At 47.1% G+C, this 140,797-nt stretch overlaps 4 protein-coding genes across 12 annotated transcripts in view; 2 read left to right on the top strand and 2 right to left on the bottom strand.

The window, feature by feature from the left end:
- Positions 1-246, bottom strand: part of ARSA (arylsulfatase A) — a 3,609-nt gene extending 3,363 nt beyond the window's left edge. The window contains exon 1 of the mRNA XM_080939835.1: positions 1-246. This exon is cut by the window's left edge and continues 349 nt beyond it. The gene's annotated coding sequence lies outside the window, so the exon portion shown is untranslated.
- An 18,875-nt stretch (positions 247-19,121) lies between these two features.
- On the top strand, positions 19,122-78,358 carry SHANK3 (SH3 and multiple ankyrin repeat domains 3). Of its 5 annotated transcripts, none has more exons than XM_080939889.1 (23): positions 19,122-19,213; positions 20,369-21,022; positions 21,319-21,522; positions 22,548-22,619; positions 24,212-24,320; positions 24,395-24,546; positions 24,626-24,793; positions 24,883-24,999; positions 25,337-25,414; positions 26,352-26,418; positions 40,851-41,118; positions 43,740-43,933; positions 44,889-45,002; positions 50,481-50,556; positions 50,766-50,848; positions 51,212-51,336; positions 51,430-51,562; positions 52,455-52,535; positions 61,593-61,723; positions 62,281-62,365; positions 65,956-68,215; positions 74,877-74,904; positions 75,868-76,034. In XM_080939889.1, the coding sequence occupies exons 2-23, from the start codon at positions 20,735-20,737 to the stop codon at positions 75,886-75,888; spliced, it is 4,854 nt and encodes a 1,617-aa protein (XP_080796015.1). In that variant the 5' UTR covers positions 19,122-19,213; positions 20,369-20,734; the 3' UTR covers positions 75,889-76,034. The 5 variants fall into 5 exon arrangements, with proteins under 5 accessions (XP_080796015.1, XP_080796011.1, XP_080796014.1 ...); XM_080939886.1 differs by lacking the exon at positions 74,877-74,904 and having other exon boundaries at positions 19,150-19,213; positions 20,369-20,433; positions 20,929-21,022; positions 75,868-78,358; XM_080939885.1 differs by lacking the exon at positions 74,877-74,904 and having other exon boundaries at positions 75,868-78,358.
- A 12,845-nt stretch (positions 78,359-91,203) lies between these two features.
- Positions 91,204-97,253, top strand: ACR (acrosin; the record flags this gene model as incomplete). 4 transcript variants are annotated; one of them, XM_080938925.1, is made up of 5 exons in its annotated part: positions 91,204-91,280; positions 92,292-92,372; positions 92,584-92,867; positions 95,973-96,118; positions 96,675-97,253. In XM_080938925.1, the coding sequence occupies 5 exons, from the start codon at positions 91,204-91,206 to the stop codon at positions 97,251-97,253; spliced, it is 1,167 nt and encodes a 388-aa protein (XP_080795051.1). The 4 variants fall into 4 exon arrangements, with proteins under 4 accessions (XP_080795051.1, XP_080795050.1, XP_080795053.1 ...); XM_080938924.1 differs by having other exon boundaries at positions 92,166-92,372; XM_080938927.1 differs by having other exon boundaries at positions 92,166-92,372; positions 96,704-96,772.
- A 5,720-nt stretch (positions 97,254-102,973) lies between these two features.
- Positions 102,974-110,134, bottom strand: RABL2B (RAB, member of RAS oncogene family like 2B). 2 transcript variants are annotated; one of them, XM_080939042.1, is made up of 8 exons: positions 110,020-110,134; positions 108,494-108,523; positions 107,270-107,349; positions 106,570-106,649; positions 104,627-104,738; positions 104,236-104,333; positions 103,914-103,997; positions 102,974-103,747 (listed from the first exon to the last, which is right to left on the bottom strand). In XM_080939042.1, the coding sequence occupies exons 1-8, from the start codon at positions 110,124-110,126 to the stop codon at positions 103,664-103,666; spliced, it is 675 nt and encodes a 224-aa protein (XP_080795168.1). In that variant the 5' UTR covers positions 110,127-110,134; the 3' UTR covers positions 102,974-103,663. The 2 variants fall into 2 exon arrangements, with proteins under 2 accessions (XP_080795168.1, XP_080795169.1); XM_080939043.1 differs by having other exon boundaries at positions 107,270-107,353; positions 110,020-110,096.
- Between the last annotated feature and the right edge of the window lie 30,663 nt (positions 110,135-140,797).

The following is a 140,797-nucleotide window of genomic DNA, read 5'->3' as shown; positions in this document are numbered from 1 at the left end:
CTGAGCCCCCAGACCCAAATACTCCGTCTGTCTGTCTTTCTGAAGCTCCAGCGAATCTGTCAGAACTCGGAAGGGGGTGGTCTGGGTTTTAACTCCACAGAGCCCCTAAGGGACCAGGGCTTCTTTAACTTCACGCGTGGGGATCTGACCCTGTTCACCCCAAGGTGCCAAGCACAGGCTTGGGATCAGGAGCAGACGTCACTGTCACTTCACATTGACCCGGGAGGCTCCGGCGCCATAGGACAAGGGCGGTTCGGAACTGAGGAGGAACTGGTCATAGACAGCGTCAGTCTCAGGCCGGCTGGGATACGCCCTCGGTCACGTGACACTCGGCTGCCCACAGAGAAGGGCGGGCTCTGGGATGGGGCGGTACCGAGTCGGGGCTAGATGGAGCTGGGACGGGGCGGGGCGAGGCGGGGCGGAGCTCGGAAGCCGAGCCCGTCGGGCTTGTGTGCCTATGGGACCCTTCCCAGGTTGGGCTGCTGCGGATCCGGGACCGGGGCGGGTTAGGGTGAGGCTGGAGATGGCTCGCGCGCTCCGGACCCTTCGCCGGTTGGGGTGTCCCGCGCTGGGCTTGGTAACCTTACGCTCTTTGCTCCTGCGCGGTAGGCTCGGCGGCCGAACTGCCTAGCAGTGCACCACATCAATTATCTGGCTGTCCTGCTGTGTCGCGCTTAAAGCTTGTCTGGAGTTCCTCTGGCGAATGGTGGTTTGTTTGTCTCATTTCCTCTGATGAGACACTTGAGGGATCTTTGCTGGAAAGACCTCAGCATCCCCCTTCTGAATGAGCAAAGCAAAGAGAAAAACCATGGAGTCTGACTGAAACACATCAGGGAGACAAATCGGATTGGTTGCTGGCTTTTTGCTCACAGCCACCTTTGGTGCATTTTGTGAAACACAATCTATCAAATTCTTTAAAAATCCTTTCCCTTTAACACTCGTATCTGACGTTTAAGGTTGAGGGTGTGCGTGTGTACCTGTGGTGTTAGAACTGGGATGTGTGTCTAGTTAGCGTGTGTGTCCATGGTGTTAGAGGGTGTGTGTGTGTGTGTGTGTGTGTGTGTTTCTGTCTGGTGTTTGAGAGGGGTCGTTGGGACCCTGTGTGGTATGACTTAGGTCACATTAGTATTGAGGAACTAATGGTAAGACAATGCGACTGGTTTCTAACTTTTCATTTATAAATTCTTGAATTTAACCATTATTATTATTATTATTATTATTATTTTTTTTTTTGCTCACCAGTTTTAACTGTTAAGGAAGAATAACGGATATATCCTTCAGAGGGTGGAAGGGTGGGTTCTTATTGTATTTTAACACTTAAAGGTCCCTGTGGTAACTGAACTTCCCAGATCGCCCCGCCCCCAAAAGCCCCTGACCTGAGTCACTTTTCCGGAGCAAGTCTCTTCCAGGGTATTTCCTTGCAGGTGGCTATTCTTAGGGAAGCAACTTGAAGTAACTTGTCCAGATTCTTGGCCTTTGATTCCTCCACAAGCTAGAGTAACCCTCTAAGAACTTCCTGAGCACTCAGGAAGGAAGTCACAGGAACCAGGGGGAAGATAAACAGGGTCCTGGAAGGGCCTCCCGACTACAGTAGGGGATCAGGACTGAGATTCCCCTTTGGAGATAAGACCCATTTCACCCAGTGGTCCAATACAGGCTTGGGGTTGGGTCAGGAGCAGACGTCACGTGACGCTGGGTTGAAGGTGTCCTCTAGCCCCGGCAGAAGGAGGGTGGTTCAGAAAGGAGAATAAACCGGTCGCTGCTCTTTCACTGAAGCCTTGTCTGGGTAGCTGGGATCTTCCAGATGAAATCTGCAAGAGAGCAACGTTTGAACGGCATAGACCCCAGCGATGACCCAGAAAGGAGCTGGGTCTCACTGAGGCTACTGTGGACCTCATGTGAAGTGTGGGGGTGGGGTGGGGGCAATCTTCAGTTAGTGACTCTCTTAGGGTCACATTCCAGTGGGGGTTTCTGGGCTTGTGCATGGTTGGGGGTTGCCAGCAGCCCTTCTATTTAGAGCCTGGACAGAAAGCTCTTCTGTGCCCCAGAAATCTTTGAAACTGTAATTGGAACTCTCACAGCTGGTGGGCACTGGGAATTGTAATTTGAAAGGAATCAACCAAAAGCACTTTCTTTCCGTTGCTAGCTGGGGAACTACCCTAGGACCTGCCCATTATTCTCTAGAGAGCTTGCAGTGGGGTTGGGATGTTATGCAAATTGTGGTACTTTCCCCCCACCTGGGTTCTTGAGGACTCAGGTGTGTCTACACGTGAAGGCTGCTCGGGCTCAGCTCTGACCTAGAGCCTTGGAAGACTTGGAAAGAGGTGTATGCTTGCTGCCAGCTCCGTTCAAAGCCAAGCTCTGAAGGCCAACCTGTCTTTAGAGATGTGAACTCTCTCTCTTTTAACCACAGAGCCCCAATTGGAAGTAGCCTGCTAGGAAGTGGCTTCAGATGACGCCTGGGGCATTGCTAATTTTGGACAAACGCCCACAGTTGTCCAAAGGAGCTTTGCCATGTGTGACAGGTCTTTTAGTTCTGTACCTTTGGGAAGGGATAGAAGAGGCCTCTGCATGAGGGCGAGATGGGGTGGTTGAATTGCAACAGCTGAGTTCTATGGCTGTTCTAGAACCAGCTTATGTGGGGACCTAGGACGTGTCAAGCCTACACCTTCCCTACCCTATTGCCTCTCCATAATGTCATTGTCATGTTTATGGTGCTGATCGGGACCAACAAGGGTAGTTCTACTGGAAGAGGAACTGTCTTAGGTGAGAACCAAACCTGATGAAGACCTTACCCAGATGACAATGTAGGAGTTTTGGGGTTTGCTGAAGGCAAGTTTTCAGTTGAGTTATCAAAGGACCCTAGGAGCTTTCGCCAGCCTTACACCCACCGCCTCAGGTCAAGATTAGTTCAAGTACCAGTTTCCCACCTTGGGTCAAGGCTAGGCCAAATTCCATTCTCCACTCACAGTTCTCGGGAGGAGCAGGAACATTCTTGAAAAACTGAAGAATGTACTAACTGATAGTCACCTGACCCTCTGGTCCCAGATAGAGTTCGAATGCATGCCATATGCTTGCTAGTCAACAGATTAAAAGGTCAATATACTTAGCCAATAAGTTTAAACTGTAACCTTGCTGATGTAACCTGTACCCCTAAAAAGTATAAAAACTGCTTGTTATAGCCATTCGGAGTCACCTTCCAGTCACTTGCCACGAGGGGCTGTTTGAGGATCGACCCTGACACGCCCAAAAATAAACCTCTTTCATTTGCATCAAACTCTGTTCTTGTGTCTCTCTTGGGGGATCTCCCAGTAGTTAAGACTCACTTCAAGTCTTACATTAGAATCAGGGGCCAGACTTTGTCCTTATCTCTAATGGATGGGAGAACCTTGATTAACCCCTTCAGATATACACTCAGGAAGAATAAGAATTACTGTCATACGACCAAGTAATAACCTCTGGTAATCAGCTGACCTGTGAATGACAGCTTGCTGGGCAAGTAACGAGTTTCCACATGCAGGGCCTACTATTATTGTAGTTTATAATACTATAGAAAAATGGGGGAAAAATCAGTAAGCATTTTACTAGGAATTCTAGCTTTGCTACAACAAAACTCTTCCCCAGTGCTTTCAAAGAACTAAAGAAAGCTCACAAAAAGGACCTTCAGTTCCCAAGCAGAGCCAGGTTCCAAAGTACCTACAATGCACATTAGACCTGGTAGTGATGGCCACCAGGAACCTCCACGCAGAATCAGTGTAACTGCAGTGAGGGTGAGTTGAGATGCAGCTACCACAGTATGCCGTACAAGTTCAAGGGCCTGAGACATGCAAAGTCTGGGAGATGAAGCACGAACCGGTCAATAACCAGGCCTTTCCTTCTGATAGGGCAGGACCCGTTTAAAGTGAGTCTGGAGAACAAAGAACACCAAAAATAACTCTACTGTTTTACAAGTCTTATTCAACAAAGTCTCAAAGACTAGATATTGGAAGAAGTTGAGCCAACATCAGACAGGGATCATGCAGTGATCATAGATTTTTTTTTTGGGGGGATGTAAGGGTGGCTGGAATGGCTAGAAGGACTGTTTCTATTTGGGTAATTAAAGCCAGGGTTCAAGAAATCTGTGGGGAATGATGGTATAACATTAGAAGTTCCTTGGTTTAGTAGGGAAGAAGACTTCACACACCCAAGGAGTGTGTATTGAGCATCAGTGGCTCTGCTGTCTCCTGATTGTCTCCTGACTGAAGGGGGCTGGAGGATGCCTTTGGAGACATTAAGAGGTACACTGCAGGCGTGTGTTGAAGGGAATGCAGCTCCGTGGGAAGAAGCACATGCTGGGCAAGCATGAGGATCCAAGTTCAGGACCCAGTACCCGGGAGGCTAGAGCTTCTATAACTGCAGTGCTAGAGGAGGTATGGAGACAGGTGGATTCTGGGGGCTTGCTGCCTGCTGGTCTAGATAACACAATAAGTTCTAAGTTCAGTGAGAGAGTCTGTCTCAAAAAACAAGGAGGAAAAGCCAGGTGGTGGTACTGCATACCTTTAATCCCAGCACTTGGGAGGCAGAGGCGAGTGGATCTCTGTGTTTGAGGCCAGCCTAGTCTACAGAGTGAATTTCAGGTCAGCCAGGGCTACATGGAGACCCTGCCTACAAACAAACAAGCAAAACTAAAGAGGAAATCAGTAAAGTAAGTCACCTCCTAGTAACCTCTGTCCTCTATGTGTTCATACACACACACACACACACACACACACACACACACACACACGCAAAATGTGAGGGGAGGACACAGCAACACCCTTGGACAGCTCTGGAGAGGCCGGCTGTTGGGCAGGAATGAAGTAGAAATGCAGCCAAGAAGCAGAGTGAAGGAATGAAGAGATGCTGGTGGGCCAGAGGTCATGTGATTAGGCAGGTTGGTGATTGACAGGCAAGCAGTGCTGTATAGTCCCAGACCCCTTTGACTCACTGGCCATAAAGTCACCCTAGCCTAGGACAGAGCAGAAAGCCACACTAGGGAAAGTGGAAGAGATCTGGGTTTTAGGAATGTGTCCTGGATTTGGCTGCAACACAATGGAGCAATTCCTGGATATGACTCATTCCTGGATCCAGAGCCCTATACCGCATGCCAATCCTGACAGAGACGTTCAAGGCCACCCCCCAACCCCCCAAGGGAAGTACAGGGTTTAGGCAGAAAAGGTATGTCTTAGGGGAAGAGATTCCATGGACTCAGGAGTTATTGGCTTTGGCTAGGGAGTTTGATGGCTCTTAGCAAACACTGCTCACTGGCTGCATCATAGGTTGTTTCTGTCTTGCTACTCACAGACTCAAGTGGCTCTTCTACGTTGACCTCCCTAGTAGTCTAGTTGCCACTGTGGCTTGATTCACCGTGCCAGGCTGGGAGTTAAGATGGACACAGTAGATATATGGAAATCCTGTGTTAATTTCTTAGTTCTCACTCTTCTGAGTCGGACAAAGATCTCTCGAGCTCTCTTTTTGTGTGTTATTTTATAATGTTGGAGATTAAACCAAGAACCTTTCAGATGCTAAGAAAACACGACCAGAGAACGAGATACTCAGCTTTTATACCATGTTGTTACACCATTCACATCCCCTGGAGGGATCCCACACCTCTCAGTGCCTTTGTCCTTCCGGCTCTAAAAGTTCCTTGTGTTTTCCTCCTGTATCAAGTGAGCACCAAATCTCAGTGTCTTACAATTGGTATTTGTTTATTGCTCACATTAAGCCTACATCACAACATTGGTAAAGACTGTATTTTTTTTTTTTTTTTTTTTTTTTTTTTTTTTTGTTCTATTTAGTCATTTAGGAACCCAACTAAAGGAACTGTATAGCATTAAAAATATTTTAAAATTTATTTTTACTTTATTGCGTGTTTGGGTCTATGTCTGTGCACCATGTGTGGACATGGCTGAGAAGTCTAGAAGAGGGCATCAGTTCCCCTGGGACTAGAGTTCCAGACAGTTTTAAATAGCCATGTAGGTCCTGGTATTGAACCCTGATCTTCTGGAAGGCTAGCCAGTGCTTTTAACTACTGAGCCATCTTTCCAGCCCTCAAACCATTTTTTGACATGTGGATTTGAAGGCATGTTGGAGTCCTGTAGCTGGTCTTCCATACTTTGTAGGTTCTTCTTTATTCCACCTTTCTCCACCTCCTTTCTTCTACCATTTCAACCTCTTAGCAAGAGAAAAAAAAAAAGGATAGAGAAGGAAGGAAAAAGATCCCTGAATAAAGTCAAGGGTTGGAAAGGGGGTGAAGGTATGGTGAGACCACTTCCTGCTAATTAGGGGCATCACATTTCTTGGGGCAAGTTTAATATTGGCCATCGGGATATCTATTTTTTTCTTGTTTTTTTTTTTTTTTTTTTTTTTTTTTTTTTTTTTTTCTTTTGGTGACTACTTAACAACCTGCCACCAATGGCAACTAACAACCCACACCGAACAGCCAACAACCCATTCTACCTCTCAGGGCCCTAGCATTTATATATATATATATATATTTGTATATATGGAAATCCTGTGTTAATTTCTTAAAAATCCCCAGAATGCCAAACATCATACAATTGCAGAAACTATCTGCATCTGGCAAAACCACACCTCTGCTAGAGCACGAGACAAGCCACAGTCAGCTGCTGCAAACAATCTGAAGCAGCCCCACGTCCCTACTCCTTGGATTAAAATGAAAGCACATTCTTATATATTCGTGATTTTAATAGAAGAACCCAAAATTTCTAAAATTGTCACCACAGAGTCCCATAACCAATCATCAGGAGGATGAAGAGAGAGCATTCAGGATTAAGTACAATGTGGCTGTGGATCAGGCTGTAGGTTAGGCTTAGGAGCTGTGCGCATCACTACTATCTAAATCAAACCCAAGATCCTGCTTATATTCAAAAGAAGCTAAGAGAAAACAGTATAGTCTGCCCAGAACTAGCAGCTAGAGTGTCTCCTTCTGACTCTTCAATTTGCTGACTGGTAAAGAGTAACCCTCTGGGGGATTGATTTAATGGGAGTAATTTGAGGAGAGTGTGTTTTTAGGTCATACAGGGCATGTATTATCTTTCTATCTTTCCTAGTTACTTTTCTATTGCAGTAAGGATACTTATAGAAGCAAGAGTTTATTGGGCCTTACAGTTTCAGAGGGTGAGTCCATTATCATAATGGTGAAAAGCACAGCAGCAGGCAGGCAGGCAGGCATGGCACTGGAACAGTAACTAAGAGCTTACATCTGACCCATAAGTGAAGTGGAAACTTAAGGGTTCTTTGGAGAGTCTTATGTTGGATGATGTTTTGCTGTGACAAACACATGAAGGAGGGTTTTCCTGAAGTGGACACAGGTGAAAGACTTGTGAAGGAACATTGCACTGAAGCAGACACAGGAGAGAAGATGTTCTGTTAAAGCAAACACATGAAAGGACATGTAATGAAAGATTTTTTTTGCTAACGACACACATGTACTGGTCCCCCTTACACTGTGTAGTTGAGCTGCATTTGTCAGAACTCCAAGGACTGGGGCTGATTGGCAAGACCCATGCTGAGGCAAGGCATGTGGAGAACACGTGGTGTTTGGAGGATATACACAGGACTCCACAGAGTGACAGAGACAGAGCTTGGCTTGCTGGTACAGGTAGCTGTGCAGCACTTGTGGGTCTCTTGCCTTCACTGATCTTTGTTTGCCTGAAAAAGGCATAGCTGGATTTCTCCTGGTGTTTCTGCTGGTCTCTGCAGCTGACTTGAGTCGAGGCTGAGGCCTGGCTGTCTCTGCTAGGTCATGTCACCACTGTTGCTAGCCCAACTCTACTGAACTGCACTGGTGGTATATTCGTGAAGTATTTGTGAGTGGACTGAGCTGTCGCTGCCTGCTAACCTGTGAACTGAACCGGTGATTTCCAGAGAACAGAGATGGGAATTGCTCCGAAGAACCTTTCTAAACAGGTCTACTACCCCCCGAATTCTTTATTTTCTACTACTTCTGGTGGATGGTGTGCTACAAGGGAAACTAAAGCATTTAAGAACCATCATTAAAAGTAAGGTTTGAAAAAATTAAGATCACATACAAGTAGGAGGCTGAGAGAGCTAACTTAGAATGCCTTGGGATTTTGAAATCTCCAAACTGATCTCTAGTGACACACCCCTTTCAACAAGGCCATGCCTCTTAATCCTTTCCAAACAGTTCCAGCAACTGTGGCATATATTCAAATATATGGGCATATGGGGACTATTCCCATTTAAGCCATCACACCTTCCAAGGATTCCACAGAAACTATTTGCTTTGATTAAATTCCTTCCTGTTCAAACTGGCCACATATGGGTCTATAATGTACCTGAACCCTGGATTTTACAGTTGTTAAGACAGAGAGACCCTGAGAAACTATGGCATAAGGGGGTAGTTTGATAGCATCAGATCTGTGTGTGAGTTGGGTATAATGCTATGGCAATATTTGTAAAGTCCTCTGTTTAGTCTTCAGTACTGTAAAACAACAATAATTCAGGATGAGCAGGTAACATGCTAGGCAGATGTCCAAATTCTCAGTGCATTAATTGGCCACATGAATTTGATCACTACTACTGTGTTTTATAACTTGGATTGTGTGAAATAAATGTTGGAAAATACAGAATGTGGGGTAGGAAAATAGTTTAACTGTAGTGTAATTGTCCAGTACACAAAAGTCTTAGATCCAATCCCTGCTAGTGTAACAATAACAAACAAAGAAAGCAGAATTTCTGTTCATTTATTTATTCACCGAGGGAAAAATCACTGGGCAGTTCTAGGTACTGAATATGGTTGATAAATTTAAAAAGGCTTAATCTCAACACTATAATTCACAGCCCTCCTAATATAAAACACCTGAAAATGCCAATTAAAAATTTAACAATTATTCTTTCATGTGTGTATCCCAGCTTGAAAGACACAAAGTGAAGAGGAAGTTGAAACCAATAGAGTAAACCAGTATTAAATCTGGAACATTCTTGACACCAGGATCTTAAAGTCTGGGGTTTTAAGGATGCATAGGAGGCAAGATGTAAGAATGTGGCCAGAAGCTGGAAAAAAGATGCCCACATCAAGTAAGTACTAGAAAGATAAGGGGAAAAAAAGTTGATTTTCAGGAAAGAAAAATAAATAAATAATTTGTGGAGCTGAAGAAGTAACTTATTAGTTAAAAGCACTTACTGTTTTTTTGTTTTGTTTTGTTTTATTTGACTCATGTTTAGTTTCTAGTACCCACACAGTAGCTCACAATCATCTATAATATAATCTGAGGATATCTGATACCCTTTCCTATCCTCTGCAGGCAATGTATGCATATGGTATCCGTTAATGCAGGTAAAACACGTACACAAGTAAAATGAATAAGAAAAAAAGATTTTTGTGATGACTCACCAGATGAAAATCAAGTTTCACTTAAAAATTCGAGTACAGATTCACACCTAAATGGATAAGGGGTTTAAATGCAAGAGACCTGGGTAGTTTGGGATTGAGTTTTAGGTTGGTAGCCAAAAGCCATCTGGCAGGAGCAAGAGATAATCACCTCTGGAACTGAATTTGACTTCTCCAGGTTCCTGTAGATAAAGATTAGCCAGTCCTTGGAAGCCAGAGGCAATAGGATTACTTCAAGTTTGAGACTAGCCAGGCCAGTCATAGCTACAGAGCAAAAGTCTGTTACAAACAACAACAACAACAACAACAACAAAAATCTAAGACACACACATATACACACCCCCCCCAAAACAAAACAAATACAACCACAAAACATCTAAATGTATTTCTTTTTTAAGTTCCATAAAATTTTTAAAATGCACTAAGCCAGCGCAATAGAGCAGCCCAGCCCTTGGAAGAGAGAGAGACAGGCAGATCTCTCTGAGTTCCAAGCCAGTCTAGCTTACAAAGTGAACCCTGCCTCCAGCCAGCTGGGACTATGTAGTAGAACTTTAACAACATGTCCCACCTTTAAAAAAAAAAAAAAAGCAAATTAAACCTGAGCACGATGGTATCTGCCTGTTATCCCAGCACTTGAGAAACAGAGGCAGGAGGATCACCACTATTTGAGACCAGCACCAGCTACATAGAGGATTCCAGGATAACTTCAGCTACAAGAGTCAGCTGGATCTCAACAAAGAAATAAAGTAAAACAAAAACTAACCAAATCAAACAATGTATCCTGGGCTGGACTTAACATTTCTGATCTTCCTGCTTTAACTTTTCAAGTACTGGGGTCTCTTTCTTAAGTAATAGAAACTGTTATTCCAAGTGTGTGTTTTAATTCCAGTGATGATTTGTATATGCTTGGCCCAGGGAACACTATTAGGAGGTATGGCCTTGAAGTAGGTATGTCACTCTGGGTGTGGGGCTAAGACCTCACCCTAGTTGCCTAGCAGTCAGTCTTCCATTAGTAGCCTTTAGATGAACATGTAGAACTGTCAACCCTGCCTTGTCTGCTTGGATGCTGCCATGTCCCTGCCTTGATGATAACAGACTGAACCTCTGAACCTGTAAGCCAGCCCCAATTAAATGCTGTCATTTATAAGACTTGCCTTGGTCATGGTGTCTCTTCACAGCAGTAAAACCCTAACTAAGATAATCCCTCTTAATTATTTTTTTTTAACATTTTTTTTCTTGTGTGTATGTGTGCAAGCATAACTCAAGGGACAACTTATTGAAAAAATACCCTAATCCCAGGTCATTCAGCCTGCTAGGCTCGGAGTCAAATGCCTTTACCCACCTTCTTGCTAGTTCTTCTGTTTTTTGAGACAGGATCCCAAGTAGCCCAGGCTACTCCTAAAATTACTGTGTAGTTGAGGATGACCTTGACCTCCTGCCTGCATCTCCCAGTGCTAGTTAGTTAGTTACCGTCTTGTTCTACTACAACTGACTCCCACCCCTTCTCTCTACTGCCACGTATGTCTTTTGGAATACTTTTCTTGAGTGGTTCTAAAGTTCACAAATGAAAATTCTTACTTGTTTTGTACAGCACATTATTTGGAAACTCATATAGCACAACCAAATCAAGTCTGTGTCTCTTTCTGTTTCTCAGTATGTTTATTGTATAATCTAATTGTTTTTTTTTCTGGTGAGAGAATTGATCTCAGCTCCTGTTCTCTACCAATCCGGAGGACTGAACCCCGGGTTTCATAAATGCTAAGCAAGTGCCTTTCAAATAACCTTTAGCAATGTTCTTTCCTTACCTTAAAAATAGTAGGCAGACATTTTATTTCTATTCCCATCAAGGATTATTACAAACACAAAGGAACTATCATTCCAGAGTATTTTAAATTGAACCAAAGACACATCATCCAAGTAAAAAAAACACTCGTGAGGCCAGGCACTGTGGCACATGCTAGGGCAGCAGAGGCATGAGGATCTCTGTGAGTTCGAGGCTAGCCTAGTCTACACAGTGAGTTCTAAGACACCCAGATCTACATAAAGAGACTGTGTCTCAAAACAAACCAACCAAATGAAAACTATGACATGAAAAATTCTCTCTGTAAAATTTTTACTCCTTTCTTTTTTTTTTGAAACCACTTTCAATGTTTAGTATGTAGGTTTTTTCCATATATATATATTCTTCTCTCATACAACATGTCCCATGTCAGCCTCCCTTTTCTCCACTCCTCAAAGGCCCTACTCACCCCCACATCTCTTCCCAACCCACTGCTTCTCTGTTTCCTTTTAGAAAAGGGCAGGAATCCCAGGGATATCAACCAAACATGGCGTAACAGGGTGGAATAAGACTAGGCACATGAAGGCATATAAGACATAAGGCAACCCAGTGGGAAGAAAAAGGTCTTACAAGCAGACAAAAGAGTCAGAGACACCCCCACTCCCATTGTTGGGAATCCAACAAAGAACCCAAGCGAGTGCTTTAAAAAAAAAAAAAAACTTATTATTTAACCAACACAATTTAAAAATGATGAAGTGGTTGGACTTCTAGGATCTTGTTTCAAAAGTTACTACAAGATTTTAGAAATTAAACAGGGGGTGGCGTTGAAGAAAGCATATAAATATAGATCAATGGAAGAAGCGGAGTCCAGAAATAGACCACACGCATGTGGCCAGCTGACTTTCAACAGAAGTGCAAAGGCAATTCAAGGAAAAAGGACAGCCTTTCAAAAAAATGGTGCTGAGATGTACTTAGAATAGGCAAAATCACAGAGTCACAAAGTTCCTCAGTGAAAAGGGAATGGGAGATGGTTGGTTAATGGGTAGTATAAAAACTTTCATCTTAACCATGTATAAGTGTGCAGTTGTGAGATATTAATTATGTGCATACATATGTAACTATCACCACTATCCATTTCTAGAAGGTTTTTGTTATGCCAAAGAAAAAATTAATGTTATGCAAATTTTATCTTTTTTTTTTTTTGAGTCAAGGTCCTATTATATATCCCAGGGTGGTCTTAAACTAATCTTGCCTCAGTATCCTAAGTGCCAGAGAACAGGTCTGCCACTATGTTTGTATGAAAGTATTTTTAAGGGTGCAGGTGAAAGGGCGCAGTGGCTGTCCTGGTTTTTATTGTAAACTAGACACGACCTACAGTCACAGGGAAAGAGTGACCCTCAGCTTAAGAAGTGCCAAGATTAGACTGGCCTGTCCCTATAGCATTGCCTGCTGCAGTAAGGTACTGCAAGAGTAGGGCAGTGTCACCAAGCTGTCACACAAGAAAACTAAAAATTTAACACAGATACATTTGAAAAGACTAAGAACGAAGAAATCCCCAAACCAAAGTCAAGTGAAAAGCACCCCCAATATAATAAATATAAAAACTGAACATGAAGATTTACATGTGTACCATGTAGAGCTTTAAAAAAAAATCATGGTTACTGGAATGCAAACAGGATTGACAGTGAATTAAACACAGTTAAAGAGAGAATTACTGCTATGGAAGTCAGAATTGTGAAAACTATTGTTTTAGTCGGGGTTTCTATTCCTGCACAAAATGTCATGACCAAAAAGCAAGCTGGGGAGGAAAGGGTTTATTCAGCTTATACTTCCATATTGCTGCTCATCACCAAAGGAAGTCAGGACTGGAACTCAAGCAGGTCAGGAAGCAGGAACTGATGCAGAGGCCATGGAGGGATGTCACTTACTGGCTTGCTTCCCCTGGCTTGCTCAGCCTGCTTTCTTATAGAACCCAGGTCTACCAGCCCAGGGATGGCACCACCCACAATGGTCTGGGCCCTCCCCCCTTGATCACTAGTTACATGGATTTCAGTTGAGGCATTTCCTCAACTGAGGCTCCTTTCTCTGTGATAACTGCAGCTTGTGTCAAGTTGACACAAAACCAGACAGTACAAGTATTCGGAATGCAAACTGTTTCAAGGTGGGCTAGGGATGTAGCTTAGAGGTAGAGTGCTTGCTTAACATATATAAGGTCTTGGGTTCAATCTGCAGCACTACAGAGAGTAAGAGAGTGAGTGAGTGAGAGAGAGAGAGAGAGAGAGAGAGAGAGAGAGAGAGAGAGAGAAGACTTCAAAAAACTTGGAGTCAAATAACTTATCAGTTAGGATTGTATGTTGGCTCGGTTGTCATTCAAACAATAAAGGTAAAGACTCAGGCATGGTGGCCTACATCTGTAAACGTGGCGATATAGATCTGTAAGCCGGTCACTGAGACTAAAACAGGAGGATTATAAGTTTATAGCCAGCCTGGGACACATGGTAAGACTCTTGTGTCGTAGTCAGTATTCTATTGTTGTCTATGTTGTTAAAAAAGCATTTAATTGGGGTTGGCTTACAGTTTCAGAGGTTCAGTTCATTATCATCATGGTCAGAAGCATGGCAACAGGAAGGCAGACATGGTGCTGGAGAAGAGAGTTCTACAGCCAGATTCTAAGGCAGTAGGAAGAAAGAGACTCTGGCCTTGGTATAGGATCCCTGAAACCTCAAACCTGAAACCTCCAGTGAGACAGTTCCAGGAATAAGGCCACGCCTTCTAATCCTTTCAAATAGTGTCACTCCCTAGTGACCAAGTATTCAAACCTATGAACCTATTGGAGACCATTCTTATTCAAACCACCACACTTAACCTTCTCTGTCTCAAAAAACAGGGCCAGAGAGGTGGCTCAGCAATTAACTTGTGTGTCTTGCTCTTGAGTTTGGGGTGGGGTGGCTCAGAACCCTCTTCTGGTGTCAGGGGCACCTATCCTCGCATGCAAAAGCCTGCACACAAACACACATGTGTGCATAACTAATAAAATAAATCTTGGAATCTCAAACCGAGGGCAAAACAGGATGTTTTAATGAAAATCACTAATTACAGCACAGATGGAGGACATTTCTAAGAGATGGACTTTCAAGAAGATGACTGAAGACCCAGCGAGTTTAAAGGGTGAGAAGCAAGAAAGAAGAACAATGAGGAAACTGGACAAAAGAAGACAAAGTCTAAAGAAACACTCACTGTTTGACCCCGGGAGCAATAACAAAAATGGCTAATTTTTAAGTGGAAAAAAATGTGCAAAACCCTATAGAATAAGAGGATTAATTGGAGCTCACTATAAATTATTTTTATTGTATGAAAAGGGACACTAATTTGTTCAATGTTTATTAACTGTGTAATTTAAGTGTAGTTGCAAATCTGATAAGAAAGGCTGCAGAACTTTCAAAACAATGAGTGGAAGGAAAGGGAAACAAAGAAAAGCTTGATCAATTAAATGGGAGATGGAAGCGTAGAAGAAAGCCACACAGAGAAAGAACAGCACAAAATGAATGATAGAAATCAATTAAGATAATCCCTCAGCTGGAGAATGGATAAAGAAAATGTGGAACATCTACACAATAGAATACTATTCAGCTATTAAAAACAAAGACATCATGATTTTTTTCAGGCAAATGGGTGGAACCTGAGAATATTATCCTGAGCAAGGTAACGCAGATCAAGATGGACATGTGTGATATGCATTCTCTTATTAGCAATAATATACAGGATACCTGGGCTACACTCCCCAGATCTAAAGATGCTAAAGAAGAAGGAAGGTCCAAGTGAGGATGCTTGAATCTCAGAAGGGGAAAGAGCATAGTCATACGGGGCGGGGGGGGGGGGGCAGATGGAGGAAGGGAATTGGGTGGAGAGGGGACAGGGAGGGGAATGGGTGAGGTTCACGATCAGGTGTGGGGAGGAACAGGAGAGATGACAAGATGGCCATGAGAATAAATGAAAATCTGCAACTGGTGGGGGTGGGGAGGTGGGGGGCATTTCGAGGACTCGAAAGAGACCTGGGATAGGGGAGTTGCCTAAGAATCAATGGGGGTGACCTTAGCTGGGACTCACAGCTTTGGGGATACAGAACCCAAAGAGGACACTTCCTGTAGCCAGTCAGGAGCCCCAGGGAGCAATAGGGACATCAATGCACCCACAAAACTTTTGGCCCAAAATTTATCCTGTGTACAAGAAATGTAGGGGCGAGAGATGGAGCAGAAACTGAGGAATGGCCAAACAATAGCTGGTCCAACTAGAGACCCATTCGATGGGCAAGCACCAATCCCTCTACTAATGATATTCTTACACTTGCAGACAGGAGTCTAGTGTGGCTGTTCTCTCAGAGGCTCTACCAGCAGCTGACTCAGAGGGATGTAGATGCCCACAGCCAAAAAAAGGATAGAGCTCTGCTCCGGTACTCTTATGGAAGAGTAGGGGTAAGGATTGAAGGCCCTGAAAGGGACAGGAACACCAAAGGAAGAATAACAGAGTCGACTAACATGGACCCTTGAGGCTCTCCAAGATTGAACCGCCAACTAAAGAGTATAGAAGGGGTGGACCTAGGTCCCCGCACATATGTAACAGCTTTGTAGCTTGGTCTTCATGTGGGTCCTGAACAACTGATAAGGGGATATCCCAAGATCTGTCATCTGTCTGTGGGATGGATACGTTCTTCTGGTTGAATTGCTTTGTCTGGTTTCAGTCGGAGAGGATGCACTGAGCCCCACAGAAACATACCGGGAAGGAGTGGGGGGCAGCCATCAGAATACATTAATTTGAAAAAAAAGGATGATCATTAGTCACAATATATATATATATATATATATATATATATATTACAGATATAAATGCTCACACTAGTTTTCACTTTTTAATACTTAAAAACATGCATTACATGCATTAAACCTTTAAAAAAAAATTCAAACGGTTTTATTTGCAGTGTTTTATGCAGTACTTCTTGAGGCCAGCAGAGGGCATCCGAACCACTGGAACTGGAGTTACAGATCATTGTGAGCCCTCCTGGTGGTGTTGGGAACCGAACTGGGTCTTCTCCAAGGGTGGTAAATGCTCTTAATCACCTAGCTATCTCCCCATCCTTTGTTTGTTTGTTCTGTTCCTGTTTTTTTTTTTTTTTTTCTGAGACAAAGGTGGTCTGTGTAGTCCTGGCTGTCCTGGAACTCACTCTGTAGACCAGGCTAGTCTTGAACTCAGAGATCCACCTGTGCACCATGCCTGGCTTGCTTTGTTTTTGGAGATGTAATTTTATTATGTAGTCCAGATTGTCCTAGAATGGGTCATTTTTCCTTCTTTGGCTTCAAGATACAAGGAAAATCTTCACAAACTGCACAAATACCAGTATTGTCCAGACCATCTTTCCTGGACCGCAATGCAGGAAGAAATCATTAATAGCTAGTCCATGGATGTATAGCATACATTTGAAAATGTAAATAAGCAGAATCCCGAGCCAACATGTATAACAGAAAATTAAAAATAAAATAAAATAAAAGTATTACATATCAGCACAATAACTCAAACGGTAAATGGAGAATAGCCGTGCTAAATGCTTGTGAAGAACTTAGGGGAAAAAAAACGAAACGTTAGAAATAAATCAGATAAATATCCAGCTCAGTGAGTTTAGCAAAACTAAAAAGCAACGCAGGGAAAAACAAGATCGCATAAAATGAGAGAGCTGAGCAAACCCAACAAAGCTGGAAGCGGGTGGTGAGTTTGAGGCAGCCTGGGATACACAGCAAGACCATCTCAAACACTGAAGACCAAAAAGCTGAATCTTAAGATATTCCTAGACAAAGAAAAATTGGGGGCTGGAGAGACGGCTCAGTGGTCAAGAGCACTGGCTGCTCTTCCAGAGGTCCTGAGTTCACTTCCCAGCAGCCACATGGTGGCTCACAACCATCTGTAATGGGATCTGATACTTTCTTCTAGTGTGTCTGAAGAGAGTGACAGTGTACTCGCATATATAACAGAAATAAATAATCTCCAAAAAATGAGACTCAAGATGAACCAGACTCAAGATGAGATGGAATATGAATATACCTTTAGATATTACATAATCAGAAGCGATAAACACACATACACACACACACAGTGGGGATCTAGACAGCTTTATAGTCAGTCAATTTAGCACCCGGAGTTTCAGCTGTTCCAGAGCAAGGAGGTTGGAGCTGAAGTTGGGTGTAATCTTCTAGACTACGGCTTAATCTCTGGCTTACTTATATAGCAAACACACTGAGTTGCACTGTGTACCAGGGCTTGGACACAGCAGAACTAGAGAGGCTAATAAGACCTGTCTCTACAGGGAGCCCACCTTCTGGCAGGGAAAGACAGATGCTAAGCAACAAAAGATAGGGATCACAGTGTGTTGAAAGACAATAGCAACTTTACAAAAGAGAAACCAAACCAGTGCAGAACAGAGCAATCATGGGGTGAGGTGGGTTCAGAAAAGGAGAGGTGCAGGCTGGGAGAGGAAGGCGTCTCTGGAGATGGCCTGGGTGAGCTGAGTAACAGGAGGGAGAAGGGTGCCTGCAAGAAAGACGGGTGAAAGGGAGGGATACATGGATGTGAAGGAGAGGCAAATTACCTAGCAAACAGAGGAGCCTACGGGCCCAGCAAGGTCAAGCAGAGGGCCTGTGGGTAGGGATAGAAGTATGAACCACAAGGGTTTAGGATGTAGAAGGGCTGAGCATGGAGACTGAGATTTGGGTGTCTCCAGGGGATGCTTAAGGAGTGGACCCTTGGCAGTGTCCAGGGAGCAGCTGCGGGAACAGTGGCTGCCAATCCCATTCACCTGCTGTGCACTGTTCTGGATGCACCAGTCACACATCTTTCTCCGCCCCCAAGTCTTTTGAAGCCATGTAAGCCGAAAGTGCACCGGGAGGTGGGGAAGAAGTGTGGATAGTCCAAATAAGATCTTTCCAGAATTTTGGCCCTGGTGAAAGGAAGGAATAAACAAACAGCCCTGGTATTTGACAGTTGGGCCAAGACAGTGTCACCTTGGGAGATGGGGGTCCCAAGGGAGGACAGCTGGGGCTGCTCAAGAGGTTTGGGAGACATAAGGAGGAACCTGGAGTTATTCTCAACAAAATACTTGCCAAAACACCATTATCCCATAAATCCACTCTCCGGGAACCCATTGGGAAAGACAACCATGTTTAAGTGTTTCTGGGCATTTGTTACTGTTGCTGATTAGTAGGAAGCAGGCTGGGGTACTGTGAGATTCACTTAAGTGTGGGTCAGGCTCCATGTCACCTCGGGAGTGTGAAGGTTAGCAGAGGCCAGTCTGCAGGTAGCCGGTTAACAAAATGTGAGACTTCTCTCCCCAAAAGCTTGACAACAAAGTCTACACATAATTAGATTCACTCAACAAAGGAGTTGTCAGGGGAGGCTTAAGGGCTCCCACGAGGTCCTGTTTCAGATAGTGAGCCTGAAAGGGTAAGACCCAGGGCCCTGGGTCCGTTCAGGTCAAGGACATGTTTACGGAGTGCCCAAGGCTGGCCCTCTGCCTGATTGAGAACATGGATTCCTCCATTCCTGCCTCATCACTGGTGAATTCTGGCCATCATTTTCCACCAGCGGGAAGCTAGTTTAGGGGAAAGGGAGGCTGGAAATAAAGTTGGGTGGAGGTTTTGATTGGAGGGATTGAGTTTAGCCAGAGGGAGTTGGGGCATGGGTCAAGGCGGAGAGGAAAGAGGCAAGGGAGGAAGATGTTAGAGACTCCATGGTCAGGAAGCAGAGTTTCCTCTCTGGGTTGGAACACAGGAAACCCAGCCCAGAGTTTCCCAAGGTGCTTCCTGGAGATAAGGGAGACTCTTTCCTCTCCTGCCCCTCTTACATCCTGCCCTAGCCCCTAGGGTACCCTAAGTTGTACACTCAGTCACACCTTGGGAGGGGCTTGGAGGTCAGAGCCTACTGGGGCTTCACTCACGGAGGGGTCCACCCAGGCTTGAAGGTAGCAGGGAACAGACGCACAGAAGCGCTTCTGTCGGGTAAGCGGTTCTTGTTTAGGGAGAAGGCTGTTCCTCAAGGGGTAGTTATGTGGGAGCGAGCCAGGCGGTCCATGGAGGAGAATGCTGTGTGGTTGCGATTGGTCAGAGAACCCTATATGGAGTCATGAAACATTTTGGGAAGGTGGTAGATCCGTGGGGGAGTGCTGGCTGTTCTGGAGGGAGTCTAACCAATCACTGTTCTGTGTGGGGTGAGGGCATTTCTAAGGTGACCCAGGTGGTCGGGGGTGGGATCTGGGGAGGATCTATCATGTCTAGGACCAGGGCAGTCCAGGGTTATTCCTGGGATGCTCAGGAATAGCTAGTTTTGTGGGCGATCTAGGGTTGCTCACGGAGAGGCTGGGGCTGAGGGGAGGCTTTCTGCCACTGGCAGAGTTCCCGGCCACCAGGCTGCTCCGCAAAAGCTGTCCAGTGTGTGCCGCCAGCGATGAGTGGCTCTCTGGGGCCCTGAGGAGGTGAGGTGTGTAAGTCGAGGTATGCAGGAGAGTGCAGTGGAAGGCAGGAGTAAACCCGACTGAGGGGAGGGCAATCCAGCCATTCAGGGGCTGAACCTTTCTGGGCTCTGGGAACTAGGCCCCCGTGCGCTGGGCACTTCCGAGGCAGCGCCAGGCTAAGGCTGGCACGCCACGCGGGCGGCGCCTGAGTTGGTTCACTCGCAGCGCTCCCCTCCCCGCCCACTCGTCACCCCCTCCCGCGTTGCCAGGACAACGTGTGAAACTAAAATTCGGTTCCCCGTCGCAGGTGGAGACTAGTGGCGCCCCCTCCCCGCCCCTAAGCCTTCCCTCGTAGGTCGCGCCCCCAGCCTGCTGTCGCTAAGGTGACGGGGAGGGGGCGACCAGCTGCAGGGTTGGGCTAGCCAAGGTGCGGGAGGCCGCAGAGTACGGACAGACTCCCCAAACTCGGTTGCGGTGGGGGCCGAGAGGAACACCCTGGGCGCGGTTAAAAGGGCTGGTTTGGGGGGCGATTCCGTGGATTGCAGCTCCGCCCAGCTCGCGCTTAGGGTCTGCAGCCCCCGACTCCCACCCAGCACAGTGCCCGGGTGACCCCACCACCTCCTTGGGGTCTGGAGAGGGGTCGGCAGACTGGGGAGATTTCCACCCCAGGACACCAATTTTCCTCCTTGTCTCTCCCTCTCAGTCGGCCAGTGGGTCCTCTTGCCCCGACGCGTCCCCCACCCAGCTCCAGAGCCCTCCGTCACCCTAGTACGGTGGTCTGCGACGCTCGCCTGCAGCGGAAGCGCGGCGTGCCATCCCCCTCGCTGTGTCAGCCACTCCCCCTCGACAGCCAACGCCCCCCCCTGTGCGGGCCCCCGGCCCCCGCCCTCTGCACCACACGCCCACGCCGCCCCGACCCCGCGGGGGACCCCAGTTTCCCGGCCCCGGGCTTCCCATCCCCGCCTCCGGCGCGGCCCCCTCCCCGCCTCCGCTCCGCTCCCGACTCGGGCCCCCTCCCCCCGCCGCCCCCGCCCCCGGGGAAGGCAGGCGCCGCTCGAAGCCGGGGCCGATGCAGCTAAACCGTGCCGCCGTCGCCGCCGCCGCTGCGCCTGCGGAGCCCCCGGAGCCGCTGTCCCCCGCGCTGGCCCCGGCCCCGGCCCCCCCCGGCCCCCTCCCGCGTAGCGCGGTCGGCGGGGCTCTGGCGGGGGGTCAGGGGGGGCCAGGGCGCCGCGCGGAGTCCCCGTGCGCTCCTCTCTCCGCCAGGAACAGTCCGGGCCCGGGTGCTAGCACCGGGATGGACGGCCCCGGGGCCAGCGCCGTGGTCGTGCGCGTCGGCATCCCGGACCTGCAACAAACGGTGAGCCTTCGAGATCTCGCTGTACCCCCGAGTGGCCCGCTAGCGGTGACCCCCGCCGGGCGCGCCCTACGCCAGGACCCCCGGCCGTGGCCACTCGCCCCTCCCCCGCCGCCTCCGCGGGACCCTCCCCATCGCCTGGGCGGGGCCCTGGAAGCCCAGCCCCGGGGAGGGGCCTCGGCTTCTCCGCGGTGGCGCGGGGTCCCTGCTCTCGCTCCCCAACTAGCCCTCCAAAGCGGGGCCCGGGGCGCGGTGCCCTGCGCCCCGCGGGTCGGGGCTCACGACTCGCTCCGCTGCAGAAGTGCCTGCGTCTGGACCCAACCGCGCCCGTGTGGGCCGCCAAGCAGCGTGTGCTCTGCGCCCTCAACCACAGCCTTCAGGACGCGCTCAACTACGGGCTATTCCAGCCTCCCTCGCGGGGTCGCGCCGGCAAGTTCCTGGATGAAGAGCGGCTCTTACAGGACTACCCGCCCAACCTGGACACGCCCCTGCCCTATCTGGAGGTGCTGGGCAGACCAGGGTGGGGGTGGAATGGAGCGCGCAGGGTGTGATCTTTGAGCTCCGTGGCTGGAGCAGTGAAGGGCAGGCCGGGAGGAGTTGGCGACAGGAGCGGTGGGGGACTGTGTGCAGCCTGAGCAGTGTAGCTGAGAGACCGAGGTGGGTACAACGAGTGCAGTGGGTAGGGTGAAGTGCTAGCTGCCTGTGTGGTAATTGGTGTGCTGCAGCCGAAGCATGAAGTACAGCGCGAGCGGGTGTGTGTAAGAGCGCTTGCAGCCAGCGAGATGGACAGCACACAGTGAGCACATGCACTCAGCGTGTGTGTGTGTGTGTGTGTGTGTGTGTGTGTGTGTGGTGAGGAGTTCGAGCACTGGAGGGAGCAAGTGTGAGAAAGAGTGAGTTCTTTAAGGGTCATATGGTATGAACAGTGTTACTTGTGGGCACGTTTGTCTCTTGACTCTCATTCCCAAGTCTTCTGAGGTTAGCCCCAAATATTAACACCATTTATGACATAGGAAGGTGATTTGAGTGCCGTCCCATCATTCCATAGGGTTGAGATTGAGTCCCAATAGGAAGATCTTTGTGTGTGTGTGTGTGTGTGTGTGTGCGCACACACACACACACCAAGGTCAAAGTTGGTCTGACCCTCATAGGCAGCACCCGGAACTGGGTTATTTCTACTTGGAGTAGAAGTATGTAGGAAGGGAAGCGTAGTTCCAGATCTTGGGAGAGCAATAGTTTCCCCGGGTCCTGGCGGTGAACATGAGGCAGACAGGCTATAGGCCTGCCAGGCCATGAATTGGCCGAGTACTTCTCTGGACCTCACCTCGCTCCTGTGTGGCGGGGTGGTCGGTAGCTGTTGGTTCTTGTGTGTCCACTCTCTGTGTGTCTGGGACTTGCATGGCTGTTGTTGCAGTGACAGTGTGGGCAGGAGGGAGGTGGGGGGGGGAGCGGCTCGAGGTGGTGGCTACCGCTTGCTCACATGGGCCTGTGTGGGTACTTTCTCTCCACCTTTTCTTTATCTGAGCAGTTTCGATACAAGCGGAGGGTTTATGCCCAGAACCTCATAGATGACAAGCAGTTTGCGAAGCTTCACACAAAGGTAAAGTGGCAGTCGGTCCTTGGAGGGGACTCTCCATGACCGATGCCCCCATACTGTGGCTTGGCTGAAGTGGGTTTCAGGGTCTGATCTGGACCTGGGCACAGACTCTGTGCCCATGACTGGTCCAGTGATAGGTTGCAGTTTAAGCAGATGTTGCCTGGTACAGGGATGAGAATCTTGTCAGAAGCTGGGGTGCGGGGAAGGGAAGCAAATGAGCATCCGGTGTGTTTGGCTCTGAGGGCAAGAGGTTGAATGCATAATGTTCCCTAGTACAAGGAACACAAATTAGGTATCTCATTAATTCTCTTCAGGGAGGGACTTGCAATACATTTTACAGGTGAGGCAGAGGGGTTGAGTCACCTGCTGTGACTACCCAGTGAAGCTGACCCAGATCTGTCTGACTAGGTAGGCCCTGTGACCTGGAGGCACTTGTACAGTGTCTTTGCTTCTGGGACCTACCTCCTGTGGGCCTGACTCTATTCTTTTTTTTTTTTTTTTTTTTTTTTTAGAGGGTTACTAAACTCTTGCTCTGGGTACCCAGGGGGCAAGGTGGGTGTCATAGCCCCTTTCCAAGTCCCCCACCTCTGTGGGACAATGGGACACCTCCTTGATCATCTCTGAAGTTTAGGGAAAGGTCTTTGTGAACCGATCTATGGTCCTAGATCCTCAGGCTTCGGTAGCAGACTTTTCTGCTGCCCCAGGACAGGTGACAGTTGGTGGCTACAGCTCTGTGCTGGGTAGAGACCATGCCAGAGAGGTCTCTGTTTCCGTCTGCTGGCCCTTGTGTGACCCTGGCACCCTGGGTTCTCCAGCTCTTTTCAGGTACCCATAAGACACAAGAGCAGCCACTTGGTTTTCAGTGAGTCATTTGGTTTTAAGATGGATCTGAATTTCTAACTGCAGCCCTGTCCTCTGGCTTGCCCGGGGTTGAGCTGTCTCTATGCTCTCTCTGTTACTTGTGGCTGGCTAAGGTCTTCCTAGAGGATTTGCATAGTTTTTCTTCTATGGTTTCATCACCCCGACTCCTGATGCTGGTCCACCGGGAACCCTTTTCTATCAATGGTCCATGCTGCTTGTAGAAACCTGGGCTGGGACATTTTGCTCTGTGTGGCTGACCTCTGTGCCACCAGACAAAGCCAGTGAAGCTTTGCCGGGTGAAGGAGTAGAAGGCAAAGCCATGTCTTAGGTGGGTGCCAGGGAACGTAAGGGGAGCTGGTAAGAGGGGCCAGAGGAATGAGACAAGAGTTGTTAGGATTTGACACCTGCCCGAATGGTCTCACTAATCTCTTAGGCTGAGGGAAGAGACTCAAGTTGGGGTGACCAGGCTGGGTTGAGAGTGGCCAGGCTCAGGATGACAGGTGTTGAGGGGTTGCAGAGAAAAAGGCCTTGCAAGCACATGAGTCCAGCCAAGCTGGAATGAGATTTGAGGTACGAGTTTGAGGATGAGCAAGCTGGGTGACAGGTTAGACATATCATTGGGGTTAGGGACAGTGTATGCCTTACAGGTGGTCTGGAGCTGGCTGGAGGAAGGGGGTGATGGTAAGATGACCCTAGCTGTGGCACCCAGCTGACTGGGATGGCTGATGTTCTAGGCAAACCTGAAGAAGTTCATGGACTATGTCCAGCTACACAGCACGGACAAGGTGGCCCGCCTGCTGGACAAGGGGCTGGACCCCAATTTCCATGACCCTGACTCAGGAGGTGAGGAGAAGAACCGGGAGGGGCTTCAGTCTTGACTGGCTGGGACCCTAACCTTTATTTACGTCCAAACCCAGAGTGCCCTCTGAGCCTTGCGGCACAGCTGGACAATGCCACTGACCTCCTGAAGGTTCTTCGCAACGGCGGTGCTCATCTGGACTTCCGAACCCGAGACGGGCTAACAGCCGTCCACTGTGCTACCCGCCAGCGGAATGCAGGGGCACTGACGGTTAGTGAGGGCGGGACCCTGGTGTGGAGGGCCTCAGTGCAGAAAGCTTGGCATGGATTCTGAGGTGCCTTACCCTCAGACCCTGCTGGACCTGGGGGCTTCACCTGACTACAAGGACAGCCGCGGCCTGACGCCCCTGTACCATAGTGCCCTAGGGGGCGGGGATGCCCTCTGCTGTGAGCTGCTTCTGCATGATCACGCACAGCTGGGGACCACGGATGAGAATGGTTGGCAAGAGATTCATCAGGTGAGCAGGGGGCCTAGGTTGGGTCCAGGCTGTATGCAGGTGGCCCTGGCCTCTGTCTGGGATGCTTTCAATCCCTCTCTTCTCCTCAGGCCTGTCGCTTTGGACATGTACAGCACTTGGAGCACCTCCTGTTCTATGGGGCCAACATGGGTGCCCAGAATGCCTCGGGAAACACAGCCCTGCACATCTGTGCCCTTTACAACCAGGTATGCCTTGGGCCTCAGCCCTCTGTGATGTGCCTGCACACAGGTGACTGTACACCCTACATGGGACTTGTATACTCCATGTATATGTTCTGTGCCCAGTCTGGTTACTGGGTGGCCTACTAAAAACACATCTGTTCTCTGCACGCACATATGTGTCAATATGTCCCCATGTATGTTCTTAACGACTGGCTCTCAGATAAGAGCTACCTAGCCTAGGAATGCACTGAAGAGTTTGTGTGTGTGAGTGATTCTTGAACTCTGCACACTGTATGTGTCTCCGCCATGGCCTGGCCCTCCCTTTCCTCCTGCCTATGTGATGGCTGCCTCCTCCCAACAGGAGAGCTGTGCTCGCGTCCTGCTTTTCCGTGGTGCCAACAAGGACGTCCGCAATTACAACAGCCAGACAGCCTTCCAGGTACAGGCTGAGCTGGGGGTGGGGGCATGGTTGCTTGTGTGTTTCTATTGCCACTTGACTTGGAACCTTGACTCTTCTTTAGAGGGCAAAAAGGGAGTACTCACTCTCAGGCCATCACGGAAGGTGGGGCTGTGAGTGGGCTGGTGTGGTGCCCAGAATTTGAGGGAGTGTTTGGCGTGGGGGGGTTCCCTCTATCCTCCTGCCATGGAAAAACATCATATGACCCCAGAACTCTGGGAAAGAACCAAGTGGAGAAGGCAGAGAGACAGGCATGGTGGGGCCTGATTCGCCAGAAGCAGGTAGGGGTGCAGGGAGCAAAGCAGAGATGGGCGTGATCTCTACCACAGCTGATTTGGCCCAGGTCGTATTTCTGAGCCGTTTGTCCGCCAGGCTGGTTGGCACTGGCTAACCATGTAGCTATCATCTCTGGCCTGGAGTTTTGGAGGAGTTGAAGGTGTCATGGGGATTCATGGATTCTTAGTTGGAGCAGAGGCCTCTGAGACTGTCAGGAAGGCAAGCTGCTATGGCCGTGTCTGGGAGCGTGAGGCAGAGGGTGAAGGTGTGAGCACACCCAGAGGTAGACACGTCTGGCCAGATAGATGGCTGGGTTTGGAGGACACAGGAAGAATGAGGGATGAAAGCTATGGGGCCATGACTGAGATAGGAATTGTGGCTGCTTACAGGGGCAGATTAAACCCACTGGTGTGCGCAGAACTGTTTATGTTTTGACTCTAAGCCTTGTGTCCCAGAAACCCCCCCAGGACTTGGGCAGATGACAGTAGTGGGCCAACCCTAGTTACCGGCATCCTTGTCTCTTGTCTGTAAGACGTGATGTCCCACATCTGTGACTTGAGAGGAGAGCTGGGGTGGGTTGGGGTCAAATCTGGGTTTCCGAGTCTCCTTCCTTGACCTCCGTGTCTTCACCCCTTTCTCCCAGGTGGCTATTATTGCAGGGAACTTTGAGCTTGCCGAGGTAATCAAGACCCACAAAGACTCGGATGTTGGTGAGTTCTGCCCCATTCACAGATCCTTCCTCCATGTGTGCTGTGCTTGTCATAGGCAGTGGTGTTGTGACAGTACCCCTGTATGCCAAGACGGTTGTCACCTAGTGACCTCTGCTGACACGGGGAATGAGATGGAAAAGGGCCTGTGTGGACTGAACAGAATTCTTGGTCTGGGCCTACAGCAGGTCTGGGCTCTGGGCTGGGATGGCACTGGGTAGCAGTTAGATTACGGATTGTGCTTCTGAGTAAGTGCTCTGAAGGATCTTCTGGGATGATACGGTGGCAGATCTCCCTCCAGCCTGGCTGGGTTTAGCTTCCTACGGCTTTCTGTGCGACAGGATCCCGTGAACAGACCTAAAGAGAAAAATCACAAGGGTGAGTGAGGATGAGGACTCAAGTGGGAACAGGCTTGGGGCTGGCGACTGGGCCAGCGGGTTTGACCTCCTAGGAGGCAGCGCTTAAAACAGACGTGGCGTGCGTGTTAAGTCCCAGCAGAAGGGCCAGAAACTGCATGTGTAACTTCAGCTCCAAGATACGGAGGCAGAAGGGTTCAGCCTATGCTTCTGGGTGCGTGTATGTGCATGTGTGTGTGAGAAAGAGGTAATGTATATGTGTGTGTGTGTGTGTGAGAGAGAGAGATAGATAGGTAGGTAGATAGATAGGTAGATAGGTAGGTAGGTAGGTAGGTAGATAGATAGATAGATAGATAGATAGATAGGTGTTTGTGTGAGAGAGATAGATAGGTAGATAGATAGGTAGATAGGTAGGTAGGTAGGTAGGTAGGTAGGTAGATAGATAGATAGATAGATAGATAGATAGATAGATAAATAGGTGTTTGTGTGAGAGAGATAGATAGGTAGATAGATAGGTAGGTAGGTAGGTAGGTAGGTAGATAGATAGATAGATAGATAGATAGATAGATAGATGTGTGTGTGTGTGTGAGAGAGAGAGATAGGTAGGTAGGTAGGTAGATAGATAGGTAGATAGGTAAATAGATAGATAGGTAGGTAGGTAGGTAGGTAGATACTTCTGGAGCCTGGCTGGTTCATCTTGGGTACAGGTGACTAAGTGCAGGCTATTGTTGGTCCCTCCTCCAGTAAAGGGTGAAGCTAAGCTGTGAAGTCTGTCTAGCTTCAGCAGAGTCACCTAGCCGTAGGGATCTCTTAATGTTCTGGTAGGCTTTTCTGCCTGTGACTCTTTCTGGAACATAGAGCCCCAGGCTTCCCTTTCTTCTTTGAGTATTACTTGAAGTGTCCCCATTATTTTGTTTCAGTTTTCAGTGACGCTGGGCAGCAGAAGGCTGGGGCTGGCATTAAGCTTAGAATACCCCTCCGTTCTCTCTCAGCCTGGCCTGGAGGTTCGTTTTTGGATGGGGTTAAGATTAAGGTCAATTTCATGTTTAGGACTCTTTGTTGAACTGCTCTCTGCTAATAAGGTTCAGTTATGAGCTCCTCAAACCTTGCAATGGGTTCATAATGATGGTTGAACTGAATGTGGGTGGCTACCCTGAGAGAGTTGAGTGACTTCATGATCCATGGTGCAAAACTGGGCCCAGGTTCATGTAGAAAGACTGGGGCATAGTTCTTGGGTTGATATAGGGACAAGAGATTGAAGTTTGATTGGGGTTGATAGTATTAGACACAGTGTTTGCTAGAACCACCCTGCTTGCGGATATTTGGAATCTTGTTTTTAAACCAATCCTCTAATCTTGAGAGAACTGTTAACAGCTTCAATGCTGTTAAATGTCACAGGTAAATTATGGTGTCTTAGAGTTTTCAGGTTTTCATTTACCTTGCTCTTCAATAGTTTTTGATCCTGGAAGGTATGAATTCTAGGAAGTGGCCTGTTTGTAATTGGAATTGGAAATATTTCTCTACCCTTAATCCTAGGATTCTGGGGGGTCACCAGCTGAAGCTCACTGTCTGTTTTACCCAAGTGTGCTGGCTCAGTTGGGGTTAGGCACATCATTGCAGAGTGGAGGGGGCATGTGTGTCATCTGGTCTCGATGTAGGTATCTGCTCTTGCACACCATCAGGCATTTTGATGCTACAAGCCTGTCCTTGTTAGGTTTCTGTTGTTGTGGTAAAACACCATGATCAAAAGCAACTTGGGAAGAAAAGTGCTTATTTCTGCTTACAGTCCATTGTGAAGGAATGTCAGGGTAAGAACTAGAGACAGGAACTGAAGCAGAAGCCATGGAGGAGTTCTGCTTCCGGGCTTGCTCCTAATGGCTTGCTCAGCCTGCTTTCTTATATGATCCAGAACTACCTGCCCAGGGGTGGCACCACCTATAATGGGCTGGGCCTGCCTATATCAATCAATCAATCAGTCAGTCAGTCAGTCAGTCAGTCAGTCAGTCAGTCAGTCAGTCAATCTATCCATCAATCATTATCAATCATCAGTGCCCCACAGGCTTGCCTATAGGCCAATCTGATGGCGGGAATTTTCTCAATTGAAATTTCTTCTTCCTAGATGACCCTGGCTTGTGTTAGGTTGTCAAAAAGAAACTAGACAGCATATAACCAGTTGTCCCTGTGTTTGAACTTATCTCATTCTACCTGCCCAATATCTTTTTGTGAAGTTGCTTATTGGGTCTCTTTACAGAGAAGGAAACCAAATTTCAGAGGGTTAATGACAAAACCCATCCGTAGATGTGGGGACTTGGCTTTGTCATCTGCACATCTGCCTACTGTCATCTGCACATATTCACTCCAAGGACATTTCTTAAGTGACGGTTGTGAGTTGCTGTTGTCTCACTCTGCTCTTTGGGCAGAAGCCCGCACATGGAGAGCTGTGTGGAACTCTCTGCCTCTCCATCCTCTGCTTCCGTCCTCGGGGTAGTGTGTGGTAGGCACTAATGCCATGTCCTGTGTCTTGGCACCTCTCTTTAGGGACCAACAGGCCTTGGGTGGGACTCTGTCCTGTCAGTGGCTTTCTCTGCTTCCTGTTCCCAGCACTGGGCTATCCTCTTTCAGGCACACACGTGTGCACACGGAAACATCCCATGTATACATGTTCTCACGGACTGTCTATCTCATTTTTGGTAAGTGGCCCTGGACACGTGCCTCGTGCGGTGACATTACCTGGAGAGCTTGTTCAGGGTAGGCTCTGAGGCTGGGCCTGGATGGAACTTGTATTTCTACGCTGGTCATCAGTTCAGGGTGAAGCTCGCTCTGCTGATCACACTTCTCATTTTTCTAGACGAAGCTGGAAGGTAGAGCTGCAGGTCCAAGCCTGTCCACAGTGTAGTGTCCGTTTTTGAAAATTAAGGTGAAATGTTCCTTACCTAAAACTGACTACTCTTATCGACAATCCAGGGGGCATTCCTTATGTTTACAATCTTGTATGCCAGGTTTGTTGAACCCCCAAAATATTTTCGTCGCTCCAAATATCTCAGATATGTCAGGCAATTTTCAGCGTTACCCTCTTCTGCTAACCTGTCAGCTGAGGACATAGTTTCTCTTTGCATTTGGCTGTTATTGCTGTTTCATAGCAATGGGATTATCATATGACTCTCCGTGTTTGATTTCTTTTGCTCTCTGTCTTTCTGAGCTTCATCTGCTTTGTAAGGTCTTACCACTTCATTCTACCTCAAGGCTAAAAAAATATTCTGTTGTCTTAATGCATGTTTTTTGGCTTATCCATTTATTTGTGGTTGGGTATATAGGTTGTTTCTACTTTAAAACGTGTGTGTGTGTGTGTGTGTGTGTGTGTGTTCTCACATGCACATGCCTGCTTGACTGTATGTGCATCACATGCATACAGGTGACCTTGGGGGCCAGAAGAGGGTATTTGATTTCCTGGAACTAGAGATACAGCTGCCCAGTTGGGTACTGGGAACCAAACCTATGTCCCTTTGCAAGAGGAGCATCCACTCTTTTATTATTATTTTTATTTTATGCATATGAGTGCACTGTAGCTGTCTTCAGAAACACCAGAAGAGGGCATCAGATCCCATTACAGATGGTTGTGAGACACCATGTGGTTGCTGGGATTTGAACTCAGGACCTCTGGAAGAGCAGTCAGTGCTCTTAACCACTGAGCCATCTCTCCAGCCCCCCCCTTTCTTTTTGAGGCAAGGCTTCTCTGTGTAGTCTTGGCTGTCCTGGAATTAGTTCTGTAAACCAAGCTGGCCTCAAACTCACAGAGAGCCACCTATCTTTGTCTCTTAAGTGGGACACCACCTCTGGGCTGAGCGGTGTACCCTCTTAACAGCTGGGCCATTGCTCCAGCTGGTTTCTGTTTGTTGATCTATGCATATTTCTGTCACCATCACAAACATGCTTGTACATGTATTTATATGAATACTTGTTTACACTTTTTGGGGGGGTTTATTCTGAAGAGTGGATAGTTCTTACAGTTTTGAGGAACTTCTAAACTGTTTCCCACTAAACTTCTATCAATTGTGCATGAGATTCTGGCTTCTTAATCTCTTCACATTCTCCCTGAAGTCTGTCTGGTGCTTATTTTTCTTTTTAACTGTAGTTATTCTGTTGGATATGATGTGATATTTGATTGCGGTTTTGTGGTTTCCTAATGCCCAGTGACATTAAGCTTATTTACGTGAGTTTGTTGTTCATTTGTGTGTCTTTGGAGAAAAGAGAAGGCCTTTCCTAACTTAAAAATCACTTTACTTATTGTTGGACTGTAAGAATTCTTTATGTATTTTGAATATACAAAGGATATAGGGCCAACAAGATGGCTTAGTGGTTAAAGGAGCTTGCTGCCAAGCCTAGCAACATGATCAATCCCTGGGAAACTCACATGGTGGAAGGAATGTCACATGTGAGCCATGGAACATGCATGTGTTTGTGTATATACATACACAAATAAATAGATGTAACAATTTATATATATATATATATATTTTTTTTTTTTTTGAGATAGGCATTCACTATAGCCCAGGTTGGCTTCAAACTCTTTTTTTTAAATTTATCTATCTATCTATCTATCTATCTATCTATCTATTTTATTTATATGAATACATTGTAGCTGTCTTCAGACACACCAGGAGAGGGCATCAGATCTCATGACAGATGGTTGTGAGCCACCATGTGGTTGCTGGGATTTGAACTCGAGACCTCTGGAAGAGCAGTCAGTGCTCTTAACCGCTGAGCCATCTCTCCAGCCCTGGCTTCAAACTCTTAACAGTTCTGCCTTAGCCTCTGAGAATAGCGGCTACAGGAAACAGCTCCTGTACATTAATCTATTTCTTGCCCAGATTCATTTTGAATTCTGATCTCAGATGATTTTCCTGCCTCAGTCTCTTGAGTAGTAAGGACCACAGGCACTTGTCTTTATAGACACAAAAGCCTGGTGTTTTTGTTTTTATTCAGATATTTTTTTAATTGCTTGTGCTTTTGATGTTGTAGCGAAGAACCCATTGCTGAATATAAGGCCACATAATTTATCATCAGTATAAGAAAAAAAATCTAAGCATTCTTAATTTTTAAAATGTTTATTTTATTTACATGTATGTATATTTTGTCTGCATAACCACAGGCATGCTTGGGCTGATGGATCTGTTGGAACTGGAGTTACAGACAGTCGTGAGCTGCAATGTGGGTGCTGGGAATCTGGATCCTTTAGAGGGGTAGTCAGTGCTCTGAACTGTTGAGCCATAGAGAGTTCTGAGTATTCCGCAGCTCGTAAGTGGAGGTTGTACTCTGTGAGGAAGCAAAAAGGCCATATATTTGTAGAGACAGACAAGAAAAGCCTTTTTGTTTTTGTTTAGTTAGTTGGTGGTCTGATTGTGTGGCCTCTGGTTTACCATTGGCTTGGCTTGTTTGGTAGGAATTTAAAGGGCCAGAGACACTCTTATTAATGGCATCACAATTAGATGATTTTGTAAAATTTATTATTTCTTTGAGACAGGGTCTCACTGTGGCTGGCCTGGAACTCACTACATAGACCAGGCTGGCTTCAAACTCACAGAGAGACCCAAGTGCTGGGTTTAAAGACACGTTCCATTATGCCTGGCTCAGAACAAGTTATCCACTGAGATCAGAATTTGGGGCGTAATTGTAACCATAATGTGTCATGGTTACATGTCATGGTTAAGATGTCTGATTCAAATCATACTGTTAAGATGTTGAAGGTATTTTTTTAATTTTATTTTTGGTGTATGCATACTGTGGATGGCTGTGGAGACACATTTGAGACCCTAGAAGGAATGTAGGACACTGGAGAATTAGATGAGTATCAGGCAGAAGCCCAGGAATAGAGTATGTCCTTATCTGAGGATTGTACTAACCAAAATAATATGTACACTTTTTTTTTGAGACAGGGTCTCTCTACATCCTGAAATTTACACTAATCTGGCTTCCAATTTACAGAGATCCACCTGCCTCTGCTTTCAAGTGCTGGGACGAAAGGTGTGCGCCACCATATCTCAAGATAATATTCCTATAGAATAAAAGCATAGCAAAGGCAAATCATTAGAACCAACAAAGTCAGTCAGCGTCCAGAAAGGAGTTAGCCAAGAATTCTGGAGCTGAACTCAAAGCGTGTTTCCTGGCTCGCATCTTGAATGCCCGTATTTCTGGCACTGTGGAGATGACCGGCCTCCTCTGGTGGCCAGCACTTGGGAATGGGGTAATCCTCTGGAACAGCATCAACGAACGTGTCTCGAGCTTGGAGTTTCAGGAACAGAGCAGATCCTGTTCTGAGTTGGAAATGTGTGTGTGGGGAGAATGCAAATGGAGGAGTATGAAAAAAAAATCACTATCCAGTTCCGTCTATAGGTAATAAATAGTGGTAATAACATTCCAAAACAGCAGACCCACAGTCTCAGAACTGTGGCTTTTCTCGGAAGCGTAATCTTCTTCTCCGAAGCCACATCATTCTCTTGAACCTTAGCCTGTCTAGACAGATTTAGTAGGAAAGGCTTAGAACATGGTTAAATTGGTAGGCTCCCTGCCCGACTGGGCAGAGCTCTGGGCTGTGTCACCAGGACTGAATAAGACAGTCACAGTAGAGCACACCTATAATCCCAGCCCTCAAGTGGAGACGGAGGATCAGAAGTTCAAAGTCATCCTCAGGACAGTGAGTTTGAGGCCAGCCTGGGCTACATGAGGCTATCTCCCAGCAACAGCCCACTTAGTAAGGAAACTGTTAATCGCGTAGGCTCTTCTTAAGTTTGTTTTGCTGAAGTGCTTGACAACGGGCCTTGGTTTGGACTTTTAAACAAGGTTCAGAAATAAAGTCAAGACCTCAGCCGTTCTCTGCAGTAATTGTTTTTTAGGTCTTTCAAATACCTTCAAGTTTCTGGAGGAAACCTGGGAGAAGTGAGATTTTACTCACAATAAGGTGTGGAAACAGCTAACCCTATGTAGATTCTAACCAAAGTCACATTCTAACCAAAGCCTTGCTGGTAGAATCGGGTTTTCCAATTGCACTCTACTAAAAAGAACAGAAGTTTCTTACTGAACTTGTGCAGATAATTATATCACCACGTAATCAAACTATCCATGATTGGGTTTTCCAGTGCTGAAGGGTCAGCTGGGGAGAAGGAATAAATATTTCAGTTTCAATTTTCAAAAAGTAACCAAGAGGCCACAGATAGCCTAGAGGATAAGGGAAGCATATTTCCTTAAATCCAGAGCAGCAAAATGAAAGCAAAACAAAGCACAACCTTTAAATACACATTCATTCACCTCATCTTTTTTTTTTAAAAAAAAACTTTATTCAAAAACGTTGAAAAAGATGGGTGACGGTGGCACGCACCTTTAATCCCAGCCCTGAGGCAAAGGTCGGCACATCTCTTGAGAGTACAGGGTTAGCTTAGTCTACAGTGCTAGTTCCAGAACAGCCAGGGCATGCAGATCGAACCAAACTGAACCAAACTGAACCCAACCCAACCCAACCCAACCGAGCCGAACCGAACCAACCCAATACAAAAAAGTTAAAAAAAAAATTCACACACTGAAATTAACTGGACCCAGACACACTGAGATAACTCATCTGCTTTCCAGTCAGTGTTACTCCTTTTCTGCTTGTTGATTATTTTGAGACAGCGTCTTAGTCTGCATCCTAGAAGGCCTGGCCCCCACCTTCTCCTCCAGGCCGGTCTTGTGTTTATGGTCATCCTCTCGTCTCCACTTCACCTGCCAGGAATGCAGGTGCGAACCATTATGCCAGGCCCTTGTCCCAAGTCTTGTTTTACTCAGACTTGGTTAGTTAAATACCACCAGGTATTTCTCCTTCCACCTCCTTTTCTTTTCCTTCTTCTCCCCTCTTTTCTTTCTCTTCTCTCTTTCTTCTTCCCCCACTCTTTTGGATTGGCTTTTCATTTACCCTCCTGCCTTACCATTTTCATCTCCTCTTCCTGCCCCCACCTCTTCCCAGTGTTTCCATATTGCCCCGGCTGGCCCTGGACTCCTGGGTTCACAAAGTTCTCTGGACTAGCCTCCCATCAAATCGTGAACACATGCCACTGTTCCTGGCTTATTATTATTATATTTAGTATTACTCATGTGACAGTGTTTTCAAACAATCAAATACATCACATAAGCTTAACTAAGTGAGTTATCTCTTAATATTACAGGGACCTTTCTGGATTGTCCCAACATTAGTTTAGGATTAAACACAAATCTAGGAGTCAGGCATGTTGCCCCAGGGCTTTAATCCCAGTACTTGAGAAACAGAGGCTGGCAGATCTCTGTGAGTTCTTTGCCTGCCAATGCGGCACAGTGAGACTCTGCCTCAAAACACACAAACAAACAAACAAACAGCCCACACCAACCAACCAACCAAAACAAACAAACAAAACCCCCAAAACAAAACAAAGTAAGAAAAAAAAAATCCCAACTACCTAGTACATTTTGAAGTCAGTAACATTTTTCCTTTTGTCTTTAGGTCTGGCTGATCAGTAGCATGTGTGGAAAACACACTAGGAATTGCTTTCCATAGATTTCTAGATTTTTCTAATTCATATGTAGTCCATGTGTGAACCCCATCAAGGCCTGTGGCCATGGCTGTGATCCTCAGGGTGACACACCCTGGTTCTGTCGACATGGTTAGATTACACATGAGCTCAGGTTGGAAGCTATGAGAAAGGCAAAGCTATTTTTATTTACATGGGAATACCTCTATTACTGAGCTCAAGAATTTGATCAAAGTCTAACAGTGGTTCAAGAGCAGACAGAAAAAGCTTGATTTTGGGATATGCTGTAGTTCTAGACATAGAGGTAGGGAGATAAGAGACTAAAGGAAACCTGGGCTATGAAGTGGCACCCAAACACACACACACACACACACACACACACACCATTGTGGTTTCCTACCTGGCAATTTTTCTTGTTAAGATTTACACTTTCTCTAGAAAACAGCAGGTCCCAAGATGGAGTCCCCAGTGCTGGCTTGGAATAATGTATTTTTTCCTGTCTTCCTGGAAATTTTGTACTGAGGTCTTTTTTTTTTTTTTTAAAAAAAAACCCAGTTAGACACCCAGAGAGTCCCTACAGGATCCTCGGCAGTTTTTAGTTCACCTTCAGAAGTCAGTATTGACTTCGGGAGCCACAGTGAGCCCAAACACTGTCAAACAAACCCAGAGAATCTCACACAAAACGCAGAGCACAAGAAGTTTCTGAGTGGTTACCATGAGGCCCAACAGGTGATCGTCCCTGTTTATGTGTGGTTCCGAGAAGGTCTTCGTTTTGTCTTTTACTAGATCTGATAAAAGGAAAACTTTTAGGCACATTCGTATTTTATCAAATTCTGTAGCTCACGAATAGAGGGGCAAGTATCGTTCTGCCGGGAGGAGAAGGGAGAAACTTTAAGGCATTTGTAGAAGCAAGCCAAGAAATACAGTTTTGATCGGTAAGAAGTTTGTTGGCGTTTTTTAACTGGTCTAATTTCTAGTTTCAGTTCACGGCTTACATTAGATGTTGGTTTGTTCAGGTGGGATTTTGAGTTTGGGAGTCACCGCATTAATGGATTCAAATAACATTTTCTGTCCCCTTACTACAGTCACTGAGTGTTCTAAGTTTCATGGGTTCAGCTTTTATACTTCGGTCACCAGTCAATTGTAATTTGGTTTCTGTATGTTCTGTGAGGTCAGAGTCACTTTTCATGCAGATCTTTAGTCATTGGTATTTGTTGGAGAAAGTTTCCTTCTTTTGTTGGTTACTCTTTGCTGGTGTGTAGGAACAAGCTGACTTTTGTACACAGCTTTGCTGTATTTGCTTGTTAGCTTTAGTGGTTTTCTTGGTGGATTTTCTATACATAAGATCATTCTGTTTGCAAGTAGAAATGGATTTACTTCTTTTTTTATCTTCTAATTTGGATACATTTAATTTCTTTCATCCTTCCTTTCTTCTTTCCTTCCTTCCTTCTTTCCTTCCTGCTTTTCTTCCTTTGAGGTGGATTCTTACTCGGTAGCCTTGGCTGGCCTCAAACTCCTGAGCGCTGTGATTAAATGCATTAAATGCCCAGCCTTATCTGATTTTGGTCCCTAAGCTTCCTAGCTTGAACTTCTCTGTGTTGAAGAGCAGTAAGGAGAGCAAACATCCCGGCGCTGTTCCTTACGTTTGGAGCGCGCTTTGAGTCTTTCTCCATCGAGTGGGACGTTAGCTGTGAGTTATAAATAAAGACCCCTTAACATATGGAGTACATTTCTTCCCCATTAATAGTTTTCTGATGCTTTGTCACTAAAGGACACTTAATGATGGCAGGTGCCTTTTCGGCACCCTCTCACCCAGTGCTGCTGGCTTTTCTCTCTGTTCTGCTGATGCACGGCATTGGTGACTGAAATCTTTAAGCTCTGTCCTTGGAATGACGTAGCTAGCTTGGCTATCAGTAAGACAGAGTCAGCTAGAAATTGTTTTGGTCTTTCCCGTCTCTTTGGAAGCTTTTGAGAAGGATGGGTGTTGATCCCTAAGTGTCTGTAGTAGTACCATCTGTTGTCACCTTCCCGTTGTTGGGAGGAAGAAGGACCGCGATTTCTCAGCTTCTTTGCCTGTTTCAGGTCTGTTTAGACTTTTCTGTTTCTTCTTGAGTCAGTTTTTGTAATTTGTGGATTAAAAAAAAAATCTCTACCCATCTAGCTTATCTAATTTGGTGGCAAATGATTCTTCAAAATATCATCTTGCATTCTATTTCTGAGAGATTGATTCTAATACCCTAAACCAGCAGTTCTCAACCCATGGGTCATGACTCCTTTGGGGGTGTCGAATAATCCTTTCACTGGGGTCTTCTATCCGTACATCATATACTTACATTATGACTCCTACCAGTAGTGGAATTACAGTTAATGAAGTAGAAATGGAAGTAATTTTACAGTTGGGGGGTCACCACAAAATGGAAGTAATTTTACAGCTGGGGGGGTCACCACAACAGGAAGAACTGTATTTAGAGGCCACAGCATTAGGAAGGTTGAGAATCAATCACTGTCTTGTATCATTTTTGATTTTAGCTTCCGTTTTCCATATTTTTCTTAAAAAGTCAGTCCGGCTAAAAGTGTGTTGACTTCTTGGTTTATTTTCTTTATGCATACGAAGATTTTTGCCTGCATGTATGTCCATGCATCGTGAGAGCAGCTACCGCCAGCCAAAGCCAGAAGGCGGCTTCTAGGTTCCCTGGAGTCATGGATGGATGTTAAGCTATTTGAACTGCATCAGCCCAAAAGAGTGATGTTGGTTTTTTCATCTTTGTCCTACCGATACTTTACATCAGTTACTAAAGCTTTATCCTTAGAATGCCTTACCTTGCTTGGGTATCAGTAAGACAGAATCAGCTTTTGTTTCCTTCTCTCATGGCTCTTCGGAAGGGTTTGAGATGTGGTGGTGGAAATTGAACCCAGGTTCTTGGCAACAGCAACAAGTGTACCCATCTCCCCCACCCGCTTTTCCCTTATCAGGGTCCTCTCTCTATGTAACTGTCCATCCTGGGATTCACTATGTAGACCAGGCTGGTCTCTAACTCACAGGGATCTAACTGTCTCTGCCTCCAGTGTTGGGATTAAAGGTGTGTGCCACCACACGCAGTGTCCTGATACTTTTGTTGTTGCTGAGAAACTATTGTTATGAAGTCCTGTTGGCTTGAACTTGCAGTGATCTTCCCACCTTTGCCTCCCCAGTGCTGGGCTTATGGACATGTGCCAGCGCGCCTGGGTCTTTCTACTTTTCTTTTTTTTTCAATGCTTGGACTGGAACCGGACATTTGGGTGCGCTAGACAAGATACCACTGAACTACATCTGTACTTTCTTACTGCTTTTAAATGTAGGCGTTTGCTGTTAAGTGAAATGTCCCAGATGTGTTATTCAGGTCTTATTGTGTTGTCTCCTATGGCCTTATCCATCTTTTTTTTATCTTCTATTTATTACTGGAAATGAGTATTGAAGGTTTTGGATATTATTGTGGAACTGCCTGTTTCTCTTTTTTAATCTGTGGTATTTTATGTGTTTTGATTTTATGTTTTTTGGTGTCTATATTAATAATTGTTTTTTATGGAATTTTTTCTTTTTTATATTTTTTATTTTTAATTGGATATCTACTTACATTTCAAATATTAATCTTGATGAATTACTGTAACAAAAGTCATAAAGATACATTATACATCAGTAAGTATCTCTCTTTCTCTAGGGTGTGTGTGTGTATGTCTATGTCTGTGTGCAGATGTGTTTGTATGCCTGAGGTCAACGACTTCTAGTGGTATTCCTTGGCAGCCATCCTGAATCTTGCTTGTTGAAACATGTTTTCTCACTGGACTGGCTTGCTGATTAGATTAGACTGGCGAGCCAGTGAGCCCCAGGGATCTTCTGTTTCTGCCTCCCAGTTCTGGAATAAGTGCAGGCAACAACTTTGACTTTATGTTGGTGCTGAGGATCGAACTTAGGTATCCGTGCATGTATATCAAGCACTTTACTATATGAGCTATCTTCCTAGGCTTATTGATTTTTCTTTTAAAGTTTACTTAGTCTCTACTCAGCTCTTTTGGTTATTATTTACATGAGTTATTATTGCTGCTATTATCATTATTATTTTAAATATTCTAACTCTAGCCAGGCATAGTGTCACATGTCTTTAATCCCAGCACTTGGGAATCAAAGGCAGACAGATCCTGTGGGTTTGGTGCCAGCCTGGTCTACATAGTGAGTTCCAGGACAGCCAGAGCTATATAGTGAGACCGTGTCTCAAAATATAACCAGCAAGCAAGCAAGCAAGCAAGAACATTCTAACGTTCAATAGATTTATGACTTTGGATCTAAAGTGATTCTCTTCTAAGTAACATATAGTTCAGCACGTTATGTGTTTTCAAAATAGAGTTTTATTGGAACAATGGTGAACCCATTTGTTTAACATACCATTTGTGGCAATTTTCACGCTCCTGAGATAGAGTTTGGGATATGGCAGTAGAGACTCTGTGGTTTGCAGCGCCTGAAATAGTTACTGCCTGCTTCTTTTTAGGATACTTTTTGGCTCTGGTCTAAAATGCTTTTTTTTTTTTTTTTAGTTTTAGTTTCCCTGGCCATAGTCAATAGTATATAGTCTCACATAGCAATAGTCTGGTGAGATTTATCACATGTAGCCTGCTTTATCCTGAAGCCTGTAAAATGGGAATTTCTGACAACAGATCTGGGCCGTTCCAAGTCCTTAGCTGGCTGAGAAGAGGAGCAAGCTTCTCTCTCTGTGAAGTTACGGTTGGCGGGAGCATGGTGGGGATGTAGTCACCCAGTGGTGACTTCATTGGTGTGCTTAACTGCTTTTCTGGGATTGGGGTACTTCCTAGAACACATTTTGGATTCATTTATGTGTGTGTATGTATGTGTGTGTATGCATATGCAGGTAAGTGTGTGTAACATTTGTGTTGAAGCCAGAAGTCAACCTTGGGTGCCTTTCCTCAGGAGCTGCCCCAAATTGATTATGGAGACAGGGTCTCTTGGGAGGGCTTAGGGCTCGATGACTACACTAGGCAGGCTGACCAGCGAGTCCTAGGCATCTATCTGCCTAACTCCACATTCCTGGCACTGGGATTACAAGTACATGCCAACATTCCTGGCTTTTTGTGTGGGTGCTGGGGATTGGGGATTGGTCCCTAGTTTTGCACACAAAACACTTTAATGACTGCACTATCTTCTAGCTCAGAGTTTTAGTTTTAAAAGATCAGTTGCCCTGCATGAAGAACTGCATGCCGGGAGTGGGAGAAACAAGTCTTCCTCAGAGAAGAACACACTCATTCGTTATCTGTGGTCAGCCCTGAAACCATCCATACAAGTAACATTCCATTTACCCAGCGGCTTATCTTCATGCACATACCTATGTGCATGTAATTACAATGGAAAAAGAGGCCATGAACTTGAAAGAGAGCAAGGAACGGAATACGGGATGGTTTGGAGGGAGGAGAAGGAGAAATGTCGCAATTATATAAAAAAAATTCAAAAGAAAATATCAATGAATCTCGAACCTCACTCCTGCCCCTCTCTCTACTCCAGTGCCATTCAGGGAAACCCCCAGCTATGCAAAGCGAAGGCGTCTGGCTGGCCCGAGTGGCTTGGCATCTCCTCGGCCCTTACAGCGCTCAGCCAGCGATATCAACCTGAAAGGTGATCAGCCTGCAGCTTCTCCTGGGCCCACTCTCCGAAGCCTCCCTCATCAACTGCTGCTCCAGAGGCTTCAGGAGGAGAAAGACCGTGACAGGGACGGTGAGCAGGAGAATGACAGCAGCGGCCCCTCAGCAGGCAGGGGTGGCCACAAGATCAGGTAAGAAGGCCTGGAAGGCTACACCAAACCTGAGCTGGAAGGCAGGGACGGATAGGTAGTTCATGGTACCTGCACAGTGATGGGCTGGTGCTGGAGGTGGTGGAGCTCATGGTGATGCTTTTACTCATGCAGATCTCTGGAAGAAGCAAGGGGCTCACTCTGAGGATGGGGGGCAGCCGGGGGAGTTTTGGGTAGCCAACTTGTGGTTAGGATGCTCGCTACAGCATGAAAATCGGTTGGAAATGTCTTTCTGTGCAGGTTCAAAGCCTACAGGTGAGAGTTATGGCTGTGCCCCCTTCCCTCCCCCAGTACTAACAGTACTTTTAACCTCCCTCCTGAGTTCTGGGACCTTGAGAAACCAGGCTATTTGCACTACTGGCTTCCTTATGATCTAAGAGTTGGAAGCAAAGAATGGAGCCTCTTAGTCTCTGTAGGTTCGAGCGTGGCCACTGTGCTGGCTCCTCTGTCAGTACAGTGTAAGGTGTTTCCTTTAAGCATCCCTCCCTGGGGTGCCTGTGAGGGGTAGTCTTCTTGGACCCCTGTGCTCTATGTTAACCACTGGTTGCACTGAATTCCCGGAGCCTTGAGGTCCCGGGCTATCTTCCCTGCTTCCTGCTATTCCTCCAGAGCCAGGTATAGAGAAGGTGTTTGGAAGTCTGTTGGATGGAAGGCGTTACATAAGCAGGTTGTTGTTTTCACAGTGTCAGCTGGCTCTGATAGCCCTACGGGTTGATGTACCCACTGGGCCGAGCGGTAAATGCATGTCACTCAGTTAATGTCTGTCCTTCAGTCCGGGCCTGTAACACCATTGTGCAGGCTGGGGTGCCCCCACCCCACCCCCGAGGTTGGGTCAGAGGAGGAATCAGCTTTCATGGGGACAGATGTTTGCCTTTGATGTAGCTTACACAAGGCTTTTCCTTCTGTATTATCCCCCTGCCTGGGCAGCCTGGTTTCCATGCTGTAGACTTATTGGACCCTCCCCCTCCCCCACACCAAGGTTGTCTGTTCCGTTCCAAAAATCACATTTCTCCCATGTAGCTTTTGCACAGCCCCTTGAGTTTTCTAAGAATTGAACAGGTTTGGTGGCTGGAAGAACACATCCTAGGATGTTGCGGTTGGCCAGGAGGGCTGCGTGCTTGCGAGTGGAACCGTGTGGCGGTCACTGGTCCCTTTCATTTGTGTCTGTTTACACTTGCAGCTGGCACAGAATAAACTCCTCTAGTCTAGGCTTTCCGGTTCACCTGCTCTTTGGGAGGGCAGAATTGTTTCTTCTCCACATTTATTAGGTGACTGGAGTGCTGTGTGTGTGTGTGTATGTGGGCATGCATGCTTGTGTGCGTGTGCATGCGTGATAGCGTATGTGCACAAGCCTTGTCTCTGGCTCCCCATCTACCTACTTCCCATCTGACAGCAGGGGTCCTGACTGGTTCTGAGGAGGTAGCTACCTGAGCTCCTGGCTGAGAAGCAGTTAGATGACTTGTGATACAGGTTAAGGGGGCTTACCTGGTGTGACAGTGATCTGCCAGTCAGGATGTGGCAGAGCATGTTGGTTGTGCTGAGAAGGAGACCCTCAGGCAGAGGTTGCCTGTCAAGTCGGAAAACAAAAAGGGGGGAGGGCATTCATGGACCCTAGTGGGGCTGCAGTGGCTCCTTGTTGGCCGAGCCTGGCATAGAGCCCAGAAATACCGTGTGCCGGTTCTGGCCCCGGCACCAGAGTGGAGCCTACAAGGGCAAATTTGAAGCTGAGGCAGTAACTTAATCTCTGACCAAAAGGGCAGGGTCACAATTATTCGAGGTGGTGGGAAGAGTGTAGCATATCTCTTAAGTGTCAGAGAGCATGGCTTCGGCAAAGCAGGTGAATTTGGCCTGTCTGGGTACTAGGGAGTCCAAGCAGGCTTTTGGGTAAAAAGGAAGATCAAGACCTCAGACTGTTATACCTAAGCCTGAGAAGTGGTATGTGGAAGGTGGTCAACATAGAATGAGCATAGGGGTACAGGGCATGTGTCTAAGACGGGAGACAGGCCCAGAGGCAGGAGAATTGGGGCTCTTAGTGCATGTTGCTGGTCAGGGTGTGAGGAGGCCGGACCATTGCGCCCCGCCTGCCCTTCCCTGGTACCCGAAGCCTGGGTACCAGCCCTTCTCCAGCTCCTACCTGGCAGTTCTGCCCGCCGTCTCCCAGTGCGCCCACCTTCTGGCCCCTGGTTGTTTCTTTCTAGCCGCCCGCGTGGGGGGGTCTGCAGGGGGCACCGCGGACTCAGGGCGCGCCGGCCGCCGCCGCCCGCAGAGGGAGGAGCTGGCGGAGGAGGCGGGGCGCGGAGCGGCCGTGGCATGGAGCGAGCCCGGCGCGCCCGGGAGCGCAGCCCCGCGGCCCCCGAGCCCTGAGCGGGCGCGGCTCGTGCGCTGGCGGGAGCGGGCCGGGCGCGGCGGCGCGGCCCATGGAGCGGCCCCGGGCCGGGCCCCCGGCGGGCGGGCGGGCGGCGGGCGGGCGGTGGGCGCTGCGGCGGCGGCTGCGGTGAGGCCGGCGGCGGGGCCGGGCCGTGCGCCATGGAGGCCCCGGGCGCCGGCTTCGCGTGCCCGCTGCCCCCCGGCATCGCGTCCGTCACCTACGTGTTCGTCTACAGCCCCAGCGGGCCCGGCGGATCCGGCCCCGCGCCCGGCCCCGGCCCGGCGTCTCCCGCGCCCCCCGCGCCGCCGCCCCGGGGCCCGAAGCGGAAACTTTACAGTGCTGTCCCCGGCCGCAAGTTCATCGCTGTGAAGGCGCACAGCCCGCAGGGCGAGGGCGAGATCCCGCTGCACCGCGGCGAGGCCGTGAAGGGTGAGGGGCGCGGGCGGGGTGAGGGGCGCGAGCCGGGTTGGGGGGCGGGCCCCGGGGCACAGGGCCTATTTCATTACCATTTGGGGGGGCGGTCTCTGGGGTTGGGGTGTCCCTGGATCATTCCGGCAAGCTGCTGTGCCGGGGGTCTCAGTCTCTGGCCCTGGTTTTATGGGTTCCTGGCATGAAGCTCTAGCGCTGTCATGGTTAGAGGCTTGGCTCTTTTGGGGCGGTTCTTGTTCCGATGGGGGCCAACGACAACTGGGTCTTTGCGTTGGAAGGACCCTAACCCATTCCAGAGCTCCCACGCTTTGTGGGGTTCCTGTGTCACTTCTGGGGCGTCTTCATTGACAATCCTTGGGATACAGGTGAGGGGGGCTTGCCATCTTCGGGAGATCTGTAACAGTTGTGTTGACTGTGTACAGCACACATTTCTTCCATGGATGGGCAAGACAAGCACCCTCCTACCCCCGCCCCCCCCATCATGGGGTTCTCTGCTGTTATTGGGTTCCTACCTTGGGCACACTCTGTGAGGTAGAAATAGTTGTGGACACTGGCCCTCCTGGTATACAATGTGGCTTGCTCCACTGTCTGCCTCGCAGTGACCCTGAGCTCTGGTCAGTGACTCTCGGGTGGATGTCAGTTACCATGGTTGGGGGGAAGTGGTCACTGTGGGCAGGAGCAAGAGTATGGCCCCTGTTCCTGCCTCTGTCCTCTTCGAATGCATCCATCTGTGTCTGTCTGTCCCCCATATGTCCGTCCTTTGCTGAGGCCATCTGTTCAGTTCTCTTCTGTGTGGATCCCAGAATCTTCCCAGGGGAAAATGCTGGGAGGGGGGTTGGTTTGGAAAGAGAGCAAGGGTCAGGGTCGTGGGCAAACCCTGAGCCTCAGGTGGCAGGGAAGTGGGTGTCCCGCTGTCTCCCTTTGCCCTGATGACCTGTCTGGCTTCTTTCCCTAGTGCTCAGCATTGGGGAGGGCGGTTTCTGGGAGGGAACCGTGAAGGGCCGTACGGGCTGGTTCCCAGCTGACTGTGTGGAGGAAGTACAGATGCGACAATATGACACACGGCACGGTAAGTGACCCCAGTGTTTGCTGAGACACCTCCCAAAGGGCAGACGCTTCTCGTCTCCCTTTGGTCTTCTTGGTAACAAATCTCGACATCTCACTAAGATCGAGGCGTAAGCTCAAGCACACTCAAGGTAACGTTCACATTTGCACATACGCATGGTGGGCAAGCATACGTGTTCCTAGGAACCTGGGTATGTGGATCTGACAGTGGAGAACCTTTGCCATGCCAGCTTTAGAAGGATACACTCATGGTCACGCCCTGTCTGCATGTTGGCACACTAGTCTCCGGTGACGGTGACCACCCCTCTGGTACATTCTTCTCGGAAGTACCAGGTCCGTGGAGCTTCCAATTCATGCGTGTCTGGCACATAAGTTAAGGAGGTCAGTGTGAGAAAAGAGGCGTTTTTCCAAAGTGGACAGATTGTCCAAGTGGGCAGAGCAGGAGGCATGGGCCAGCTAAGAGGAAATGAGGCCAGTTGGGCCCCAAGGAGTGGTTCGGGGTACCTGGGGTTGGGATGGTCTGAGGGAAGCTGATGAAGGATGGCCCCTGTTCTTATAGAGAAGTGAGGTAAAGGTTGCAGCTCCTGGGGCTGCCGAGGAACTGTGGTCCAATCTTGCTGAATGGCTGGATTTCTAGGAAGGATCCCTTTAGGTGCTGGTGAAGTGGTGACAGTGGCTGGTCCTCTGGAGTCCCCTGTGAGGGCTGGTTTCCTGTCTGGGGTATTATCCTCTTTCATTGAGCCCTCGGGTATTCTGGGAAGCCACAAGATCAATTGTCTTGTGTCCAGCACAGAGAGTGGGAAGGACAAATGAACTCTGAGGTGATTATCAGTGGTATGTCTGGATCAGGGTACGTGTGTTCCTTTCTCTACACATAGAAAGCTTCAGCTCTGGGTTATGGTGGTCCCTACCCTAAGTTGGCAGTTTCCCAGGGGACCTCACAATCATGTGGCCAGGAACTTTGGCCCCGTGTCAAATTTGATGGATACCTAGGTTATACAGGAACTCAATTGCTGACCTACTGCTGGCTAGGTGCCTTGCTTTCTTACACGGCGTAATCGTTTTCCTGCCTCCATGGCTTTGCTGGTGGCTGGGAGAATAGAGGGAGATGGCTGCATTTATTCGCTGCCTATGGAGAGTAGATGTGTCATCCAGGTGGAGATGATTTTAGAGGTTCGGGGCCTAGTTCCAACAGGACAGAGTAAAAGACAAGGGGCAGGGTCTGCACACCTGTTGAACAGGAGCTAATCTCATGCATTCCCTAAGGATGGGGTAAGGTTCTGAGAACTTTGGATCCAGGAACATCTGGACCTTGTTCTGAAGCCGAGGAAGGAGAGGGGTTTGAGTTGGAGTCAGAATCCAAGAGGAGCAGATGTTTGTCAGTTTGGCTTCAAGCTGGACCTTGTGCTGACTGTTGGTAGTTATGGCAAGTGTAAACCCCCCCCACCCCCATGCACAAGCCACTGAGAGGGAAGATCCAGAATTAGCCTGAGGAAGCCTAAAGGGGGAAAAAAAAGGCTCAAAGCAAAGGTGTTGTTTAGGATGAATTCTCTGGGTAATTTGCAGATGGGTTCCTCATGTTTATAGAGATCTAACACAGCATTCTAGAACTATGCCGGCTGCCAACTTCTGTATTTGAGCAGTGCCAGACATGGTTTTTAGCATTTCTGTATGAATGAAGCTGTGGACATATCCTAGCAATCCTGGGAGGTTGGGGACGATGTTTAGCATGTTTCTGGGATGTCATTACCCACAAGGGGCAGGGGTTTTTGTTCTTTGTTTTGCTCTGTAAGCAGTTAGCTTGGTAAGGAATGGCAAAGCTGGAGTGGGGTTGTATGAGTCTTGTCACCTAAAGAGGAATGTTGAAGTAGGAGCTGTCCAAGCAGATATATTAGGGCCAAGATCAAGACCTGGGCAAGGCAGAGAGGTGAGTAGGGTGTGTCAAGGTCACAGGGACAGGAGAGGGTCACAGAACAGCTGATGTGGGGGTGATGGAGCTGGAGACATTCTAGCAACCACAGGCCACCTTAACAGGGCCATCACTGTCATAGATGACCTGAGACAGTGGGGTTCAAAAGTACCAGATGAATGGAAGCGACATTTGTGGCTATATGGTGAGGACCCTGCAGGGGCTGCCGTTTGGGAATGTGTAGGCGCAATAGTGGCTTCCCCCTGACCCAGCTACAGTGTCCGTCCTGGTGCTCTGGGCAGAAATTTTTGTCTGGGACTTAGGCTGAGTTGTGCTAGAGAGTAGAGGACATTCTAGCAACAGGAACCTGTTCTCAACAGCCCCTTGCACCCCCAGATTCTGATTCAGGAACCAGAGTGGGGAACGAAGGAGGACTTGGAAAGACCAAGGACAGTAGCTGTGCTGATACAGAAGTTAGGTCAGCATCTCATAGGACACAAGTCCTGGTCTTTACCTGAGCCAAGAGGCTGGCCTCCTGCAGCGCTGAGGGAGTTGAGGGATGCTGAGGGTAGGCGATGCTGAGGCCAGTTAGTGTAAGAATCCCAAGGCCTAACATACCCTCTCATACAGTTTGCCTTCCTCTTTCCACTTGGAGAGAATGTTCCACTTGGGAGCTGGTGCTGGGCACATTCCTTTCAGCTGGCTGTCCCTGTGTGTGATTAATAAAAACCAGAACACGAATCTGTGTTACATAATAAATAGTTTGTGTGGTTGATAATGATTTAAAAACAAGATGCTTTGAAATGGGACCCGACCAGGATGAGACTGCTTAACCGTGCATATCTTCTAGGGTTAAGATCTGGGCAGGGTGGAGCAGAGAGGTGGGTAGGGGTGAGTCAAGGTCATACTAGTATGGAAGTGGTGGGACCTGAAGCTTCCTGTCCACTGCAGGGTTCCCAGACATGGTTCAGCTAGCATGCTGTACCTCTGACTGGGTCAGCCTGAAAAAAGATATGCTTGAGGTTAAGAGAGATTGAGTAGAGTTTGAGAACCCTCGTCTATGATGGTGAGGCTTCACCTGGGACCGGGTAGCAAGTGTATGTTTGTCTCTTAGTCTGAGTAGGGCAAATGGGAAGGGGTAAGAAAGCAAGTCGATGTGGCCAGAATGAGGCTCTTAGAACCTAATCAAACAGGCTATTAGAACTCAGTGAGTTCCCAACATGACTTTTCCTACTGTGGAAAGAGAGGTTCAGATGTTACAGTTAACTTATCTCACGCCAAGTGGGAGGGACCTGAAGTTTGGACTAGTACTTTCCTTGATGGCCATGTCATCTGATGTGAAGACCCACTAAACATTGCTCCACCCTGTTTCTGTCCATCTGCCTGTTAACTCACCTCCTGCCCACCTAGTTAGCCAGCAGCATACCCAGCCCACCTAGCTTCCCCTTTCCTCTGCCCATCCATCCATCCATCCATCCATCCATCCATCCATCCATCCATCCATTGGTCCATCCATCGGTCCATCCATCCATCCATCCATTGGTTCATCTGTCCATCCATCCATCCATCCATCCATCCATCCATCCATCCATCCATCCATCCATCCATCCATCGGTCCATCCATCAGTCCATCCATCGGTCCATCCATCGGTCCATCTGTCCATCCATCGGTTCATCTGTCCATCCATCGGTTCATCTGTCCATCCACTCGTGGAGCTGAATATCCTTTGGCTCATCCAATATTCCCTCAAACCTTCAGCAACCGGCCCATTTGTCTACACATTTACTTTTTGGGTTATCTTCCTTCTCTTCCTACGTTCATCCATTGTGTGTGCACGAATCACCCATTCACACACTCACCTACCCAGGTGCTCTGTTGGGCACTGGGACCACAGGAGCAATTGCATCTAGTCTTTCACTTTAGGGAGCTTGTAGTTGCTGAGAAGACTGGCCATAAATGAGCTAGCTGTATATTTCTGCTGAGTGTATGCCTCTAATCCTAGCACTCAGAAGACCGAGACAGATAATCCCAAGTTCAAGGCTCAGACAGTATGTAGTGTTATCTTGTCTCAAAAAACAAGACAAAACGAAACCAAAAACAGATCAAAGTAGGATACTGTAGCACTCTGACACCAGCACCCACAGGGTTCTCTATAACTCTGGCTCCAGGGGATCCAACTCCCTCTTCAGGCCTGTGAATGCACCAAGCATACACGTGATACACACGCGCACACACACGTAAGTGTGTGTGTGTGTGTGTGTGTGTGTGTAGGAAAACGCATGAAGTAAAAAACAGTCTTTTAAAAACTCAAAACAATGCAGAGCCTACCTTTTAAAAAGCTCCCAGTTTCCTCCTGATCTCATTTTTTTTTTCTCCCCGCGCTTCCCTCTGCTCTTGCTGCCCAGAGTCCACACAGTTCAGGACATGGCCTTTGCTTTGCTTGCCTCATCCCCAGAAGCCCTGCACTCTCATATCTACAGGCTGCTCCTTCGACCTGCTCAGCTCTTCTTTCTGATGAAGCCGTGGCTATCCCTAGAACTGTGCTCAGACATTCCCTTTCCTGCTTGCTTTTCTCCCGCTAGCTGGCGTTTTTTATAGTTCATGCTTGTTGATTCCACTTCCCGGGATAGCTTATTAACTCCTTAAAGGTTGAGACTTTGCTCTATTCTAACATAAGCAGTGCCCCGTAGGTGAAGGGTTGTTGAAGTTAAAAAAAAGAGTCTTGGGAAGTCCTATATAGCTGAGGGGTGAAATTGAAAACTGTGGTGGTGCCATCTTGAGGCTGTCTGAGGTACCGCAAGTGCAGCCAGAGGAACCATTCTGAAGCTTAAGATTTGGTTGTAGATTTGAACTTTCAGGTAATCTACAAGGCTAAGTGAGGTTCAGCAGGAGATATGTCCTGGTCAGCTCCATAGGGTCCACGAACAACTTTGAGATCAAAAGACAGATATGAATATAGTCCTGTGCAATACAGTCAGGGCAGGGGACTGAACACCTTATGATCTCTTTCTTCTTCCTTTGAATTTGTGTACCTGGCTGCTGTGAGGACATCAGCAAACACGTTGGGATGCTTCCATACCGTTGCACATGTAGGCTGATAGCACAGCACAGGCATGTGCATGAGCTCAACACCTGTATACACTGTGGCTTACACAAACACGTCTGTTGCTAAATCCTGTGTTCACATACAGATAGCAGACATGGCTCTCATTTGACACACACAGCATTTATACCCGACTGTGAGGCACACATACATATACTCTCAGCTCTAAGGCTTGCAGACTGGACCAGCCTGGCCTTGAATGGTTTTCTGTGCATGTTAAGCGAGGAGAAATGAGCAGTGTTGGTTTCCCTTGGCTGTAACTCCCAGAGGCCAGAATTTCATGTATGGTTATCTGAGCCTTACTTCCTTAGGACTTGCAGGCCATGGGTCCTAGGATTTGCCCCCAGTCCCATCTCCACCTACATCTAGGCCCAGAGTGTGTGGGGGCAGAGACTGATCAGCACAGTTGGGGGTGGTACAGCTAGGTAGAGGGCCATGACCATGTCTTAGCCTCTGATGCTCCCTCCAGAAACCCGAGAGGACCGGACGAAACGCCTTTTCCGCCACTACACTGTGGGTTCCTATGACAGCCTCACTTCACACAGGTACTGGCAGGGGTGTGGACAGGCAGGGGCACTAGCTGGGTCTTGTGTGTCCAAATAAAGAGGAAGTCAGGGTATGGGGAGGTGGGAGGTAGGCAAGGAGTGGCCGGTTAGCTTGTTGTGCCTTTGCCATTCTGAGTTGTCTAGTGAGTATGGGACCTGTAGGTTCAGCCTGCAAATTCCCTTCACTCATCTTTGCTTTCATTTGCCAGTGATTATGTCATCGATGACAAGGTGGCTATCCTGCAAAAACGGGACCACGAGGGTTTTGGCTTTGTTCTCCGGGGAGCCAAAGGTAATGGATGTAGATTTTGGGGGTCAATATCTTCTGTGACCTGCCTCTACCCCTTACTCCCTTTTAAATCCTCCCACCTCTCTGGTTGTTTGACTTGGTTTGCAATGTGCTGGGGTATAAGGCAGCAGGTCCCTCTCGTTCTAGCCTCTCATTTCCTTGCAGGGAGCTCCACTCTTGGTGGAACAGAGATCTTTTTGCTGAGGGTAGATGTGGGAGTTCACGGAGGGATGTGCAGTGGTTTGGGTATCCCTACCTGTTGGCTACCCTACCCTGGGTTGCTATGCCTTAGTGGTCAGGTGGCTCTGTGGGACTTCGTGATACTACCTATGCTTGTGAATGCCTTTTATCTTGCTCTCCTTGCAGCAGAGACCCCCATTGAGGAGTTTACACCCACACCTGCCTTCCCTGCGCTCCAATACCTTGAGTCTGTAGATGTGGAAGGTGTGGCCTGGAGGGCTGGGCTTCGAACTGGGGACTTCCTCATTGAGGTGAGGCCCTACCCTGACCCTGCCCAGCAGGAGGGGGAAAGAGATCCGGGGAGGGGACAGTTAGCCCACTACCTAGCTGCTTGTCTATCCCAGGTGAACGGAGTGAACGTCGTGAAGGTTGGACACAAGCAAGTGGTGGGTCTCATCCGTCAGGGTGGTAACCGCCTGGTCATGAAGGTTGTGTCTGTGACCAGGAAACCAGAGGAGGATGGTGCTCGGCGCAGAGGTGAGGGTTCCTATTGCTGGCCTTTCAGACCTTTGACTTTAGGCTCACGTTCCTCTCCCCATCTCTGATCCTACACTGCTGGCATCCACATTTCTGCCTGAGATCAGATAAAATGCCCTTATTTGCTGACCTCTGACCAGGCCTCTGACTCCCTGATCAGATACCTCCTCAGATACCTCTCCCCTTCTTCTGTGAATCCCCCCAGCCTTGGTATGGCAGAGCCCTCCTTCCCGACGCCAGCAGCTGCCTGGAGGCCGGGTTGTCATGGCAACTGTGAGGTTGACGCTGCTGCTGCTGCTGCTGCTTATTGTGCAGGGAAGGGGGAGGCGGCACCTGAGGGAAGAGGAAAAGCGTCTTCTCCCCGCGCCGACGCCAAAGACGCGGCGGCACAGCCTGGGCCTAAGAGGCTTTGCTGCCGGCCCTGCCCAGGTGTGCCGCTTGCCAGGATAACACTTGGGTCTCACTAAGAGCAGTGGTACCTGGGCCTGGGGTGCTGTAGGCAGCAGGAGCTAGTCTGGCAGGAGATCTACCCAGCCCCCATGGGTGGTGCCCACTCACTGGGGCCTTGGAGCCCGCAGGGTGGATCCTCAGAGCAGAACCAGCCAGCATCCTAACCTTTGCTGGTGCTTTTACTACCATTTGAGGCCTTGGTCCTGGGAGTCTTAAGGGCCCTAGGGGCCCGACTGCCCTGGCTCCACTGCTCCCCGAGTGCCTAACGCCATGAAGAAGTTTGCATCTAGCCGCAGCCTGAACAAGATCTTGGCACAGTGTGACTCGTCTTCGAGAGAGCACGAGGAGGTCCAGGCGGTGGAGCGCAAGTGGCACTTGCACCTGGCCACACCGCGCCGCCTGCTGCTAGACCGGAGGGCCAAGGCCTCCCTCTTCTTTGCAGCCCCACCACCCCCAAAGAGGGCCCCCAGCACCACGCTGACCCTGCGGTCCAAGTCCATGACGGCTGAGCTCGAGGAACTCGGTGAGTATTTCGGGCGGGTGGTGGGTGAGTGGCCGAAGTGGGGGTGGATGCAGGTGGCATGGGAGGGCAGAGGTACGGAGCTGGGGTTCAGGCCAGGTCGAGAACAGAAGGGTTCGGAGGCAGATCAGCAGTTAGGGCTGGGACTGGAGCGATGGGGAAAGTAGGTGCCTTGGGTGAGGAATGTGATAGCAAATGAGGAGCTGAGGACTCAGGGCAGCGTGAGGAGCCGGAGTTGGGCAGGGACAATGAGGACAGATGGCTGGGGAACAAGGTCTGGCCCTGTAGCATGCCTGCATGCATGTACATGCATGTGTGTGTGAGCGCTGTCCCTGGTTCTGTGCTTTTCCACTTAGACTTTGCTCTTGCATTTCAATTCAGCTGGCAGAGAGCAGGGGTAGGCAACCTAGAGTCTGCTCCTGGGTCTGCCTGGCACGAACCGGGTTGCCTTTGTGTTTTTCTCGGTTGGTACCTGCTCACTTCTCTGCCAAGTGAGACTACTGACCCCGTAGAGGAATTTGTGAGCAATTTCTAACACGGTGAGGGGTTGGGGCCTTGTGAACTGCAGGAGGTGGACCAAAAGTGTGTTAGCCTTTATTGGATACAGTCCCAGGCTGACTACCAACAGCCTCATTGTGGGCATGTCCTGGTACACATGACCCCATCCTGACAGGGCAGTTGCCAGCTTGCCAGCTTTATTATGCCCATATGCATAACACATTCTGTGTGCATGTGCACATGTAGGACAGTTACCAGCCTTGTTGTAGGTATGTCTCGTGTACATGACTATGATGTTCTGACATGTATACAAGTATCCAGCCTCACCACGGACATGTCCCATGTACATGAGCCGCACATTAGTTACCAGCCTTGTCATGGGCATGTCCCATATGCGTGACATTATTTTGACACATATGCCAGTTAACCTTGTCATGGGCATGTCTCATATTCACAGCCATGTCCTGATATGTGACATTTACCAGCCTCGTCATAGGTATGTCCTATATGCATGATCACATCTTGACACATAGGACTGTTATTAGGCTCATCATAGGCATGTGCAGATATATGTGGTTTTCTTGTCCTTGCGGCATGTGCTAATGTGTTTGAGTGTTAAGAGCCTTCTTGTGGGTGCATCCTAACTGTCAACAGTCCTGTGGTAGGTACATTCTAATACATGTGACAGATTGAAACTCTCTTTGCTTTTGTGGTCTGAGTCTAGTCTAATTCCACGACTTTCCTCTGGCTTCAGCCATGATAGGAAACCCTTATCCGGGCTCTCAGAGCATCCCTGTCTTTGCTTATGGACCCGGTCGTAGGCTGAGCTGTTACATTCCAAGCAGGTGCCTTGACTGGAGTGTAGTTTAGTTTGGGACACAGTTACCGGGACAGAGGGGACTGACGTGAGCAGGATCTTCTCGGATAAAAAACTTTGAATAAGTAAAAATTACAGATAGTGTAAAGGAGGAGGAATACTGTGGCTTCAGAAGTAAAGCAGGAAGTCGAAGCCAAAGGAATAGGAACCGGAAGCTTCTAGTTCCTGATGGCGCTCCTCCGGGGCACTGCTGCAGCCTGAAGCCCCTGTAAAGCTAGGAAGATGTGCTGTGGACTTGTTAAAGCCAGAAGTAGCTGTAGACTCTGAGATTAGTATAAAAAGGAGGGGGGCCCGGAGTGATGGGTCAGCACTCAAGAGAGCTTGTTGCTCTTAAAGAGGACCCAGGTTTGGTTCCCAGCACCCACACAGTGGGTCTGAACCATTCAACCCTCCTCACCTCTCAGGACCAGGTGTGATCATGGTGCACCTGCATACATGCAGACAGGAACACTCAAAATAGCCTAAAACTTTTCTTTCTTTTCTTTTCTTTTCTTTTCTTTCTTTCTTTCTTTCTTTCTTTCTTTCTTTCTTTCTTTTTTTTTTTTTGAGAACTGGAGATAGGAGCATGAGAGTAAAGTAAAAGATTTCAGTTATATAAAGGCAGGGAGTGTCACAGAATTAGTGAAATTAACAGGGTAAGATGAACAAGATCAGCGAGCAAGTTTGGGATGATCCCTAACTTACTGAAACAAACAAACAAGAAAGTTACACAGAGGACAGTCTGTGGCTTTGGAGACACAGACTCCAAAAAACATTACAGTGAGCGAGGGCATCAGTCTGAGGCCACCCAGAATCAGCTTAGGAAGCTGATGAGGTGGCCATCAAGGACAAGTTAGAAGGCCCGAGGACAAACAAGGAGACCTCAACATCTACTTGATAGGGATTCCAGAGGAGATAAATAGAAAGGCCAAGGATCTCCCAAAGGCACACAGAAATATAAGACTCCTTTCTGAAGAAGTATGTCACAAATCAATATGATCTGTCAGAGTAGAAATTTAAGACGCCACAGACAGGCAGAAAAATGTTTAAAAATACCAGCGCCAGTAGGGGGCGTTAGTGGCTCAGAGTGAGCAATGGTTTGACTTTCGGCTTCATCAGCAGTGAGAGACAGAAGATGATGGAAATCACCCTAGCCAAACTGGTTGACTCAAGAGAACAGGGACACCCCAGGGACACCCACAGACTTCAGGCCCTAGGGTCTAACTCTGACTCAGGTCAGTTATACAGAGTAGACCTATGGCATGGATCAATAAACTAATATGATAGACAACTGGGTCTGATTGGACCTTGGCATATAGTCCTGGAGTCTCTTGCTAGAAGCTGCTCTAATACCCAATCAGATGGGCCCTTCCTACTTCCTACTAAGAGGTGTTATTCATCCTGAATTCTGCACTCCAGGACCCTAGAGGCTGCTGTGGGATTAGAACTCAGTCTGGCTATGGCTTTTGCCTGTAGAAATGGGAGCCCCAAAACTCTAACTGTGGTTGTAACTCTAGTTACAGATCTTGGTGGGCCGGAGGAGCAGGGTATCATGGTATTCCTTAGCAGAGTCTGGGAGCGGTATGGGAGCAACTCAGCTGGTACCTCTGCCCATACTTTTGCACCAAGGGTCATAGCTATTGAAACTGGAACCAGGTTCTAAATGGTCCTATGTTTGAAGAAAAGACAAAGTCAGGGGCTCAGTAAACTGCCCTGACTCAGACAACTAACTATCTTGGGAAGTGACCTGGTCCTTCTGGGAATGTCTGATTTGAGGGAGGCAGAGCAGGATGGAGTTCTCCAGATTCCCCAAGCATCCCATCATTCACGGTTTGTTCTTTGCTTTGTTTGATTGAGAGAGGGTGATTCTGTAGTCTAGGCAGCTGTCGAACTACCTGTACCTTTTGGGCTCTAGGATTACAGAGATTGCTCCAGCATGTTTTTAAAAGGTAGAAATAAGACATGAGTCACCACTGTTACAAACATACCCGTTCTACCAGTCACTGGTGGAACCCTTTAGGAACCATGTTTATCACAAAGATAACCAGAGCACCAGGACGGAAGAAACCAGTGTGAGGTGAGGGGGAAGTGGGTGAAGGGGCTGAGGCTCCCGCTGTGTAGAGGAGGAGGCAGGGTGAGGTAGGAGGAAGTGGGTTGAGTTCTTGGGAATTAATGGAAGTGAGCAGAGGCTGATCCAAATTAAATTAACTCGTTCAATAAGATGGAAGTGGTGGTGTCTGGCAGAAATTGTTGGGAGAGCTCTGTGGTGTGGCATGTACCTATTGCTCAGGGGGTTGAGGCAGGAGGATTGCTGTGAGTTTCAGGCCTGTCTGGGCTACAGACTGTGAGTTCAATGTCAATCTGGACCACATCTCAAAAAAAAAAAAAAAAAAAAAAAAAAAAAAGAAGAAGAAGAAGAAGAAGAAGAAAAAGGGCTGTTCATAAGAGACAGGGCTAAGGAGGAAGAAGAGTAGATCACCCCCTTCCTTTTTCTAGTCTGGGGTTCTTTACCAAGTACACACAGGATCAGCATGAGTCAGGGACATGGGCTATCAGGGACCTAGTGTGGTCAAGCTGTTCCTGTTCATTTATTTAGGTGAAATGAAGACTTCCCTCAATTTCTGGGTCTTTCTTCTTTGATAAGGGAGGTCAGTGTAGGTCCCTGCTTCTGCTTTACATCAGAAGAGATTTCTTTACCAAATATGCATCCTGCTTTGCGGTGACAAACCCGCTTTGGGATATGGAGACGTGTATCAGTAATTCAGCGTTTGAGCAGCATGTTCAAGGCTCTGGGTTCCCTCTGCAGTACCAAAACCAAAACAAAACAAAACCCAAAACAAACAAAAATCTCAGTACAGAGTGTTCAAAGGTGACCACCTCGGGGAATAGTGGACTTTTGAAATTTTGTTTTTACAGTTTGTTCAGAACAAACACTTGGCTGCTTCAAGTACAGTTTAATTGTGCACATCTCCCTGTGTGCATGTGTGCGTTTGTGTGCGTGCGCGCACGCGTGCGTGTACATGCTTGTGAGTATGCATGTGTGTATATTCCTGCTTTTGCTTGTTCTATTCTAGTTTTAGAGCATTGGTAGGCTTGTGCGCCTGGTCTCAGAAGGAGATATAGATGGGGACAGACCCGTGGAACCTGGTTGTCGGGGAGGTGGGGGTGTGGAGACCAGGGTCCAGAAATCACTGTGCAGAGTGGTCCAGGGGCCATGCCGTAAAGTCTTCCTCTTAACTCTCTTTGCTCTGTTTCTCGATTCTAAGCTTCCATCCGGAGAAGGAAAGGGGGTAAGTTTACTCCTGTGATTCTAGGCCTGGCCTGCCTGTCCCTACCAAGGGGTGCTGGTGTGTGATATGTCCAAGTCAGAGTGGTCTGGAGTCTGCAGTACTTTCTTGGTCCTGCTTGGGGATATGGTAGAGACATGGTAAAGGAGTTCCCAGGGGGAATCCCTGGGGGAGAGCACAGCCATAGTCTTCGTGGATTCAGGCGATCTAGGGATGTAACTGTGGAAGATAGTGTAGTGGGGAGAAAGTGAGAGAACTTACTGGGGGGGCAGAGTTGGGGAGGGGGTCAGTCTGCGGAGTTTGGAGGAGTGAGGTGCTTGGGCTGTGTTGGGATGAAAGCATCAGGGTGCTCAGCTGTGCTCCATGCTGTATTTTGTATTTTCCTTCCCCTAAGCCGGCTTCATGCTGGTTGAGTTGCAGCCCAGAGCAGAGCTGCTTCAGATAGGAGTTTGAATCTGGTGGCTCTGAGAAAAGAACTGAACTTCCCCCTCTCAGAACCCTACCTCCACCGGTTGGCTGTTGAGTTCACTATCTCCTCTTCAGGTTCCAACCCCCACCCCGTGTCCTTTGAGGCCCTTTGTCACATGACTTGTGTGTCCAGCATGGCTGCAGGGAACACTGTCTGTGTGGGGGCAGAGATATGAACTGGGTACTGAGGCCCAATATCTGGGAACGTCTTACCTGGAATCTAATGTTGCTTCTGTCTCTTGAGTGGATAGGACTCAGGTTCAGATGTGCCCAAAGCCAAGGGCGTGTGGATTTGTGCATCCAGCATCTTCCTCTCTCTTAACTTCTGATGTACTGGACTTTGCCTGGGTAGAGGAGCCATCTCTGGCTCACAGCAATATGACCAGTAGGATTTCCCCACCCCCACTCTCTTTTTGTTAAGAGCTGTATTCTAGCTGTGTGATAGCCCAGGATGCTAGGCTGTGGTCACACATTTCTTCCAGCTGTGTGGGAAATGGCTGATTCGTCACTTCCTCAGACTTTTCTTTTTATCCCTGTTTGGGTTCCCAACAAGCTCTGCCCTGCACCCAAAGGTGAGGTGGGTGTGGAAAGCTGGTGGGAATGGCTGTACTCGGTTCCTGAAGGGTTTCATTTAAATTTTAAATATCTAAAACCATTTGGGGTTATGTATTTTTTTTTCTTCTAGTTTTGCGGTGGATTTATGTTGGGAAAAAATGCCCAACTTTTCATACGTAATTTCAGTTTTTTAAGTTTTTTTTTTTCTTTTACAGAGACATACAATCTCTTAAGTCCATGGCTCAGGTGACTGTGCCTTGGTAGGAAACGTCACTGTGCACTGCGCCTTGGACGGCTCTTTCTCCTTTTGTCTTTACTTCTTCGCTTTCTGGGCTGGGTGGCCGTAAGGGTCTGTGATCTGGGGTGATGTTCTATGCCTGCCATTTGGTCCCTGGGAAACAGGAGAACAGTGTTGAGGTGGTCACAGCAGTCGTCACGTGAAACTGGGCACATACTGTATATCACCTAGGACCTGTTCAGGGTTGTGGTTTCACCTTTTCCAAAGGGAGTGACTCATCTCCGTACAAAGACAGGTGGGAAGGCCTTTTGCATCTGTCTCTGCACTGTCACCTGGTGATACTGCAAGCCAGGCTTGGGCCCTACCCGTTTCTTGACAGTGGGAACTTTGTTGGCTAAGTACTACATCGTTCAGTCTTCCAGTGGGGCAGAGTATTCTCTCTCTGAGGAACCCATGAATCGTTAGTGAAGATGAGGCCAATGTGCTGGCTGTATCCTCAGCATCTGCAGTGGCCAGTGTGGGCTACATCGGCTAGCAAGGGTGTGGGCTTCTCTGTGCTAATTTCCCCTAGACCTATATGAGGTAGACGCTGCTCGTGACTGTTTTACTAGGCGAAGGTACCGGCTCTCAGAGGTATACATCTAAACAGAGCCAGTGTACAAGGTGGGGGGCTCGATATGCTACGTAATAAGATAGCCTTGGGGGTTAATTAACCTCTACACAACAACTGTTAAATTAGATAGAAGCAGTAGGTACTGGTGAGAGCATCTTGGGGGTTGGGCTTGAAAAGAACACAAGATGTCCTGGCAGACCACAGAAGTCCCTCAGCAGTGGTACTTTGAAGGTGGAAGGGTGTTTAGGACAAATGTCCCCTGATGATGGGCATAGCCTTCAAGAATTGGGTATGGTCTGGGGACAGGTGGAGCCTGAGGCTACTGAGTGAGGTTACTATAGCTGTCAGGCAGAGGAAAACACTGGCTTAATCTACAGTGTCCATCTGCATCCTGACTCTGAGTGGACTCTGAGCAAGAGCTCTATAACCATGTCCCAGACACCTTCAGACACCTTTTAAAGGTCTCTGAACCGTTTCCCCTGCTGAAATGGTTTTCTCTTGTAGTTTAGTCTGATTTCAAACTAAATCTTGCCTCAGCCTCCCGAGAATGGGATTACAGGATTTCTTTTCCTGCTGCCATGATAAAATACAATGAAATGAAATGCTTGAGCGAGAAAGGGTTTATTTTTATTTGGCTCCCAGTTTGAGGGCTTTTCCATCTCTAGTCGGGAAGAAGAGAGTGGTCAGCATTCAGGTTTTTTTTTTTTTTTTTTTTTTTTTTTTTTTTTTTTTTTTTTTTTTGCTGTTCTTGTTTGTTTGTTTGGTTTTGAGTGGTTTGGGGGAAATGGTGTGGCCGGAGTTGAAGGTGGACCTTCCTACATCATTCGCCACAGTCATGATAATCCCTCACAGTGTGTCTGGAGGCTGTTCTCCTAGGTTATTAGATTCTTTTTTTTTTTTTTTTTTTAAAGATTTATTTATTTATTGTATATGAGTACACTATAGCTATCTTCAGACACACCAGAAGAGGGCATCAGATCCCATTACAGATGGTTGTGAGCCCCCATGTGGTTGCTGGGAATTGAACTCAGGACCTTCTGGAAGAACAGTCAGTGCTCTTAACCGCTGAGCCATCTCTCCAGCCCCCGGTGATTAGATTCTATGTCAAGTTGACAACATATGTGGTCAAACATACTGCCTACATCTTTTTTTCTTTTTTTGATAAGGAAAAATACCACTTTTTCTCTCTATTGAGGGGAGTGTGTGACATATATAAGTATGTGCACAGGTGTGCGTTCACCTGCATAGGCACGTGTGTAGGTCAGAGGTCTGCCTGCTGTGCATCTTCCTCAGTCATTCTCTGTCTTACCCTTTGAGACAGACTCTTTCACTGAATTCAGAACTGACCATGTTGACTAGACTGTCTGGCCAGGGAGTCCCTAGGACCTGTCTGTTAAAGACATAGACTACCACACTCCGCTTTTTATGTGGGTGTTGGGAGTCTGAACTCCATTCTTCATGCTTGTGCAGCAAGCACCTTACTCAGGGAACCATCTCCACAGCCCCCAAAGTCCCATTTTGAAACCAGTAACTTTAATAATAATAATAATAATAATAATAATAATAATAATAATAATAATAATAATAAAGACACAAAGGTTTTCATTTTATAGCAGATGTGACAAGAATATGCCCGAGGCTGCCTTGGCGCCTCTCAACCAAGCCTTCTTAGGCATCAGCCTTAAAATAGATCTGAAGTCTGAGGAGTTTGAGTAGGCTTTTGGAGAGGAGAGCCCTTTTCCACACCATACCGATTTCTCCTCTTTCCACACCTCCCATTCCATCGGAGCTGCCTTTCTGCATGGGTAAGAAGGAAGAGCTGTGTCTCCTGTTGTGTATTGAAGCCATCTTAGATCTCCAGCCTGAGTTTTCTTCTTAGGAAATAGCTCCTCTTTGCCAGTCCGGTCCTTGGTTATAATCTTACCCATTCAGCATCTCTTGCTTGAACATTGCTGTCTGTCCCTGGGGTAGTGGTCCCACTAGAAATAGCTTATGAGAAAGTGGTGGAGGATAGGCCATGTGCTGAGAAAAGGCACTGGGTGAGGGGCACTGATCTAAGGGGTCTGTCTTCCCCCCAGTCCTATCTCCCTATGGTTATCTCTGTGGTCACTGCAAGCGACCCGCAGTGTGTCCGGAGGCTGGTCCCCTTGTTGATTGAATTCTTTGTCAAGTTGACATCATACATGGTGTGCCACCACACTGAATTCTGTACAACCTTTTTTTTTTTTTTTTTTTTTTTTTTTTTTTGATAAGCAAAAGTACCATTCCTCTCTCTCTCTCTTTTGAGGGGAGTATGTGTGGTCTGTGGAAGTATGTGGCTTGCAGTGACTACAGAGGTACCCAGGGTCTTTTTAAGGACAGAGCTAGGCTGGTGAAGGAACTGGGACCTAGGGTCTGAGGAGCACAGATGGAATGTAAGATCTAGGTCTCAGCGGTGAGAGACCTAGGGGTCGGGAGGGGTCATTGGCTTCTGCCAGTGCCATGAGGCTGGCATAGGTGGGTGTAGCAGCCCTGGGGCTGAGGTGGCATCTCTTTGGTTGTGCAGAGAAGTTGGATGAGATCCTGGCAGTTGCTGCGGAGCCGACACTGAGGCCAGACATTGCAGATGCTGACTCAAGGGCAGCCACTGTCAAGCAGCGGCCCACCAGCCGGAGGATTACCCCTGCCGAGATCAGCGTAAGCCAGCCTTGGGCCAGGGCTCTGGGATGGTCAGGTCCGGGCCTGGGGATCAGAGGGTCATGCACCTCTCTTCTGAGGTAAGAGTTCTTTATCTGGATCCCTACTCCAGAGGAGGTGGAGCTCTCCATGGCCTCTCTGGGAGACATTTGGGACCATTTCAGCCCGTAGGGTGGCCATAGTTCAGCTCGCTTCTGTGGTTGTAGCTTTTAGTGCTTCTGATCTTAGTCAGATTCTGTGTCACTATGGGATTAGGAGGGTCCGCAACTTTGTTGGGCCTATGGTACAGCATGTCCCTCTTCGGGGGGCATCTGTATCTCACTGGCACCCCTGGATTCTTTCTACCTCTCTGTTCAGACTATGCCCAGGGTCTGAACTTCCTGTTGTGTGTTTATTTCACTACCCATAGACTGTAGGCCCCAATTGAACATGGACACCAGTGCCTTTGTGGTATCTGGTGTATGGGGTGTTTGGTCTAGCTTAGGACGGGTGGGGCTGGATGGAGGACTGGGTGCTCCAGTGCCCTGGAACTTCCATGTCCCTCCCTGACCCCACAGTCATTGTTTGAGCGACAGGGCCTCCCAGGCCCAGAGAAGCTGCCGGGCTCTCTGCGGAAGGGGATTCCACGGACCAAATCTGTAGGTACGGCTGGGCTGAGGGACTGCTTGGGGTTAGGGATGGCTGGGCTGGGGTGGGTGGACTCAGGGTTGGAGGACCCCATCTCTCTCTGCAAAGTTCAAGGATGCCACTTTGTTTCCGGATCTGAGTTAGTTTGTCCACCCGGAGATGTGCTGTGGGAAGACACCTTTGAAATTCTTTGCCCATTGACCGCTCCTCATCCCCGGCCATCCTGTAGTCCTTCTCTTCCTGTCTGTCGTTTCTGCCTTGCGCAGACGACAGCTGCCACCAGCACAGCCATCTCTTGTCCTGCCAGCCAGAGCTCAGCTCCAGTTTCTCAACCTAAAATTGCTCTTCTCCTTGAACCTATTCCATCTCTCCAGGTAGCATCCACTCCTGGTCCTTTCATGGTCAGACCCAGAAGGTCACCTGTAATTGCTCTCTTGTCTCCATATGGTCCTGGATTTTGAAGCAGCTGGGTCTCTCCATGGCCAGATTGAAGCTGCTTTCACTAGGGCCATCAGTAGCCTGAGGGCTTCCCCCTGGCAGGCACCATCAGCTTTCCTTCCACTGACCTCAGTGGGCATTTGTTTCTCTGATCCCTCCTCTATGACATTTCTGGTACTGTGGGAGTGAGTTTCTTGCTCGCCCCTCCTTTCCTGGCTGCATTTGTTCAGCATATCCAAATAGGCCAACTCAAGGCTGCGTCCTTGGGCTCCCTTTCTTCTGTCCGTCATACTGTGGGGCTTTGTCAGACCCTGGCCAGGATCTCTTAACAAGCCCCTGCTGTCTACATGTGGTCCCCTTGACAGGTTGATGTTGACCCACACATCTGTCCACTTGTTCTTACACACTGACCACACTCCCCGTCAGCGTAAACTCCTGCTCAGCCCAATTACAGGCCAGTCATGAGCTTCTTATATGCACACTGGCTTATTTAATACCTACAGTAACCATAAGGGGGTGGGAGTCACTGATTTTCCTAATGAGAGTTAAAAATGGCTTGCCCCAAAGTTACATAGCTCCCTGCCTGTATCTCCTTAAGAATGGATACATGCTTAAGCCAAACAGCTAGCCCAGGGAGTCTGCTACCCATCCTGGGACTCCTGCTTATTACAAGCTGGCCCTAGGCTGGATCTGGGGTCTCAGTTGGAAGGTGACATGTCCACAGTTAGGTCAGTTCAGCAGTTATAATGTGGGTGTCAAGGTACACATATAAATGAGGACTGATTGGGGAGGTCCAGATTCACAGGGGCATTGACATTTGTGCTTAGGATAACGGGGCGAGCAGACACTTCCTGGAGGATTCTGCGGCAGCTGTGTGACAGACTAGCGTGTAAAAACCCAGGTGTATATATGGAAGAGTCCTTCATGAGCTAATGGGGATACTTCTGTAAATGGATGGATGGAGAACGAAGAGATACTACTTTATGTTCTTCCAAGCATTCTGGGTATTCTCTATGGCTTCTCTTCTTTCTTGCCGTACAAGTCTTACAGCAGGCTTTTCTTGTGCCTGGCCCACAGCTTTGTCTTCCCCGTGTCCTCTTGCCACAGATCTGTTCTCTAGCCCATTTCTCTGGCAAAGGAAGCTTTCTGCAGTATATTTAGAACGTGGTATCCCTCCATCCCAGTCCTGTGTGGGCTCCCGTTGTCTCTGGTCCCCAGAGCATCAGCCCTGTCCTGCTTCATCTGGGCTATCTGCTGCTACCTTTCTGTGGCAGGAGTCTTTCCATATTCATCATTGCCTGTCTTCCCCCAGTCTTCCTGGATGGTCTTTCCCAGAGATGACTACTGTAGATCCAGACCTATGGACTTGTTGTATAAGCCTCAAGCTCCTTGGCAAGCCTACCAGTTCCTCCCACCTGAATACAGATGGTCAGTGGGCTAGCAGGCGCTTAACTTTAGTTCTCCATGGCTGGCACACTGCCATGTGCCAGCAAGAGCCCTGGCCGAGTTGTCAGACTCCCTGGACTCCCACCTCAGGTTCTGGCTGTATGTCCTTGGACATGTACTACATGTTGGAATCCCAGGACTATAGTCTGCGAACATGGATGTAGCTAGTAAGGACAGCTTAGGCTTCTCCTTAAACATGGTTGTAGGAAACCATTCTGTTGCAGACTGACAGATAGAGAGGACATTTCTTTAGTCTGGTGACAGCACAGACCCCTATTCTGTGCGAGGCAGGTGATTTTTTTTTTTTTAAATCCTCAGGCATAACCTACCATGCTATTGGTATTAAATTCCACCCCCTCTTTCAGAGTCACGCACCATTCCTGCCTTCTGTAACCTTGAGGTCTATGCGAGTTCTTCCTACATAGCTTCACCTAGCACAGTCTTGTGAATGTTCAAGTACATGTTCCTGTGCTGTGTAGGAATGATATCAGGAGGGGGCCCAAGGGAAGAAAGGCAGGCATTAAAATACTGGTGACCTCAGTCATCTTTTGTGGAGTTGCTACCTGCAGCCTTGAGTTGTAAACTGTAGATAGCCCCATATCAGGGGCAAGTAAGGTCTTGTGCTGAAACAACAAGACTCCTAAAGGCAACCTGTACGAAACTGGAATTCAATCCCAAGTTTACAGCACACCTAGCCTTACTAGTCCTGAGTCAGCAGAGCCAGAGACAAATCACGTCACTGTCCATCTTTCACTTCCTAGGTCCGGATTGTCAAGCCTCACTGTTTAGGACTCTGCTTCTTCTGTCTTGCCATGACATGGGAGGTTCTGTAAGGATCTAGTGACATCTCTAGACAAGAGGTTGGGGTTCGTTTCCAGGGAAGCATAGTTTTATAAGAGACAGACCCGAGTGGGGCTTATACCCTGGCCTGGGGCAGCATAAGACAGCAGGGGTAAAACTGGAACATGCCTCAGGTGCTTGACTTTCAATTTCAGTTTAGTTATCCATCTATTTTTTTTCCTTTCATCTTCCTGCTTTTAGGCTCTGGCTGGGGTACCAGCTTCCTAGTTTCCACAGGCCCATCCGTGAGGGTCTCTCCAAGGAGCCAATGAGGCTTCTTTCCCAGCCTCCTACCTGCCTATCAGTGTCAGTTCAGATGTACACATCCATTCTCCTGCGTTCCGTCACTGATGTTTTACTTTTGGTGTGTGGAGGGGGGGTCCTCCTCTTTTCTTCCCATCACTGGCTATGTCAGGGTTTCCTGCTTGTTCGACACTGTGAATGTTTCTGAGTTGCTTTGCTTCTCCTTGATGGGAAACCCTTAAGCGACCCCCTAGGTCCTCTCCACCAAGTTTAAGGGGCTGCCTGTACCTTTCTGGTGTCTTCTCATGGCTTGCTCCATGCTCACACAGGTTGGGGAGATCTTGGCTTGAGTTCAGGCAGTCAGAGTTTGGGTCCTGTCCCAGATCCTCTTGGGGTCCCTCCCAAACCCTCCATCAGAGCTCTCCCTACCTGGAACAGGACTTGGCATGGAGTGTGGGTGTACTGCAAAGAGCTCTTGCTGTCTCCCTTCGCCTTTCGTGGACCCTGATCCCATCTTCCTTGGTGGGGCTGTGGCCACTCTGGGGTGGAGGATCAGACTAGCCAGTGGCGCTGGGTCCAGAGAAGTCTTTCAATGGCCAGCCATCCTTGCCAGACTTACCTGGCCCCTCCGTCCCCAGGGGAGGATGAGAAGCTGGCATCCCTACTGGAAGGGCGCTTCCCTCGGAGCACATCAATGCAGGACACAGTTCGTGAAGGTCGAGGCATCCCGCCCCCGCCGCAGACCGCCCCGCCACCCCCACCCGCGCCCTACTACTTCGACTCCGGGCCACCCCCCACCTTCTCACCGCCGCCACCACCACCGGGCCGGGCCTACGACACTGTGCGCTCTAGCTTCAAGCCAGGCCTGGAGGCTCGCCTGGGTGCAGGGGCCGCTGGCCTGTATGATTCTGGCTCGCCTCTGGGCCCGCTGCCCTACCCTGAGCGTCAGAAGCGTGCACGCTCCATGATCATATTGCAGGACTCTGCTCCAGAAATGGGCGACGTTCCCCGGCCTCCCCCTGCAGCCACACCGCCTGAGCGTCCCAAGCGCCGGCCTCGGCCGTCAGGCCCTGATAGTCCCTATGCCAACCTGGGCGCCTTCAGTGCCAGCCTCTTTGCTCCGTCGAAACCACAGCGCCGCAAGAGTCCGCTGGTGAAGCAGCTTCAGGTAGAGGATGCTCAGGAGCGCGCGGCACTGGCCGTGGGTAGCCCGGGACCAGTAGGTGGAAGCTTTGCACGAGAACCCTCCCCAACGCACCGCGGGCCCCGGCCGGGCAGCCTTGACTACAGTTCTGGAGAAGGCCTGGGGCTCGCTTTTGGCGGCCCTAGCCCTGGCCCAGTCAAGGAGCGGCGCCTGGAGGAGCGACGCCGTTCCACTGTGTTCCTGTCTGTGGGTGCCATCGAGGGCAACCCCCCCAGCGCGGATCTGCCATCCCTACAGCCCTCCCGCTCCATTGATGAGCGCCTCCTGGGGACAGGCGCCACCACTGGCCGCGATTTGCTGCTCCCCTCCCCTGTCTCTGCTCTGAAGCCATTGGTCGGTGGTCCCAGCCTTGGGCCCTCGGGTTCCACCTTCATCCACCCTCTCACTGGCAAACCCTTGGATCCTAGCTCACCCTTAGCTCTTGCTCTGGCTGCCCGAGAGCGGGCTCTGGCCTCGCAAGCACCTTCCCGGTCCCCTACACCTGTGCACAGCCCTGATGCTGACCGCCCTGGACCCCTGTTTGTGGATGTGCAAACCCGAGACTCTGAGAGAGGACCCTTGGCCTCCCCAGCCTTCTCCCCTCGGAGTCCAGCCTGGATTCCAGTGCCTGCTCGCAGAGAGGCAGAGAAGCCCACTCGGGAAGAGCGGAAGTCACCAGAGGACAAGAAATCCATGATCCTCAGCGTCTTGGACACGTCCTTGCAACGGCCAGCTGGCCTCATTGTTGTTCATGCCACCAGCAATGGACAGGAGCCCAACAGGCTGGGGGCTGAAGAGGAGCGCCCGGGTACTCCGGAGCTGGCCCCAGCCCCCATGCAAGCAGCAGCTGTGGCAGAGCCCATGCCAAGCCCACGAGCCCAGCCCCCTGGCAGCATCCCAGCAGATCCCGGGCCAGGCCAAGGCAGCTCAGAGGAGGAGCCAGAGCTGGTATTTGCTGTGAACCTGCCACCTGCTCAGCTGTCCTCCAGCGATGAGGAGACCAGAGAGGAGCTGGCCCGTATTGGGCTAGTGCCACCCCCTGAAGAGTTTGCCAATGGGATCCTGCTGGCCACCCCGCCCCCAGGACCGGGCCCCTTGCCCACCACGGTACCCAGCCCGGCCTCAGGGAAGCCCAGCAGCGAGCTGCCCCCTGCCCCTGAGTCTGCAGCTGACTCTGGAGTAGAGGAGGCTGACACTCGAAGCTCCAGTGACCCCCATCTGGAGACCACAAGCACCATTTCCACAGTGTCCAGCATGTCCACCCTGAGCTCGGAGAGTGGGGAACTCACTGACACCCACACGTCCTTTGCCGATGGACACACTTTTCTACTCGAGAAGCCACCAGTGCCTCCCAAGCCCAAGCTCAAGTCCCCGCTGGGGAAGGGGCCGGTGACCTTCAGGGACCCGCTGCTGAAGCAATCCTCGGACAGTGAGCTCATGGCCCAGCAGCACCATGCTATGTCTACTGGGTTGGCTTCTGCTGCTGGGCCTGCCCGCCCTCGCTACCTCTTCCAGAGAAGGTCCAAGCTGTGGGGGGACCCCGTGGAGAGTCGGGGGCTCCCTGGGCCTGAAGATGACAAACCAACTGTGATCAGTGAGCTCAGCTCCCGTCTGCAGCAGCTGAATAAAGACACACGCTCCTTGGGGGAGGAACCAGTTGGTGGCCTGGGCAGCTTGCTGGACCCTGCTAAGAAGTCGCCCATTGCAGCAGCTCGGTGAGCAGGGTGATGTGGGGAGGGGCCCGTCCCCCTGTCTTTCCATTCCTTTTGTTCATCTACAGGCTTCCCACTGTTGTTCCTCATTCTGTCCCATCTCTCATCTGTCTGAGGCATGGGTTCTTCCCGTCCACCTTTTTTTTTTTTTATCTTTGTCTGGTTTTGCTTTGCAGTCTGAGGTAGAAGGCCCCTTAGTACAGCTGCTCTGTGGATGCCTTTGGTGCAGGCAGTGGGACTGGGTACCTGTGAGACCCAGGTATGTCATGAGACCTCCCAGGACCTGCTGGAGGCCCCATTGCAGGCTTGCAACTTTGTATTCCAGCTTCTAACTCAAGCTGCCTTTGTTTTATCTTAGCTGAGGATCTTCTCACATTGTACTCTGGAGCCACCTTCCCTCTTAGCAGCTGTTTGACCCTGTGGTTTCTGCCCTGTGGTTCCCATTTTGGTTCTGTTTCTGCTCCTATGGCTGCCTCATACGGCTGGTGTTGCCTCTCCTGGAGCAGCCCCCTCCCTCTATTCTTTTTCAGGCCAGAGTACATTGGTTCCTTTTCCTTAGGGACTTGATACACATTCCTTATGTTCTGCCCTAGAAACGTTCTGTGTTATGGCACCTCTTAGGACCCGTCAACACAGAATCCTGGATTTGATTTATAAAGCTCCATCGACAAGACTTGGAAATCACACCATCTCTCTCACCTACTTTTTCTTTCTTGTCTTGTTTGCCCCCTCCCCCTCCCCCCTTCCCATGGTGATGGAGAGGGGGGAGGTGACAGAGGAGGTCTGGGTGGTACTAAGGTTGTTAGACTTTGTAGGCAGAAGCTGCCAGAGTACCTGGTTGATGCCTCAGGTCCTTTCTTGGCAACCTTCCCCAGGGCTTCCATGTGGACGGCATGTTCTTGTTCTGGTGACAGTTTGTGGCCGGCCTCTTGTCTGTGTGTCTCAAGCCACTCCTGCCTCTGTCCCAGGGTTCTCCTGGGTTTGGGTGGGATACCACTCCTGACTCCTACCTCCTTCCTTGCTTTTCTAGATGCTCTTCACTGTTAGGAGGACAGAGTTCACAGAGTAGTGCGCAGGTGCACGGCTGAAGTGAAGACCTTATGTCTTCTTCAGAGGGCCTGCCCGTTTACCGTCTTCCAGTTTAGGGTCCAATAGACAGATTCAAGGGAGCTTGAGAAGCCCACTTTGCTCTCTGAGAGGGTTCAGGGACATTCATGCCCTTTTAGCGATCTGTTCTCCAACTTTCTTGCTTTCTGGCCTCTTCCATCTCTTAAGTCTGAAAGCCCTTCTCAGAACCGCAGTGATGAAGGCACCCTTAGAGGGGCAGAGCCATGGACCAGTCAGGACACGTGGCTGGGGTCCCAGGTTTGTGGTCCACAGAACTGTGTTTTCAGAGATAGAGGTGTCCTAATTCAACCTTAATTGTCCCATTTTCTTCCTCCTTTGTCTTTTCCCCATCACCAGCCCCTCTGTTTCTTTCTGCCTCTTTGCTCGATGCAAGCAACAGTGCCGTACACTTAAAGTATATAGCGTATTGCCGTGCCTTAATAAACAGGTACTAAGCCAAATGAACGGAGAGGGCTTAATTCAAGTGCTGCGTCCTAAGGCAGATTTCCTGGGAGCACAGATCTATCGGGCCTCTAGTAACACCTTTGGGTAACACTCCCATATGTGCTTAGTGATTTCATGTTGCAGAGGTAGACGCTTGCTGTATAGCACGGTTACTGCGTTTCTTGGGTATATAGGTGACACGCTATACGGAGCTTTCATCGGGGATTTCAGCTTCACCCAAGTGCCTTACATCCTGTTCTTCCATTTGCCTCTGTATTTCATTCTGTTCCCACTCACTCCCACCCCCAGTCCCCCTTTTTGGTTTTGGAGACAGGGTCTTGCTATGCAGTCCGAGCTGGCTTTGATCCTCCTACCTGTCTCCTTGGTGTGAGCTGTCACATCCTCGCACCTGGATGAAACAACAGGCCTCTGGAGTGTGTCCTGCCACCTACCACAGTGCTTTCATTTCTGACTGCAGGCATGGGGCACTTGTGGTTTTTGTGTGTGTGTGTACATGTAGCTTATTTCAGACCTGGTCTTCTGTCTGGTCTTTGTGGACATCCTGACTTTGATGTCTTTTGGGACTGTGCCTCAGCTCTGCCTTTGAGCCAGTGGGGACTGGAATCCAGGATTCGGGTCTCACTTTGGGATAAAGATCACGAATGAGCTTTCCCCTTAGAGAACTGTCCAAAGTGTGTGAAGTTCTGATGTCTAGGTGTGACTGTGTCCTGGCAGAGGTCACACCCTTGAACCACACCTTTCCTGAGTCTTACCTACCGGGGCTCTTCTTTCTCTTCCCTTGGATGGAGTTCACCAAGGAAATGGCCCTCTTTGTTCACCTCCTCTGCAGATGCCTCAGGCCAGGCAGTGATACATTCTAGTCACAGGTGCTCAGCAGCCTGAACGGTTTTTTGTGGACAAGTTAAACTTGCCCATGTTTCAGGGGGAAAAGCTCAGTAACTTGTACATCCACTTTTTTACACTGGGCCCAGGGCCCCTTGTTGGGTTTGAAGATGGAAGGCACATTTTTGGTGCTATTGCTGAGGTCTGTGATTCCTCCCCCCCCACTTCACTTCAGCTTGCAGGTCGCCCCTGCTGAACAGATCCTCTGTCTCCTTGGGCTGCATCTTGTTTATTCATTATTTAAAGCCCAGCCTCGGGCTCCACACCTGCTTGTGGACCTGCGTCTTGTCTTTGGGTCTCACTTTTGGACTTGAGTCTTACACGTGGTTTGAAACCCACAACAGTGTTGTTTTGCTCTGGCTTTCAGGGTCTCTGTGGGGGGGGGGGTGCTGGGGTTTGAACTCCAGACCTTGAGCATACTAAGCAAGTGGCCAGCCGCTGCGTTACCATCTGCTTTGTTTTACTGAGCTATGAGGCCTTTCTTTTCTTACATTTATTCTATGTGTGTATGTGCATGCACATTATACACACTTTATGGTGTATGTGTGGAGGTCAGAGAATAACTTGTGGGAGTCAGTACTCTCTTTGTATTTTGTGGGCACCAAGAGATTGAAGTCAGGCTGTCAGGCTTGACTGCCTAATGCTTTCACCGACTGAGCCATCTCACCAACCCAAGATAAAGGGGTTTTCCACAGAGTGTAGGCTAGTATTGAACTCACTGTGTAGCTCAGCTTGGCCTTCAGCTTCAAATAAACCCTTCTGCTTTTGCCTCCCAAGTGCTGTTTTCACAGGTGTATGCTGGCATGCCAGCTGACTCAACTTTATACCTGTCTGATCATCATATATACATATACATGTTTATATATTATATATTGTTCTTAAATATTTTCTGCAGTAACTTTACAAAATCTTTAAATTTTATTATTATTATTATTTTAATCACATGCTTTGTGGATGGTCAAAGTGTGCTGTTCTTTAGACCTATTGAGGTCACTGTGAGATTTCACAGATCTGCTTTCCAATCAGATTGCTCCACGAAGCCCTGTCCTGACTGTTTTTGCTATAGGTCCTGTCTGCATGATAAGGGGATGGACAAAGCCTATATTCTGGGGTAGTCATACATGAAGGTTTTTGAGTCCACTTGGATACTGGGGACAGGATGCATCGTGTCCCTGCAGAGCACTTGCATGAAGTCATATGCAGATGCATTCACTGAAGTCCCAAACTCTGCTAGGGAACAGAGATAAAGAAGATGAGACATGGGGACACTGGACATGTTGGTGTTGAACAGGCGGGGAAATGAGGAACGAGGCCAAGGCAGCAGAAGGGACATAGGCAGAAGCTTCGCAGCTTTGCTTGGTCTGTGTTCCTACTAAGAATTGTCCTGGAATGAGGCCTCTGAGTTGCCGAAGGCCACGGGTCTAGATCTGACCCACATGAGTGCAAAGGTGGCAGTCCTTGGTGTAGAAGCGAGGCCTGAGTGTGAAGGAGCCTTATCCTGACTGTTGGTACCAGTGGGCTGACGGAGGTGAGGCAGTCCCAGAAGGGGTTTTGTAGGATGACATCTTTCTTTTTTTTTTTTTTTTTTCTCCTTTGTCAGTGTGAATTATATTCCTGAGTTTGTGCCAGGCTCTGGGAGTCAAAGAAAGCTTCTGAGAAGGAAGTGAAGGGCCAGGATGTAGCTCAGTGGTTAGAGGGCTTGTCTGGTATTCATGAGGCCTGGGCTCTGTCCCTAGCAGAAAAAAAGGGGGTGGGGAGGAGAAGATGAGGAAGACCTGGGTTAATGGGAGGAATTGGTGACAATCCCCCAAAGCTGAAAAGGTATGGGAGCCCCAGTCCTCTTGTGAGTGCTGCTTACTGAGGCAGGGTTGGGCATCCGGTATGTTAAAAGGCATTAGGAGATCCCAGTGGCAACCTGGAGCTCAGAATGCACCATTGGGCTCTCGCACAGGTCATTCCTGGGCTTGTTAGTCATGGCTGACAACGGGCAGATGACACGGGCTGAGAAGGCGCAGGCCACAAAAGAGGGTGGGGTGGAGAGGCTATACAGGAGGGAGGGTGCTGAGGCAAGGTCTCTGAAGAAACGGGTCATCCCAGGGGACCCCTGCGTACAGCCTAGGTGACTGCCAGGAGCACAGGCCAGGTCTCAGCAGCTTTGAGTTTCCGGGGCAAGATTGAATGTCTTAGAGGATGTGCCAGCCAGAAGCACTTTGGAGGATAGTGGATGCTGTGAGGTGACCTTGTAGTGGACACAGCCTGAGAAGGACGCGATTGACCAGTCAGCTAACGGTGGCAATAGACAGAGATGGGTATGCAGAGATATGTTAACATGCTAAACATGTTTAACATGAGTAAAACAGGTTAAAATCAGATTTGCACACTGCTGGTGTTTCTGCCCTGGGGGCAGGGAACAGACACTGGTACCTTGGCCACTCCTTCCTGTCCATGCTCACCCTTGGGCTTTTCCCCTGGGCCTCCCAACATCAGCAACACTGGTGGAGTTGTTGAGGCTCTCTCTCTCCTCCCAGTCTCCTGGGCACCTCTGAGGCTAGGTTGCCTTCAGCCTAGGCCTCCAAGTCACCCCTGCCAGGAAGGCAGGCTTTGGTGCCATTCAGACAGGTATAGCTACTTGTCCTAGTTTAGATCTCTTGGACCCAGAACTGCCCCACTACACTGCCTTACAGCTGTTTCCCACCCTCCAGTTCATCAGTTTGCTGCTGACACCTGACCTTTGGGGTAGGTCTTGTCTAGATGTTTGTTCTTTGCTGCAAATGCTCATGCTAGGGTCAGCATGCGTTCTGGGGGGAGATCAGTGAAGGTGACATGCCTGGCCTTGTTGGACTCTGTCGGTGGCCACAGTCTGACCTCCCAGCTATGTTTCTGGCACTACCTCTCTGAGGACCTTACCCCCCACCTCTGCTGTTCCACTCCATTTTGCCCCAAAGCCAAGATGACTCCACGAAGCCCTAGGAGTGAAAGTTTCTTCTGGAGGTTTTGCCTGCCTGTTCCCTTGTAGAGACCTCAGATGTTTCTGGAGTCTTTGTGTTGGTGGCATTGTTTGGCTTGTTCAAGAAGCTCTGCCCGGGGTCTGAGCAGTTGGGAGGAAGCAGTAGGGACGATGAGGAGAAAGGCTGTTGGAAGTGATGGTAATGAGGACATCAGGGGAAGGACTGATCTTGCACGGTGCGGGGTAAAAGTCCAAAGCTGCTTCAGGGAACATGTTTGTTAGCTTGCTCTGCTCTGCAACAGATTTCACCTCACAGGAACAGTGTGAGGAGGAAAGATGTACTTTGGTTCATGGTGTCAGAGATTTCAGTCTCTGGGGTGGTTTGGCCCCCATTGCTGTTGACAGAGTCATAATAAAGGAAGGTTCCTTGAATCATTTCCTGGCAGACAGGAAGTAAGAAGGGAAAGAGGGGCAGGAATAAGACCATCAAATCACGAAATCATTGATGTGTTCTTGTTGTTGTTGTGATCATTATTAATTTTTTTTGGGGGGGGAGGAGGGACAAAGTCTCGACATGTAGCCTTGGCTGACCTGGAGCTTGTTTTGTAGACCAGGCTGGCATCAAACTCACAGTGATCTGCCTGCCCCTGCCTCCTGAGTGCTGGGATTAGAAGTGTGTGCCACCGCCACACCTGGCCCCAATCAGTATATCAATTCATTGGTTAGGACAGAGCTCTCATGGTCCAGTTACCTCTCAATGATCCACTACCATACTTCCAGAATGCAAGCCTTTTAGAGGGGTATTGCAGAGCCGAGCTGTGTAACAAGGAGAGGGCGTGTTGAGGAGACTCCTGCTGGTGTGGGATTGGTGCCTCTGATTCTGGGCCAGGGGGGCAGGAACTTAGGTCATCCTCAGAGAGAGGGCCTTGTGGGAATGAGATGGCCACTGGAGAGAAGCCGGTCAAACGTTAGAGTGACCATCCATTTGCAGCAGCCGCTATGGTCTGCACCGGACAGTGGAGGGAGCCATGAGCTACTCCAGGGCAGGCAAAGCAGATGATGCCTTCTGTCCAAGCTGTCCTAGTACCTCTGCAGCAGATGGGCCTTACCTTCTGAGTTCCGAACTCCATAGAGTGTCCCACAGGGGTCCCTGAACCTGGCTGCCCATTGTGTGGTTGTGTCTGAAGGCATTGTGGGCCTGGCCTGCTAACACTCTCTCTCATTGCTCTCTCCTGCCCATCTGCATGTGGCTGCTCTGTCTAGCTGCGCGGTGGTCCCGAGTGCCGGCTGTGTAAGTGAGCATGCCCATCCCATGCCTCTTGCAGTCCACATGCTGTGCCTGGCTGCCCCCTAGCTGCTCTGCATGGCTGTGTGGGGCTTTGGTGCTACTGAGAGCTACTGAGGCTATCCTCAGTAGACATAGAAAGGGTTAGAGATGGGGGTGAGGGGGCTATGGGAGTTGGCTTCCTTTAGAGCAGCCGCCTCGGGCTGGCCTCCCTCCAGTCAGGTAGGCTGGGGCAGGGCTGGAAGTCCAGGAGCCTGGCAGGTGAGGCTGGGAAGTGAGGTACCATCTGCCTTGTGTGTCTGCCTGTGTGCTGCTGTGCCTGTCAGTACCGCTGCGTGTCCACAGCACGTGTAGTCATCATTGCTGCTGTGGTGTGTCCTCCCGTGCAGGGAGACTGTCTTCCTGCTAAGGTGTGCGGTTGCCTCATACCTCCCGGGTGTGAGCCTGCCTGGTGTTTGTCTTCGGTGTTCATGGACCTGTCATATCTTGTGCCACCGCCAGCCTCTACCATGACTCGGCCATCCCTGGACCTGGCCTTGGTTGCTCTGGGTCTCTTCAAGCTTGAGATCAGAGCTGTATGTGGGGAGAGGTGGAGATATTGTTCAGCTCTTATAGTCCAGAGTATTTGTGCCTGGAACCCACGCCCAGAGGCTGTGTTAGAGGCTGGCAAGGAGGGGCAAGCAGCTTTTGTCCATGAGAATCTTTCCTTTGGTGAACTGCCCTTGGGGCCTCCATGGAGAGCAATGTGTGTGTATGGGGGGCGTGTCAGTCTTTAGGTTCCAGTCAGTTTAAGAATTCCCCAGAGCAAGGCACTGGTCCGGTCCCAGGATGTTTTTGTTTTTGTTTTTTTTTTTAAAAAGAATAACCACAGGATATTCCTCCAGCCCTAGTCCTGGCTCTGCTGCCCTCTGTCCACTCCGACTTTACTTTCCACCCCTCACCTGGCCCTCACCCACTCTCCCTCCGCAGGCTCTTCAGCAGCCTCGGTGAGCTGAGCACCATCTCAGCGCAGCGCAGCCCCGGGGGCCCGGGCGGAGGGGCCTCCTACTCGGTGCGGCCCAGCGGCCGGTACCCCGTGGCGAGACGAGCCCCGAGCCCAGTGAAACCCGCATCGCTGGAGCGGGTGGAGGGGCTGGGGGCGGGTGTGGGAGGCGCGGGGCGGCCCTTCGGCCTCACGCCTCCCACCATCCTCAAGTCGTCCAGCCTCTCCATCCCGCACGAACCCAAGGAAGTGCGCTTCGTGGTGCGAAGTGTGAGTGCGCGCAGCCGCTCCCCCTCACCATCTCCGCTGCCCTCGCCTTCTCCCGGCTCTGGTCCCAGTGCCGGCCCGCGTCGGCCATTTCAACAGAAGCCCCTGCAGCTCTGGAGCAAGTTTGATGTGGGCGACTGGCTGGAGAGCATCCATTTAGGCGAGCACCGAGACCGCTTCGAGGACCATGAGATCGAAGGCGCACACCTGCCTGCGCTTACCAAGGAAGACTTCGTGGAGCTGGGCGTCACACGCGTTGGCCACCGCATGAACATCGAGCGTGCGCTCAGGCAGCTGGATGGCAGCTGACGCCCCACTCCCTCTCCTGTTCCTGCTGCGCCCTGCCGGCAGGGCCCCCACCCCTACTCCAGGCCGCAGGCTCGGCTCGCCCCCTACCACGGCGCCCGGGCCAGGAATGTTGCATGAATCGTCCTGTTTGCTGTTGCTTGGAGACTTGCCCTGTACATTGCTTAGTGCCCTCCCCTGCCGCTGAACCCCACCCAGCACACAGTAAGGGCGCGGACCAGGGGGGCTGGGTGGAAGGGTGGGGCAGGGTGCTCTGGCCTGACCACCTCCTCCACAGCTCCTGGTGGCCATTCTTCCAGAGGGGGAACCTAGTCCAGCATGCGAGGTCAGGACACGCCTTGGTGACTCGGGGGGGGGAGGGGGGAGACATTGGGGTTCTCGATAGGGGCCAAGGAGCCCCTTGTTTTACATATTTTAATCCACTCTATATTTGGAAAGAGAAAAGGAACAAATATCTCTGTCCGTAACAGTTCCCGCCCTCTTCCCCTCTAGTCCTCTCGCTGGTCCCGCCACAGCTGCCCAGTCTTCCATTCCCGGCCCCTCACTGCCACCCCATACAGGGCAGGGGACACTCCAGCTGGCCTGGGGTTAGCCAGGGTTCTGGCAGCCCACCCTGGGGACCCCGGCTCAGCCCCCTTCCTTCGCTGAGCTATAGTACGCCCCACCCACCCTTTAGGTGCTGCTCAGGGGGACGGGTGGCAGGCACTGCCTGCCGGGCACTAGCAGGGCCAGGTGGCCTGGGAGATTATTGCCCTGGGGCTGGGCCCCCGGTAACCCAACCCCAGCCATCATCTTCACAGGGTCTCTCCCAAAGGAGGGGTCTAACCTTTCCCACTTCTTGGGCAACTACAGCAGAGAAGCCTCCCTGCCTCACACCCCAAAGACTCCCCAATTCCTGCCCTGTGTGTGTGTGCGCGCCACATAATGTGTGCGCACGCCTGTGTGCTTGTGAAAACTGGGTGTGGCTGATCGCATGGGTGCCCTGTTTGTGCTTGATTTGTGGAGTGGTCCCCAGGGGCTGTTCTGGATGGGTGGGAGGTTGTGGAAGCTTGCACAGAGTGCATGCATGGATGTGTGCCGGTGAAAGGGCCCCGTCTTCTCCAAAGAAAGGCTGTCCTCCTCTTGGGTCCTGCTGTTTTCTCAGCCTGTTCCCCCTTATCCCCCCCCCAGCTTAAGCAGGGGTTCTTGGTGAATCCTTTTAGCTTTGGGAGGCCTCAAGGGCTCCCCTGCAGGCAGTACCCCTTTGAGCTTCTAAGGGAATTGTGGGGACCACTAAAATCAGGCCACAACAGCCCTTGGAGAGAGGCAAAGACTCCTGAGGTGCCCTGGCCCCCTTACTGTGACTCCTCACACTCAGCAATGACCTGTGGGGTGGGGGGCCCTGGGGCATTTTTAAACATAGGGTTTGGAGTCTGGAATGAGCTCCATCCACGTCATTCACAGTTTCTGTTTCTATTTCTAGCTTTTTTTAATAAAAAAATAATATATATATATATATATAAAGACAGAAAACAGGTGTTTTCATGGCCCAGGGGCTTGGCACGCCGGTCTGTGCCCGCCCGCCCCACCCTGGCCAACCGGCCCCATTCCCTGGACACAGAGTCACACCCACTAACCCTCTTACCAACAGAGCAGGTCACACACACAGCAGCAGTCACTGTAACAGACTGCCACATACACAGTCTCACATTTACCTGTGGGTTTTTGGTTCTGTTCAATTTGGGTTTTTAACTTTACAGGGTCAGTCCCGCCTCACCCCCCTCCCCTTTTGTATGGAGTTCCATCTCGGGGGCTTTCAACCCCCTGCTCCAGTCCTGAGGCCTCCTGACCCTGACGTTGTGATACACCCCACAGAGATCTATGTTTCTTATATTATTATTATTAATAATAATTATTATAATATTATGTAATAAATTTATAAGAAATGAAATCATGTTTCGGTTTGTTTGCTTAGGGTTAGGGAATAGGGCCTGTTCCTCAGACAGGTCCCACAGGTCCACAGCCTTGGCTCAGTGTGCTGTGGACTCAGCAGCGTCTTTGGAGCAAGCCTTTCTAGACCTTCTTGCTAGATTGACCTCCAGTTTGCTAGACCCTGGCTCAGGCTTTCTGAAGACTTTTTAGCACCTCGCTTTTTTTTAAAAAAACATTTTTATGTCTAACTATGTCTGCGTTAAGTGTATGACAAATGTGTTAGGGTGCCCTTGAGAGATAGCTGGTGTTTTGGCAGTTGTGAGCTCCCCAGTGTGGGTGCTAAGAACCAGCCTCTGGTCCTCTGCAAGAACAGCGAGCATTCTTACCCGCTGAGCCCTCTCTCCAGCCCTGGATAGCAACCTTTAGTCTGATAGTCCCCTGGGGTCCTTGTCGCTATTTCTTCTTTGCTTTCTGGTGCTGGGGGCCAGGACTTTACCACTGAGCAATACCGCCCATCCCGCTTTTAAACCCGGGACTTGAAACCTTCCTGCGGTGTCTAGTTTATAAAATCTACTTTAAAATTCAGACCTCGCTTCCCTTTCTATGTGCTGGTCCCCAGCGGCTCGCTGTGTTTGGCCTCACTTCCCCTGGGTCGATGCAATGGTTTCCCACCTCCATTCCTACCTTCTGCTCCCCTCCCCCACCAGATGACAGATGAAGCTGGTGAGGGCCCCCTTATGTCCTTCTACCCTCTCCCGTACTTTCTCCCGCCTGCTGTTCCCAGCTTTGCTGTAACCCCGACCGGTCCACTCTCTACTTTCCTTGCCTACATCACCTACCTACCCTTTTACCACCCTCACTGGCCGTGCTCTAAGCCCATTCTTCCAGGGAGCCCTCCTTGCTCTGCTTTTTTCAGAGTCCGGGTTGGATTCTCTGGGCTCTCGCTATTGTTCCCAGTTAAAGGAGATTGGCTCTTCTTACATCGCATCGTGTCTACTCCCTTAAGGGTTAGCTTCTCAAAGACGCGAGGTTTACCTTTTTCCTGTTTCCTCTGAACCTTGCACAGACCTGACCTCCAAGAGCACATTTACAGACAAGGCCAGCAGCCAGCTGCCACCAGCCAATCACATCGCGGGGAGGGGGCGGAGACCCACACTTTCTGCCGCGTCGGGGAGGGGAGGCGGGGCTAGCTATGAATGAGCACAGTCAGGTGAGCAGGCAGCCGGATTCCTACCCAACAAGAAGTTGGAGAGACAGCCAAGGGATCAAGAGATCTAACAAGCCTGAAGGAAGGAGCTTCAGAGAAAGCAAGCAGGTTAGTGGCTCAGGCATTAGGAATACCGACCACAGATTTTGATGCTCTAGAAGTTATTCTGGAGTTGAGGGTGGGGCCAGGGAGGAGTTGGTTAGGAAACCGGGGAGCAGAGGTAATCCTAGATAGCAAGGGATGCCTTTGACCCCTTCACCTAGGAAAAGCAGGTTCCCTGGGTGGCTTCAAGGAGCAGGTGAGGTCTGGTGACCTAAAGCAGACTCCTTTGAAATGCCTGTGCTCCCTGAAGCTTAGTTATGAACTTAAACCTAGCTGGACTATGTAACCCACATGTCACCGCAGCCCCGGAGTGGGTATCACGCATGCAGCCTGTTGTAGAATTGGAGAAGGCTCTTTCTGCAGTGACTTTGTTACAGTCACCTGGAATGTAGACACCAGGTCTCCAGACTCGGTCCTTAACACACTTCCTAAATAGTTTCAACGAGGCAACTTGTCTTTGGTTTTAAAGTTTATATTCAGCGAATTTACCGTGACCCCAGTCAACAAGGCTGGGGTGTCACAAAAATGGTACACACAAACATTTAAAATAAACATTTTCTTGTCAATAATTCTTCTGGGTTTACGTATATAGGAGAAGCCCCATCTCTGGGAGCCCCATCAGGCCGTGTTGGGCCACTTGCCCCATATACCCATCGAAGAGATGGGTAGTGGTGGGAAGAAGAGAAAGCAGAGAAGGAGAATCAAGTCTGACATGAACTTCAAATAGGGCAGGAGGCAAGAAGCATGTGTATTAAACAGTCCAGGTCAGGGGTGGGTCTACTGGGTTACTGTCTCAAATTTAATTTTCTGAGGTGGCTAAAGAAGTTTTTACTTCTTTACATGAGGAAAGCAATGTAAAGATTTTCACAACACAACGGTACCATCATAGACACCTCCCTTCGTGAGTGATCTGTCTGCAGTGTTCTTCTACATGAGGCACTCCTAGTGGCTGTAGGTTTAAAATGATGGCTTCAGGGACCCTTTTTGGGGTCTGTAGCGGGACAGGATAAAGCTGACAGTAAAAGGCTGGGAAGATGGGCCAGTCGGTAAAGTATATATGCTTTGCAAGTTCCAAACTCCAGAAACTAAGGAAATCCGGGTGTAGTAGCATGTGCTAAAATCCCTGTTCTTCTGTAATGAGGAATCGGAGGCAGAAACCTGAGGTTTTCCAGAAGCCTGTTTGCTGGCTAGTTCCCTAGCATATACAGCATCGAACAACAAAAAGACTCCTTAGACAAGGTAGGGAGGGCAAGGCTTGCTGCCTACGATTGTCCTCTGATGCTAAAACATGCAATGGGGCATTTGAGTGGTCATACACATAGAAATATTCAATTATGCGTCTATGTGCACGCACGCACGCACACACGCACGCACGGCAGTCTCAGTGACTGATTGGGCCTTCAGCCTTCAAGGCTGATGTGAGATAGGTGGCTATCAGTGGATTTTAGGTACTCTGATATCCCTATGGGCAGCATCAGGCAAGTGTCTGACCGTAAGCAGACAGACATATAAGATGAAGGCAGATAGGCTAGGCTTCCATTCGGCTTTAAATTACTCAGTGGACCCAAGAGAGGAGTCAGTGCTTCTTAGCAAAAATGATTTCTAAATGCTTTTGTAACTTTATGCCCATTAAAAATTTTAAAATGCCCGGGTAGTCTTTTATCTATAAGAATATATTATTGTACTGATGTGCTATCTGCTGTACTAATGGGGTTCATTCTCTTCTTTTTTTTTTTCTCAAGATTTATTTTATTTATATGAGTATACTGTCGCTGTCTTCAGACACACCAGAAGAGGGCACTGGATCTCATTACAGATGGTTGTGAGCCACTATGTGGTTGCTGGGAATTGAACTCAGGACCTCTGGAAGAGCAGTCGGTGCTCTTAACCTCTAAGTCATCTCTCCAGACTCCTCTCTTATTTTTCAAGACAGGTTTCTGTGTGTAGCCCTGGTTGTCCTTGAACTTTCTTAACTAGGGTGGCCTCAAACTCAGAGAGTCACCTGCCTCTGCCTCCTGAGTGGTGGGATTAAAGATGCACAGTACCACACCAGGCAGATGTTCCTTATTGTAAATATTAACGTTGCAGTTCTGGAGATATAACCCAAGGCCTTAAGCATGTCAGACAAATGCTCTGTAACTGAGCTATACCCACAGCCTTAACATTCAAAACTTAGGTTTAATGTCACTTTTTGAATTCATGTTGCCGTGTTATAAAAAATGTTTTATTTGTTTGTTTATTGTATGTGAGTACACTGTAGCTGTCTTCAGACACACCAGAAGAGGACATCGGATCCCAGTACAGACGGTTGTGAGCCACCATGTGGTTGCTGGGAATTGAACTCAGGACCTCTGGAAGAGCAGTCGGTGCTCTTAACCTCTAAGTCATCTCTCCAGACTCCTCTCTTATTTTTCAAGACAGGTTTCTGTGTGTAGCCCTGGTTGTCCTTGAACTTTCTTTGTAACTAGGGTGGCCTCAAACTCAGAGAGTCACCTGTCTCTGCCTCCTGAGTGGTGGGATTAAAGATGCACAGTACCACACCAGGCAGATGTTCCTTATTGTAAATATTAACGTTGCAGTTCTGGAGATATAACCCAAGGCCTTAAGCATGTCAGACAAATGCTCTGTAACTGAGCTATACCCACAGCCTTAACATTCAAAACTTAGGTTTAATGTCACTTTTTGAATTCATGTTGCCGTGTTATAAAAAATGTTTTATTTGTTTGTTTATTGTATGTGAGTACACTGTAGCTGTCTTCAGACACACCAGAAGAGGACATCGGATCCCAGTACAGACGGTTGTGAGCCACCATGTGGTTGCTGGGAATTGAACTCAGGACCTCTGGAAGAGCAGTTAATGCCTTTAACCGCTGAGCCATCTCTCCAGCCACCTCTTTTGGTTTTGTTTATTTTTTGTTTGTTTCTGTTTTGAAACAGGTTTTTTTTTTTTTTTTTTTTTTTTTTTTTTTTTTTTTTTTTTTTTTTCTGGTGTAGCCCTGGCTGTCGTGGAATTCACTCTGTAAACCAGGATGGCTTCAAACTCGGATCTGTCAGCCGCTGCCTCTCTTGTGCTGGGGATTAAGGGTGTGCATCACCGGAACCAGGGTGCCATTTCTTATAAAAATATTGTTGCTTTTTTTTTTTTTTATTTTGTGTGTTTGTGTGCCATGTTGCACAAGTGGAGGTCAGAAGACGACTTGTGGGGGTTGGTTCTCTGCTACTACCATGGTGTGAGGTTCTGGGATTGACCTCACACTTGGGCTTGGTGGTAGGTACCTTTCCATGCTTATCCATCTTTCTGGTCCCCCTTTCTTGACTATTTCCCAAGCCTTTGGGTTGTTTATCAGGTACAACCTGGCACCCAGGCATGATAGGCCTTCTCACACTCAGTGGCTACGATGAGACTTCCTAACTCCCAGGTGGGTGAAAAAGAACTATTTAGCCTTCATAGAGAGAAAACAAGACTTACTATCTAGTGTGAAGCTTAAGGATAAGGAACCTTAAGCTCTGCTTCAGGAGAGAAAAACCCTCCTGACATAGAGAAGAAAAAGTATCTTTGTGATTCAGATAAAAAGCTCCCGATGAAGTATCTGAGAGCTCTGGAATTGATTTAAGCACGTCTGTATGTTCAGGTAGAGGAGGGACCACTTTATTACATGCAGGCAGCCAAATCTCATGGTCCTCACACAGTTGTCTCCCACTCTCACCCCTTTATGGTCTTGAACTCATTCTGCAGCCCAGGTAGGATTTGAACCTGTGGTCTTCCTCTTGCCCTAGTTTCTGAGTAACTGGAACTACAAGCCTTCAGCATGAAGTTCTACTAGCATTTGGGTATTTATGCCATAAATGCCTTTTTGATATATACCATAAGGTCTAGTTCCTAACGAGTAGGATAGAAACAGAGTTATGTAAGAGAATTTGAGGAATTTGCTATTTGAAGGCTGGGCATTTGCTCACATTTTTCATTGAAGGTGTAAATTTGAAAATGAACATTCAGTATTTCTACAAATTAACGAGGAATGGTAGTAGGGGTGTTAGTCATGACCAGAGATGATATTCATTCGTCATGTTAGCTATCTAAAATTATATAATGCCTTCTCAGTCCTGTTAGCAGTTGTGTGGGATCAGGTACATATTACTCCGACTGAGAAAGTAGACTCATTCCTATGGCTGAGGGATACATGTCTGGTACATGTTAGACCTGGGGTTCTTTGACCTCTGCTCCTGACCTTTCCCACAGGCCACATTGTTCCTATTCCAGTTTAGAGGCTCTAACATGGCAGAGTATCAAGGTGAGAGCCCATGCATTAGGGAGGAGGTTCTTCAGTCCCCTGAGGTCATGTCCTACCAACTCGCCTTAGAAACTAAGATCTTCTTAATTTTACTTAGGAGAAATAAGACCGCCTGTTAGAATATAGGGAGAGAACACAATTCAATACAGAGGTAAGAGAGTTAAGTCATCCTTTATTTATTCAGATAATGTAAATGAGCTCTTATGAGTTCCTGGTAAAAGTAGGTGAGATGTCTTGGCCCAGGACATCTGACCCAGATGTGCATTGAGACACTCAAGGCTCTTAAGCATAAGGGCATTGCGACTACAAGTTGAGAGGGCTGGGGGAGATGGCTCCATGGTTAAGAGCACTGACTGCTCTTCTAGAAGTCCTGAGTTCAATTCCCAGCAACCACATTGTGGTTCACAACCATCTGTAATGTACTCATAAAAATAAATAAATATTTTAAAAAAAGACTACAAGTTGAGACAAGAGAACACAGGGTGGGGTGGCAGAGGGAGTTGCTATCATTATTCAGCAAAAGAGATGAGACTGCTTGGTGCTGATGTAGGCTAGATGAGACTTAGTAGCATTCTCATAGAGGAGATATGCTTATAGCCTAAGAGGGAGGATGATATCTTCTAGTCACAGAGAAAAGACAAAACCTCCAAAGCAATAGTTCTCAACTTTCCTGATGCTGTGACCCTTTAATACAGCTCCTCATGTTGTGGTGACCCCCAACCATAAATTTATTCTATTGCTACTTCATTAGTGTAAATTTTGCTGCTGTTATGATTTGTAATATAAACATCTGAGAATCAAGATATCTGATTATGCAACCCCCAAAGGGGTTTGCAAACCACAGGTTGAAAAAACCCTGCTCCAGATGCATGAAGTAATGAGTCCTGATTGTGGGGGACAAGATGCTCTGATACCCTGGGATACTCTGATAGGGTATATAAGACTTCCTCATACTCAAACAGAAGATACTGAGTTTTGTGATCCTCAGGCAGAAATGGAGTTGAGATGATATTCTTGGAAAGGAGGGAAAGTATATGACATTTAGATAGGGGGATGAGACTGTACTCAACCAGGGAGAGGAGACTTCTTTTAGGAAAAATGAATTCTTCTGGCACTTCATTATGGGAGTTGAGACTCACAGAACATTAATATAGTTAAGGTACAACCAATACTCAGGCAGAGGATATAGGATCTCTTGATTCTGGTACAGAACATGTGACAGGGTACTACTCAGATGAAAGAAATGAGACCTCGGGCCCTGAGGTGGAGAACAACAGTTGTTCTCACGTGTGGAGAGGCAAAGTCAGCTCTCTGATGCTTAGGTAAGATATTCAATACCTTATTGGTCACCCTTGGGAGATGTGACCTCCTGAAAGTTATATAATAAAGTATGACATTCATTTAAATGTACCCAGAGAAATCAAGATCATCCCATAAAATGAGATCTCAACATAACGGGGGGAAATAAAAATGTCTGGATGGGTAGGGGCATTGGCGTCTTGTGACACATCCTAGAGGAGAAGCAACCTTTTTATACTATAAAAAGCTGGCGGGGACTTACTGTCAAGAGGAGATGAGACCTTCTGACATCGTTACAGGGAAGGAAGAACATCAGAGTATGTGACATACATCTGTCATACTATCTACTGATAATCCAATATTAAAAAAAAAAGACACTTGCTATGCAGATGGCCGTGATGAGAATTCCTGCTGCTCAAGTATAGGTGATCATAAATGGCGGTACTTATGTTCAAAAGAGGAGAACTAGAGAACTTCAAGAAGTATGTGATACTCAGCAACGGGCAAGAAGATAGGCTTTGAAGTTATAAGTCAAGAAACTTCAAAAAGGCTCCTTGAAAGTGTTCTGGGGACATCACATCTCCCCCCATCCCCACCTCCATGTACTGAGGATCTATCAGCCAGCAGAACCCAATTTTTTTTTTTAAAGCTGTGAACGTATCGTATATATTACCACATTACAGGAGGGTCAAGCTGTTCTTCAGTCCATGAGCCTGTTGTGGTATCATCCCCTAGAGAGAATATCCCAAACATTCATAAATTGAAACTTAAGGCTCACTTAGGATGAATAAAAAGGTCTTGCAAGACTCAAATTGAGCCTTAGTTATCAGGAGACTCCCTTGAATGAGATGAGAGATCGGAGATCAATGCAAAAGCCAAAGGTTTATTGTTCCAGCGTGCAGGGGCTGACCTACATCTAGAGGAGAGGCAACCACAAACTCTCCATTAGTGCAGTTTTTATACATTTTGTAGAGGGTGGGTTACAGCGATGGTGATTAGGCATACAAGCATTGGTGGGGTCAATTGACCTTTAAGATGATTGGCTGCCGCCAACCTGGGCCATGTTGGGGTTCCCGACCCACACTCCAGGGGCTGGTGCTAGATAAGGTTGAGATGGGGGTGGGCGGGGGGTGGGGGTAGTGGGGTGGGTATGGCTACCTGGAGCCTCAGAGGCACACCGGAAACTGGCTAGATAAGACTGGAACACACCCTCCTGGAGGGGAGGGTTCACTCAGCGCCCTGAGGCTGGTGGGAAATTACTAGCCTTTTCTTTTCATTCCCCCATCTTTCTTGTGAGTGTTTCAGTTATGAAATCACCCAGCTTCCCGGCCATAACAGCCTGGTATTGGTGCCTAAGCACCATTGCTTGCACTGTGTTGATTCGGTCGTTAACAAAGACCACAGGACGATTTAAAATGCAGGGTCCAAAGGTTCAAAGCAAAAGTAAAAACAACTAAAGGTCCTAACAAGGTAGAAACCAGGATGGTTAACCATGGGGAGGAATTAAAGTATGATTTGAACCAGCCCCTGTGCCACCTTTCTTTTCTCTTTTTCTCTTGGCTAGCCCTTCTCTCGTCTTGGCTGTCATCCTATCACAGTTTGTACAACCCGAGTCCCCAAATTTTTCTCTTTAACCACCGTGTTGTTTCTTTGTCTTTTTCAGTGAATCTGATTATTATTGGGTTATAGGTGGCGTTTGCGCAGAAGGCATCCCAATATCCTCAGCCTTCCTGTAGCCCCCTGTCCCCGTAGTGTAATTTCTTTTTACTGTGATCAAGTCCCAAGAGGAGGATGGGTTCCAGTAGGTAACTGCTGTAGTCTCACATCCCCAAGTGGCGCAGTAAAACTCGTCTGGACCCCCTGCCTCAGTGAATTTCTGCCTGGCTTCTTCTATCTTCAGCGCAAATGTAAACGGGGGTCTCTCACAGGTGATACCTCCATGCAGGGAATGCACACCTTATTGTCCCCCCCCCCCTCAGTACAGTTCAGAGCCCTCTTTTTCTCATATGGGCAGTTTGCTTTTGTCAGAGCTCCCGTCATGGGTGGGGATGTCCCACGAGCCAAGACCTGCCACCAGCTGTCACAGGTTAAAAGTGAAGTGGGGCCACCAGGTGTTGAGGGGTTTGGAAGTCATCAGGGAGGTGACCTCATCTCCAGTTCCAAATCCAGGTTTGACTGACGGGTACATGGGGCAGTTGAGGTCCCCGTGGAGCAGGGCGTCTGCAGGTGGCTAGCAATTTGGGCCTTTTTTTTTTTCTTTCTGTTGTATATTTTGAGTGAGGCTATCCCTTAGTCCAATCCCATTTCCCAGAGAGTATCTCTTGCAGGCCCATAACTGGGATAGGCTCCTGCATGGCCACTTAAAGCCACATGATCTCCCTGGTTATTGTCCCGGGCCACTGAGTCTCTTCCCTTCTGATGCCCTGGGCAAGGAATTACACTCACAGTTTCTGACTTCATCAGGACATCCAAGAGACCCAAGATTTCCTGCTTGTTTTTTTTTTTTTTTTATTTCTTTTTCCTTTGATGTGAGCAGTCCTCTCTCTTCATATATAGTCTCATGTACGTGGGCTGTGGCAAAGGCATACCTGCTATCCATGTAGATGTTAGTTTTTTTGCTGGCCCCAAGTTCCAAGGAAAATTAGCTCCACTTTCTGTGCTGACATGCTGACATGCTGGGGTAGAGGTTCAGCCCAGACGACATTTGTGCAGTCCACTACAGCAGCTCCCACTTGACTCTGATCTTCATGGAAAAACTGCTCCTGTCTGTAAACCAGGTAGCCTCAGCTCCTGGCAGGGGTTCCGTAGGAGAGGTCTTTCCTTTACTCATGGGCTTCTGAGTGTTTCTTGACACCTGTGCTGTGGTGGCTCAAGGTTGAGATCGGGCAGCAAGGTGGCCAGATTGAGCCCAACCAATGGAATCTAGTCCATGTCAGCAGACCTGTGATCCCATCCTCTGGGTCTTCTCATAAAGTATTCTTGACTTCTGGGTGCCAAGGTCAGGCAGAAGAAAGCATCTTTCAAGTCTAAGACCGTGCACCAAATTCTGAAAGGTGGCAAAGAACTCAACAGAGTGTAGGGGTTAGGCACAGTAGGGTGGATGTCAGCCACTCAACAGTTTACCTCACGTTAAGTCCTAGACTGAGGAATAATCATTGGTGTCTGATTTGTTAACTGGCAGGAGGTGTTCTAGCCCAAACGGTACTAAACAACAACCTAAGCTGGAGGAAGCTGGAGATGTGTGGCTTAATTTCTTCTTGTGCCTACCCCGACACTGGGTACTGGTGCACCAGGATCAGTCTGGGTCTTAAGCTCCATGTACACAGGGGCCTGCAGACATGCATGGCTTAGCCCTGCTGTTTCAGCCCAAGCAAGAGGAAACTTTTCCAGCCACTAAACAATGTCTTCTGTCTTTTGGGTGTTGGTCTCAAACAATTTGTATTTGTCCTCCGGCCTAATAGGAAGGACCTGGACATTTTCTCTAGCAGGACCCGTCAGGTGAGGGCCCTCGGGAAGAAAGTAGATCTGAATCCCCATCTTGGAAAGCAAATCTCACCCCAACAGAGGGTAGGGGCAGTCTGGGATGCCCACAAATGATTGGGATACCCAAACCACCCCCAGGTTCATTGTTCTATGAATTCTATGATAGTCTGTGAATTCATTTTTGTGCCAGTGGCTCCTTGGACCCGATTTTATTTTTTTCTTGAAAATGGGGCTATAAGCTTGGAGGAGGATCAAATATTGAGCCCGTGTCCACCAAGAATTGAGTGGGTTTCCTCTCCACTCTCAGAGTTACTCTGGGTTTGGGGAAGGGGTCTGAAATCTGTCCTCCCTAGTCATTGTCTTCCCCCAGGGCTAACACCTTCGCTGTTTGGGGGAGTTTTCCCAAGGCCTGGGATTTCTTGCCCCCAGCTTCTGTTTGTTAGGGCGCTCTCAGGCCCAGTGGCTCCTTGCAAAATGTGCACTGGTCCTTTTCAAGGGGTTTTCTGTCTATCTTTGGTTGGAGTAGTCTCTCTTCTTTGCTTTCCCTAACTTCTGTAGTCAAGATTTTCTGTAAATTCCTTTCCTGTTGCCTTAAAAAAAAAATCTCATTTTATCGTCTCCCTTTCTCTTTCTCTGCTCCTTTTCCTCCTCTGTCTTCCTGTTATGGTAGACTTTCTCAGCAACCTGCACTAAATCCCTCACTGACTTATTCTGTAGTCCCTCTAGTCTCTGAAGCTGTTTCCTGACATCTCTACTAGCCTGGTCTATAAAAGCTATAGTCACAGTAGCTTTGTTTACTTGCTATTGCTGGGGTCTTAGGGTATATATTGGCAGAATGCCTCATGAGCTGCTCTAGAAAGGCTGAGGGTGACTCCTCTTGTCCCTGCTTAATCTCACATTCCTTGGTCAAATTGGTGGGTCATCCTGTGACCCCCTTGAGACATGCCAATGGAGCCTGGGTGGTAGGCCTCCAGGTGCTCCTTACCTTTTGCTGTATTAAAGTCTCAGCCAGGTCTACTCAGGGGAAATCTGCTGTCTATGGCAGCATGGTCAATCGATGGTGCCCCCATGTCTGAGGGGACATTCTTTCTGGCTTTCTGCATTATCCTCTTGTGAAGACCACTCTCACGAGTTGTTGGATATCATCCCAGGTGGGCTGCTGAGTAAATAAAGCAGTCTGAGATTAATAACCGTTGGGGTTATCTGAAAAGGAGTGTGTGTGTAGGGTGGGCCTTCCAGTTGATATGGGCACAGAAACCAGGTAATTGGGCGACTCATCCAGCTCAAGCTGGTGTCAAGTCTAACAGGTTCCAAAAGGGGGGCTAGAAGCATCCTCTAGACTCCCCGAAGTCATGACCTTAAGGCACATCTGCCAGCCACAATTTGACTGCACCAGATCAGAGGCTCTCTAAGCCTTACAGATGTTCACGAGCAAACTGAAACCAAGACAGACAACTTGGATACAGACAACATGAATACTGACAAGACAACATGGTTACAGACAACATGGATACAGACAACATGGCTACAGACAACACAGATACAGACAACACAGATACAGACAACATGAATACCATCAACATGGATACAAACAAAACAACACGGATACAGACAACATGGACACAGACAACATGGATACAGACAACATGGATACAGACAAGACAACACGGATACAGAAAACATGGATACAGACAACCTCGGTACCTGACATCAAGCTGTTCCTCTGACCATCATTCCTTGTGACCTCATTCGGCGAGGGGGGGATGTCTGGCTTCCCAGCCCATGCACCAAATGCAAATTGAGCCTTCACTACTGGAAGACTCCCTTGAATGAGATGAGAGATCAGAGATTGATGCAAAAGCTAGAGGTTTATTGTTCCAGCTCGCAGGGGCTGACCTACATCTAGAGGAGAGGCAACCACGAACTCTCTGTTAGTGCAGTTTTTATACATTTTGTAGAGGGTGGGTTACAGCGATGGTGATTAGGCATACAAGCATTGGTGGGGTCAACTGACCTTTAAGGTGATTGGCTGCCGTCAACCTGGGCCATGTTGGGGTTCCCAACCCACACTCTAGGGGTTGGTGCTAGATAAGGTAGGGACACCTCTTCCTGGGGGTGGGGGGGGGAGGCACACCAGGAACTGTGGCTAGATAGGACTGGAACACTCCCTCCTGGGGGGGAGGGGTCACTCAGCACCCTGAGGCTGGTGGGAAATTACTAGCCTTTTCAGTCTTAGGACAGAGGAAACGGGTTGGTTGCACATGAGTACCTCACCACCCTGAGGTCAGGAGAATTTACTCAGGAAGTTTGGATGACACTTCAGCATGGATCAGTTAATCAAGGAGGCCTGCTTGGCTTAACTGCTGAGGTGGGGGTGGGAGACCATCCTGCTGATTGGCCAGAAGGCCGTGGAGCTTTGTGAGGTCACAGCTTGCAGGCCAGGTTAGGGCAGGAGTATGGAAGAGATGCTGCCAACTGTCGTTGTGCTGGTCCTGGCAGTGTCCGTGGTTGCCAAGGATAACACTTCGTGTGAGTAAGTGTCGGGCACCTTGGTGGGTAAGGGTTGTCATGAAGGGTCCTGTCTAGACTCCCTTTGTACAGGGCTACAGTGAGTAGTAAATTGCCTTAGCAGACTCTGGATAATGTCACAGTTCCCGTGACCAACATCCCCAACTCAGATCCTTCCTGCTTCCAGAACCATCATCCTAGAATTATTAGGTTTCCAGATGCCCATGGCTTCCAAGGGGGAGGGTGAGGGGAGAGGAATGATCCATTATTCCTAGACCTCTTTCTACTATTTCAGTGACTGGCTTCATTGCCTATCAGGTATTGGGGCCTAAACTTTAGGAGCCCCTGCTCTTCTCTGGACAACTGAGGTAAATCACCTGTGTGAGAATTCAAACGCACCATATGAATGCCTTTGTACCTCTCTCCACCTGAAGACTCTCATTCCTAAGGGACTCGAGGTGCAAACAACTCCAACACTCTAGGTAGCCTTTCCCCTGTGATACGTTCCCAGAACTTCGAGCTCGGGATCCCCTCCACTTCTAGTGGGACCACAATGCTTATGAGACGCTACAGCGGCTTGCAATTACGTTCTCCAGAACCATCCCCACAGTCCTTCATCATGTGACATTTTCTTGAGTCTCCCATCCAAGATTAGTCCTGAAAACCATCACATACCTCCATAGCACTTCGGACGACATCTATGTCCAGGGTTTCCCTCAATACCTCTAGGGCCTATCCAGATATTTTCTGGAGACTGTGGCCTCCTGTATACCCTAGGCTGCCTCTTTTTTCCCCCCAGAGTTCCTCCCCATCTTTCCCAATCCTGTGTCACTGCCTCCCCCCCCAGGTGTGGAGGTACAAAGACTGGATGCCTCTTCTTGGTTTGAGCAGTTTCCTGGTCTCTCCTCAGTGGCCCCTGTGGGTTACCATTCAGGCAAAACCTACAAGCAGGCATCCGGATTGTCGGAGGGGAGACTACGCAGCCTGGGGCCTGGCCCTGGATGGTCAGCTTACAGATCTTCACATCCCATAACAGCCGCAGGTACCATGTCTGTGGAGGCAGCCTACTGAACTCCCACTGGGTGCTCACAGCTGCTCATTGCTTCGATAACAAAAAGTACGTGTGGGGCTCAGAGAGAGGGAGGTCTCTAGGGTAACTCTTAATGGAAAGGGGAATTCCCCAGGGGGTTATGCCCAGTTTCTCTGTGGAGCTCTGGGGCCACATGGTTTACCAGACTCTGACAGGGCTCTGAGGGTCACACTCACCACAGGCTTCCCTCTGGCCAGTCTGTGAATGAGACCCGACTGGCCCACCTTTGTCTCCGCAGAAAAGTCTATGACTGGAGACTGGTTTTTGGAGCACACGAAATCCAATATGGAAGAAACAAGCCAGTGAAAGTGCCTCAGCAGGAGAGATACGTGCAGAAAATTGTCATCCACGAGAAATACAACGTTGTGACGGAGGGGAACGACATTGCTCTCTTGAAAATCACTCCTCCTGTTACATGCGGGGACTTTATTGGGCCCGGCTGCCTACCTCATTTTAAGGCTGGTCTTCCCAAAATCCCCCACACCTGCTACGTGACTGGGTGGGGATACATAAAAGGGAATGGTGAGTATATGGGGTGGGGAGCGCCTCTGTGGACACTGGCGCCTATTCTCTTTGCTGGCTGTCTTTTCACGGCAGGGGTCATGATGTGTGACTGAGCTGTGTTAGTTCTCCACATGGGATCATGAGTAGAGTCTGGCACAGGTCCATTCATGACTGGAGAATTCAGTGTGTCAGAAGCTGAGTCCTATGGCTAAGGTCCCGGTGTCCAGATTGTCGGAGGGCATGACCGGCAATAGCCTGGTGCCTGTGGAAAGGCCGAACGGCAGGTACAAGTAGAACCTTGACATGTTTTAGCATGCGGCAAAATTGTGTGTGTGTGTGTGTGTGTGTGTGTGTGTGTGTGTGTGTGTGTGTATCAGCTGGAGGCCCAGCTGATGGACTTTGGACATTGGAAATTTAAACTGAAACAGCGTTTGCAAATGACTTTTCTGGATATGGTTTTGTTGCCATGAGAAACACAAGGCGCTTTCTTCACTTGTGCTGAGTGAGCAAAGGGCTGGCCTCTGGAGTTGAAGCATCTCTGACTTCTGTGGCCTCAGGGATGTCTGAATTCACCGACAGCCATAGGCACCTAGGTGTTATCCCTTCCATGGATAGCTGTAGCACCAAGACTCAGCTTTCTTTCCTAATGACTTGACGTTCTTTACATAGACCAGGAGGAATGTGGTCGGTGACTTTGCCTTGGGCCATTAGTTCAAGACTCCTGGAATGGTCCAGCGGATAACCACCTTTCTAGCTCTCGGTCCTTATTCAGCGATGCTCCCTGGCCCACACAGCATCGGGTGAGCAGGGGACTCTTTTCTGTAGTAGACAAGATGACAGGGACACCGTGAGTGTTTTAGAGCCATTGGTGACTCCACAGTTATACCCCGAGTCCCAGACAACCACCTCACATCCCTAAAGTCTAGGGCCACTGTCAATATCAGAAGTAACAGGTCACCTTAAGTCCCAACAGTAGGCAACAGGGCATCTGTGGGACCAGACCAAGTAGAACTTGTTCCCTGCTCATGAACAGTGCTTTCGGCCTCATGAGAACATTTTTTTTTTTTTTTTATTGCCACACTAGAGATGTGAAGTGTGACTGAAATTAACAGAGACAAGTTTTTTTCTTTGATTTTGGAAAATTTAGGCTTCCTGATTTGAGACAATTTGGGGTGGCAAAGCTGCCTTTTTAAGAAGAAAAAAAATCCCTGTTCTCTTCACTCTTTTTCCTAGAGGTGATCTAAGTGTTTAAAACAGTGGCTCCTAAGCTGCGGTTTGAGGTCCCTTTGGCAAAACTCTGTTTCCAAAAATATTTACATTATAGTTCATAGCAGCAGCAAATATCAGTTATGTATGAAGTAGCAGGGACAATAATTTTATGGCTGGGAACCACCACAGCATGAGGAACTGTATTGAATGGTCACAGCATTAGGAAGGCTGAGAACCACTGTTTTTTTCAAAGGTTTATGACCTGTCCTGTTCTTTAGAGGAAGGGCCTTTGCCCTTGCTACTTTAGTTTTCGATTGCTCTTTTGGCATGTGATGGCAGCTATCTGCTGAAGGTGGGCATCCCATCCCATCCCATCCCATCCCATCCCATCCCATCCCATCCCATCCCATCCCATCCCATCCCATCTGGTGGTGCTCCTGGCTCCGCCTAAGCATGGGCACACATGATTCAGCCCTGTCTTATCTGCCCTCTGATCATATACATAGCCTGTGTTCTTGCAGACCTGGTTCTAGAATCCTCTTAAATTAGTGTGGGCATCAATTTTTGTCCCGCAAACACAGTCTTTAAAAATCCCTAGGCCCCAGGCTCCCATGGCCTGTTTATATATGCTTGGTTTTGCCTCCTTTTGGAGTTTAGCTTTAGGGTTGGAAGTGCTACCCAGATACTGTTCCTTTAGCTGGGACTTTGAGTTCTTTTAGACCTCTTATTTAAATGGTCTGCTGTTGAACAATCTGCCTCAGGACACCTGGCTTTTTTCACAACGAGGTTTATGATTTTCAAGACCATGTATGGCCTCAGCCGTAGACCTAAAAGTGTTACTTATCTTACTGGCCAGCAAGTTTGGGTTATTATTTAAGGTGTCACTCCCACCTCGGGGTCAGTGCTTGTACAGACTTCTCACTGATGCTCAGATGGGAGGGTGGAACATCTCTATTGAAAATAGAAAACAAAATAAAACATCCCATGTTAAAAAAAATCCTTTAAATACCCACAGCTCAGGAAACATGGATTATGCAGATCCGCCCCCACACCCCACCCCCAGCCTGCCTGCTGAATGCTTAGCCCTGCATATACTGGCCCCATGCTTTTCCTCTCTTATCCCCTGCACTGCCCAGGACATCCAAACCTACAGCGCCATGGGAGGGGGCTGTCGGAGCTGTGACCTGTGACAAAGAGGCACAGCTCCTCTGGCTCTGAGGCCATGCCTTAAGTCAGGCGCATGCTGACCACCTGAGCTGAACCTTGACTTATGTCTTTCCTGACCCCCACCATAGGGTCTGTGGTGTGAGCGAAGCCCTGACTCAGCTTCTTTCCTCTTCCAAAACTCTCCTCAGCAGGTCTGAGACACCTAGGAGGATCCTGTCTGAAGCTGGGTGCAGGAGTCCTAATGGAGGATTAAAAACAAAGCAAAAAACAAAAACAAAAACAAAAACAAAAAGGGGGAGGGTGACTTCTAGACACACAGTGGAGAATCAGAGGTGTGTCAGTGATTGGGTGTGGAGAGGAGGCAGTCCTGGTTAAACCCTGAAGTAGGTGGGCGGTGCTCCAGTCCCTGATTCAAAAACAGGAGGAAAAGGACCTCGGACTTAGTGCCTGGCACATACTAATTGAGCCAGTCAGAGCTACAGCCAGTCTACCCAGTACCTCACCCATCATTAAGATAGACCTCAGCTCTCCTTCCTTTCTTCCTCCAGGCAAAATTCTTTCACCTCTACTCCCCCACCTGTCCTTTCACTGTGCCTTTCACTTCCCTCAGGAGTGTGAGGTGAGCCTGAGGGAATCTTTGTTTAACCAGAGCCTCTGCATAGGCTGGATAGACGTCGCGGTGGGGGAGGAGGCAGGGCTTTCTCCATCTCCTCCTTGAGCACTGACCACTGTGTGGCCTGGCTGCAGCCCTCAGACCATCACCTGTCCTGATGGAGGCACGTGTGGATCTAATTGACCTCGACCTGTGTAACTCCACCCAGTGGTACAATGGGCGTGTCACATCAACTAATGTGTGTGCAGGGTATCCTGAAGGCAAGATTGACACCTGCCAGGTAACTTCCTTCTGGTACCCCAGACCCCTGGGTCCCTCTTGGGATCCTAGCCCCTGAGAAAAACCTCATTTTAAGTCCTCAATCTCCATCCTCTCCTCCCCCTGCCCAAAGGCCAGCAGCTCCAGTGACTTGCCCCCTGGTACCTTTCCTTAACACCCACCATTGCAACTACTATGGGGACAGAGAACATGTCGCTACTCTTAGCATTTGACTTCAACATTAGCACACAGAACACATTGCCCAAACCTGGTCCTTGAAGACAATGCTTTTTCTCTTCCCCATGACACAAAGCACCCAGAGCCACCAGCGTTCATGCATGCAGGTAAAGCCACATGCATGCATTTGTGTGCTCATCTTATTGCAAGGCACCTCAGGATCCCTTCCCCCACCCGCCCTCCGCATCCCAATGGATATTTGCAACTCTTACCCTTACCAGTTGTGTCTAAGGCAGCGGGAAACCATGTGGCCACAGACATTGTTCTCCCATAGCCCCATGAGCCTTCTGGGAAGGGAGAGTGGTTCAGGCTGAAAGTGACCCCTCTGTCCTTCTGGACAGGGGGACAGTGGTGGGCCTCTCATGTGCAGAGACGACGACGACAGCCCCTTTGTGATCGTGGGGATCACGAGCTGGGGGGTAGGCTGTGCCCGTGCTAAGCGTCCTGGAGTCTACACAGCCACCTGGGACTACCTGGACTGGATTGCTTCCAAGATCGGCCTTAACGCCTTGCACTTGATTCAGCCAGTCACCACTCGCCGGCATACTACCCACCACCCGGTCTCTTTCCGCCCTCCTTCTCTTCGCCCTTCTTGGTATTTCCAACACCCGTCTCTTCGACCACGACCGCCTCGGCCTCTGCTCCATCAGCCGTCTTCTGTCCAAACCTCCTCCATGCCTCTACTTGTGCCGCCAACCCTAGTCCATCCTGCAACCTTTACTATTACTCCGCACCACATGAGACACCGCACAACGCTATCTTTCGCTCGGCGTCTACAGCATCTCATAGAGGCTCTGAAGATGAGATCTTACCCTATGAAATATCCCTCCCGCTACAGTGGACCAATGAACTACCACCACCGCTTCTCCACGTTTGAGCCCCTTTCCAACAAACCCAGGGAGCCCCACCTCCATTCCTGAGAAAAGAGAAAAGAGCGAAATAAAGCATATATTTGTATATAAAGATAAACACACATACGAGTATGTGCTTTCTGGACTTCTATTTTCACCAGCTCAACACAACTCGGTCAAATGTGCACCCTCCTCAGCTCCAGTAAGATGGAATTGCTCATACATTCATATTGTTTTTTTTTTTTAAACATTGAATTTTAATGCTTCACTAAGCAAACTCGGGCCATACGTCAGCCATGGTCCTTACTTTGTACTTTATTGATACTGTAGGTGTTAAATGCCTCTGTATATGTAGCTAGAAGGTGGGGTGAAAGAGCTCGCTCTACCTGCTGAGTTGACCAGAAAAGAAGGGGTGAGCTCCCCTTAGGAGGCCATTCTCTTGATGTTACCATGTACAAGCCCAAAGAGATGCATCTGTGTGAAAGGCCTGGATCCTCAGAGAGCAAGGGATGCCAGGCTGCTTGGCAGCCACAAGTGTCTACCACCGCATAAGTAGTCTTACTTGTGGCAGATCAAACATTATGGGTTGAGGGGTATTACTGGCCTGTAGCTAAATCTACTAGTTTCCGAACTCAAGCCCATGAGAACCTATTTGCTAAAGTTTCCAGGAATAACAGAGGAGGGGCATCTTATGGATGCCCCCGAGTTTGGAATGGCCTTTACAGTCATTAGATGTTTAAGCATAGCCATCGTAAGGAACAGAAACCAGTTGGAACCTTTTTAATGATACAGAGATATACAGGATCCATAGAAATGGGTCAGAAGCGTTCTCAAGGAACAGAGCCCAGCAAGGTGTGGAAATGGTCTGCGGCGTCCTCAGAACGGCTGCTGGATGCTCAGTCTCGGTTGTCAGACTTGCCCCTCATTGCTTGAGGCTGGGGTGAGCCTTCAGTCTGAGCACATTTGTTTGCCCAGTCCTGAGAAGGATGCCCCAACGGGCTCAGTTTTGCTGTTCATTCTGGTCAAGAAAGTACTGGTCAAGCCTGGTGTTTGGATTAACCACTTGTGTTTATTAAAGAAGGCAGGGCAGAGAGAGGTAACACTTCCTGAAATCAAATGCACTCAAGGATGTGTTCTGTCCTTAAAAGTTGTACTTCGTTTTTCAGCTGGGCTGCTCTGGATTCGTAGGAGTGTAAGGCCTCTGACCACTCAGAGTGAGGGGCATGGATCCCTTTGTTGTTAGGAATAAAAAGAACCCCAGCAGGACTTTGGCATCAAGCAGGCTTGATTTGGCAATGTCTGTGTGCAGCAATAACACTTTTTGCTTTACTGGCATACTTTGGTTGGGAGGTCACTTTCTTGAGACCCCAGACCTATTTCTAAACTCCTGGCATTCAATGTGAGAGGCTCTCTGTGACCAAAGGTCCTGGGAACTGATTCCCATCCTGGGAGATTCATCCTGCCATCTTGTTGCCGAGGTCCTGGATATGGACAAATGTCTCAGGCTCCTGAACTAACAAAAACCCAAATTCGAAAATGAATGGGCCTTAAATGAATGTGGCAGCAACTAGGTAACTTCCATGTGCAAACCAAGGCAAGAAAATTGGGCTATGGAGTTCTGATGTGGTTGGGCTTTGTTTGTTTGTTTGTTTGTTTGTTTGTTTTTTGTTTTGGGAGGGTGTGTGACCAAGAAGTCAGTCACAGGCTATTTGGAAGTGGAAAACAGAAAAAATAAAAGTGTTGTTCAAGGGGACAACTCATGAAACCAGTACAGGGGGTTTGAGTAACTCCCAGGAGGACTTGGGAAGAGAGGAATGAAGATTCTTTGATGTTCTCCGTGTAATTCATTAGGATGAATTTTGAAGTTCTGGGAAGACAACTTCTGAACCAAAGACAAGAAAAACAAAACAACGGCAAACAAAACTTGAATGTGCGAACACCGCTTTGGTGAGTGGGACATCTGAAGGTCGTTTGAGTACAACCGAAATGTTTAATCCAATGAGAAGCAAGTGTGAACCCCTGATCTGCAGTTCCAGTTTCCTATGAGTAGAGTTTAGATGGTATAGAGAGTCCACACCAACTGCAGAAGTTAAAGGACCTCTGCTGCTCCTCCAGGGTTATCACTATAGGACAAGTGAGAAGGTTGAGCCTCTCTGATGAAGACATCACAGTCAAAAGGATGGGAAGCCAGGCTCTGTCTCTGGGTAAGCAGACGAATAAAAGATCTGAGATCAATAAGGGTAATCTGTTTTTTAAGGCACATGCTACAGTATTGACAGGAAATAAAGGGAAAAGAAAATTGATTAAGGCTGGGCATCTTAGGGTTTCTATTGCTGTGACGAAACACCATGACCAAAAGAAATGGGGTGGAAAGGGTTTACTTTATAATTTTCAGGTTTATAGTTCATCATTGAGCAAGTCAGAGCAGGGCAGGGTCCTGGAGGCAAGAACTGAAGCAGAGTCCATGGAGGAGTGTTGCTTACCGGATTGCTTCTCATGGCTTGCTCAGCCTACTTTCTTATTCTAACCTGGACCACCTGCTCAGGGATGGCATCACCCACAGTGTGCTGGGTTCTTCCACCCCAATCACTGCGACAATAGCATATAGATGTACCTATAGGCTAGTTTTATGGAGGCATTTCTCAAGACTCTCCTCAGTAATGAAGAGTTGGGTCAGGTTGACAGCTAGTGTACTGGGTATGTGGACTTGTAGAACATATTCATAATGAAAGGCAAGGAGTGAGGAGAAGATGATTCTGATCTTGGCTGGAGAAGGGACCCAGGATCCTTTTTTCTCTGATACAACAACGTAAACGAGAAAAGAGAGACACTTTCTAAGGGGGATCCTTTGGATCACTTCTCTTTCTCTGTGCTGGAAGCCCCAGTTCTGTATTGCCGGCCGGCTCAAGTTCTGGTTCTTTTGTATACCCCAATCTCTAGTCTAATAATGAACCTTGAACGATGGCAGAAGGATGGCAGTCTTCCCTTGTCAACAGAGGAATCCCCTTAATGGATGCTTCCATCCAGGGATGTTCTCCATTTGTCAACATCCCCATTCCCAGTTCAGAAGTCTTACATTACAAAGGGGGCTAAGGCCTTTAATAAAACACCCATGTGCGATGTTTGGTCTATTGGATCAACACCTTGGGCTTCAACTCTATACTTGGCCTGAGTTGATGTTGGTGTTATTACTTTCTCACCTTCTCTATTGAACTCTTCATTATTATTATTGTTGTTATTAATTATTATTTATTATCTTTATTGATAGTAAGAGCTGTTATCACATAACCACATGCAGGCAAAACACACATAAAATATTAAAAAAGGCAAGGTTTCTACTTAAGAGGAGGTCACAGTCTCTTTGAGGCTGGAGAAATGCCTCAGTAGTCAAAGGCACAGTTGCTTTTGTGGATGACCTGGATTTGGTCCCCAGCACCCAGGTCATGTTTTAAAACTACCTTTTAAGTTCCAGGGGCTCTGACATCCTCTTCTGACTCTGAGGATACCAAGGCCACATGTCACACAGATGTTTATGCTGGCAAGATACTCATACATATCAACTTAAAACAAAAACAAAATTAACAACAAAACAGAAGGTGTGCTATGGCTGGATGGGGTATAAAGACGAGAGATAAAAAGATCCCAACCAACAATTGAAATGATAACAATGGAGGTTCATCAATGAGGAATCTTTGAAACCTGCCCATAAAGGGGAATCAGTACTCCATTCTTAGACTGGATACAAATAAAACATTTAATATACAATAGTGGAAATTAATATGTAACAGGGAAAAGAAAAGTGACCTACAGTATTTCTAGAAAGGCCAAAGGATCAGGTGAAAAAAGTGTGGTTAAACATTAAAAAGCTGTTGTTGTCTCAAGCTCTGCTTCAAGGAAACCTAAAACAGTTATGGGAAAGTCAGTAATGGCTTGGTTTTGAGTACATGAAACCTATCTCAATAAAGGTATTTATATAAAAAGAGATACCTACTGGCTGGAGTGTAGTTTAGAGGTAGGACACTCAGCTAGCTCATGAAGTCCTGGGTTTCATGCTCAAAATTGCCACACACACACACAGGCATGCACACAATAATTTCAGATTATTAATTATTTACAGGAACTGTTTTTCTTCTTTTTAGGAAGAGTCTCATTTTGTAGCTATGGGTAACTTGGAATTCACTCTGTAGACCAGACTGGGTTTGAACTCAAAGATCCACCTACCTCTGCCTCCCGAGTGCTGGGATCAAAGGTGTGTTCCATGATGCTCGGTAACAAGTTTTTTTCTTCTAAAAATCTTAACTCATCTGAGTAATGCATTCCTGAGAGGCCCTGATCTTCAGAAGTCAAAGTTGAACATGCAAGTATCACTTACTTAAAGATGAAACACACTTGTTCCTGAGTCTACATTTAATTAAAAAAAAAAATCCAAATAATAAATTCTACTGAAATGGTCTCTAAAGTCAACCAAAAGCAAATTTGGACCACAGCATGTAGCAGATCAAGGCAGACTTCCTTCATTGATGTGGCTGATGTTTTTCTTTTGTCTACTTCAGACCACAAAGCACACATAGTATGGTGGTTTGAACGAGAATGGCTCCCATTAGCTCATAGTTGAGTGCTTGAGCTAGTGGAACAGTTGAAGGATTAGGAGGTGTAGCTTTGTTAGAGGTGTATAACTGTGGATGGGCTTTGTATTGTCTAGTTTTGTGTCAACTTGACACAAGCTGGAGTTATCACAGAGAAAGGAGCCTCAGTTGAGGAAATGCCTCCATAAGATCCTGTAAATGCTGTAAAGCATTTTCTCAACTAGTGATCAAGGGGGGAGGGTCCAGCCCATCATGGGTGGTGCCATCCCTGGGCTGGTAGACCTGGGTTCTATAAGCAAGACACTAAGTAACATCCTCCATGGCCTCTGCATCAGCTCCTGCTTCCTGACCTGCTTGAGTTCCTGACTTCCTTTGGTGATGAACAGCAATGTGGAAGTGTAAGCTGAATAAACCCTTTCCTCCCAACTTGCTTCTTCTTCTTTTTTTTTTTTTTTTTTTTTTGTCAATTTGATTCATTTACTAACATTCTGGTGTGGGCATTTTACAAGAATTACAGGGGACAAATCTTGGTTCCTCAATCCTGGCTCATTCAGTTGACCCACACTCCTGCAGTCAGCAGCAGGACTGGCTGGGCCACTCAGTTCAGTGGAGATGGGGGTTGGGAGGGCTCTAAGGAGATAATATGGCACACTGCATAGTCTATACTATGACCAGAGGTCTATACAAATGTCTGAGGGAATGAATGGAAAGGAGTGGAAAAAGGAGAGAAGGTGGCAAAGCCTGTGAATTTGAGGTAGGGCCAGGCAGAAGCACAAAAGAGACTTCCCAACTTGCTTCTTGGTCATGTTTTGTTCAGGAATAGAAACCCTAAGACAGGCTTTGCGGCTCCAAAGACCTTGCCATTCACCATTCCCATTGGTTTTCTCTGCCTTGTGACTGGACCAAATGTGAACCCTCAGCTACTGCTCCAGCTCCACACCTTCCTGCCTGCTGCTGTGCTCCCCAGGATAATCCTGGACTCACCCTCAGAGACTGTAATGCTTTCTTCTCTAAGTTGCCTTGGCCATGGCGTTTTGTTCTGGCAATAGAAAGGTAACTAAGACACTTAGTGTTTATGAAACTTAATCTTTATTGTAAAAAAGGAAACAATATAAACAAAATAATGATAATGCAAATGATGCTCAAGACAATCGTAAGAGCAATCGAGCAAGCTGCAGAAAAGCAGGCAGCTCTTCACTGTTTGCTGCCACCACAGACGACGCAGAGTTCACCTCGCCCTAGAGGTGGAAGAAGGCTTTCTACCCTGAGATGGAGGCTTTAAAAGAAGTCTTTGCTCACGCGGTGGGGAACAGTAGGATGTGTATAAGCAGATGCGGCTAGACTTGTCTTCATCTCACTGGAGCACAGTCCTGCTCCTGTGCTCTCAACCAAGAAGAGCTCCTGAAGCAGCCGGAGCTAAAAACTGAACAGATCTGGAATTAACAGCTGTCTGTCAACAAGATTGTTGAGAAAGTTGGTTGGGAGACAGGGACAGAGGTAAATCACAAATGGATTCTGCAGGGACACACAGTCCTCAAGGGTTAGTGTCATTCTCTCGGCAATAATGAAGTGACAGTCCCTGAGGTCAGTTTAGGAAGAACGACAACAAACACCTAAATGTCTGTTGAGAAGACATGAGCTTGGTCACTGTTTCTGCACTGTCAGGCTGCTGGGTAGGGCTGGGGATGTATGAAAGACACGGATCCCCTCATCCTGATGCAGGAAGCTGGTGGGTATCACGCCTGTCTCGTTTGTGCTGACCTCATCATGTACCACAAAATAGTGGGTTTGCAGGAAGTTGAGCAGGGGTAGCCTAGAGAGGTTCTCCAGAAATGTATGGTGTTCCAAATGGCTCCCAATATCCCAACTCCACCGTGTGTGGATGTCCTCTGGTTAAGAAGGAGATGGGCTCTTGGTCATGTTGTCCCCCTGCTCTTGGTCTGGTGTATCTTCTTCTTTTTGCTCCAACTTGAAGTTCTGTGAACAAGGGCAGAGGTGAAGCCTGACCCTGCAGTTGTCCAGTTATAGTTCTGAGGTAGTTAGGGGTTGAGAAGGCAGGCAAAACTCATGTGTTAGGTGGTATTGCACAATCTCTAAAGAAATCATCTACTTTTTCTATCGTACCTGAAATGGCCTGACTTACCTCAAGTTCCTGTAAAACCTCATCCATGAAGTCCTGGGAACTTTTTTTATAAGCCACAGCTAATCGAATAGCATCATTGAACAGCTGAAGGTGAGAAAGAAACAGAGAAAATGTAGCTGGAGGTAGGGCCCTGGACCACACCATTATAAACCAGTCTCACCCCTCACTGGCCCCTCAGGCAGTGGACTGTCTCACCAAATGTGGTCCTTCCAACCTCTCTCCTCTGCTGCACCCAGCCACACTCTGTCCTTGCCTCCTCCTTCCCCTCCTCTCCTACCCATGACTCCTAAGCCACATCAGCAGACTGCCTCTGGTCTATTACCTTCACAACATTGGTACCATCAGCAGCTGAGACAAAGTACAGGGGTAGGGAGAACTTCTTGGCAAAACTGAAATTCTTTTGAGTCATCTGTATGTCTGCTGCAGAGAGAAATAGTGCAATGGCTTATCTACCCAGGCAAAGGGAAGAGTTTGAAGGCAGGGCCAGTGGAGGCTCTGGGCTCGAAAGTGGGGCAGGGACCGCCAGGAACTGCAATCAAAAAGGGTAATAGGGGTCTGTGGCTTGGGAGAACAGGGTCTTGCTGCTGGCATTTCTGTTAGAAAGGGAGTATCTTGGGAAGGAAAACCAAAGGCTGCCCATTCTTTGAAGGAGGGAAATGTGTGGTGCTTAGTCCCCAGAAATTACTGTCACCCAGGTGCAGGGATGGCCCCACCATCAATTTTATTGGCCACCAGGATGCAAGGGATCTCCGGCCTGAACTCCCGAAGCTCTGCATACCAGGTACCCAGGTTCTTATAGGTAATCTTCCTCTGGACATCAAATACCTACAGAGGGTAGAAGACAGTTTAGATGTGTCAAAGTACTTTATCAGTTCCAGACCAAACACACCCAAACAGTGTATATAAACTCGGACCAGCACCTTCAGAACGGGGCCAGAGAGACACTAATTGGCATGCATCAGAAAGTGGAAGTCAGTCCCAGATGGAAAAGAGGCAAGTTCAAATACAAATGCCAGATCAGGACTGAAACAAAAATGGCTGCCCCCGCCCCCAGTGTGTGTAGTGTGTATGTGTGTGTGTGTGTGTGTGTGAGAGAGAGAGAGAGAGAGAGAGAGAGAGAGAGAGAGAGGGAGGGAGGGAGGGAGGGAGGGAGGGAGGGATAGAGAGAGGGGGGGTTGATTTCTGTTTACATTGCTTCATTTGCCTTATTTCATACTCTTATTTAGAATCCTTGGTTATTAGAATTGAGAATTTAAGTTCACAAGGGCTCTGTACTTAAAGGCCTGTGGAGGAACAGGCCCTATCTGCCAGCTGGCAAGCCCCTCCAGGTGGCCTTTATGAGCACACACCACTGACTATGTGCTACCAGTACTCAGAGTCCTGAGCATGCACACAGGAAAATGTAACGATAAAACATCAGAGGAGGCTGCACAGAGAGGGTGGCACCCAAGCAGAGAGTTGAGGGAAGAGCGGTGGGGGATGGTGAGCAGAAGGGACCAGTCTCTTGTGCATCCTTTTTGTGCCACTCCTTATGGATAAGATGGTCCCCACTCATGACAGCAGTGGTGTGCATACTATAGGAGGCAGGGCTAGAAGGGTTAGGTGTCAAACGCTATAAAGTGCCAGGGCAAACTTACATTTTGTAGGCAGACTCACAACAGTGGTGCCAACTTGTGTTCTTATCAGAGATGCAGCACCTGCTTCCTTCCTTTGTGATTAGGGCCAGAGTGACTTACAGAGCTGTCACAGCAATACGACATCTACCTATCTGTTTACAGACTCAGTTTTGAGGTCTAGCTGCCATTCTGTGAGCTAGCCTACAGCAGATCTTACTGACAAAGTGTCCTCACTTGGTGACAGTCCCTAGGATTCCTGATTCAGAGAACTAGACTATGGGACTGAGGCTCAGCTCAGGGGTAGAGTGCCTACACCTATGGATAAAATCAGTCATGTTTACTTCCTAGTACCAAACCCAATCAAAACCAACCTGAATCAAACCTCAAATCAGCCTACTGACTCATGTCACAGATGCTTGGTAATCATGAGAATGTCTAATCTGTGGATTAAAAGAAAGACATGTTCCTTCTCAGCATGTGAGGGTGGTGGCCTAGAGGACGAGCCTGGAGCTCAGAGGCAGGAACCCCCAGGACACAGACTTACCGTCTCCCTAGAGCCCTGTGCACAAGTGACTTGTGCAGTTTATCACCTGAAGCAATTATTGCATGGACCCATGGTAACTATCTTAGATAGCACAGTGAGAGCCTGAGAGGGAGGTGAGGGCTGGTCTGAGAGGGAGAAGGCCTTTCAGAAGCTGTGGGTAATAGCTGAGGTACCCTTGACGGTTCCCTGTGGGTGTGCTCTCTCAGTAGCCAGTGGTGGCCCTGTCTCAGCCATGTTTTCTTTGAACACTGAACAGCTATGGGAGCCCAGCTTCTGTGCTTTTCTTTTATCTGCCCCCATCTGAGGACAGCTTCTCTGGCACATTCTTTTTTAGAAGCTATGGGGTGAAGCATCTGGGTGGCCTTGAACAACCCTCTCCCACAAATCTATATTTGGCAGTGGGGCAAGGACCATTGATCTCCTTTCTCTTTACCCCTCAGGCCAGAACTGCCCAGTGCCATTTTTCTTTATTTTTACTGCCCAGCTGGTCTCATACCATGATGCAGGCGTGAGCCTTGTGGTAGTAGGAGGCATGCATGCTCTGGAACCGCTCCTGGCCTGCTGTATCCCAGAAGTCTGCAACAAGAACACAACTCTGTCTGCCCAGTGGGGTTGAGGGGACCCCTACATGTCCCAAGCATTTCCATGCAGGTCTCTAAGCAGAAACATGAGTGTATTGTGAGACCTGTGTATGCAATGGTATGAGGAGGAAGACAGAACCAGAAGGAAGGACAGTGCAGATAGGGAATCCCAGAAGGCAGAGTGTAGGTGCCCCTTGTCCCCACACTGAAGATGGGACCCTTCAAGATCTAAATTTCCTCAGATGGTGGACAGTCAGGATATAAGGCCCAGTGACCTCAAGGGAAGGTCATGTCCTATATCTGGGAAGTAGGTAGGCCACAGATGTATCTATTTATACTAGCTGACTGCTAATCCCTGCAATGAGAAAGTTTACTTACTCCCTGTTAAAGGACTCTGGGCTCCTTTCCCTCCGACAGGACGCCTTCCAGTGTCTGCTCTTTTACACCCTGCCCTGCACGCTAGTCCTGGCTGGGTGCTGTGAGACTGTATGCCCTTGTGCACCTCCTTTTCTGCTCCCTGACTTCCAATTTTCTTCTTCACTCTCTCCCATGAACCTCCTTTCCTACCACCTCCCGCCCCATCCCCCACTCAGCGTGAGGGCCCGTGCTGCTCACCCACAAGGATGGTCTTGCCGTCTACTGTGGCCGTGTGCTTATACAGAGTCAGAGCGTATGTGGACAGCTGCTGTGGCTGGCTGGCTGCAGGTTAAGGAGCAAAGGTGACTAAACAGAGGTAAGGGAATGGGGAGGGGGTGAATGGATGCCCTCTTTACTTAGTTTTTCTTGATTTTTTGAGACAGGTCTCACTATGTAGTCCTGACTGGCCTGGCACTCACTATATAGACCAGGCTCGCCTCAAACTCAAGAGATCGGCCAGTCTTTGCATCCTCAGTTCTGGGATTAAAGGTGTGTGCCGTCATGCCTTCTTTTTGTTGAGACAGGTTTTCCGATGTAGCCTCAAACCTGTGGATATCCTGACTTTGTCCTCTTTATAAAGAAGTTAGATTTCCAGTTGAATAAATGCTACAGACAGACAGAGTCACAAGGTCTAAAGAAGGGGCTGGGAGAATGCTCTGAGTGTGAGGTCACATGGAGCAGGATTTTACAGAGAAGTGGTCTCACAATGCTCTAAAATATAACTGTGGACACTTTAAGACTTTCATGGACAGAGTGCTAATAGGCTAGAACATCATGACTGTTACATGGTAAAAACCACCGACAGGCCTGGCAGCTGACAAAGCATTCACAAACGGAAGTTCATGTGTGTGTGACACACTAACAAAATGCCTGGGGAACAGCAGCTTGTGAAGCTGAAATATGCTGGGCAGTTTAATGAGCCACACTGAAGCAACACAAGTGGGGAGAGAGTAATCGGCTCTGCAGTTCTCCCATGTAGCCCTCAGGGGTCCACTTGGGGAGCTTTTAAAAGATGCTCTAAGTTGCAGCCCTTTACTCCAAATCTGTACGATACAACAGCTCATAGGATGAGGGAAAAGCTGATACCCCACAAGCTATAAGGCTTATTCCTAAGGAAGATGTTTTAGGCTCTGAGGAAAGAGGTTAAATGGTTTACGCAAGGTCAGAACTAGTAAGGAAGCGGCAAACTTTGTATCCAGGCATCTGATCCAGACTAAGTGCTGTCTGCCATCCTTCCTGCCTTCCTGGTAGAAATCAAATGTAAGTCAGCAGCAGCCTGGACTGCATGATGTGGGTCAGCCAGTGAGGAGCCAGTGTGAAGGAAACCCACTGGTCTTCCCTGGGCTGCTGGACTGGAGGTTAAGACGCACGAGAGTGGGAAAAGCCACAGGAGCAGAGGACATTTCAAGACTTTAAGGATACAATCCATCCATGAGAAACCTCTCCATGAGTCTGCAAGGGAAATGTGTGAGGTCACAGGTCATGTACCACCTCTAGCTTCTTGTCTCTACTTTGTCATCAACTGGGCTGACAACGTGGAAGCCACCTGAGGCTTCCCATGTCTTGTGAACCCCCGTCACAGTTTCTAGTCAAGCCTGCACATGGGAATCACCATTACCAGACCCACAGAGACAAACCACTTTTCTCAAGGCTCTGCATTCCTTAGGCATTTGCTCGACTGTAATCTGATCAGGATGGTGACTCTGTGATAGATAGGGAAGAGGAAGCCCTCCCCCCCCCCCCAGCTTGCACTCCTTTATCCCTCTGTCCTGCACAGAGCTCCAACACAAACATTAAATCACTGTAGTGACACTATCAATCGGACCAGGGGGAACTACTTGTCTTCAAAATGTCCTACAGGCCAGAACTGTGTTAAGCTTTTGATGTTGTTAGCTACTTAGATTTTTTTTAAAAAAAGTGCATGAAGTTAGGCTAGTGCTGACTTACGCCTTGCCTGGGCTTCTCGACAGACCACACTTCCCTAAAGGTCAATCAATTATTAAGCCTGCAACTGGTCTCCCCTTGCCTGACACTTCTGTTCTCTGTGTCGGTTCTAAATTCAAGCATGGAAGAAAGGCTGCTATTTACTGGGTAATCTTCCAGACCCTTACTTTCATTGCATGGGATGTTGTTGAGAGTAGGGCAACTACAAAATACTATAGCCGAGCTTCAGTGTAAGGTAGAGAAAAGGATGTCAGTTCAGGAAGCTGGCCCCAAACCAGCAAGGCCCCTAGGAACCATGCACTGCTCCGAGTCTGACACAGAAAGTGAGGTGATCCGTGGACTTGAGGGGTGGGAGACTAAAGCAGACATTTATGTAGGAGCAACTCTACCCTCATTCTTTGAAGGCAGAAACGAGCATGCACCCTCAAGCACCCCACACTAGATGGGTCAGAGGCAGGAGGATGCCTGGTGAAGATAAGCCGACAGGAGTGCAGATCTCCAGGTGAAGAGTTCAATACCTGCACAGGAAGGCACTGTGCAGAATAATCTAGTTGTTCACTGCATCTCAGTCCATTATCTTTCAGCCTCAGGGAGTTCCCTCCAAGAAGCATCTTCACTGCCTTCACTCTACCTATCCTGTTCCTCTCGCCATCCCCACGGTCCTGCTCTAGCAGGACCTACCCTCGACCTCACGCAGGTAGTAACATCCCACTTGCGACCCCTGCACGATACCAGTAACCTCCAGGGTGATCCACTCAACAGCTTCTGTAAGGACTCAGAGGCTCCCTGATTTCTATCTCGTTGACTCTCTCCCATTTCCTCCTGAACACAGTCACTGACACGGTTCTGATGCTTGCCCATGCACCTCTGGGTTCCAGTCACAATTCCCCCTCGACAGCTCACAGAAACCACATACACTCTCTTCATCTCTGGAGGATTTTTCTAATCTACCCAGAGCCATTCTGGGATTCTTTTTTTTTTCCTTCCCTAATTTTCTGACGTACTTGGACTTGCCCACTGCACTGTCCCCCAGGCAGATGATCTTCACGTTCTCATGAGCATCGTACTTCTCTTGGTCCAGGTCACAGTGTTTGCTTCCGTCCCCTGCCATTAGCTCTTGTCCATAGACAAGTGCCAGCCTTGGAGTCTTGTCACGGTCTGGAAAAGTCAACAAGGATCCATGGTCAGAGATGAGAACTCTCCTCAACTAAATCTGCTTCCTGAGCAGCTGATGGAGAGAGAACCCAAGGACATCCTGACAACCTGGCCACCATGTGCTGCGCCCTAGGGCTCTATCTCTGTCTCTGGAGTCTCCTGTCTTTTCCCATTGCAGATGTGTCTGGGTCACATCTCTCTTCCTACCTTCCACATTAAATTTACAAGTTCAACATACATGTTTTCTTACTTGTAAAACACAAGCAACAAACATCAAAGAGGGCCCAAGTCACACAGGGAATCTGATGTTTGGTAAAAACAAGCTGACGCGAACTCGTACAATTTATGATGCCTGGTCCATATTCCTGACCACCCTGCCTTCTCAGTCCCCCTGCTGCCATCAGCATCTGCCTCACAGTCCCTCAAAACTTTTTTTTTTTTTTTTTTTTTTTTTTGGCGGGAGTTCTTTTTTAAACCTCTAGTGCAGTGGTTTTCAGCCTACTTAGTGCTGCGACCCTTTAATATAGTTAGTGGTTTATGTGACTCTCTCAACCATAAAATTATCCCGGCTGCTACTTCATAACTGTAATTTTGTTACTGTTATGAATAGTAATGAAAACATCTGTGTTTTCTGACTGTCTTAGGCGCCTAGTGAAGAGTGGTTTTTATTAGATTCCCCAAAGGGTTGTACAACCCACAGGTCGAGAACCAGTGCTCTGTAGTTTTACCTGATTCCTGAACGTACATGATACAAACGACACCTATGTTAAGATTTTGTCCTTCACTGCCTAAATTCACTGCTCATCTAGGAGACTAGGGCATATAGGAACGTGACACGCTAAACAAACAGGACGTTAGTTCGTTCTGTGCACTCTCATACGTCTCATATTTCCACAAGTTTAAGACATGACTACTACCCACTGTCAACACCGGTGCTAAACATCATCTCTAGCCTGCTCTATTTCGATTCATGCCCAACTGCGACTCGGCAAACACTGCTTCGAATGTACAATAATCTAGATTCTTCGCCAGCTGGGTGCACTGTAATTACACTAACAGCCTGTACAGGGAGTGGTCCATTCGAAAGCCAAACCCCGACTATCGACTCACAATGGAACCCCTCAATGACTGTCACTGTCTTCACGCAGTCAAGCTCTCTTTCGTGTGTCAAACGTTTTTAGGCGGCCACCAGGCCTAACCACCATCTCCCGTAAAGTAAAGGACCCGCGATCTGCGGTCCGGTCTCGGCCGGGTCTCCGCCTTCCCTCCGCCTCACCTCTCGGGCGGGTTCCCCAGGCACTTAGTCCTCAATTCGGCTTCGCAAAGGCTTAGAAGGACCCGGGACACCGCAGATGCGCTCGCCCACCACAGCCCCTGGACCGCAAAGGCAGCTGGCTTACCAGTTTACCGGCGACTGTAATCCAGTAGCGGCTCGGCCGCGTCTCTGTCGCTGCTACGCGACCGCACCAGGACCCCGAGCAGGGCTGTCCTGCAATGGCCCGAAGGACCCCAGTGAGGCGCGGGCTGGCTAGCGCAGTGCCTGTCTGTCTGGCACCTCCTAGTTTGCACATCAATCTGTTCCACTGTCCAGGTCATAACCGAGTGGGTGCACTGGGCTACCGGCCTGGGGTGGGAGTGAGAGCCGCAGGTTGGAGAGGCATCTGACCGGCAACAGGTTGCTGCGGTTTGTGATACCTTGATAGGATAAACCTAAGCAAGTTTCTCGACTTTTTTCCTTATTAATTAACTTAATCACTTTACATACCGGTCGCTTCCCCTCCCACCCGACTCCCCCCCCTACAGTCTCTCCTTGCATTCTTTCCTTTCTTCTGATAGGGTGGACCCCGCCCCCCAAACCTCCGGGGATCCCCCCCCACATCAAGTCTCTGCTCATCCTTTCCCACTGAGGCCAGATAGGGCAGCCCAGCCAGGAAATGGATTCTACAGACAGGCAACAGCTTTAGGGATAGCCCCCCTCCTCAGTCCAGTTGCTGGGGTACCCACATGAAGACTGAGTTTCGCATCAATTACACATGAGCGCACGAGCGTGTGCGTATGTCCAACCCTTGTATGCTCTTTGGTTGGCAGTTCAATATCTGAGAACTCCCCCCCCCCCCAAAGGGTCCAGGTTAGTTGACTCTGTTGCTCTTCCTGTGGAGTTCTTGTTCCCCTTGGGGCTCTCCATCACCCCCCCCCCCCCAACTCTTCCATAAGAGTCCCTGAGCTCTGACTTTCTTAATCTGTGGACTGTCACTTCTCTATGTTGTCCTATGAATGTGTGAGTTGTGGAAAAAAATTGATACCTGTTTAAAGTCTGTGAACGCGAAAATGAATGGAAATACAAAGGAATTAAAACGGAAATAAAATAAAAGCACAAGGCTGCTCTTAGTTATGGTGGAGAAAGTTTATTGTACATAAAAGGAAGAACACAGCCAGAGGCAGGGACATCTGGGAGAGTCCAGAGTGAACACAACCCTGAGGCTGGCCCTCTGAGGAGAGGAGGGAGGGGAGAAGGGACAGGCAATCGGTCAGAAGAGTCCAGAGTAGACAAAAGGACCGGATAACAAATGTCTGGCTTATATAGGAAGGGACAACTGGGGAAAAGCCCCCCTCCTCCCAGCCTTTGGGCTGGAGAAGTTTAGGAGCCCGGTATGCTAGCTCCACCCTGGAACAGGTAAGTAGACTTGGAATGCTGGGAGAACCCAGGTCTGCTCTGATAATGTTAACTAGGCACTTTAATTAGCCATTTGCTTGAGACCTAACAGCTATGATAAAAAATTATTTCAAAATAAAAAATCCATGGCGTTTCTGGGAGCCTTCTCTTTATGGACTCTTGTGGATTTACCCCAGCTTTACTTCTGAACACATTATGCTTGGCTACTCTGCCATACACAGTGAACACACCTGAAACACTATAGGTTCCAAGCTATTGTGCTATGAACTGCAGTGTCTTACTGCACATATAAAATATAATGCTTTCATTTCAGGAAAACGCAGATATCTGCTATGCTGCCAGCATTTCAACTGGCATTTATCCAATTGGTATATCTTTAGATTGTGTTGTGTTAAAATATTTGGTTTCAGAAGTTGGTATTTTAAGTTGTTGACTTGAGTTTCATTAAAGAAAAAAAAAAAAGACTAAATTAACATAACACAAGCAGCTTTAGACCAAACTTGCTACAGGGAGGGGATAGGTAGGACTTGCAATGCCCTACTAAAAGCTGATGGATTGTTTTCCTCATTGGGGCCAGGCCTTGTGTGGTGGTTCTATGACCTCAAGCCCACTGTTGTCCTGCGTTCTGTCTTTTGTTATAAATTGTATTTCAACTGTGAATTCAAAGCAACTTTCTTGGGAAAGTATCTCACCCTATGGCCCAAGATGGCCTCAAATTCATGACAATCTTCTACCCCAGAGAAGATTATAGGTGTGTTCCACTATTCCTAGCCCAACTATGACCTTCCAACGCCCCCAGGGTGGCTCACAATGGTCTGTAACTCCAGTTCCAGGGGATCAGCCTTCTTTTTTTTCTGTCTGTTGTGGGTGTCACGCATTCATGTGGTACACACATGCCAGCAAAAACACCTGCATGAGAGTGAATGAATAAATAAATAACCGAATAAAAGGAATTGTATTTTCATCCTGGAAAGGTGGAGAGCTATTTACCCATACATACTACTTTTGCTTTGGGAAGCCCACCAGCCTCAGCATTATTGCCCTAGCAGACATTTTTATATGTATATAGATGATATACTACACTGTTCTTAAATACTGAATGAGATGCATACCGTTGTATGTTTGAGGTAGCAAGACTTCTCCTGCTTCTTCCTGGGACAGGATATCTCTCTCACGAGTCATCAAGTTTCTGTACAGTTGTATTGCTAATCCAGGTGTGTTAAACACACCATTAAGCATTCTTTCCACCCATTTGTGGGGTGTGAGTGTACATACTAGTATACGAACGTACGGAAGGTAAAACAAGGAGAGATCAGGAGATCAAGTGTCCTTTATCCTTCTGTGCTTTTCTCATTTGAGATGGGGCTCTTGAACTTGATTTCAGACCTTCACACACAGCAACTTGATGTGACTCTAGGAGCAAGGCAAACAGGTTTTGAGTGTGACAGCTGTTCCCACTTACCAGCAAACACCCAGCACGTTAGTGCTTAGCTCTGGCTGCAGACTAGTTATGTTTGTTTAAGCTAATGAAGACAATTTGGAATTAAGTCAAAATGTCCTAGCTTAAATGCCCATGAAGTCTTTGTGTGTGTGTGTTTGTGTATGTGTGTGAGTGTAAACCAGAGTGTTTCTTCTTCACCTTATGTGCATAGATATATGGGGGAAGACGGAGCACACACAGGCCCTGGCACATGTGTAGAAGTCAGGAAGCCTTTTTGAGACAGATTCTTATGGAGCTGGTCAGTAAGACCCTGAGATCTCCTTTCTTCATGGGAGGCAGGGTTGGGGGTACTACCCAGTTTGACTTTTTTACTTGTGTTCTGAGGATCAAATTTAGGTCCTCGTGCTTGTGTGGTAAGTACTTTGTAGAGTCATTTTCCTAGCCCGATGTTTTAAATTTGTCGAGGCAGTCACATATAGCCCAGGCTCACTAGATAACTGAGGGTGACCTTGAGGGTGACCTTGTGCTCCTTACTCTTCTGCATCTGCTTCTAGCTTGGCGCCACCTCTCCTGACATCTCCATGTCATGTGTCTCCCAACTGCCAATGCCGGGGTTTGAACCTAAGCCCTGTGTACTCTACCACCGAGCTTTCCCAATGCTCTAAGGTGGTTTTTGATAGCCAACATTTGACTCTCAAAGTAACATCAGTACACTTTGCTTACGTACTCTGGATGTGTTCTGGCCTCAGCACACGGAAGCCTGGACATGAACAGTGCTCTAAAGTCTTCTGAGTGAGACATACTCTCTTCGAGGCCACGTTTAGGAAATGACATCTGTACTTAACTGTAATGAGGAACAAAATCTTATTATAGATGGAGATCGTGTTGAGAGCTTTGGGTGACACTTCTTGGAATTTGTCATTTGTCACTGGGCTTGGACAAGGAAGTAGGCTCAGATAAAAATATTAGAAACAATGACCATGGGGCTTTGTTTACACATTACTACCTTGTGTGATCTCTTTGCTTATTACTTTGCTTGATTACTTTGACCTAAGAACTGACCTTTTTTTGTTTTTTAAGATGTACCTAGAATGATATAAAAGCAGACTGGGAGAAAAGTAAAGCTGCTTCAGCCTCTGTACTGGCTGGAGTCGTGTTATAGCTTTGTCTAATTGTCTTTTTCTTTTCAACCCTCACTCCCTCCCTTGAGACCCTGTTGACTGACTGAGCTGGCTTGGTCAAGATTATCTAAGTCAGGGTTCCATTGCTGTGAAGAGACACCATGACCATGGCAATGCTTACAAGGGAAAACATTTAGTCGAGGCTGGCTTACAGTTTTAGAGGTTTAATTCAGCATGGTAGGTAGCATGCCAGCATAAAGGCAGACATGGTGATGGAGAGGTAGCTGAGAGTTCTACACCAGGAACTGCAGGCAACAGGAAGAGAGAGACTCTGGGGCTGGCTTGGGTTTCTGAAACCCCAAATCCACCCCTAGTGTCACACTTCCTTCAACAAGGCCACATCTGCTCCAACAAGGCCATATCTTCTAATTCCTCTCAAGTAGACCACTCTTTAATGACCAAACATTCAAATACATAAGCCTATCAAGGACCATTCAGATTCAAACCACCACAGATATCAATTTGCCAATGATTTTAATAACAGGAAACATCTTTACACCTATAAAACCAAAATGTTAGCATTTATAGTATCTGATATAAAACAAGACAAGGGGAGGTGAAGAGATGGATCAGAGGTTAAGAGCACTTGCTCTCCTGGAGGACCTGGGTTCTATTCCTAGCACCCACATGACACCCTACAACTGTCTGTAACTCCAGTTTCACAGGGGATCCAACACCCTTTTCTGGCCTCTGAGTGCACCAGGTATGCATGTGGTATAGTGTAGAGAGCTGTTTGTGCCGCACCCAAACATGGCGCCGGCTTCCTGCCGATGATGCAGCAGAGCCCAAGAGACATAGTGCGCATGTACTACAGACATCACAGCCCGCTCTGGGGCATGCTAATGAGTTACTGGAGGGCGCACCAATCAGGTAGCAACACGAGTCTCCTGGGCATATATAAGCAGTGCATTTTTCTTCCACGTGGGGGTCCCCTGCTCAGAGTGTTGTACAATAAAGGTTGTTCGCAGAAGAATCCTGTTGTTGCACGCCTTTTCCTACTGGCGGGAAGTGGGGCATGCGACAAGTGGTGCCGGAATCCCGGGTTTCGGCACCAGTTGTGGCGTGCTCCTCCACAAGAGAGGAAAGACGACCACCACCAGAGGATTCTTCTCAGATCACGCTTTATTGTGGGAGTCTCTTGGTTGAAGGGGAGAGCAGGAAGTGAGGGGGCGAACTACCCAAGCTGTCCGCTTATATAGGGAGAAGCGCATATGGGCTTGCCATGATTGGTTGTCACCAGTCTGCTGACACCAGAGGCCTCGGGATTGGCCGGAGATAGGTTATGTACTGCGCATAAGCAGGGTGCAGCGCCTTAGCTGACAAGAGCATTACTATATATGGAGTTGTTTACCTCAAACCGTGAGGGAGCCAGCGCCATCTTGTAATGGCGTCTGCATTCGGCTCCCCACAGTATAGAGACATACGTGCAGGTAAACTGCTAATGCATGTAAAATTAAATGGGGGATGTGAATGGTGGAATCTTATCTTGGGGCTATCACGGCATTGCACTAGGCAATCACATTGTATCATTGTGTCGTAACAGCATTCCCATGTGACATCACAGGGCTCCTTGTAATGTTACAAAGGTGGAGTGAGGTAATTCAAGGCTCCATTGTGCCATCACGCGATATTGTGATACCACAGAACTCCTGTGATATTGTAATACCCTGTGAACAACAGAATGCCCACTATGATAGTACAGTGCCTCCCTATGTGCTACTGTGCCTCACCAAGTGCATCTTATCTTCACAGTGCTCTATTGTTCCATCAGATCAGCACAACGCTCCATTGTTCCAGTACAATCCTCTGAAGTGGAAACTTACGGGCTCTTTGGAAAGTCAATTGGGCTGGATGGTGTCTTGCTGGGGCAAACATGCGAAGGAGTGTTTTTCTGAAGTGGACACAGGTGAAAGGCTAAGGCAGACTCTTGAAGGAACTCTAGCTGAAGCAGACACAGGAGAAAGAATGTTCTGCTAAAGCAAGCCTGTGAAAGGACATGTGATGAAGGGTTCTCTGCTAACCGCACGCATGTATTGGTCTGCCTTACATTGTGCAGTTCAGCTGTATTTGTCGAGACTCCATAGAAACACACCAACAAAGTTCTAGCTAGGTGTACCAGCAAGCCAAGCTCTGTCTCCATCATTGTCCGTCCAGTCCGGTTTATACTCTTTGAACATCATGTGTCTTCCATGGGTCACCACACGTCCCAGCACATGCTTCTGTCTCAGCTGACATCACTCTACCAATCAGCCCGAGTCCGCAGAAGCAGCAAGGAACTACAGCATGCCACCAGGTGCTCTCAAATAACAGGGGGTAGGAGATAGGAATTTATAGTATTTTGTACTGTTTAGTGTGTGTGCGTGTTGAAGCTACTGCAAGTGTGTTAAACCTTCATTAATGGCTTTGTCTGTCTCTCACTCCTGTCTATCTCTGCCTTTTTATCTATCTCCCTGCCTTTCCACCACTCTCTCTCCCTTCTTCCAGCCTGCCTCCTGAGTATGTGTGTGTATTGGATGATTGTGTGTGTGCTTGCCCATGCAAAGGGTCGGGAGTAGTGGGGGCCAGATGTCGATATTAGTGGCTTCTCATCTTTCCAAGTCCGAAATCTTATTTTTTGAGACAGACTTTCTCGCTGAGCCTGGAGCTCAGCATTTTAGCTAGACCAGACGCCAGTGAGTCCCCAGAATCTACCTGTCTTGGTTTTCAAGGGCTGGGGTTTCAGACGTGCTCTGTCACACCTAGTGGCCAATCTGTACTCAAGTTTGCAAGGCAAACCCTGTACCCACTGAGGCATCTCCCCAGGACTCATTAAAGGATTTAGTGATAATAACGACGAGGCAGCTGCTACTACTCTTATCCAAAATAGGAGATAACCGAGGCCCAAGCCTGTGGAGAAGTTGTCTACAATGCAGTGAATGGTTCCCCAGGGAAACTGACTCAAGTCCTCTTTTCCTTTCAGTGGGACAGGCATGGTGACTGTAATAGTCTGAGCCATGGAAAGGAAAGACACAAAAAATGTCCTGTGGATGATGGTTCTCTGAAACAGGGCACTGCAAGTGACCACAAAAGGGGGGACAGGATTGCCCATTTAGGGTCTGTGATGACCAGTCTTATGTCAACTTGAGTGACATATGCCTCCATTAGATTGGGCTGTAGACAAGGCTGTACGGCATCTTTTAATTGGTGGTTGGTGCATATGGAAATGTAAGCAAAGCTCACCCTTTCTTCCCCTAGTTTCTTTTGGCATGGCAGGGCTACCTTGGGGGACCACAGTGTCTCAAGATAACAGCAGTGTGTACCACTAGGTGGTGGTAGAGCCTACAGATTGGTGAAAATACAAAATCATTCAGGGATTTAGGCTTTAATGTTAACCCTTTCCCCTGGGTCTCCTATCTCCTAAGCTAGTGAGGTTCCCAGACAGTGGTGAGGAGTCACATTTTGCAGAGGCCTCACAATACAACCTGGTAAGGCCACTGCCCTTCCCATTGTGTCTAATCCCGAAAGCCTATCTCCTGACACACTTTCTGCCTGAATACTCCCTCTCCCCACCCAGTCGGGGCATATCCTAATGCATGTTCTACCTGCATACCTCCCACCTACATTCGATCAAGCACATCTGGTATAGTTGGGTCAAGCTTGTTTAGGGGAGTGGAAACACGTGGCTTGTGGTTTGCCATAAATGGCAAGGGGCTTATAGGTTAGAGCAGTTTTGTCTCATGGATTTTTTAGGCACGGTAATTAAAACTTAAAGCATAACTGTAGCTCTCACACCTGGACAACTGTGGCTCTCACACCTGGACAACTGTGGCTCTCACACCTGGACAACTGTGGCTCTCACACCTGCACAACTGTGGCTCTCAAACCTGGACAACTGTGGCTCTCACACCTGCACAACTGTGGCTCTCACACCTTCAATAAAAGCAGTCAGGAGGCTGAGGCAAGAGAATGTCTGAAAGTCTGAGGCCAGCCTGGGCTATATAGCAAGACATTGCCTCAAAACAAAGCAACTCTCCTTCCCCCTCCCTCTCACCTGTTCTCTCTCTCCCTCCTCTCACCCTCTCTCCCTTCCTCTCCTGTTCTCTCTGTCTCCAGGTCTGTCTGTGTGTCTGGTGTCTGTCTGTCTCTCTCTTGTGTCTCCACTCCAAGATGGTCTTTTGCTCCCCCGTCCCCAATAAGTCTCTTGTGTTAGATCAAATGGCCAAGGTACCTTATCCTAACAACTGGAGCCTCCTTCTTCAAGATTCCAGCATGTTGAAGAAGCTGAGACATCTAGCCCTGTGGACTAAACAGCTACTGGGTTCTTGAACCTTCCTTTGGTAGACAGCAAATCAGCCAGGGCGACAGCCTATAAGCCACTCTAATAAATCTCCTCGATCTTTCTTTCTATAGACTCATTCTATAAGTTCTGTTCCTCTAGAGAGCCTTGACTAAAACAGCTGATAAAGCATGTGCCAGGAAAACATGAGTACCAGAGTTCAGACATCTAGAACCTACATAAATGCTGGGCACATGCGGTGGTTCACTCACCTGTAATCCTAGCAGCAGAAGGTGGAGGTAGAGATCTCTGGGATCAAAGTGGCTAGCTAGCCTAGAGGGGCAGGTGAGCTCTGAGTTCAAGTGAGAGGCTCTGCCTCAAAATATAGAATGGAGAGGATTGAAGAGGGTACCTGTGCTATGAGGTGTTCACTGGAGAAGAACATGCAGTCTATAGCCAACTGAACATCTTTATTCCAGTCATTGGAACTATGCTTAGATACTTTGGGACCCAAGCATAGTGCTGAGCATGTAGAGTAAAGGTTTTAAAAAGGGTTTTAAAAAGACAAAACCCATTTGGGATCTCATTCAGCAGTAGCAGGGTGGGGGGGGGGGAGGTTTTGCATAAGCAAATAGTTTAACAGAAGCCAAGATAAAGATAAACAACTGGAGGGGGAGGCTCTACATAAGCAAGTAGTTTACCGAAGGGGAAATAAGTTAGTGGGAACATCTTGACCTCAGAGTCTTAGAATATAACTGGATAATTTTTCCATAAGGCTTCCCACTAAGGAGATCAGATTCTAGTTAATCCTGACCTGGCCTCAGCAGTAATACAAGATGGAGAAACCTCTGTCACATTCCTCTCTGGTTCTGTGGGCTTGAGTCAAATCATCGACTCATCTGGTTTTATGAGAACATAGTCCCAAAGACCAGAAGCTTAATGGTTTTATTTTCTGTTTGATGTAGTTGGCCATGCAGTTGAGGATTTGGTGTCCTACCATCGGTCCAATGAGGATCAGCATCAACAGTCTGGCTAATGCTTACAGTAATTTGGAAGCCATGGGGGGGGGGGGGGTCGGGTGAACAGAGACTGCTTGCTTTCCTCTCTCAAAAGATAGCTCTCTAAAACTGTCCCTTCTGTAGTTAAAATAACAAAGGTCTATATGGAACTGGGGTTGTTTATCTGTAGCCAGATTGACTATAACCTTTGCTGTGTCTGTTGTTTTTGATAATTCCTTTTCGTCGGGAGCAATGAACCCAGGAGACAACATCAACCACTTTCACTTGAAATGAAGGTGACTTGTTAAGCCCTGCAAGTAAGCATGAGTTAGAAGGTGGCATGGGGACCCTATTCTATTATACAATGTTATGTTGAAATTTTATTTAATACTTCCTAATATAGAGGCACAAGAGCAGTTGGGGTGGCAAGGACAGCTAGGTAGTCTCCCTTCCAGGCAGGCCCCAGAGTCTAAAGAGGGATATTCTTTATCAAAACCAAGTCTCCTAGCTGGAACTGGCGGCCATGTTCGGAGGTGGGAGATATCAGGATTCCCTTGAAGCCGGTAAAGACTTGAGATGGGCACAGTTAGACATTTCTGCTTGGAGGAATATCTCAGAGTTTGGGAAGAACGAGAGATGGTCTGCTGAATGTAACTTCTAGAAGAGCAAGCCTCGTTCAGTAAAGAGTACGTCAGACCCTGGGCAGGGCAGAGGACCAGACAGAATTTACTAGCGATGACATCAGTGCTCTGGGACTCCCTAACTGTATCGTGACAGGCCGTCAGACTTTTGACAGATTGAGGGGTGAGCATGGCTCTCACTGGAGGGTGGATGTGCCCTTCCTTCTTGACTGGGGTTGCCTTTCTTTTTGAGAGAAGAAATGTATTTGCGGTGAGGGTGACCCTGGTAGACTGTACTGTTGACAGCGTGTGTTCAGATGCAGTACCGCCTTGCTTCCACAAGGTGGCACACCAGGCCTGATATGCCTATCTGCGTTCCCCAGGAAAAGTACATAAATTCCTTTTACCAGAAGAGGTCACAGAAACACCGGCCTTCAGGTCCTTACCTGTTCTGTGAGGACCATCTTTATCCTTAGCACAGAGCTGTAGTCAGAGTGGAGGAAGGTGACTTGTTAAGCCCTGTAACCAAGCATGAGTTAGAAGGTGGCACGGGGACCCTATTCTATCATACAATGTTATGTTGAAATCTTTATTTAGTACTTCCTAATATAGAGGCACAAGAGCAGAGAAAAGGTAAACCATTTTTATCTGCATATGGTATGATAGCATCTATTTTTTATTTTTAAAATTTATTTTTATTAGTTCTCTCTGTCTGTCTCTCTCTCTCTCTCTCTCTCTCTCTCTCTCTCTCTCTCTCTGTGTGTGTGTGTGTCTGTGTCTGTATGTGTTTCTGTGCATACACGGTACAAATGAATAAAGTGCCACACAATCTCATTCTTAGAACATACTGCCACTTGCCCACAGAACTCTGTTCTTCCAAGGCCTTGCTCCCAGTGGCTCTGGCATGGAGTATGCACTGAGCTGTTCTCTCCACATAAGGAAAAGTTGCTTCAGGCTGACATCGGTAAATATAATAAAGTTTATTTGGTTTTTGTGTACTTGTGAATTATAATTAAAAAAACTATTTCTTTTGTGTCACCTGGAGCTATAGATGGTTGAGTATCATCATGTGGTTGCTGGGACCTGGGTCCCTTGCAAGAGAAACAATTGCTCTTCAACCATTTAGCCATCTTTCTAGCTCCATTCTAAGTTCTAAAGTACAGAAAAGAAACCCTCCAGAAATATCTTGTACGCGTCTCTGCTCCACAGGATCACTTTGCTTCTTTATAGGATCTCCTGACATTGTTTCACAGACACAAGCAGCTCTATACATCCCAGCCTCTCTCCTCAAACAACAGCGCCCTATGGACATAATTCTGCTCCATGCTTTGCCACTGACACCGTCTCAAAACAGCCTCTGCCTCCACTGGATTAACAGCATGTGTGATGCAGATCTCGGCCACCAGAGGGCAGAGGAGAATCACTTTCATAGGAGGAAGATCTTCCAGGTCCTGAGAGGCTTTGTATAGTGTGCTTCTTAGCCTGGTGACACGGGACACAGGGGAATTTTCCTTTTGACTCTGGCTGCCAGCAGGACCCCGCCACGTGCCCTGGAGTGGATTTCAAGCTAAATAGGAACAGTCCTTTTTAATATTTTTTCCCCATACAATATATTCCAATTAGTTTCCCTTCCCTCATCAAATCCCGGATCCTCCCAGCCTCTCTACCCATCCAACCCCACACTTTTACTCTCTTTAGAGAACAAAAAGGCAAATAAGACAAACAAAAAGAGTAAAAATAAAATAAACAGAAAAAAAGCACAAGAAACATATATACATGCAGACAGATAGACAGGCCGACACACACACACACACACACACAAACACAAAATTAAAAAACATAGTATATGCAAACAAAGACCAGTAAGGTTAATAAAAAAGGGTTCCGGCCCAGAGAGAGAGTCGGGTCACCCTCATCAGGACTCAGAGCCTGCCTGCAGACAGTTGAGCCCTGAGAAGCCCTCTCCCACCCGAGCCCATGGGCGAGCCTGCCACTCGCCCTCCCTGCCCCCACACTGACTATCTGGGACTATCCAGAAAGGGACCGCTGGGAACTCTCGGGGCCCAGGTAGCATAGTGCTCTTTGGAAATGGGTTCTTTCCAGCCCAGAGGGAGTGCCAGGTCACTGCCATCAGGACTCAGGGTCTGCTTGCAGACTGCTAAGCACCCAGAAGAGCCTCAGAAGGGCTCTCCCACCGGAGCCCACAGAGACAGAGCTGCCATTAGAACCCTCTGCATGCCTGCAAAGAGCTGAACAACCAGGAGCAATCTCCCTCCTGAGTCCACTGGCTCTCAGACACACAGGAGAAACAAGCTTCAGTCAGAAACAACAAGATCACCTAACATCACAGATAACAAGATGGCAAGAGGCAAGTGCAAGAACCTAAGCAATGGAAACCAAGACAACCTGGCAACATCAGAACCCAGTTCTCCCACCACAGCAAGTAGTGGATTTCCCAATATACTAGAAAAACAAGATATGGACTTAAAATTATACTTCATGATGATGATGGAGGTCCTTGAGAAGCAATTGAATAACTTCCTTAAACAATTAAAGGAGAACCAGGAGAATACACATAAACAAATAGACGTCCTTAAAGAGGAAACACAAAAAACACTTAAAGAGCTACAGGAAAACACAACCAAACAGGTGAAGGAATTAAAAATGGAAATAGAATCAATAAAGAAATCACAAAAGGAAACAACCCTGGAGACAGAAGACCTAGGAAAGAAATCAGGAGTCATAGATGCAAGCATCACCAACAAACTACAAGAGATGGAAGAGAGGATCTCAGGGGCAGAAGATAACACAGAAAAGATTGACACAACAGTCAGAGAAGATGCAAAAATCAAAAAGCTTCTAACCTAAAGCATCCAGGAAATCCAGGATACAATGAGAAGACCAAATCTAAGAATAATAGGTGTAGAAGAGAGCAAAGACTCCCAACTAAAAGGCCCAGCATATATCTTCAACAAAATCATAGAAGAAAATGTCCCTAACCTTAAGAACAAGATGACCATAAACATACAAGAAGCGTACAGAACTCCAAATAGATTGGAACAGAAAAGAAACTCCTCCTGACATATAATAGCCAAAAACACAGAAAGTTCAAAATAAAGAAAGAATACTAAAAGCAGTAAGGGAAAAAGGACAAATAACATATAAAAGCAGACTGATTAGAATTGCAACAAACTTTTCAACAGAGACTATGAAGGCTAGAAGATCCTAGACAGATGTGATACAGACCCTAAGAGAACACAAATGCCAGCCCAGGTTACTATATCCAGCAAAAATCTCAATTACCATAGATGAATAAACCAAGATATTCCAGGACAAAAGCAAATTCACACAATATCTGTCCACAAATCCAGCCCTGCAAAGGGTAATAGATGGAAAACTCCAACACAAGGAAAAAAACTACACCCTAGGAAAATCAAGAAAATAATTTTGCAACAAAAACAAAAGAAGAAAAGTACATAAACCTCTAACAACAAAAATAACAGGAAACAACAATCACTATTTCTTAATATCTCTTAACATCAATGGACTCAGTTCCCCCCAAAAAGACAGACTATCAGACTGGATATGTAAACAGGATCCAGCATTTTGCTGCACACAGGAAACTCATCTCAGAGACAAAGACAGACACTACCTCAGAGTAAAAGGCTAGGAAAAAAACCTTCCAAGCAAATGGTCTCAAGAAACAAGCTAGATTAGCCATTCTGATATTAAATAAAATAGATTTTCAACCAAAAGTTATCAAGAACAATAAGGAAAGACACTTTTTACTTACTCATCAAAGGAAAAATCTATCAAGATGAACTCTTAATCCTGAACATCTATGCTCTAAATACAAGGGCACCCACATTCATAAAGGAAACCTTACTAAAGCTCAAAGCATATATTGTACCACACAATAATAGTGGGAGACTTCAACACCCGACTCTCATCAATGGCCAGATCATGGAAGCAGAAACTGAATAGTAAAACTAAGAGAAGTTGTGAACCAAATGAATTTAACAGACAGACCTAAAACAAAAGAATATACCTTCTTCTCAGCACCTTCCGGTACCTTCTCCAAAATTAATGCCGGTCACAAAACAGGTCTCACCAGATATAAGAAGATCAAAACACTCCCATGCATCCTATCAGATCATCATGGACCAATGTTGGTCTTTAATAACAACAAAACCAACAAAAAGCCCGAATACACATAGAAGCTGAACAATGCTCTACTCAATAATAACTTGGTCAAGAAAGAAATAAAGAAAGAAATTAAAGATTTCTTAGAATTCAACAAAAATGAAGGCACAACATACCCAAACTTATGGGACACAATGAAAGCAGTACTAAGGGAAAAACTCATAGCTCTTAGTGCCTCTAAAAAGAAACTGGAGAGAGCATACACTAGCAGCTTGACAGCACACCTGATAGCCCTAGAACAAAAAGAAGCAGATACACCCAAGAGGAGTAGATGGCAGGAAATAGTCAAACTCAGAGCTGAAATCAACCAAGTAGAAACAAAAGAACTATACAAAGAATCAACAAAACCAGGAGCTGGTTCTTTGAGAAAATCAACAAGATTGATAAATCCTTAGCCAGACTAACTAGAGGGGACAAAGAGAGCATCCAAATTAACAAAATCAGAAATGAAAGGGGATACATACCAATGGAAACTGAAAAAATTCAAGAAATTGTCAGATACTATTACAAAAGCCTATATTCAACAAAGCTGGAAAATCTAGAGGAAATAGACAATTTTCTAGACAGATACCAGGTACCAAAGTTAAAATAGGACCAGATAAACCATCTAAACAGCTCCATAACTCCTGAAGAAATAGAAGCAGTCATCAAAAGCCTTCCAAGCAAAAAAGGCTGAGGACCAGATGGGTTCAACGCAGAATTCTATCAGACTTTCATAGAAGACCTAATACCAATACTCTTCAAACTATTTCACAAAAGAGAAACAGAATGAACACTGCAGAGCTCCTTCTTCAAAGCCACAATTATGCTCATACTTAAACCACACAAAGACCCTACAAAGAAAGAGAACTTCAGACCAATTTTCCTCATGAACATTGATGCAAAAATACTCAACAAAATTCTTGCAAACCGAATCCAAGAACACATTAAAACAATCATTCACCATGATCAAGTAGGCTTTATCCCAGGGATGCAAGAATGGTTCAATATAAAGAAATCTATCAATGTAATCCACCATATAAATAAACTCAAAGAATCACACGATCATCTCTTTTGATGCTGAGAAAGCATTTGACAAAATTCAACACCTCTTCATGTTAAAAAGTCTTGGAAAGAGCAGGAATTCAAGGCTCATACTTAAACATAGTAAAAGCAAATACAGCAAACCAGTAGCCAACATCAATATAAATGGTGAAAAACTTGAAGCAATCCCACTAAAATCAGGGACTAGACAAGGCTGCCCACTCTCCCCCTTCCTATTCAATATTGTACTGGAATTTCTGGCCAGAGCTATTAGACAGCAAAAAGAAGCCAAAAGTATACAAATCAGAAAAGAAGAAGTCAAAATATCACTATTTGCAGATGACATGATAGTATACTTAAGTGACCCCAAAAATTTTACCAGAGGACTACAGCAGATAAACGACTTCAGCAAAGTGGCTGGATATAAAATTAACTCAATTCAGTAGCCTTCCTCTACTCGAAGGATAAACATGTTGAGAAAGAAATTAGGGAAACGACACCCTTCACAATAGTTACAAACAATATGAAATAACTTGGTGTGATCCTAACTAAGCAAGTGAAAGATCTGTATGAAAAGAACTTCAAATCTCTAAAGAAGGAAATTGAAGTTCTCAGAAAATGGAAAGATCTCCCATGCTCATGGATTGGAAGGATCAACATTGTAAAAATGGCCATCTTATCAAAAGCAATCTACAGATTCAATGCAATCCCCATCAAAATTCCAACTCAATTCTTCATAGAGTTAGAAAGAACAATTTGCAAATTCATTTGGAATAACAAAAAACCTAGGATAGCTAAAACTATTCTCAACAATAAAAGAACTTCCGAGGGGATCACCATCCCTGATCTCAACCTATATTACAGATCAATGGTGATTAAAAACCATATGGTACTGGTATAGAGATAGGCAGGTAGAACAATGGAAAAGAATTGAAGACCCAGAAATGAATCCACACACCTATGGTCACGTGATCTTTGACAAAGGAGCTGTAAACATTCAATGGAAAAAGGACAGCCTCTTCAATAAATGGAGTTGGTTCAACTGGCAGTCAGCATGCAGAAGAATGTAAATTGATCTACTCTTATCTCCTTGTACAAAGCTCAAGTGCAAGTGGATTAAAGACCTCCACATAAAACTAGGTACACTGAAACTATTAGAAGAGAAAGTAGGGAAGATCTTAGAACACACAGGTACAGGGGAAAGTTTCCCGAACAAAACATCAATGGCTTATGCTCTAAGATCAAGAATCAATAGATGGGACCTAATGAAATTGCAAAGTTTCTGTAAGGCTAAGGACACTGTCAAGAAGACAAAATGGTAGCCAACAGATTGGGAAAGAATTTTTTACCAATTCTACATTTGATATTGGGCTAATATCAGATGTATACAAAGAACTCAAGAAGTTAGACAGACTACAGAGAAACAAATAATCCTATTAAAAATGGGGTTCAGAGCTAAACAAAGAATTCTCAACTGAGGAATACTGAATGGCCGGGAAGCACCTAAAGAAATGCTAGTCTAGTCATCAGGGAAATGCAAATCAAACAACCCTGAGATTCCACCTTACACCAGTCAGAATGGCTAAGATCAAAAATTCAGATGACAGCAGATGCTGGCAAGCATGAGGAGAAAGAGGAACACTCCTCCAGTGTTGGTGGGGTTGTAAGCTGGTACTACCACTCTAAAAATCAGTCTGTTTCTCAAAAAACTGGACATAGTACTACCCGAAGACTCAGCTATTCCACTCCTGGGCATATACCCCAACAATGCTACAACATATAACAAGGACACATGCTCCACCATGTTCATAGCAGCCTTATGTATAATAGCCAGAAGCTGGAAAGAACCCAGATGTCCTTCAACAGAGAAATGGATACGGAAATTGTGGTACATATACATAATGGAGTACTACTAAGCTATTAAAAACAATGACTCCATGAAATTCCTAGGCAAATGGATGGAACTTGAAATTATCATCCTGAGTTGAGTAACCCAGTCATAAAAGAACAAACATGGTATACACTTACTGATAAGTGGATACTAGCCCCAGAAACCTCTTAATACTCAAGAAAGAATTTGCATATCGTATGAAGCTCAAAAAGAAGGAAGGCCAGATTATAGATGTCTTAGTCTTTCTTAGAAGGGAGAACAAATACTCATGGGAGAAAAACAAGGTCAATTAGAGGAGCACGGATTGAAGAAAAGATCATTCATAGGCTGCCTCACCTGGGGATTCACCCCCTATGAAACCACCAAACCCAAGCACTATAGCTGATGCCAAGAAGTGCTTACTGGAAGGAACCAGATATGGATGGGTCCTCAGAGGCTCTGCCAGAGTCATACAAATACAGCTGAGCGTGCTTGCAGCTAACCATCAGACTGAACATGGGAACCCCCCCTCCCCCAATGGAGCTAGAGAAAAGACTGAAGGAGCAGGAAGGGTTTGCAACCTCATGGGAAGAGCAACATTATCAACCAACCAAACCCTCCACAACTCCCGTAGACTAAAACACCGACCATTGAGCACACATGGAGAGACCCATGGCTCCAGCTGCATATGCAGCAGAGGATGGCAGTGTCTAGCATGAATGTGAGAAGAGACCTTTGATCCATTTGAGGGTGCATTTTCCTAATGTTGCGGAATGCCAAGGCATTGAGGTGGAGAGGGTGACTGGGAGAGGGTGCACCTTTGTGGAGAGAAGTTGAGGGGGAGGGGGAATGGGGATGGGGTGGTGGAAGGGGTAACATTTGAAATGTAAATATAGAGAGTATCCAATAAAATAAATTTAAAAACGCCCAAAGCATCATGAAACAAAAATATTTTCAAAATAACATTGAAGATCAAAGGGGGGCTATGGCGACAGATAAGATGGAGGTTAAGAACTCCTGATAACTAGGGTCACTCTGTGTGTGTAGGTTGCATGTAGGAGTTGAAGGTCACAGATTCAAAGTGAAAGTGACATTTTCTTGTTTGTCCATCAGGTCAAAATACATTTGCTTCTCACACACAGGTTGTATTGAGGTGAAGAGAGACTTTGAAGAACTTCTCTGTGTGAGGATGTGAGTGTGTGTGTGTGCACACGCCATAGTGCCTGTGTAGGTCAGAAGAAAACCCTGGGGGTCTATTGTGTGCTGTGACTTATATTATTTTTCTTTTGCAGCTTTCAGTGTTTTTTTCTTTGTTCTGTATATTTAGTGTTTTAGCTATAATTTGTCCCGGGGAGACCCTTTTCTGGTTCTGTCAGATTGGGATTCTGTGTTCCTCTTGTACCTCTAAAGAGGTAACTTTCTTTAGTTTGGGGGAAGTTTTAATCTATCATCCTTTTGCCATTGCCCTGTGATTTTTTTTCCCTCTTCTATATCTTTAATTCAAAGATTTGATTTTTTTCTGTCTTTTACTTTTGAGTCTACACTATAATGACATCATTTCCTCTTTCCTTCTCCTCCACCCAAACCCTCCAATAGATTCCTCTCTGCTTTCTTTCAAATATTGGCCTATTTTTTATTATTGTAGTTATGTGCATATATGATGTTTGTATACACACATTCTTCTCTTAGACTATACATCCTGACTGCTGTTTTTTTCCTCTCTCCACTCTTCCCAGACTTCCATGCTTCCCCATCCCAGATCCATTTCTCAATTTCCCTTCAGAAAAGAGCAGGCCTCCCAGGGATACCAACTGAATACGGCCAAACAATAAGACTAGGCTCAAACCATCATAGGGCTGGGCGAGGCAACCTAGTAGAAGGAAAAGGGTCCCAGAAGGGAAAGGGTCCCAAGAGCAGATGAAAGAGCCAGAGACAGCCCTACTCTCACTGTTAGGAGTCCTACAAAAACATCAAGGCAATACACACACACACACACACACACACACACACACACATATTGCTTACATTTCAAATGTTATCCTCTTTCCTGGTTTCCCCTCCAGAATCCTTCCTATCACATCTCCCCTTCTCCCTGCCTCTAATGAGAGTGCTCCCTGCCCACCCACCCACTCCCTCCCACCTCTCTGCCTTGGCATTCCTCTACACTGGAGCATTGAGCCTTCACAGGACCAAGGGCCTCTCCTCCTGTTGATGCCCACAAGGGTATCCTCTGCTACATATGTGGCTGGAGCCATGGTCCCTCTTTGTGTACTCTTTGTTTGGTGGTTTAGTCTTTGGGAGCTCTGGGGGGTCTGGTTGGTTGATATTGTTCTTCCTATGGGATTACAAACCCCTTTAGCTCCTTCAGCCCCTTTTCTAGGGACTGAATGCTCATTTCTTTTGTTTAAAGCACTTTAAAAAACATTCTCTGCTCATTTGGTCTAAATCTTATCTTTATCTTCAAATCTTCATAGTCTGTATTCTGCTTGATTTTCTCAACTAGGTTTTCTAACTGGGATATTAAGTTTCTCATTTCATCTTATAGCCTCTCGGATGTTTTTATCTATTTATTGAATTTGGTTTTCAAGTGTCATTTAACTTGGCTGTGTATTTGTTCTTCCTTCCTTCCTTCCTTCCTTCTTTCCTTCCTTCCTTCCTTCCATCCTTTCTTTTTCCTCCCTTCATTTCTTTCTTTAAAAGAATTATCTATTATTTGATGTATATGAGCACACTTCAGACACACCAGAAGAGGGCACCAGATCCCATTACAGATGGTTGTGAGTCACCATGTGGTTGCTGGGAATTGAACTCGGGACCTTTGGAAGGACAATCAGTGCTCTTAACCACTGAGCCATTTCTCTAGCCCAATATTTATGCTTTCTTAAACATCACAAATGCATTTCTTGTTATGCGATTGGAGTTAAATGATGTGTTTGCTCATGTCCCCCTAAAGTCCTTAAATTATTTGCCAATCTTTTTTTTTTTTTTTTTTAAGTTAAATTTTCTTTTAAAATTGTCTGTTTAAAACAGAACATCTTGGAAGTTCTCATTAGGAAACTCTTTGATGGAAGACATGCTGGCTTCATCATTGATGTCATTTTTACTTTTATAACTTGACTTGGAAATGTGCACTTTATTCATTAGTTCTGTGTCTGGTACGAGAATCTGTCCTTCCATAGATTGGGCCAGTGCAGGAGCTAGGTTGGGTAAAGGTGGTGAGTGAGCTACTTAATTGGACTAGGAAAAGATGTCTTCAAAACCATGGTTCTGGAACTGGGCCTGAGGGAGAGGGATGGGCATCTCACAAGCATGGTGACTCCTGGGTTCTTTTTGGCGATTTCCTAGCCCACCATCTTGAAGAATACTCCCTCTAGACGTTTCAATGGTTTAAATTAAGGTCTTTGATCTTCTTTGAGTTGATTTTGTGCAGGGTGAAAGATGTGGACCTAATTTTTTTAGGTAGATGCTTAGTTTTCCATTTTACTAGTACCATTTGTCGAATCTCTATCCCACTGTATGTTTTTGCCATCTTTATAAAAAAGTGCGTTGACACAGGCTTGTCAGTTTACTTCCTGGTTATTCTGTATACAGATCTGTCTATTTCTATGTCACCATTATGCTGTCTCTGTCATTACACATTTGTCGTATAACTTAAGGTCAGGCACTGTCACGTTCACAGCTGTGGTCTTCCTGCTTAGAAAACTCTCACATCTGATAACTAATTACTGTGGAGTTTCAGGCTATAAAATCAAGATACATACCAACAATGAGCTCTCAGGGAAAGAAACCAGGAAGACACAAACCATTAATTATAGCTGTAATAAGTATACGAAGCAACAGTGAAGAAATCAACCTAGAGAAGAGAAAAAGACTTCTACAAGGCCACTTCAAGGTGCTGTAAAATGACACCGAGAAAGACACAGGGCTATGGGATGAACTTGCATGCTCCTGGGTCAGTAAAGTTAATATTGTGACAATGAGTGCACTGCCAAACGTAGTCCTCAGATTCCATGAACTGCCCATCCAGGTTCTCATGGTATTTTACACAGATCTAGAAAAATGGACCCAAGAGTTCATAGGAGACCACAAGAGGCCACAATTAACCAAGGAATTGTTTTTTTAACCCCTTGTATTAATAGGAAAGTTTTTATAAACTGAGGTTTTTTTTTTGGGGGGGGGGTAGAAACTATGCAACTGCTTTATCACAATTTTGTGTTATATATTTTAAAAACTTGAATTTAACGTGGCTATAATATTTCTCAAGAGTAGGCTGTACGGTGGTGGAGAAGCATTGATTCAGAACCTGGTTTGACTTGAGGCTCTGTCCTTTTTCTTCTGCTTCCTCTCGGACAGGTTGTTGTACCTTTCTGACACACAATTTTCTCCCTTATTTAGCGAAATTAAAGGCATTTGATGGTGAAATTGCACTGAAGCAAAGGTAGAATAGCATTTAATGTGCCATGGACTTTGTGCTTAAAGTGATTATCATTTTTTTAATCAGTCAAGAGAGGCAAAATTATGTTACAGTAATCAACAGCCCAACTCCCTGGCACGTATCAGGATTTTTCCTTTTGGATTTCATGTCTAACATTGGTTAGCACGGCTTGGAGATTTGACAGACTGACTCAAGAACACAGATGTGGACCATTTCCACACGTGCATCTCTGATCACAGAAGCAGTAGAGACGCAATTTGGCAAATGATGCTTTGGCTCTTATGATGTTTGCCCGACAGTGACACACTTCCCTCTTATTCACATTCTCTTGGTCCAAGCAAAGCATATGTCCATGCTTAATTTCAAAAATAAGCAAGCGGTGTGAACTCCATGTTCTCTTAAAGGAGAATGCCGCAGATGTTTGTTGATTGGCAATGTATATATGGCTCACAACATCTGTAGTACCCTATATACAACACACTCTCAGGAATGGATGAATACATACCAATTAAATGTATTACTGAATACATATCAATGTTTTGGGGGTTTGAATTTAAGCCTATAATTTTCTAAACTGTCTAAATCATAAAAGGACTAATTTTGATATGAAGATAGACAGTTACCAAGACCTTTATTTTGTGAATGGTTCTGTACTAATCCTGTGAAATGCTAAGTTTCTCTGTCACAAAAGCCCTGTGTTTGGAGGTAGGAGAGTGCCGACACATTGTCCAGTTCAAGGTCACAACCAGTCTTCCCTCGTGGCTCCTCTGTTCCAGCACTTCTGCTGATTACATAATCTGAAGATTCAGCTAGGATTTCTTACTGGAATACGTTACAGTGAGGTCTTAGCAAGTTTATAACACACACTTTTACTTTGCAAATTCTTCAAAGTTTGGCTCTCCTCATAAATCTTGATAGGGTGCTAACACCTGGTAGCACAAAAGACATTATTAGGAAGATAAAAATGATGGATGCTTTATGCTCCAACTGCTAGGTCGCTTTAATGTGATGACTGTCTGTGTAATGTCTATGCTTTGTCCCATTTTGGCAAATCCCGAGACAAAATATTACACTTTAGCTAGGAGCATGCCAGGTGGTACATAATGCCACCACAGAATATGCTGTTGCTATGGCATCCAGAACCCCATTCCAGCTCTATGCTTTTACTGTCTTTCTCTGTTTCTTTTTCTTTTTTTTTTTCAGAGTGATAGAGGCAGCTGCAAATCAGATTTTAATATTTTAAGTATGGCCAGGAGGTTTTGTTCTTTATCAAAATAGATGTTCTTTTCTATTGCTCCCCTGCCCCCTTGTGTGTAAGCAGTATCCCTGCAATCTAAAGCATCCTTGGGTATTGATAGATGCATTTTTGGGTAAAATATTTTAAGTATCACCATTCTTGAGCCAGAGAAAAGCAACAGCATCTGAGACACATATGAGTCAATGGAGGGTTGGCAGCCGCAACGAAATGACTCTCAGTTAAGAACTTCAGGATATGTAGGTTGTATGGTTGGCTCCCTAGACTCTGAAGGTTTAGCAAGACCTGCACAACAGATACCAAAGGATAACTGTAGACACAAAAGATTTAGGATTTTTAGATGTTTTAATTAACCCCTAAACCAGATGGTGGTAACTTACCAACGAAATGTTCTATAGGTATGGCTCTTAAGAAAGGGGGAATGAAATTACGAGTTTTACAACCTGTATTCCCTAAAGCATGTCTGAAAGATGAGATTAAATGTTACACAACAAAGTAATTTCGTTGAGAAATGCTAAACTAGTCAAAATTCAGCTCAGTGCTTCAATGTGAATCCCCAAGAATTGCTGAAATATTTTCATTCTTGCTTTCATGGAAATCATCATCATAGTTATTTTCTCAAAAGAAAAATTAAGTGTGTTGGTGTGTTGGTGTGTGCATTCACATGTATACACCCATATAGTGGTCAAAGACACCATTCAGGAGTTGGTTCTATAGGTTTATACTTTTCAAAACCTACTTTAATAAATGTTTTTAAATGCTTCAACCTTCATTATAGCCCACTGAGAGGATAATGGCTAGCAGGACAAGGAGATGTGGACCTGCTTAGAAGTAGTTCATTGGGGGCAATTCCAATTCTGTTGTCTGCAGTCCAGTCTACTGGCAAAGCATCAAACACAAATTAGCAGCAGTGGCTCCATCCAGAAGAAACCAAGAGGCTCCACTGGTTAGCACAAGTTTGCCAAAGCAGTAAGAAGCTGCTGAAACACCACCAGAGGTCCTTTGGTGTACATCTTTCTACAAAGTCACAGCAAGGGAAGTTCACTGAAGAAAGCAAAGTGAACCAATGCAATAGTGTCATTAGTGAAGCCCAACATCAGCAAAGCCCAGCGGAGCCCAGCAAGGTGAACCAATATCTTCCACTGTCCGTTGAGTAATACTTAAACTCTTTCCAAACATCACATGACCTCTCAAGTGTCTCTTCTAGCAAAACATCACATGCCCTTTCACCAGACAGCTTCCAGAAAAACATCACATGACACAGTTGAGTCTCCAATGATGGAGACTCATGTTTTTTTCTGTCTACCATGTGGTTTCTGGGGATCAAATTTATGTGACAAGGTTTGCTAGCTAGGCATTTTTACCTGCCGAACCATGGATTCATCCCATCCCTTTTTTGTGATATTGGTAACTGAACCTTTATATCACAATTGGACCTCACACAAACACTCTATCTTCTAGCTCTCCCCCTGCTTTTTCAAGAGTATTTTTATAACCCCCGTATTATTAAAAAAAAACACATGTCAAGAAAGCCTGCTCTAAATTTACCTTTTAGTGTTGATTTTCACATGTACCTCCTAAATAAAGCATCTTATGCTTAATTAAACAACGTGCATATGGTCAGATAAGACATAATTATTGTAAATAACAATGGATTTTGCACATCACTTTCATTGTTAAACATGCTGTGACAGATGACTAGAGGAACGAGCCCAGGTATAAGTGCAGGTGTAAGCGCAGGTTTAAGTGCAAGGCTATTAGGTAGTGGGATGTCTCACGATTTGATTGTAACTGAGCCAGCTTCATTGTGAAGATACCATTTACTCATGCCTGTGCCAATGGAACTGGCTCTACACGCGGCATTGTGTCAGGAGCTCATGCATAAAATTATCTGACCTTGCTTTGTTTATGTTCTCCTTGGAAAAGTTGGTCTAACACATATGAAAAAAAAAATACCAGCATAGGCAAATGTTGGACTGAGTTCTAAATGTGATACATAAACAACAGTCGAAAAATTCAGAGGAAGGAGAGTGTAGTGGATTGTTTGGAACACTTTGGTCAACAGAAAACATGGAAGGGCTGTCAACCATACACCGGGATTTTAAGTGGCAACATCTGACTGAGTTCAGTACTTCCCTCCTCTCTTTCTTCTCATATCCTTTAATCATCTTGGGGATGATTTTAGACATGATACAAGTAAAAGAGCTTTAATCTAAAATCTCAATTTCAAAATGCTCCCAAACTAGAAACTTTCTGAGTAGCAACATGATGACCTCAGTGGAAAAATCCTACATTATGAAAGTTTGTTTTGTGTTCAAAATTACTGAGAGTATTACATAGAATATCCTTGTAGCTATGTACAGTGGTGTGTGTGTCTCTCTCTGTGTGTGTGTGTGTGTGTGTGTGTGTGTGCTTGATGTTTATATTGAATTCCATTCCCCAATTGCTTTATTATACATATGAAATATTTGTCTGACTCTGTCATACTCTAAAAACCTTCTGAAGTCTTGAGTTCTTCTAATCGCTACCATTTCAGATCATGGACACTCAGGACTTGTACAGGTCATATAGACCATGCTTAAAAGTCCTGGTGACAGTCTATATTGTCACTCTTACTTGCTGTGTGATTAACATAACAAAATAATTGCTTCACTTAAAAACTAGCATACAATTCCACTACTGGTAAAAACAGAGAGGGCAGAAGAATCACTGTTAGTACAGATACTTGTGTACTTTAGGGTATCTGAAAATGATCTATGCTAGTAGGTTCCTGTGTCTGATACATAAGAAAAATTGGTGCAAACTTCAAGCTATATGGATTTATAAAATTCTCTAGTTCCTCACACAGTTAACAAAATAGTCCCTGCACAAAATACAGAAAATAAAACTAAATTTAAAATTGAAACAAAGTTCTAAATAACACCAGTAATTTCAACTCCAAGATATATTATATAGATGTATAAGACAGCTCATATCTATTTATAAATGAACCTGTATTTATATATAAAAACATATAATCTTAAAACAGATGTATGCTTACATTTAGTTTATAAATATATGTTTTTATAACAGTGGGGTTATATTGATATCGAGCGTTTGCTATAGAGGACAGAATTGAGACCTTCGGAGAAGCTTAGTTGATGAAATTTACTGAAAGAAAAAAATGGGACAAAGAAGAAGGATCAAGAGTAAGCAGGAAAATCTTTGTCTTGAATTCGAGATGGAAAATAATTTTACAGTTGCGACTCCTGTCACACCACATGAATAGGGTGGGATTGTTTCTTTTATATCTCTCTACTTCACCTGAGAATTTAATTCAGAGGATTAATTTCCAAGCGTTGTTGGATCAGCAATCTGGAAATGCTTAGACAGGCTGCCAAAAGACTCTTATGGAGAGAGATGGCATGATTATGTTATAATAGTCTCCTTAACTCAGGAAAGTTAATAAGGTAGAGGGATAGCTCCCAGGGATTGGTGTTTTCAGATAATTTTTAAAAATACTTCACTCAGCAAATAGACTTTATAATATGAACTCCTTGGTAATTTTATCAGCCAACAGACTCTTAACACTCAAACAATAGACATGAACCTGGGCTTATTAGTTTTATGTCAACTTGACACAAGCTAGAGTCATTAAAGAGGAGAGATCCTCAATTGAGAAAATGACTCCATAAATTTCTGTTTGTAAGGCATCATCTTAATTAAAGATTAAAGGAGGAGGTCCCAGCCCATTGTGGGCTGTGTTATCTCCGGGCTGGTGGTTCTGAGTTCTATAAGACAGCAGGCTGAGCAAGCCATGAGGAGCAAGCAGCACTCCTCCATGGCCTCTGCATCAGTTCCTTCCTTGAGGTTTCTTCCCTACTTAAGTTTCTGTTTTGACTTCCTTTGGTGATGAAGAATAATGTTGCGGTAAATATTTAAAAGCCACTCTATGCTCCCAGTGGGTGTGGACTTGACTCTGCACCCACCCTTGTACCTGCTCAAGAGCTCTGGATTAACAAATGAAAGACATGTACATAAAACCTTTATATTTAATAGCTTTAACTAGTTCAATAGTTAGGCACTTTTAAATCTTCCTGTAGTTAGCATACACTCATCTCTGGTATTCCTGAGCTAACACTTTCTGAATCTATATTTTGTTTTTGTTCTGTTTCCTTCTGGGAAACCCTCCCATGGAGATGCTTTTTCTTCACACCTACATTTTTGTCCATCTCACCCTCCTGCTCTTTCACATCCTATGCCCCTCTCATGGTAGAATCTCTTCTTCCTCTCTCCCCTGTGTTTCTTACCTGGGAATCCTAAAAGTTCCGCCTCCCTCTCTGTGCCCAGCTATTGGTTGCTGGCTTTTTATTGACTCATAAAAAAACCAACTGTTGGCAGGCACCTGCAGTGAGCATATGAATTCCCATATAAAGGCAAATCAAACCCCAGAATCTCACCCCTTGTGTCCAATAAAAAAAAAGGTTCCTTTCTTTCAGGCATAAATTGAGTACAACCATCACAATTATTTAAATTATAAGTATGATGTATCATTAACATCTAGTCTATCATATTTATCAATTTAGATAAATACCATTGATCCTGACTTAGAGAGTTTACAATTCTATACCTGAATTATGTTCTGAGTTTAACGTGTATCATCATCTAAAAACCATCCTTTCAAATCTAGATCATCTTCCTCAATGCTAAACAACATAAGTTTGATTATGAGACTATAATTACACTTCAACCTCATTAGAAATCCTAGAATGAATCAAATATTACCTGAATATATAGGAAGCACAAAAACATAGTTTCTAAAAAGTAAGCAAATTGTAGAGACAGCTGACTACCTGGATAGTCCCCTATCTCTCAAAATGTTGGCACATCTGTCTTCAGCCTTCTGGTCTGGAACCATCTGACAGACCTTGAATGAGGCAGAAACTATGATTGACTTTACTCTGTCTTGGCAGAGCTAAGCTGTCGCCTATCCTACATTTTGTGTCCTTTCCTAGACAGTAGTTTTTTTCTGTAGATGAATTAAGGCAAATTTTGTCCGGTGGCTACCTTGCCATAACTGGAGCTACTTCATATGGAGGTTTTGATGTTCAATTTCTTCTTTGAACCATGAAGGGGGTTCTGTCAGGAGCACACATGTCTTTAGTCAAATGATCTTTAATAATAGATTAATATTAAATGTTATATTCTGTGGATTTATGATGTTTTTGAAGATATTTATCTATATAAAATGTATCTGAACTGTTAAATCTTGACTATTCTTAGCTGTTTCTGTTTGAATATTGTAAAAAGCACCTTAATATAATTGGATCAGAATCTAATATAATCATGAGTTTGCTATCTGGTCCTTAACTTGCCTTACTTAATCATCTTAAACGATTTGTAATAGCAGCTATTAGAAGGACTGGGTCTAAGCCATTAATTAATTTAAGCTTGTATTCTTAAATGAGTTGCATAGGCCTAACGCTTATATAAGAATAACAATATTAATTTCAAATTTGTATCAACATAAGGAATTTATACCAATGAAAACCTTAAATCTGTATCAACCTATAAATTCTATACCAATGCAAAAATTATAACTTCAATTTGTGTATCATTTATGAAGATTTCTACCAATGTAAGATTGTGGCTATACAATACTTTCTTTAAAAATAAATATAGCAATCCATCCCATCTAATTCCTCTCTGTTCAAAATTATGACCATTTCCAAATTATCAGCAGCAATTCCTAAAGCTGTTCTGAAAGCAAATCTCCAGACAGCGTCAGGAAGCAGGGAGCTGGAACAGCGGGTCACTTCAGTGTTCCTGTCAGAGGAATGGATCTTGTCAGAGCTACAAATTCTGCATTACATGAACCTTTCAACCACAATTTCAGAACTAGTAAGATACTCTATTTTCCACACCGGGAAGCGTCTTACTTTCTTTTCTTTTCTTGTTATGTCACAACATTGTGTACTGTATGGTTTGATTTTACAATGTAAACAAAAGGGGTGTGTGGTGGGGCAGATGTGCAACACATGGATGCAGCTAAATGCAGAATGATGACTTTCTTTCCTCTTCAAGAAGCCATGATACCCATTTCTAGTAAAACAAAGTGACGAGTACTGGTGGAAGCAGGTTGGTTGTTAGCTTCACAGTTTGCCTAGAAACGATCTTCAAATGCGTTTTACTCCTGTTACCTAGCAGGAAGCATAGAAAGGGAGCTAAAGGGATGTTTCCTCATTGCTTCCTACCATATGGAAGATGCCATATTTTATTTTAGCACGGTCATATATGGAGATAACTAAGTTAAATGTTATTATAAAAATGGAACAGTAATGTGGTTCTGGCTAAAGGAGCACTAAATTCTATGTGTCAGACTAAATACATTATTATATATCCTGTATCAAATGGCACCTCCCTGTTTTCATAGAGAAGTGTCATTCACACCTTATTATGGAGATTTACCAGAAACCTTCTAGAGAGTGCTTGTGTTTTAGAATTCTATAAACAAATTATTCTATAAACAAACTATCAGGACATGATTGTACAAGAGTAAAATGTTCTCATGTATTAAACTGAAGCCATCTTTTAAATTAAGAAAAGGAAAATGTAGAAAGGTACCTAGGGATGTTAATTTCTGGGTACACAGTGCCCTAGATAATTCAAGGCATCTTAATTTCAATAACAATC

This window comes from Micromys minutus (assembly GCF_963924665.1).
Source record: "Micromys minutus genome assembly, chromosome: 27".
Classification (NCBI taxonomy): domain Eukaryota; kingdom Metazoa; phylum Chordata; class Mammalia; order Rodentia; family Muridae; genus Micromys; species Micromys minutus.
Note: the sequence above shows the minus strand (reverse complement) of the source record. Positions and strands in the feature narration are given on the sequence as shown.

What these genes read in the sequence shown, in the direction of transcription:
- SHANK3 (XM_080939885.1), top strand. Translation starts at nt 20,735, where the DNA reads ATGCAGCTAAACCGTGCCGCCGTCGCCGCCGCCGCTGCGCCTGCGGAG. An exon ending in TCCCGGACCTGCAACAAACG is followed by an intron (nt 21,023 to 21,318) that starts GTGAGCCTTCGA and finishes GCTCCGCTGCAG; the next exon opens with AAGTGCCTGCGTCTGGACCC. An exon ending in TCCACGGACCAAATCTGTAG is followed by an intron (nt 62,366 to 65,955) that starts GTACGGCTGGGC and finishes CTCCGTCCCCAG; the next exon opens with GGGAGGATGAGAAGCTGGCA.
- RABL2B (XM_080939042.1), bottom strand. Translation starts at nt 110,126, where the DNA reads ATGGCAGGGGACGGAAGCAAACACTGTGACCTGGACCAAGAGAAGTAC. An exon ending in AGGCTCACGCCTGCATCATG is followed by an intron (nt 104,739 to 106,569) that starts GTATGAGACCAG and finishes TACCCTCTGTAG; the next exon opens with GTATTTGATGTCCAGAGGAA. An exon ending in GGTGGCCAATAAAATTGATG is followed by an intron (nt 104,334 to 104,626) that starts GTGGGGCCATCC and finishes TTCTCTCTGCAG; the next exon opens with CAGACATACAGATGACTCAA.